Here is a 144,179-nt window from a genome sequence, read left to right as displayed (position 1 = left end):
AGATTCCAGAGAAGCCCAAGGCTGTGTTGCATTGGTGTTGGGTCTGACCCCAGGTCCAGGTCTCTGAGACCGTTACACAAGTCTTGTGAAGGGAATGCTTTCATGAGTTCTTGGCTGTTTGAGGCTATTTTGTGAAGCCTGAGGTTAGAGCAAGCAAGCATCTCTTGGGCTCTCCTGAGAAGACTGAAGGAATGGCTTTCCGACAATCATCAACATAAAAGTCTTTTTCTATGAATTGTCTGACATCTGATCCGTGTTCTGTTTCTCCTTCTTGTGCTGACTTTTTGAGTCCATAAATGGCGACTGCATGGGAAGGACTATTGCCAAAGATGTGCATTCTCATGCGGTACTCTGTGACCTCTTTAGTTGGATCATTGTCTCTGTACCAGAAGAATCTTAGGAAGTTCCTGTCTCTCTCTCTCACAAGGAAACAATGGAACATTTGCTGGATGTCAGCGATGAAGGCAATGGCATCCTTACGGAAACGCATAAGTACTCCCAGCAGTTTGTTATTGAGGTCTGGTCCTGTCAGTAGAACAACATTCAGGGAGACATCATCAAACTTAGCACTGGAGTCAAACACCACTCTAATCTGGCCCGGTTTCTTTGGGTGGTATACTCCAAACATGGATAGGAACCAGCATTCTTCAGAGTCTAAGAGAATGGGAGCTAGGTCCGCAGGGCAGTTCTCAAAAATCTTTGACATGAAGGAGAAAAAGTGATCTTTCATCTCTGGTTTCTTTTGCAGATTATGTTTGAGAGAGGAGAAACGTTTTAATGCTTGGTTTCTGTTGTTCGGTAGACATGGTCTGTGGTTTCTGAAGGGAAGAGGTGCCACCCAGCTGTTGGTCTCATCTTTTACAAGTCCCTTGTCCATTACCTCTAAGAACAACTTGTCCTCCACCGACATTGCTACTTGGTTGTCTTGCTTAGTTCTCTGGAAACCTGTGCACCCCAACTGATCCACATAGCTTCCTGACACCATACTGCTGTCATGAGTAAAGTCTATTGAATGATTGGGCAGTCGGGTGCTGTGTGGTAATTCCTTGACATGGAACTCGTTGTTGCAAGGTTGAAACAGAGATGGGCATCCTTTCTCCAATGTATTTGTTAACATGCTTGTCACAGAAGATGGATCATGCATGTGTCCCAAGCATACATTTCCTATTATGACCCATCCTAGGTCTAGCCTTTGGGCATAGGGAGCATTTTTGAGTCCTTTGATGTGACTTCTCACTTTATGAACCTGTAGGATATCTCTTCCCAACAGCAGTATTATCTATGCCTTATGGTCGAGTTCCGTTATAAGGAGTGCTATGCATTTCAAGTGAGTGTGATGGATTGCCACATCCGGTGTAGGTATTTTAAATCTATTGTCTGGGATCTGGTTACACTCGATGATTGTAGGTAGTGGTAGGTAGAATTGTCCGTCTAAGGACTCAATTTGGTCGTCAGTAGCTTTCCTACCTGCTGTTGTCACAGTACCTGCATATGTTTTTAATGAGTAGGGGGTGCTTGGCCCTTTGATGTTTAATAGGTTAATGAATGTTAATCTAGCCAAGGATTGATTACTTTGATCATCCAAGATAGCATACAGTCTTAAGCCCCGTCACACATAGCGATCTCGCTAGCAAGATCGCTGCTGAGTCACAATTTTTGTGACGCAATAGCGATCTCACCAGCGAGATCGCTGTGTGTGACACTGACCAGCGACCGGCCCCCGGCCGGTTATGGCTGATCGTCCTGGAATAGCCAGGACATTTTTTTGATCACTGGTCTCCCGCTGGCCAGCACGCATCACTGCGTGTGACAGGCGGGAGACCAGTGATCAACTATCAGCGCGCTGGTAACTAGGGTAAACGCAGGGTTTCTAAGCACCGTGCTGCTTAGAAACCCGATGTGTACCTTAGTTACCAGCTCCCTGCATCAGCGATTTGGTAACTAACGTAAACAGCAATGCTGGGCGCTCGGCGGAGCTGGTGCTGATCGCTGGTGAAGCTGTCTGTTTGACAGCTCACCAGCGATCGTGTAGCATCTCACCAGCGATCCTGACAAGTTGATATCGTTGTTGGGATCGCTGGTGAGTCACTATGTGTGATGGGGCCCTTACAGCTTTGTCTCTATGGCCCTTTGGGTACACTTTGACGAGGCATATTTTTGAACAGGACCTGCTGTGTGTCTGCCATAGAGTTTGTTTATGCAGTGAATGCAAGTCCTGGCCTGCCCCAAAGTTACATGCACCCCAATAACTGTTTCAGCAGACGTTCTTGAGGGCCACGTGACAAAATTGTTCCCATTAGAAGAAAGTGTGTCTCCCACAGTGTTTGCTTATGCAGTGAATGCAAGTCCTGGCCTGCCCCAAAGTCACATGCACCCCAATAACTGTTTCAGCAGAAGTACTTGAGGGCCTCGTAACAAAATTGTTCCCATTAGAAGAAAGTGTGTCTCCCATACTGTTTGCTCATGCATTGAATGCAAGTCCTGGCCTGTCCAAAAGTTACATGCACCCCAATAACTGTTCCAGCAGATGCACTTGAGAGCCTCATGACAAAATCGTTCCCATTAGGAGAAAGTGTGTCTCCCATAGTGTTTGCTTATGCATTAAATGCAAGGCCTGCTATGCACCAATGTTACATGCACCCCAATAACTGTTCCAGCAGATGTACTTGAGGGCCTCATGACAAAATTGTTTCCATTAGAAGAAAGTGTGTCTCCCATAGTGTTTGCTTATGCATTGAATGGACGGCCTGCCCTGCACCAACGTTACATGTGTGGCGCCCCTGAGGGTTCAGTCGCCACAGAGGTACTGCACCTCCTCCTGAGGTGTGGTACCCCACCATCCAGGTAAGGTGGAGACACCTGACCACACTCCAACACCTGCATCCCACACAACATAGTAGTGTAGCAAAGCACCCTTTGGTGGCTCCCTGCTTGGAACACGAAGAGTGCTGGGAGGTGGGTGGAGCTTGGTCTGCACTAAAAGATTGGGAAGAGTTTAGGATTGGGTCAATCTGTCAAAGAAAGTCTGAGGAGATTCCCGGAGTGGGATGGAGAGAGGAAGTGCTGCAGCAGACCTCAGTGACCTGGGTCTGCTGGCACAGGAAAGGGACATTTCTAGAAAGCCTGATTCTCCATAAGAAGGAAGGAATTGTACAGAACATAAGGAGAAGGAGAGGGCTAAGGATTAGGGTTAGAGGAGAACCCTTCCCCAAGTTCTAAGTGCAAGGCCGTGGTCCGGTCCCCGAGGTTGTATGGATACTAATGGTCCTGCAGCAGACACCGGAGGAATAGAAGTTGTCACTACTTTATTTCCACACCAGACTTGGGGGCACAACAGCATCGTGAGTGAGCCGGGACTTGGTAGCAAGGAGTCCCCGAAGCAGGCTACAGCTGTCTGCCGTACATGTAGAGTTCATAGGAACATCAGAAAGGAGAAACTCCAGTGTAACTCATTACTGTGAGTACTTCATCTAGGCACTAAGAGGGAGACTGTTATGAATGGGTAGCCGAGGAGGAAATAAAAAACAAACAAGATAAGTCTCAGAAAACCAAAGAGGTTGGTAACTATGCAGACTGCAGACCCCTGATCCTAACACGCAACTAGCAGCAGTCGTGGAGCGTTCCTACGGTGGTCCTAGACACCTCGTCACAACCGGAGAACTAAATAAGCCTAAAGCAGGAAAACAGGAAAACTAACTGCCCCAGAGCAGACCCCAAAGGAGAGACAGCCCCCCACATGTATTGACGGTTAAACCAGATGAAAACACAAACAAAGGCAGGAAAATAGGCTGAGCAAACGATGAGGCCAAACTAACTAGAAAGGACAGGAAAGGAAAGAAACTGTCTGCAATCTGCTAAAAAACCCTACAAAAATGTCCAATACAACTGATAGCAAAATTAACCCTGAAGTCACTAGACTTCTCCCACTATATCAGCACTCTGAAATATTCTGAGACAGAGCAAAAAGAGACCAATCTAATAAGGGACAAAAAAAAGACAATTTGGCAAATAAGTGTGGAAATTCAGCGCAGCCCAGCCGGGTCCTAGCAAAAAGAGACCAATCTAATAAGGGACAAAAAAAAGACAATTTGGCAAATAAGTGTGGAAATTCAGCGCAGCCCAGCTGAGTCCTAGACCTGAGAAGCAGACTGAATCACCAGCACTAGGATAGGGCGTCTGCTGTCTTATATCCATTCTGATCCTCCAGAGATCCAATCGTTATCTTCCTCACCAGGTGGCAGATCACTACCACTTAAGCCAACCTCTCTACCTCCTGTCACCACCAGAGGGAGAACGGAAGGGGAACTCTCAACTTGTGGAGCAGAAAATGAGCTCATAACAGCACCCCCCCTTGAGGAGGGGTCACCGAACCCTAATCCAAGCCACCAGGCCGATCAGGATGGGCCCGGTGAAAAGCACAAACCAATTTATTGGCATGAATATCAGAGGCAGAGACCCAAGAATTATCCTCCTGACCATAACCCTTCCATTTGATCAAATACTGGAGTCTCCGTCTAACCCAACGAGAATCCAATGTTTTCTCTACCTCATATTCCATATTGCCTTTAACCAACACAGGGTCAGGAGGTGCCACCACAGGAACTACTGGCTCAACAAACCTCTTCAACAGTGATTTGTGAAATACGTTATGGATTTTGAATGTAACTGGAAGAGCCAGTCGAAAAGAAACAGGGTTAAGAATCTCCAAAATCCTATAAGGTACAATAAATCTTGGCTTAAATTTTGGAGATGCAACCTTCATAGGAATATTCTTAGATGACAACCAAACCATATCACCCACTTTAAACCGGGGACCAATGGTCCTATGCAGGTTGGAAAAACGCTGGGCCTTTTCCTGAGAGAGTGACAATTTATCCACCACTTGGTCCCATATCTGCTGCATTCTAACAACCACAGTGTCCACACCTGGGCAGGATGAAGATTCCATTTGCCCTGAAGAGAATCGAGGATGAAACCCAAAATTACAGAAAAAGGGAGACATCAAGGTGGCAGAACTAGCTCTATTGTTCAGTGCAAATTCGGCCAAGGGCAAAAATGAGACCCGATCATCTTGATCAGCAGATATAAAACATCTTAAATAAGACTCCATGGTCTGGTTTGTTCTCTCAGTCTGCCCATTGGTCTGGGGATGAAACGCAGAGGAGAAGGATAACTGAATTCCCACATTGGAACAAAAGGCTTTCCAAAATCTGGAAACAAACTGGACCCCTCTATTGGACACAATGTTCTCAGGAATCCAGTGTAACCGAACCACCTGTTGTAAAAACAAGGGCACCAACTCAGCGGAAGATGGCAACTTTGGGAGTGGTACAAGATGGACCATCTTCGAAAATCTATCACAAATTACCCAGATAACATTCATTCTCTGAGAGACAGGAAGATCAGAAATAAAATCCATTGAGATATGGGTCCATGGCCTCTTGGGCACCGGCAGGGGCATCAGCAACCCACTAGAACGAGAACAGGGTTTAGACCGAGAACAAGTCCCACAGGACTGTACAAAATTCCTGACATCACGAGATAAGGCAGGCCACCAAAACGACCGACTCACCAAATCTCTGGTACAAAAAATACCTGGATGACCAGCCAATGCGGAGCAATGGACTTCAGACATCACTCTCTTTCTCCACTGGTCCGGTACATACAATCTTCCCATCGGGCAACACTCAGGTTTATCCTCCTGAAATTCCTCCAGGGCGCGTCTCAAATCGGGCGAAATGGCAGAAAGACCTACCCACTCACCTAGGATAGTAGTAGGCTCAGTCACATTAAGAGAATCTGCAAAGAAACTCCTAGAAAGGGCGTCTGCCTTAACATTCTTAGTGCCCGGAAGAAAAGAGACCACAAAATTAAAACGCGTGAAAAACAAGGCCCATCTAGACTGTCTAGGATTCAAGTGTTTGGCCGACTCCAGATAAGTCAGATTCTTGTGATCGGTGAGGACCACAAATTGATGTCTAGCTCCCTCCAACCAATGTCTCCACTCCTCAAATGCCCATTTCATGGCCAACAGTTCCCGATTCCACAACATCATAGTTGCGTTCAGTTGGGGAGAACTTTCGAGAAAAGAAGGCACAGGGATTCATCTTAGAAGTCACAGGGTCCCTTTGGGACAAAACAGCTCCTGCACCAATCTCAGAAGCGTCTACCTCTACTTGAAATGGAAGTGAGACATCAGGTTGCCGTAAAACTGGAGCTGAAGTAAACCCCCGCTTAAACTCCTGAAATGCTGAGACAGTCTCAGGAGACCAATTCAGCACATCAGTTCCCTTCTTGGTCAGATCAGTCAGTGGTTTGACACTACTAGAAAAATTACCTAGAAATTTACTACAGAAATTAGCAAAACCCAAAAACTTCTGAAGAGCCTTCAAAGAAGTAGGCTGAACCCAATCATAAATGTCCTGTACCTTGGCCGGGTCCATTTCAATAGTCGATGGAGATAAGATAAATCCCAAAAATGAAATCCTCTGTACACCAAAGAGACATTTCAATCCCTTAACAAACAGGGAATCCTCCCTCAAAATCCAAAACACAGTCCGGACATGTTCCACATGGGAATCCCAATCACTACAAAAGATCAAAATATCATCCAGATAGATGATCAAAAACTTATCCACAAAGTCTCGGAAAATATCTTTCATAAAGGACTGGAAGACAGAAGGGGCATTGGAGAGCCCAAAAGGCATCACCAGGTACTCAAAATGTCCCTCCAGAGTATTAAACAACGTCTTCCATTCATCCCCGTGCTTGATGCGAATAAGATTATACGCCCCCCTGAGGTCAAGCTTAGTAAACCAGCAGGCACTCTTAACTCTGGAGAATAAATCAGACATCAGAGGTAACGGGTACTGATATTTAACCGTCATCTTGTTAAGGGAACGATAATCAATACACGGTCTTAATGAACCATCTTTCTTGGCCACAAAAAAATACCCAGCACCTAAAGGTGACGAGGATGGTCTAATCTCACCCTTCTCCAACGACTTCTTTATATAGTATCGCATAGCATCATATTCGGGTACAGATAAGTTAAAAAGCCGACCCTTGGGAAATTTACACCCAGGCATCAACTCAATTGCACAGTCATAACTCCTATGAGGGCGCAAAGACGCAGACTTACTCTCACTAAATACATCAGAGAATTCAGCCAGATAATCAGGAATATCATGAGACTGAGGAGAGGTGGAGAAAACAGGAGCGTCCCTAAGAACACACTGACAACCCCAACTCACCACAGACACAGATTTCCAATCCAAAACTGGGTTATGAGTTTGCAACCAGGGGAACCCCAGAACAACAGCATCATGCAAATTATGCAGCACCAAAAATTTACAATTCTCCTGGTGGTCTGGGGCAACTCGCATTATCACCTGGGTCCAAAACTGAGGTTAATTCTCCACCAAAGGAGTGGCATCAATACCCCTCAAAGGAATAGGCGTCTGCAGAGGCGTCATGGACAAACCACAATGTTTAGCAAAGTCCAAATCCATCAGATTCAGAGCTGCTCCTGAATCCACAAAAGCCTTAGTGGAAAATGTGGACAAGGAGCAGATCAGAGTAATTGCCAAAAGGAACTTAGGTTGTATACTGCCCACAGCAAATGTGTGTGCAAAACGTTTCTCTCATTTAGGGCAGGCAGAAATAGTATGAGAGGCGTCTCCACAGAAAAAACACAGCTTATTACGCCTTCTAAACTCCCGACGTTGCGCCCTAGACAAAACCCCATCACATTGCATAGGTTCAGATATTTGTTCAAAAGGTGGCAGCGCCTCCCGTGTATTTTTACGTTCACGTAAACGCCGATCAACTTGAATGGCTAATGCCATAGAGCCATCCAGACCAGAGGGAACAGGAAATCACACCATAACATCTTTTACGGTCTCTGATAAACCTTTCCAAAAGAGGGCTGCCAATGCACTATCATTCCATGTAGTAAGGACCGCCCACTTTCAGAATTTTTGACAATATAACTCTGCAGGATCCTGAGCCTGGTTTAATGCCAACAGGGTTCTCTCTGCTTGATTAACGGAATTAAGTTCATCATACAACAACCCCAAGGCCTGAAAAAATGCATCCACATTAGCCAGAATAGGATTTTCAGGTGTCAGAGAAAACGCCCAATCCTGGGGATCGCCGCGCAGCAAGGAGAAGACAATTTTAACCTGCTGCGCAGAGCTTCCCGATGAGTTAGGCTTCAAGGCAAGAAATAATTTACAATTATTCTTAAAATTCAAAAATTTAGACAGATCCCCAGAAAACACATCAGGAGTAGGGATCTTGGGTTCAACAGCATGTGATTGAGTGAGAAAGGCGGAAATTCCCTGCACTTCAGCAGCGAGCTGCTCCAAACGATCAGACAATTGCTTAGTCTCCATTAAGAAAAAAAAATCCTCCTACGGCCCCAGAGAAAAAGAGGAAAAAATGCATAAAAAAAAATCTGACACTTTTTCTTCTTTTTTTTTTTTTCTTTCTCTTCCTTCTTTCCTGCTTTTGAGTACCCTAGAATCTGCGGTATGGCTGGTGATTCTGTTATGAACGGGTAGCCGAGGAGGAAATAAAAAAGAAACAAGCTAAGTCTCAGAAAACCAAAGAGGTTGGTAACTATGCAGACTGCAGACCCCTGATCCTAACACGCAACTAGCAGCAGTCGTGGAGCGTTCCTACGGTGGTCCTAGACGCCTCGTCACAACCGGAGAACTAAATAAGCCTAAAGCAGGAAAACAGGAAAACTAACTGCCCCAGAGCAGACCCCAAAGGAGAGACAGCCCCCCACATGTATTGACGGTTAAACCAGATGAAAACACAAACAAAGGCAGGAAAATAGGCTGAACAAACGATGGGGCCAAACTAACTAGAAAGGACAGGAAAGGAAAGAAACTGTCTGCAATCTGCCAAAAAACCCTACAAAAATGTCCAACATATCTGATAGCAAAATTAACCCTTAAGTCACTAGACTTCTCCCACTTTATCAGCACTCTGAAATATTCTGAGACAGAGCAAAAAGAGACCAATCTAATAAGGGACAAAAAAAAAGACAATTTGGCAAATAAGTGTGGAAATTCAGCACAGCCCATCCGGGCTGGCTGACCACACAAAAAACTGAAATGACCAACAAGAGCAAGTGTGAACATTAGCAAAAAACAAACTTATCTTGAGAAGACTGGAACAGAGCTGAGTCCTAGACCTGAGAAGCAGACTGAATCACCAGCACTAGGATAGGGCGTCGGCTGTCTTATATCTATTCTGATCCTCCAGAGATCCAATCGTTATCTTCCTCACCAGGTGGCAGATCACTACCACTTAAGCCAACCTCTCTACCTCCTGTCACCACCAGAGGGAGAACGGAAGGGGAACTCTCAACTGGTGGAGCAGAAAATGAGCTCATAACAGGAGACGTTAAGAAAAGGCATATGTTGGCGGAGTGTTGGAACGGAGGACTTCATCTTGCCTGGAAGTTGACTGAGCCTCTGACCCGGAGGACACGGCACGGATGCGGGCACCTGTACGCACAACAGACTGTGAGTAAAGCTTTGGAACTACATGCCCTGTGGTCCTCCAGTTATTCCGGCGCCAACACACTCAGCACTGCTACATCTCTGTGCTTGGCACTGCACCATCTACGTCTCTTCTCTACCTTTCCATTTACACTGCCCTGGGACTGCAGCCCTACCTGTGGAGGGCCACAACATCATTGCTGCACCACACTACCTGTCCCAGAGGATCTGTCTGCAGCGTCGCCTTAACATCTTCATTGCCGAACACCACAGGTGGCGTCATGAATCATTCACTCATAAACTTTCATCATCATTAGCACACTCAACATCCCCCTTTTACAATGGACGCCCAGGGCCATGGACCGGGTCGCAGCTGCCGTGACATCTCCCATTGAAACCAACGGGCCCTGTACCGAGTACCCCGCCGCGCTGGGTGAGGGCAATCCAACCTGGCGTCACGAACAGGAAGACGAAGCCCGGTGCCACTGGGTTCTGTGTGCCAAAGATTTATTCGACTTAAACATCGCTGAGAATGTGCAGAATAACCAAATTCATAGACTGTAAAATGGACTCTCAAAATGACCACCAGCGCGGTGAAGAAGGTCATGACAACATGGGTGGTCCTAAGAAAAGAGCGCAAACTGTCCTGGGCCTCCCCTGCCTAAACTTCTATGCTACAGCGACATGGCCCACCCCCAGAGGGGTTTGTATACTGGCTTGGTATGGAGGAGTAGGAAGAAGGCACCGCCCCAAGAAGGAGGAGCGAAGCCCTGTGGTGGGAAAGGAGCCCGGGAAGGAGAGAGAACGCCAGGACGCCATGATGGAAGAAGGACGGAGGCCAGAAGAAAGCGGAGGGGAGAAACAACTCTCCCCCAGACAGCACCCGCGGAGCATACGGCCGCTGCGATACCCTTTACAGCGCCCGCCGCCACCTCCAAGCCGGCACTGTCACTGGATGCGGCCTGCCAGGAGAAGGTACATGAGCGTCCCGGAGCAGACTGTGGGACAGGGGCTGAGTCCCTGCCCGGACCTGGCGCGGCCGCGCAGGCTCCTACCGGCGTGCCCCAATCTGGTACCAGCTCGGACCCAGCTGCCGCCCGCCCACCATTCAGCGTCGGAGGTTGCAGCTGCCACTGTTCACCACCCTGTACCCACACCGGAGCCGGAATATCACCGGGAAGCGCCAGGTATGATCACTGCTCCTGCCATGATCCTGGTACTTGGAACTGTGCCTGTGGACAGAAATGGTCCTATGCGTGCTCAAACCTCAAATGGCAGCATTCAAGTTGCACCATGCCAGCAACGACAGGTAGCAGCACCGCTAGCTGTCATACCACCTGAAGCTGAAGTGCACCAGTCATTGGTACCGACTGCAACCCCTGCAGAGCCTCAGGCAGCAGTTACATCAGCTGCCACTCCATTTACACAGGCAGCCACCAACCTCACTCCTTGAGAAAAGGAATACATGCAATTTGTGAACAACAAGCAGGAAGAGGATGTCCTCAAGTTCTTCCCTGGAAGCAGCCAAAGAAACCAGCTTCCATCACCCCAGGAGGGAACCAACAGTAAAGAGCCTACACCAAATAACTAACTGTTACCCATGATGGTATTGGCACCGTTGTGCCCCATTGTTTACAATTATGTTCCTGTTTGATTCCAGTTTTCTTTGCCTAGTTGCGTTGGCAGAATTGTTACTGAACTGCAGGATCCACAAACTGTGTTTGTAAATAGTTGCACCTCTTTAGGTGCCCTCTCTTGGTTTTTACATAAGTCTTCTAAAAATAAGGACTCAGCTGGAGCATAGCTCCTAACCAAAGGACACTGCAAGAGATCCCGGCGGGGAGCGGTGTCCAGCACTTATAAGAATTATTGATGTTTTGATGTGAAGAGTTATATAATGTGCCTTATGAAAGTATTAATAGTTATAGAACAGCTTTTATATAGAATTTAATTGGTAGTAATAACTAGGTATCTGATTAAGAGTACAGAATTTAGATTTATGGTAGTGCTTTAATAAAGAGATGAAAAATTTAAATAAAGAAGGTTATGCAGGTAACGAACCAGGCATCAGCGGTTGTCACTTATGGTCAAAAAGAAGAAGTGAAAATGTGATAAAAGGTATTGAAGTGAAAATTGATAATATTTGAAGTGGTAGTGAGTTTACTTCCATAGCACTTTAAATTAGGTTATATAGCTTTACATTAAGTAATAAATTAAGTATAGATAGTTAATTAAGTTGTTTTGCAACGTTCAAGAATCAGTGCCTCCCAAATTGGGAAGTTTAGATAAGAACTGTTTATTAAGCATTCAAAAATTTTTGTATGTTCCTTATATTTTGTCTATCTTTGTTTCACTTGCAGCCCGCGGATGTGCTGTGTTTAACGGGGGGGTATGTGGCACCCCTGAGGCTTCAGTCGCCACAGAGGTACTGCACCTCCTCCTGAGGTGTGGTACCCCACCATCCAGGTAAGGTGGAGACACTAGACCACACTCCAACACCTGCATCCCACACAACATAGTAGTGTAGCAAAGCACCCTTTGGTGGCTCCCTGCTTGGAACACGAAGAGTGCTGGGAGGTGGGTGGAGCTTGGTCAGCACCAAAAGATTGGGAAGAGTTTAGGATTGGGTCAATCTGTCAGAGAAAGTCTGAGGAGATCCCCGGAGTGGGATGGAGGAAGGAAGTGCTGCAGCAGACCTCAGTGACCTGAGTCTGCTGGCACAGGAAAGAGACATTTATAGAAAGCCTGATTCTCCATAAGAAGGAAGGAATTGTACGGAACGTAAGGAGAAGGAGAGGACTAAGGATTAGGGTTAGAGGAGAACCCTTCCCCAAGTTCTAAGTGCAAGGCCGTGGTCCGGTCCCCGAGGTTGTATGGATACTAATGGTCCTGCAGCAGACACCGGAGGAATAGAAGTTGTCACCGCTTTATTCCCACACCAGACTTGGGGGCACAACAGCATCGTGAGTGAGCCGGGACTTGGTAGCAAGGAGTCCCCGAAGCAGGCTACAGCTGTCTGCTGTACAAGTAGAGTTCATAGGAACATCAGAGAGGAACTCCAGTTTAACTCAGTACTGTGAGTACTTCATCTAGGCGCTAAGAGGGAGACGTTCAGAAAAGGCACATGTTGGCGGAGTGTTGGAACGGAGGACTTCATCTTGCCTTGAAGTTGACTGAGCCTCTGACCCGGAGGACACGGCACGGATGCGGGCACCTGTACGCACAACAGACTGTGAGTAAAGCTTTGGAACTACATGCCCTGTGGTCCTCCAGTTATTCCGGCGCCAACACACTCAGCACTGCTACATCTCTGTGCTTGGCACTGCACCATCTACATCTCTTCTCTACCTTTCCATTTACACTGCCCTGGGACTACAGCCCTAACTGTGGAGGGCCACAACATCATTGCTGCACCACACCATCTGTCCCCAAGGATCTCTCTGCAGCATCAGCTTAACATCTTCATTGCTGAACACCACAGGTGGCGTCACAAATCATTCACTCATAAACTTTAATCATCATTAGCACACTCAATATCCCCCTTTTACAATGGACGCCCAGGGCCACGGACCGGGTCGCAGCTGCCATGACATCTCCCATTGAAACCAACGGGCCCGGTACCGAGTACCCCGCCGCCCTGGGTGAGGGCAATCCACATGCACTAAGCCTTTCAGCACATGTACTTATTACTTTACGACCTCATGACAAAATTGTTCCCATTAAAAGAAATTGTGACTCCCATAGTGTTTCCTTATGCAGTGAACACAAGGCCTGCCCTGTACCAATGTTACATGCACCCCAATAACCGTTTCAGCAGACGTACTTGAGGGCCTCATGATAAAATATATCCCATTTGAAGAAAGTGTGTCTCCCATAGTGTTTGCTTATGCATTTAATGCAAGGCTTGAATATCACGACTAGCCACCTGGAAGGCACTCATCGGCGGCTGCAGTAGAGGTGAGAACGGGAGTCTGGTGACAGAAACGGCCAGCCGCAGCGGGATCCGGGGCCCGGGGACCGATAGCAGGACTAGCGGCAGTGCATAAGCTAGATGTCCGCTAGTGAGATCAGACAGGACCAGCGGCAGGTGACCGCGAGTCAGAGGGGAGGAGGAGGAGGCAGAGCCTACCGTGCCGCTGTTGGAGCCAGCGGTTCGGTGCTGCCGCGGCTCCAAGGGGTGATACAAGAGGGAGAAGGGTTACTAAAGGACACCAGGGAAGTTTATAGGATGACAGATGGGGACGTAGTCTCACCAAGCCAAGGTCATACACAGATAAGTAAATGCAGTACACAAGGGTCAAGCAGCGGGAAGTCTAATAACGAAGCCAAAGTCTAATAACCAGGAGAAGCAGGGAACGGTACACAAGCAGTAAGCACAAATCACAACAGAGACAGAACTGGGTCAAAGCCAAGCAAACACACTATAGCACAGGCACAGGGCACAGGCACACCAGGGTCGACACACTCAGCCAATGGTCAAAGTATAACTGACGGAGGATGGCTCCACAATCAGGCTATAAAAAGCCTCAGAGAAACCCAAAAGGAGGCCATCAGGGTTAACCCCTGAAACCCAACCAATTCACCAGCAAACCATGACAGTACCCCCTTCTTAACGGGGGGCCTCTGGACCCCCAGGTTTTCCAGGATGTCGAGCATGGAAGGCTCGAACCAAGTGGTCAGTATGTACCAGTCTGGCAGGTACCCATGATCGATCTTCTGGCCCATACCCACTCCAATGTACCAGGAATTGCAAAGACCTATGAACCAGTCAGGAGTCCATAATGTGTTGCACCTCAAACTCCATGTGTCCATCTACCAACACCAGGGAAGGAATCGAACCAGGATCATCCACTATGGACCCCAAAGGTTTCAGCAGGGACCTATGGAACACATCATGAAGTTTCAAAGAGGTGTTAGGTGTCGAGTTTCCCCTACCGCACAGGGGGAATCTCAAGCCATGTCCTCTGCGGCCACAGAGATTCCTGCTCAGCAGAGGCGTCGGTCCAGGCATCTTGCCCAGGCTAATGCTAGGCGTCTGATTGCTCCTTCAGGCTCTGCTGTAAGACCATGCTTGAATCAGAAGCAAGCAGACGCTCCAGGAACAAAGTCCTGTATTTTGCCTACTGAGCATGCCCGTGAGATGACCTCTCATTTATGGTCAGAGGTCACATGCGCAGGTCCTGTTCCTGCTCTGACTGGTCCACTTCTGGGAAGGTCACGGAAGGACGCCGCTATAAAAGAGTCGCATGGCTGCTCGGCCATGCGCTAGTATAGACTCTAATTCTAATGGTGTGTATGATGATGGATGCATGTATCTGGTGACTGACTCAATTGGAAACCCCTACCCTTGGATGCGACTGTTGTTATAGGGATTCGGAGTTAGAGTCAGCGCCAAAGGGTGGCTGTGCTCATGCCACTGTGCTCCTGAGATTCTGCACACACTAACGTCCGATGGTGTCGCCCCACTGCAGGGCACCATCGTACTCCGGAAAGTGACAGTCACCGCCTGTGCGGCGCCGTGCGCAAGTTTAGTGCTTTCCTCCCTAGTCAGGGTGGTTAGTGTCGTTTGCCAGAGCGGTGTTGTGCGCACATAGTGCGCTTTACCTATTTAATTGCTTCCTCCTGGCACTTCAGTTCCGGTGCCGAGCACTAGTGTGTCTAGAGGGACTCTGACCCAGTGTCTCAGGGGTAGAGTTCTGTGACTACAGACTAGTGTTCACACTGCCGTGCTCTGTGAGTTAACAGGCCACGGCATTTATGTTTGGCGGCTGTACGGCTCTGTGAGGTAACAGAGTCCGCTTCGGTACACACAGGGTGAAGTTAACCCCTTGTGTTCCTTTATTATACCGCCATCTCACGTTCTCCATTACTAGCAGCAGTTTACCATCTCTGCATGGTGGACCCCGGGCTGCGAACGCATCTAGCCTCTGCTTTATATTATCACATATGTTCCGCAGGCCCTAGCATTATACTAGTGCCAGGGTCTGGCTAGTAATGGTGGATGAGCAGCGACTCCTTGCGCACATCCAGCAGCTGGAGAGTAGGTTGGCGGCTCTTGAGCGTCCAGCCTCAGCTGCGGATGTTACCGCGGTCACACTCCAGGCAGCCACAGAGGCTGTCCCCCATGTGACCACTGCCATCCCTACCCCAACTTTGTCTCACCTCCTGCTGCCCAAGAAGTTCTCGGGCGATAGAGCCTCTTGTAGGGGTTTCGTGAGCCTGTGCACTATACAGATAGAGCTGCTGGCTGCACGATTCCCCTCTGAGCGGGCTAAGGTGGGATTTGTCATTTCCCTTTTGTCGAGCAGGGCTTTGGAGTGGGACACACCGCTGTGGGAGCGTGGTGATCATGTGGTACAGAGTTCCTCGCAGTTCTTGGGCACTCTGAAGCTGGTCTTCCTTGGACCATGAGTCACCCATGACACCACGGTCCGGTTGCTGGCATTATCACAGGGCTCGTCCATGTTCAGCCACTTCACCATCCAGTTCCGGACACTGGCCTCTGAGTTGGAGTGATCAGATAAGGTCCTCATTGCGGCATTCTGGAGAGGCTTGGCTGACCATGTGAAGGATGCTCTGGCCTCCAGGGAGGTTCCTGCCACACTGGAGGAGCTTATCACCGTCTCCACCCGTATAGACCATCGCTTCATCGAGCGAGGGATGGAGCGGTCCCAGTGTAGGCATGGGTTTAGTTTGGCACCTAGTTTCGCTAAACCTCTGGAACCTCCCAATCGGGCATCCGAGCCTCTGGGGATTCCTTGTGCGGGATCCTGGTACCGGTCTGCTCGAGCACCCGTGGTCTGTCATGCTTGCGGGCAGTCTGGTCACCTTGCCAACCGGTGCCCACAGCGGTTGGGAAAACGCTCATTTCTAGTGGACATAGGAGGGGGTTCACTAGAATCAGCGGCGTTTTCCTCCAAGCTGACCTTTTAGGGAACGCTTGAGGTCAGTTCATCCACTCTGGCGGTGGAGGTTTGTGTGGACTCCGGAGCAGCGGGCAATTTCATGTCTTCTGCCTTTGCTCAACGGCACACAATACCTCTAGTTATGATGGCCAAGCCAGTCACCGTCAGGGTGGTGAACGGCGCAACTCTACAAATTACCCACCAGGCCGCCCCATTGATACTCTCGATGTCTCCATCTCATCAGGAGACGATATCCCTCCTCGTCATGCCCGAGGGTATCGACCAGGTTCTTCTAGGAGTCACCTGGTTGCGGTATCACTCTCCCCATATAGAGTGATCCTCGGGGAGGATTCTTGGGTGGAGTAAATCATGTGAAGGTAGATGTATGAGGGAATGACTGAGTGCGTTCAGGTTGCCTCCACCGAGGTCCTCGCAGATCTCTCCTCGCTCCCCAAACACTATCGTCAGTATGCAGACGTGTTCTCCAAAAAGGCGGTGGAGACCCTTCCAACGCATCGCCCCTACGACTGTCCTACTGACCTCTTGCTGGGTGCTGAGCCTCCCCGGGGTCGAGTCTACCCCTTGTCTCTCCCGGAGACAGAGGCCATGTCTCAATACATCAGGGAGAACCTGGCAAGAGGATTCATTAGGAAGTCACTATCACCAGCGGGGGCGGGATTCTTCCTCGTCCAGAAGAAGAATGGAGAACTGCATCGATTACAGGGGTCTTAACGCCATTACCATTAAGAATAAGTATCCTCTGCCCCTGATATCGGACCTGTTTGATAGGCTATGGGGAGCGAGAGTGTTTACCAAACTTGATCTGCGTGGGGCTTACAACCTGATTCGCATCCGTGAGGGGAATGAATAGAAGACGGCATTTAACACCAGGGACGGGCACTATGAATACCTGATGATGCCCTTCGGGCTCTGTAATGCCCCAGCCATCTTCCAAGACTTTGTGAACAATATCTTCTGGGATATGCTTACCACCTCAGTAGTTGTCTATCTGGATGATATCCTCATCTACTCTTCAGATATTGACTCCCACCGGAGAGATGTTTGCAAAGTTTTCGACCTCCTGCGGGCAAACTCCCTCTATGCCAAGTTGGAGAAGTGTGTGTTTGAGCAGGAGTTCTTGCCTTTCCTGGGCTATATCATCTCCGCCCAGGGATTGGCCATGGATCTTGCCAAGCTACAGGCGGTGATGGATTGGCAGGAACCCCATGCCCTCAAAGCGGTGCAGCGCTTTATGGGGTTCATAAATTATTATCGCCAATTCATCCCCCACTTCTCGACTTTGGTAGCCCCCTTGGTAGCCCTCACCAAGAAGGGTGCAAACCCCAAGATGTGGTCGGAACCTGTCTCCAAGGCCTTCTCCTCTATTAAGTCCCATTTCGCTAGCGCTCCCATTCTACATCGCCCCGATGTGGATAAACCCTTCATTCTGGAGGTGGATGCCTCTTCTGTCTGTGCTGGAGCAGTCCTGTTCCAGAAGGACTCGCAAGGTCGGAAGCACCCATGCTTCTTCTTCTCCAAGACCTTCACACCGGCGGAGAGGAATTATTCCATCGGAGACAGGAAGTTGCTAGCGATGAAGTTGGCCTTTTCAGGGTGGAGACACCTCCTGGAGGGGGCTCACCACCCTTTTCAGGTGTTCATCGACCACAAGAACTTGGTTTATCTACTGTGATAAAACACTCCGGGATCGCCTTTGCTGGGGTCAAAGGTCACGTGCGTTCAGCATGAAACTCAGGCGCAGAGCTGGGATTCGGGTGTAACTGACCCTGGGTCAGGTTTATTAACGGTGAAAACAATGCAAAAGGAAATAAAACATAAAACAAATCCTTGCCTGTCCGGCACTAACTAAACAATGGACAACCTAACTACCAACTGGCGGGCTTCTCCCGTCCAGCCAAACCACAGTTGCAGTGGGCACTGCTTTCACTCACGTGTGTCTCTCACACAGACAGGCTCTCTGTGTCCCCAGGCTGAGACACTCACACAACCACCTGGCATCCTTTTATATCCACCTCCCATTATTCATTAGCAAGCAGGTGCGATACTGACCAGACTAGGCCACATAGGAAAGGAATCTGGGCGAGATATACCTGCCCTCATCCACTATCCCCACATGATTCTCACATATCCCCCCCCTCTGCTCAGACCACTCTGGTCGAGCAATGACACCCGCCAAACAGTGCACTCGGGACAGGGCATCTGCATTTCCCATCTGTACCCCTGGGCGGTGCTCCACCGTAAAAGTGTAGGCCTGCAGGGCAAGGAACCACCGGGTCACCCGGCTATTCCGTTCCTTGTTCAAGTGCATCCACTTGAGAGGGGCATGGTCAGTGATCAGCCTGAACTTTCGGCCCACCAGGTAATATTTGAGGGCCTCTAGAGCCCACTTAATGGCGAGGCACTCTTTTTCTACGACTGCATACCTTTGCTCGTGTTTATTCAGCTTCCTGCTGAGATAGAGGACTGGGTGTTCCACTCCGTCCCTCACTTGTGAGAGTACGGCCCCGATACCGGTATCAGAGGCATCGGTTTGTACCACAAACTCGCTGCGGAAGTCCGGAGTCACCAGTACGGGCTGAGAGCAAAGTGCCCGTTTTAGGCTATGGAAGGCTTCTTCAGCCGCTAAACTCCATTTAATCATGACGGAGTCTTTCCCTTTTGTAAGATCCGTCAGGGGGGTAGCGATGGCTGCAAAATTGGGTATGAACCGGCGATAATAGCCGGCGATCCCCAGGAAGGCTTGCACCTGCTTCTTGTTGACAGGTTGTGGCCAGTCCTGAACCGCCTGAATCTTATCAACCTGGGGTTTAACAACACCCCTCCCAATTACATACCCCAAATACCGGGCTTCTTCTAGCCCGATGTGACATTTCTTGGGGTTCGCGGTTAGACCTGCCTGCCACAGGTCGTCAATCACAGCTTGTACTTTCTGGAGATGAGTCTCCCAGTCCAAGCTGTAAATGACAATGTCATCCAAATAGGCCGAAGCGTACCGCCTATGTGGCCTCAGGACTCGATCCATCAGTCTCTGGAAGGTCGCCGGTGCCCCGTGCAGTCCAAACGGCATATACACATACTGAAATAAACCTTCCGGCGTAGCAAATGCCGTCTTTTCTCTGGCAGCCTCAGCCAGAGGGATCTGCCAATACCCCTTTGTTAGATCTAGGGTCGTAATATACCGGGCTTTTCCTAACCGATCTATTAACTCGTCGACCCGGGGCATAGGATAGGCATCAAATTTTGAGACCGCATTCAGTTTCCTGAAGTCATTGCAGAAGCGGATGGTGCCGTCCGGTTTAGGAATTAGCACAATCGGGCTGGACCATGCACTGTGCGATTCCTCAATGACTCCTAACTCTAACATTGCCTTCACTTCTAGGGAAACGGCTTCACGTCGCGCTTCCGGAATTCTGTAGGGCTTTACGTGAACTGTGACACCAGGTTCCGTTACGATGTCATGTTTCATTAGCATAGTCTGCCCGGGTTTTTCTGAGAAAAACTTTTGGTTGTGAAGTAGAAACTGCCTGACATCAGTCTTTTGCCGCTCTGAAAGAGTCTCTGCAACCCGTACCTCCGGTACGGTATGCGAGCAGACAGGACGGGCCAGCTCCGCTGATAAGGCAGACCGATCCTTCCAGGGCTTTATCAAATTTACATGATAAATCTGTTCAGGTTTCCGTTTACCTGCCTGGTATACTTTGTAGTTTACTTCACCAACTCTTTCCTTGATCTCAAAGGGGCCCTGCCACTTTGCCAGGAACTTACTGTCCACAGTGGGGACCAGGATCAACACCCTATCTTCGGGTGCAAACGTACGGATCTTGGCGCCCCTATCATAGATTCTTGAGCCTGTATCATGTGTTCTTTGACGATAGGCATAACAGCTGCAATACGGTCCTGCATTTGTGTGACGTGATCTATCACTGTTTTAAACGGAGTGACCTGACCCTCCCAGGTTTCTTTTGCAACGTCTAACAGTCCGCGAGGACGTCGGGCGTACAATAACTCGAAAGGCGAGAATCCTGTACAAGACTGGGGTACTTCCCTGATGGCAAAAAGCAAATACGGAAGTAAATAGTCCCAGTTCTTCCCATCCTTGTCTATCACCTTTCTCAGCATCTGCTTCAGAGTTTTATTGAACCGTTCGACCAACCCGTCTGTTTGAGGGTGATACACGGATGTGCGTAACGGTTCGATTTGTAACAATCGGCAGCGCTCCTTCATTACCCTGGACATAAAGAGGGTCCCCTGGTTGGTGAGTATCTGTTTTGGTATACCAACCCGACTAAACACATGCACCAGTTCCTTGGCAATCATCTTGGTGGCCGTGTTACGCAAAGGGATGGCCTCCTTGTAACGAGTGGCATAATCCAAGATGACCAGGATATGTTGGTGTCCACGTGCAGACCGTGGAAGGGGCCCAACTAAATCCATCCCAATCCTCTCAAACGGGACTTCAATAATAGGTAGGGGTACCAAAGGGCTACAGAACCGGGGCTTAGGTGCAGAGGCTTGGCAGTCAGGACAAGACTCACAATATACTCGAATATCGTGATGCATGCCTGGCCAAACAAAACAGTGTAATATCCCTTCAGTGGTTTTCTGGACTCCCAGGTGACTTCCCATCACATGTCCGTGGGCCAGGTCCAGCACCTGCCGCCGGTAGGGTTTTGGCACGACTAATAGTTGCACCGTATCTTCCCCCTTTTTCTCTATCTGATAGAGTAAATCATTCTCCAGAACCATGTAAGGATATGCCAGCCTAGAGCCAGGTTCTACGGGTACCCCATTTATCACTTTTACATTTGTCCTAGCCTGAGAAAGGGTAGGATCCTTTATTTGCTCGCTTTGGAAGTCATCTTTCTGAACTTCTAAATCCGGCAAACGGGGAGGTGGACGGCTGTCGGCCTCCTCCTCTTCCCCGGTCTCCTCCGTATCACCCGCCATGACTGAAAACGGGAACTGCAGGTCATTTCCCGCAGACTCTTCCCCCGAGTCTTCCGGGGAGACCTCTTCCAGGGGTTCGGGACCCACACGCGCCCTGGGAGAAGAATCATGTACACTATTACCCGAGGGCATCAACTGATTCTCCCACAATTGCCAGAAGTGGGGAAAATCCCGGCCCAGGATGACATCATGCAATAACGCCGGGACGAGTCCCACTTTATGTTGCACAGACCCATAGGAAGTAGTAATGCATATGACCGTGGTGAGGTACGAACAGGTGTCTCCATGCACACACGTTACAGAAAATTTGTCTGATGGTCCAGTCGGGGCTGACACCAGACTGGCCTTCACCAGAGTCACCACACTTCCCGAGTCTAACAATGCCACCACATTTTTGCCATCAACAGTTAAATCACACAAGTGTTTTTCCACATCCTTTTGACCGGCATTCACTCTCACTTCCCGTGCTACCATAGACATGCGGTTTTTAGAGTCTGTGACGTCGCACTGCATGGGTTCAGTAGTGACCGGACAGTTCGCAGCAATATGTCCCATCTCTTGGCAGCGGAAACACCTAACGGGCCCCTTGCTTAGACCATAGTTCGTTACTCTCGGCCTCGCAGTGCGTGCAGTCCCGTTTTCCTCCCCCACTGTCTTAGGGATTTTTCCTTCTCCCCTACTCCCTGGAACAGTCTTACCGGTTCCACGTGGAGATGATGAAGAACGAGGTGGGGTAGCGTCGTCTCGGAGTCCTTCCGCCATGGAGTAACGTTCAACCAGATCCATCAGTTGATCTGCCGTCGTAGGATTTCCATGGCTTACCCACTTCCTCAGGGCTGGCGGTAGAGCTCTCAGGTACTTGTCCATGACGACTCTCTGGATTATCTCTGGCGCTGTCAGCACCTCGGGTTGTAGCCACTTCTTCATCACGTGGATCAGGTCGAACATCTGTGACCGCGGTGGTTTATCCGGCTGATAAGTCCATTGATGCACTCTCTGTGCACGGACAGCGGTCGTCACCCCCAGCCGGGCCAAGATCTCGGCTTTCAATTTGTCAAAGTCCTGCGCGGCTTCAGGCTCTAAGTCATAATAAGCCTTTTGGGCCTCACCGGAAAGAAACGGGGCAATCAGGCCGGCCCATCGTGCCTTCGGCCATTTTTCTCGCACCGCCGTCCGTTCAAACGTGGTCAGGTATGCCTCGACGTCATCTTCGGTCGTCATTTTCTGCCAGTACCGACTCACGTGAATCACTCTCGACTCGGCTTCCAGGTTAAGCTCAGGTAAGCTTGCCAAGCGCTGCGCCACCTGCTGGAGAAGCGAACGATCGGTAACTGTCATGACCACCAACTCCTTCAGCTGGGCCATCATCACCCGATTAGCTTCTTGCTGGACGGCGGTGGACTGTACCAGCGCTTTTACCACGTCCTCCATGCTCATGCTTGCAACGTGATGCCCGCGTTCTCCACCACAATGTGATAAAACACTCCGGGATCGCCTTTGCTGGGGTCAAAGGTCACGTGCGTTCAGCATGAAACTCAGGCGCTGAGCTGGGATTCGGGTGTAACTGACCCTGGGTCAGATTTATTAACGGTGAAAGCAATGCAAAAGGAAATAAAACATAAAACAAATCCTTGCCTGTCCGGCACTAACTAAACAATGGACAACCTAACTACCAACTGGCGGGCTTCTCCCGTCCAGCCAAACCACAGTTGCAGTGGGCACTGCTTTCACTCACATGTGTCTCTCACACGTGTCTCTCACACAGACAGGCTCTCTGTGTCCCCAGGCTGAGACACTCACACAACCACCTGGCATCCTTTTATATCCACCTCCCATTATTCATTAGCAAGCAGGTGCGATACTGACCAGACTAGGCCACATAGGAAAGGAATCTGGGCGAGATATACCTGCCCTCATCCACTATCCCCACATGATTCTCACACTACAAACAGCCCAGCGGCTAAATTCTCGCCAGGCCAGATGGTCCTTGTTCTTCTCCTGGTTCCACTTCACCCTGCATTTTCTCTCCAGGGATAAGAACAACCGGGCCAATGCTCTCTCCCACTCAGTGGTGTCATCGGAGGAGGAGGAGCCTCAGCTGATAGTCCCATCTGAGTGCCTGAGGACCGTGGGTCCGGTCGCCATTGAGTCTGTACCTCCGGGCAAGACTTTTGCCTCTGCCCATCTGCGACTGGAGGTCCTCTCTTGGGCTCATTCATCCAGGGCGGGTGGACACTTTGGGACGAAGTGGACAACTGAGCTCCTGGCGAGAACGTACTGGTGGCCGCATATGTCCCAGGACTTCGGAGACCACATTGAGGCATGCGTCTCCTGCGCCCAGAACACTTATCTCTGGCAACGACCCGCTGGGCTGCATTACCCCCTGCCAGTGTCAGAAAGGCCCTGGGAGATGGTTGGCATGGACTTCGTGGTGAGTCTGCCCAAGTCCAGAGGCAGCACGGTTATCTGGATTGTCACAGACCATTTCTCCAAAATGCTGCATCTGGTGCCTCTCGCGAGGTTACCTTCGGCACGGGTCCTGGCAGCACTGTTTATTAAACATGTCTTTCGCCTTCATGGTATGCCGGATAAGGTAGTCAGTGACCGGGGTCCCCAGTTTGCATCTTGGTTCTGGAGAGAACTCTGTAGTCTCCTCAGCATTGAGCTGAATCTCTCCTCGGCCTATCATCCCAAGATGAACGGATTGGTAGAGAGGGCCAACCAGACCATGGTCACACACTTATGACACTTTGTCTTGGCAAGGCAGGATGACTGGGCATCCCTGCTACAATGGGCGGTGTAACGGGGTCTTCCAAGCTGGGGTACCTCTTTCAGTACCACCCCGTGTTTTCGTAGGTCCGCTCTGCGTTGGCTGGAGTCTGAATGAAGGACGCTGGCTGGAATTCCTCTGAGTGCATGGGCGCAAATAAAAGATCACTGCTTCTCCATGTATTTCCAGTCTGACAACACTTTACTCACAGGATACAGAATATATCACACAGATACAGAGGGTCTGCTAATAGACAGGCGTCAGGCCAGACATGCATTACAAAAGCAGCAGGTGGCCGGAGCCTGCGTATGTTTACTGTGGGAATTACAAAGGTAGGGGGAGGGCGGACACTGCTGATACATTAGGGACATGCATCTCACATGGAACCTATTATATATACATATAACTGCACAACATAGTCTGGGTGCTGAGTGGTTCTGTAACAGGCGGAGTTTGCGTTGAATAACGCTGTGGCTAATTCCACCGGTCAGACCCCATTCCTCCTCAGTTACGGCCAGCATCCTCGCGTCCCTGTTCCCATGCCCGTGTCTTCCACTGATTCTAGAGTGGCAGACTGGGCGGTAGAGGCACGTGACATTTGGGACCGCACCCAAGATGCCATCCGGGCCTCGAAGGAGAGAATGATGGCCTCTGCCGATGCACACAGGCTCCCCGCTCTGACCTTCTCCCCTGGCGACATAGTGTGGCTCTCCGCCCGTAACATCAGGCTGAGGGTCGAGTCCACTAAGTTCGCACCTCTCTACATTGGTCCTTTCAAGGTCCTCGAACACATCAACACTGTAGTCTATCAGCTGGCCCTTCCCTCTTTAACCCCTTCCTGCCATCCGACGTACTCTCCCGTCCATGGGACCTGGGCCCCTATGCCCATGGACGGGATAGTACGTCTACTGCGATCAGCGGCGCCCACGTGGTGAGCGCCGCTGATTGCGGCCGGGTGTCAGCTGATTATCACAGCTGACACCCGGCACAATGTGTCAGGGGCGGTCAAGGACCGCCCCCGACACATTAACCCCTTGCACAACGCGATCAAACATGATCGCGGTGTACCGGGGGTTAAAGGGAAGCATCGGCAGGGAGGGGGCTCCCTCTGTGCTTCCCTGAGCCCCCCATGGCTTTCCTGCAGGCCCTCGAATCCAAGATGGCGACGGGGGCCTTCGGGGGCCTGCAGGAAGCTGGCTTCCTCAGTGCCTGCAAAGAGCAGGCATGAGGAAGCCTTCTGCACTGCCTGTGACAGATCGCTGATCTGTCACAGTGATCTGTGGTGTGACAGATCAGCGATCTGTCACAGGACAGTGATGTCCCACCTGGGACTATTTAATAAAGTTAAAAAAAAATAAAAAAAAGTGTTAAAATAATTTAAAAAAATCGCCAAATAAATTAGAAAAAAAAAAAAAAAATATTCCCCCAATAAATCCATTTTTTTGAAAAAAAACAAAACAATAAAAGTACACATATTAGGTATCGCCGCGTCCGTAACGACCCGCCCTATAAAACTGTCCCATTAGTTAACCCCTTTAGCGAACCCCTTAAAAAAATAAAAATAAAAAACGAAGCAAAAAATAATGATTTATTATCATACCGCCAAACAAAAAGTGTAATAACGCGCGATCAAAAAGACACATATAAATATCCATGATACCGCTGAAAACGTCATCTTGTCCCGCAAAAAACAAGCTGCGATACAGCATCATCAGCGAAAAAATAAAAAAGTTATAGCTCGCAGAATAAAGCGATGCAAAAATAATTATTTTTCATATAAAATAGTTTTCATTGCATAAAACCGATAAAACATAAAAAAACGACCTAAATGAGGTATCACTGTAACCGTACTGACCCAAAGAATAAAACCGCTTTATCAATTTTACCGCACGCGGAACGGTGTAAACGCACCCCCCCAAAAGAAATTCATGAAACGCTGGTTTTTGTTCATTCTGCGTCCCAAAAATCGGAATAAAAAGCGATCAAAAAATGTCACGTGCCCGAAAATGGTACCAATAAAAACATCAACTCGTCCCGCAAAAAATAAGACCTCACATGACTCGGTGTGTCAAAATATGGAAAAATTATAGCTCTCAATATGTGGTGATGCAAAAACTATTTTTACAATAAAAAGCGTCTTTTAGCGTGCGACAGCTGCCAAACATAAAAACCGCCATAAATAGTAAATCAAACCCCCCGTTATCACCCCCTTAGTTAGGGAAAAATAATAAAATAAAAAAATGTATTTATTTCCATTTTTCCATTAGGGTTAGGGCTAGGGTTAGGGCTAGGGTTAGGGCTAGGGCTAGGGCTAGGGTTAGGGTTAGGGCTAGGGTTAGGGCTAGGGTTAGGGTTAGGGCTGAGATTAGGGTTAGGGGTGTGTTGGGGTTCGGGTTGGAGTTAGAATTGGGGGTTTCCACTGTTTGGGCACATCAGGGGCTCTCCAAATGCAACATGGCGTCTGATCTCAATTCCAGCCAATTCTGAGTTGAAAAAGTCAAATGGTGCTCCTTCCCTTCCAAGCTCTGCCATGCGCTCAAACAGTGTTTTACCCCCACATGTAGGGTATCAGCCTACTCAGGACAAATTGCAAAACAATTTTTGGGGTCCAATTTCTCCTGTTACGCTTAGGAAAATAAAAAATTGGGGGCAAAAATATCATTTTTGTGGAAAAAAATGATTTTTTTCTTTTCACGTCCGAGTGTTATAAACTTCTGTGAAGCACTTGGGGGTTCAAAGTGCTCACCACACATCTAGATAAGTTCCGTGGGAGGTCTAGTATCCAAAATGGGGTCAGTTGTGGGGAGTTTCAATAGTTATGGTACATCAGGGGCTCTCCAAACGCACATGACACCCGCAGACCATTCCATCAAAGTCTGCATTCCAAAACGTCACTGCTTCCCTTCCGAGCCCCGACGTGTGTCCATACAGTAGTTTTCTCCCACATATGGGGTGTCAGCGTACTCAGGACAAATTGGACAACAACTTTTGGGGTCCAATTTCTCCTGTTACCCTTGGGAAAATGAAAAAATTGGGGACTAATTGATCATGTTTGTGGAAAAAATACGATTTTTTTATTTTCATGCCCGGGCATTATAAACTTCTGTGAAGCCCTTGGGGGTTCAAAGTGCTCACCACACATCTAGATAAGTTCCTTAGGGGGTCTCGTTTCCAAAATGGGGTCATTTGTGGGGGTTTCCACTGTTTAGGTACATTAGGGGCTCTCGAAAGGCAACATGACACCCGCAGACCATTCCATCAAAGTCTGCATTCCAAAACGTCACTACTTCCCTTCCGAGCCCTGACGTGTGTCCATACAGTAGTTTTCTCCCACATATGGGGTGTCAGCATACTCAGGACAAATTGGACAACAACTTTTGGGGTCCAATTTCTCCAGATACCCTTGGGAAAAAAAAAAATGGTAACTAAAAGATCATGTTTGTGGAAAAAATACAAATTTTTTATTTTCACGCCCTTGCGTTATAAACTTCTGTGAAGCACTGGGGGGTTCAAAGTGCTCACCACACATCTAGATAAGTTCCTTGGGGGGTCTAGTTTACAAAATGGTGTCATTTGTGGGGGGGTTCCACTGTTTAGGTACATCAGGGGTTTTCCAATCGCGACATGGTGTCCGATCTCAATTCCAGCCAAAAACGTCAAATGGCGCTGCTTCCCTTCCAAGCTCTGCCATGCGCCCAAATAGTGGTTTACCCCCACATGTGGGGTATCAGCGTACTCAGGACAAATTGCACAATAACTTTTAGGGTCCTGTTACCCTTGGAAAAATAAGAATTGAGGGTGAAAAGATCATTTTTGTGGAAAAAATATGATTTTTTAATTGTACAGCTGTATGTTATAAACTTCTGTGAAGCCCTTGGGGGTTCAAAGTTCTCACCACATATCTAGATAAGTTCCTTGGGGGGTCTAGTTTCCAAAATGGGGTCACTTGTAGGGGGTTTCCACTGATTACATCAGGGACTCTCCAAACGTGACATGGCGTCCAATCTGAATTCCAGCCAATTTTGCATTGAAAAAGTCAAACGGCGCTCCTTCCATTCTGAGCTCTGCCATGCGCCGAAACAGTCGTTCCCCCCCACATATCAGGTATCAGCGTACTCAGGACAAATTGCATAATAACTTTTGCAGTCCATTTTCTCCTGTTACCCTTGGTAAAATAAAAAAAATTGAACCTGAAGTATTTTTTTTATGAAAAAAAGTTAGATGTTCATTTTTTTTTTTTTAAATATTCAAAAAAATTCCTGTGACGCACCTAAAGGGTTAATAAACTTCTTGAATATGGTTTTGAGCACCTTAAGGGGTGCAGTTTTTAGAATGGTGTTACTTTTGGGTATTTTCTATCATATAGACCCCTCAAAGTGGCTTCAAATGTGATGTGGTCCTAAAAATAAAATGGTGTTGTAAAAATGAGAAATCGCTGGTCAACTTTTAACCCTTATAACTTCCTAACAAAAAAAAATTTTGGTTCCAAAATTGTGCTGATGTAAAGTAAACATGTGGGAAATGTTAGTTATCAAGTTTTTTGTGTGCCGTATCTCTGTGATTTAAGGGCATAAAAATTCAAAGTTGGAAAATTGAGAAATTTTCTAAATTTTTGCCAAATTTCTGTTTTTCTCACAAATAAACGCAAGTTATTTGAATGAAATTTTACCACTACCATGAAGTACAATATGTCACGAGAAAACAATGTCAGAATCACCGGGATCCATGGAAACGTTCCAGAGTTATGACCTTATAAAGGTACAGTGGTCAGAATTGTAAAAATTGGCCCGGTCATGAACGTGCAAACCACCCTTGGGGGTGAAGAGGTTAAGCCCGTTCACATGTCCCGGTTCTCCAAGTCATCTGCATGGACATCAAGCTTGTCCTCGGATGAGTTTGAGGTGAATGCCATTGTGGGCTGCAAGGTGGTACGTGGAAAAAAAGTATTATCTGGTGGATTGGAGGTGTCATGGCCCACAGGATCAGGCCTGGGAGCCAGTGGAGAAAATCTGCATTCTACTACTGATTGCGGCCTTAGAGCATAGTGAGGCTCAGGGGGGTAATGTTAGGCATCAAGTTTCCTCTACTGCACAGGGCAAATTTCAAGCCATGTCCTCTGCGGTCTCCCATTCCTCTGTGGCCGCAGAGATTCCTGCTCAGCAGAGATATCGATCCAGGCATCTTGCCCAGACTAATGCTAGGCATCTGATTGCTCTGTCAGGCTGTGCTGTAACACCATGCTTGAATCAACAGCAAGCAGATGCTCCAGGGACTGTCCTGTATTTTGCCTACTGAGCATGCCCGTGGGATGACCTCTCATTGGAGGTCGGAGGTCACATGCGCAGGTCCCGTTCCTGCTCTGATTGGTCCACTACTGGGAAGGTCCCGGAAGGACGCCGCTCTAAAAGAGTCGCATGGTCGCTCGGCCATGCTCTAGTATATAATAATAATAAATTTTTTTTTTATAGCGCCGACATATTCCGCAGCACTTTACATTTCAGAGGGGATTTGTACAGACAATAGACATTACAGCATAACAATAATCACATACAGTAGATTATAACAAATACCAAGAGGAAAGAGGGCCCTGCTCGCAAGCTTACAGTCTATGAGGAAAGAGGTAGACACGAAAGGTGGGTGGTAACAGTTGCCCTGATTGTATGGACCAGCCATAATGTTAAGTGTGTAACAGTACAGACACAGAGGGCTAATGGATGCATAAAGCATGTGGGAACATGGTGCGGGAAATCTGGTTATGGTAAAACTTTTGGCTGTGCCACACAGGGATAGATTAGGTTAATGTGTTGACTGTTGAGGCGATAGGCCAGTCTGAATAAATGCGTTTTCAGGGCACGCTTAAAATTTTGTGGATTGGGGACTAATCGTATTGACCTGGGAAGTACATTCCAAAGAATTGGCAAGGCACGTGTAAATTCTTGGAGACGGGAGTGGGAGGTTCTGACTATTGAGGATGTTAACCTCAGGTCATCAGCAGAACGGAGGGCGCGGGTAGGGTGGTATACTGAAACAAGGGAGGAGATGTAGGGTGGTGCTGAGCCATGGAGGGCTTTGTGGGTGAGGGTAATAAGTTTATACTGAATTCTGGAGTGGATGGGTAGCCAGTGTAATGACTGGCACAAGGTAGAGGCATCGGTGTAACGATTGGTGAGGAATATGATCCTGGCTGCAGCATTCAAGACAGATTGGAGAGGGGAGAGTTTGGTAAGAGGGAGATGATTAGAAGAGAGTTACAATAGTCCAGACGAGAATGAATAAGAGAAACAGTAAGAGTTTTTGCAGAGTCAAACGTAAGAAAAGGTCGAATTCTAGAAATGTTTTTGAGGTGCAGATGACAAGAGCGAGCTACTGATCGAATGTGGGGGGCAAAGGAAAGCTCGGAATCAAGTATGACCCCAAGACAGCGGGCCTGTTGCTGGGGAGTAATAGTGGAACCACACACAGAAACAGCAATGTCGGGTATAGGTACATTAGTAGAGGGAGGAAACACCAGGAGTTCAGTCTTTGACAGGTTCAGTTTCAGATATAGTGATGACATGATGTTAGACACAGCGTTTAGACAATCGCCGGTGTTTTCTAGAAAGGCTGGCGTGATGTCAGGAGAAGAAGCGTATAATTGGGTGTCATCAGCATAGAGATGGTACTGGAAACCAAATCTACTGATTGTTTGACCAATAGGGGCAGTGTACAAGGAGAAGAGGAGGGGGCCTAGAACCGATCCTTGGGGGACCCCAACAGTAAGGGGAAGGTGAGAGGAGGAGGAACCGGCAAAAGATACAGTAAAGGAGCGGTCGGAGAGATAGGAGGAGAACCAGGAGAGAATGGTGTCCTTGAGGCCAATGGAACGGAGCATAGTGAGGAGGAGCTGATGATCTACAGTGTCGAATGCTGCAGAGGGATCCAAGAGAATTAGCATGGAGTAATGACCATTTGATTTAGCAGTTAGCAGATCATTAGAGACTTTAATGAGGGCAGTTTCAGTGGAGTGTAAAGAGCGGAAACCGGATTGGAGAGGGTCGAGAACAGAGTTTTCTGAGAGATAGCGGATAAGATGGGAGTGGACCTGACGTTCCAGGAGTTTAGAGATGAAGGGAAGATTAGAGACAGGTCTATAGTTAGCGGCACAGTTTTGGTCGAGGGATGGTTTTTTATGTAGTGGATGTATGATGGCATGCTTAAATGAGGAGGAAATAATACCAGAAGAGAGAGAGAGGTTAAATATTTTAGTTAGGTGATGGGTGACAGCAGGGGACAGGGACTGGAGGAGATGTGACGGAAATGGGTCACTGGTGCAAGTAGTTGGGCGAGAAGATGCAAGGAGCCTGCTTACTTCTTCTTCTGTGACTGGTTCAAAATCAGAGAGTGAGCTAGATGCAGTGGGGGAGGGAGGACAGTGCATGGTATGAGATGATTGGGAGATAATTTCCTGTCGAATCTGGTCAATTTTTTCTTTGAAGTAATTGGCCAGATCGTCAGCTCGGAGCTCCGTGGTTGGGGCCTGTACTCTTGGATTGAGTAGAGAATGAAAAGTGTCAAAGAGACGTTTCGGGTTATTGGACAGTGAGGTGATGAGGGTGTTGAAATAGATTTGTTTGGAGAGGTGAAGGGCAGTGTTGTATGTTCTAAGCATAAACTTCAGATATTAAAGAAATAATTTTCGGATTAACCGTGCGCTGCTAGACAAAACGACTCCTTTCCAGATTGTGTACTTGTATACTTTTATTTTCCCAACGCGTTTCGAAATTTCAAACTTCTTCCTCAGGGGATGATATGTACAAACAGACAGAGTAGCTCCCAGTTTTATACATACAAATTTCAAATATTGGCGCCAAAGGTCACATGTTACAGGGAAAGAATGTCAAAGGTCATCAGTACCAAAAAATGTACAAAAAAATGTGTCTTTGATATCTGATGATTTATGGTCACGGAGTGGCCATTTGGATGTGCAGCAGCTTTGACTTCTATTCCTTTATGCCTCCAACTCTCCTGCTAATGGTGAGTATAATAGCTTGAACTATATCTCTTTTACCTGGGTAAGACCCTATTGCGCTCTTTCTCTTTTAGTTTTAACCACTAAGCATAAACTTAAAATGGATGAAATCTTCGTGTAGATTGGATTTTCTCCACAGACGTTCGGCGCACCTGGAGCACCGCTGCAGGAAACGTGTTTGCACCGTGTGCCAGGGCTGTCGCCGTCTGCGTTGTAGTGTTCTGTTTATAGGGGGTGCAAATTCATCTAGGGCACTTTGAAGTGTTTCATTGTAATGCTTCAATGCAGAATCAGGACATGAGAGGGAGGAGATAGGGGCCAATGAAGACTGCAAGTTCTTCATAAGTTTCTGGGTGTTAATGGCCTGTATGTTTCTATAAGTCTGGACAGTGGGGGTGACCTGAGCGGCCTGGCAGTTCTTGATAGAGAATGATAGAAGATTGTGGTCAGAGAGCGGGAGAGGGGAGTTTGCAAAATCATCCACTGCACAAAGCCGAGAGAAGACCAAGTCGAGGGAGTTTCCGTCTTCATGCATTGGAGAATTAGTAAGCTGCGAAAGGCCAAATGAGGAGGTTAGAGATAAAAGGCGAGTAGCAGATGGGGAGAGGGGAAGAGCATTGGGGATGTTGAAATCTCCCATGATGAGGGTAGGGATGTCACAGGAGAGAAAATGTGGAAGCCAAGTGGCAAAATGATCCAGGAACTGATGGGAGGGGCCGGGAGGATGATACACCATCGAAACTCGCATGGAGAAGGGGGTGTAGAGTCTGACGGCATGGACCTCAAAAGAAGGGAAGACTAGTGAGGGTACTTGAGGGATAACCTGAAAGGTACATTTTGGTGATAGGAGCAGACCAACGCCTCCACCTGCTCTACTGTCTGATCTTGGGGTATGAGAGAAGTGTAGCCCCCCGTATGAAAGAGCAGCAGCAGCGGTAGTGTCTGACTGCTGGATCCAGGTTTCAGTAGGAGCCAGGTGGTTAAGAGAATTAGAAAGGAAGAAGTCATGGATGAAGGAGAGTTTGTTACACACTGAGCGAGAATTCCAAAGTGCACAATTAAGAGAGACAGATGGCATGCAGGGAATATTAATAAGATTAGAGGGGTTTCTAAGTGTAGCAGTCGGGGGGTTTGACTTTCTATAACATGGGGGACCAGGGTTGGGAGCAATGTCTCCTGCGACTAGGAGGAGGATAGAAAGAGTGAGCAGATGGTTAAGTGATTTGTGAGAGCGTCTCTGATGTTGAATGGTTAGACTGACTGGATCTGTGCAATTTAACAATGTGAAAAGAGCGTGAGTGCTATACATAGGAGAGGAAAGGAGCGAGGGGCCGATATGGATGGAGTGTAGAGAGTTAATGCCAGGGCGGTGGATGTGTGTGAATGCAGCGGCCAGGATAAAAATTACACAAATGCATATGGTATATATTTGTTGTACTCCTAATGTACAGGGAGTAGATGTATATAAATGTCTTACCTGTCTCCTGCCCTGTCTAACTGCCATGTTATAACTGCCAGTAGTACTTTGATACATGTACTTCGATTACATATGCATAAATGCCACCCCTGCATAAATGCTCCCCTTAGCTAGGTCTGAATATATAGGAGGTTAAGGCTAAGATTTTTTTTTTTTTTTTGCTCTCTCTCTTCTCGTTAGTATAGACTCTAATACTAATGGTGTGTATGATGATGGATGCATGAATCTGGTGACTGACTCATTGGAAACCCCTACCCTTGGATGTGCCTGTTGTTATAGGGATGCAGAGTTAGAGTCAGCGCCAAAGGGTGGCTGTGCTCACGCTACTGTGCTCCTGAGATTCTGCACACACTAGCTTACGATGGTGTCGCCCCACTGCAGGGCACCATCGTACTCCGACAAGTGACAGTTTAGCGCTTTCCTCCCTAGTCTGGGTGGTTAGTGGCATTCGCCAGAGCGGTGTTGTGCGCATATAGTGTGCTTTACCTATTTAATTGCTTCCTCCTGGCACTGCAGTTCCAGTGCCAAGCACTAGTATGTCTAGAGGGACTCTGACCCACTCTCTCAGGGGTAGAGTCCTGTGACTATACACTAGTGTTCACACTGCCGTGCTCTGTGAGTTAACAGGCCACGGCATTTATGTTTGGCAGCTGTACGGCTCTGTGAGGTAACAGAGTCTGCCTCGGTACACACAGGGTGAAGTTAACCCCGTGTGTTCCTTCATTATATCACCATCTCATGTTCTCCATTACTAGCAGCAGTTTACCATCTCTGCACGGTGGACCCCGGGCTGCGAACGCATCTAGCCTCTGCTTTACATTATTAGGTGCGTTCCGCAGGCCCTAGCAAGAGCAAGGAAGACATCAGCGATAAGCTACCAGATTAACCACTTTGATGATTTCTTAAGGACCGATAAATTTGGAACCCAGCTTGACCAAGGGTACCTTAAGACTTATGTTTCAATTAGAGAGCCACACCTTATCCCCAAGTTGCAACACCTGAGCTGTGTTTCTCTTTCTATCCGCAAAATATTTTTACTTCCCCTAGGCCTTGGAGATATTTTGCCGGACTTCTGACCACAGATACCTGAGTTGATTAATACCCTCCTCCGCCCCCGGACAACCAGAATCTATACGCGAGAATGCCCTAAAGTGGGGGTTCAACCCATAATTAATAAAAAATAAAGACCTACCAGTGGATTGATCTACCCGATTGTTGAAGGCGAACTCCGCTAACGGCAGGGCATCACACCAGTCATTTTGCAAAGCAGAGGTCAAACATCGAAGAATCTGTTCCAGCGACTGTTTGACCGTTGCTTTCCGAATGGTAAGCATGAGGATAAAGACAAAGACATCCTCAACTTTTTACAAAAGGCCCGCCAAAACTTGGCCACAAACTTTGCCCTCCTATCAGACACTATATCCATAGGTATCTCATGTAAACGTACAACATGTACAAGAAAATGTCTGGAGAGAGTCTCCGCTGAGGGTAAACCTGTCATAGGTACAAAATGAGCTAGTTTGCAAAACCTGTCCACTATAACCCATATCACCGTATTACCCCAGGAAGGAGGGAGATTGGTAATGAAGTCCATGGACAGATGAGTCCATGGCCTCTCAGGAATTGGTAAAGGTACAAATTCCCCAGCCAGCCAGCAATGAGAGCTCTTTGAACGGGCACAGACCCCACATGCAGCAACATATTTTTTTTTATATCAGAAGACATTAAAGGCCACCAGAAGACCCTTGACACTGCCTCTCTCGTGGCCGAAGTACCCGGATCCTCAGTTAGTTTAGATTCATGAAACTCCCGCAGGAGTTTAGTGCGCAACTGTTCAGGAACAAACAGTTTGCCTTTGGGTCTAGACCTTGGAGCTAAAGATTGAGCCCCAACAATCTCCCGCTCCAACTGAGACGAAACCTCGGCTATCACCACCCCAGGTTGAAGAATGGAGGATGGAGGCTCAGGGGCGGACACTGGCTTAAAACTACATGACAAAGCATCCACTTTCACATTTTTTGACCCAGGGTAAAAAGTAATGGAAAATTGAAATCTGGAAAAAAAAATTGACCAACGAGCTTGCCTGGGGGTTAACCTCTTAGCAGACTCAATATATTCTAAATTTTTGTGGTCTGTGATGACAGTGATGGGATGAGCCACCCCCTCAAAAAATGTCTCCATTCCTCTAATGCCATTTTAACTGCCATAAGCTCTCTGTTGCCTACGTCGTAGTTTCTCTCGGCCAGAGAAAACTTCTTAAAAAAGAAAGCACAAGGCATAAGATTAGTCAAGGTAGCGGGTCCCTGTGACCACAGTGCCCCAACCCCCACCTCCGAAGCATCCACCTTGACAACAAATGACATAGATGGGTCAGGTTGTGCCAAGATTGGGGCAGACATGTAACACTCCTTCAAGGTTTGAAAAGATTGCTTAGCTGAAGGGGTTCACCTCCTAGCATCTGCCCCCTTACAAGTGAGATTCATGAGGGGTTTAACTATTTGTGAAAACCCTTTTGTTAAGGACGGTGGAACGCACCAAATATAAATAATAGGAGGTGCGTTCGCCGCCCGGGGTCCACCGTGCGGTAGGTGACTAGACCGCTGCTGGACAATGGCAGACGCAACAGAAGAAGAAGTAGTGCGCACGGGTTAACGTCAACCGAACGCTAGGAGCGGCTCTGTTCAGACACAGAGTCGCTGGGCATACGTAAACGTAACGCCGCTAGTCCTGTTAACCTCACAGGAGCTGGCATGTGGCGTCGCAGCCGCGAACACCAATAGCTGCTGTTAATGCAGCGTAGCGGCAACTATAGCCGCAAGCGTCGGCGCCGAGAACCAGGCACCGACGGACGCTAGTGTAGGCGTGGAAAGCACAGTGGCGTGTAGCTTGCCACAATCTGGAGCTGACTAACCCGACACACAGTCACCATTCGTAATATCCAAGGGAAGGGGTTTCATAATAAGTCAGACACCAGTCCATGCATCCATCACCATACACACACAGCATAATATGCTACACTAGCGCATGGCCGAGCCGCCATGCGGGCTTTTTATAGCCATGTGCTTCCGGGACCTTCCAGTACCCTGGAAAGGACCAATCAGATCCGACGCAGGACCTGAGCATGTGACCCCTGCTCTCCAGTGAGAGGTCACCTTGCGGGCATGCCCAGTAGCACGGCATGAGGACTTAGCCTCTGGAGCGGTTCCCTGCAGAACAGGATGCGCTACCATTGCTGCACCAGAGGTGGCAGCAACATCCAGGCTGTCAGAGCAAGTCTGAGTAGCACGCCTGGCTCGCCATGATTGCTGAGCAGCACCCGGAGCGGTCGGAGGAGAATGGGAGACCGCTGGATGTCTGGCTCTGGATTCCCGCTGTGCAGTGTCAGGAATCCGACACCTAACATTACCCCCCCGCTCCCAAGGCCCCCTCCCCACTGCGCTCAAAAGCCGTGATCAGGAGCGGTGCGTGGATATTCTTCACCGGCTCCCAGGTTCAAGCCTAGGGCCCATGATCCTTCCAATCCACTAAATAAAATTTTTTGCCACGGACAAACCTGCGCCCTATGATGGCATTAACCTCAAACTCGTCAGATGATAAGTCTGACGACCCGGCCGATGACTCAGAAAACCGGGCCATGTGAACTGGTTTGAGGAGGGACACATGAAACACGTCCGAAATGGCTAAATGTGGAGGAAGAGCCAGACGGTAGACCACTGAGCTAATTCGCTCAAGGACCTTGAATGGTCCAATATATCACGGCGCGAACTTAGGGGACTCGACCCGCTGCTGGATAATGGCAGACGCAACAGAAGAAGAAGTAGTGCGCACGGGTTAACGTCACCCGAACGCTAGGAGCGGCTCTGTTCAGACACAGAGTCGCTGGGCATACGTAAACGTAACGCCGCTAGCCCTGTTAACCTCACAGGAGCTGGCGTGTGGCTTCGCAGCCGCGAACACCAATAGCTGCTGTTAATGCAGCGTAGCGGCAACTATAGCCGCAAGCGTCGGCGCCGAGAACCAGGCACCGACGGACGCTAGTGTAGGCGTGGAAAGCACAGTGGCGTGTAGCTTGCCGCTACGCTGCATTAACAGCAGCTATTGGTGTTCGCGGCTGCGACCCCACATGCCAGCTCCTGTGAGGTTAACAGGGCTAGCGGCGTTACGTTTACGTATGCCCAGCGACTCTGTGTCTGAACAGAGCCGCTCCTGGCGCTAGTGTAATGTTAAGGACGGCGGAACGTACCAAATATAAATAATAGGAGGTGCGTTCGCCGCCCGGGGTCCACCGTGCGGTAGGTGACTAGACCGCTGCTGGACAATGGCAGACGCAACAGAAGAAGAAGTAGTGCGCACGGGTTAATGTCACCCGAACGCTAGGAGCGGCTCTGTTCAGACACAGAGTCGCTGGGCATATGTAAACGTAATGCCGCTAGCCCTGTTAACCTCACAGGAGCTGGCATGTGGCGTCTCAGTCGCGAACACCAATAGCTGCTGTTAATGCAGCGTAGCGGCAACTATAGCCGCAAGCGTCGGCGCCGAGAACCAGGCACCGACGGACGCTAGTGTAGGCATGGAAAGCACAGTGGCGTGTAGCTTGCCACAATCTGGAGCTGACTAACCCGACACACAGTCACCATTCGTAATATCCAAGGGAAGGGGTTTCATAATAAGTCAGACACCAGTCCATGCATCCATCACCATACACACACAGCATAATATGCTACACTAGCGCATGGCCGAGCCGCCATGCGGGCTTTTTATAGCCATGCGCTTCCGGGACCTTCCAATACCCTGGAAAGGACCAATCAGATCCGACGCAGGACCTGAGCATGTGACCCCTGCTCTCCAGTGAGAGGTCACCTTGCGGGCATGCCCAGTAGCACGGCATGAGGACTTAGCCTCTGGAGCGGTTCCCTGCAGAACAGGATGCGCTACCATTGCTGCACCAGCGGTGGCAGCAACATCCAGGCTGTCAGAGCAAGTCTGAGTAGCACGCCTGGCTCGCCGTGATTGCTGAGCAGCACCCGGAGCGGTCGGAGGAGAATGGGAGACCGCAGGATGTCTGGCTCTGGATTCCCGCTGTTCAGTGTCAGGAATCCGACGCCTAACACCTTTAATGAATTTGCGGTAATAGTTTGCGAATCCCAAAAAAGTGCTGGAGTCCCTTAAGGTCCCAAAGTTGGACCCACTTAACTATTGCTTGCACCTTCTTGGGATCTATACAAAACCCCTGTGACGAAACTATAAGCCCCAGAAATGATAGCTCTTGTACAAAAAATGAACACTTCAAGTTTGTTGAACAACTGATTCTCTCTGAGTCTCTGGAGCACAGTTAGCAAATGAGCATGTCTGTCAGCAGAGTATATCAGGATGTCGTCCAAATAAATTACTACAAAGTGGCCAATGAGATCCGCAAAGACCACATTGATACAATTTTGGAAATCAGCATTAGTGAGACCAAACGGCATCACCAAATTATCAAAAAAGCCCCTCTGACGTAAGGAAAGCCGTTTTCCACTCGTCCCCATCACGTACTCTTATCAAATTGCAAGCCCCCCTTAAGTCAAGTTTAGAGAACTATTTCACCCTGGAGAGCAGATTACACAGATCGGGAATCAGAGGCAGGGAGTATGTGTTCCTGATAGTGATTTTGTTCAGTTCTCAAAAGTCGAGGTATGGGCGTAAACCGCCATCTTTTTTCTTAACAAAGAAAAAACCTGACAGCCACAGAAGAAACGGAAGGTTGTATATGCCCCTTCTGAAGGCTCTAAGCAATATACTCCTTCATGGCTAGGCACTCTGGGCCAGATAAATTAAACAAACGAGCTTTAGGCAGTTTAGCCCTTGGAACTAAATCGATATCGCAATCAAAAGACCTATGCGGTGGTAAAGCCTCGGCCTTGCTTTCAGAAAGCATGTCCTCAAAGTCTTTTAGGTACTCCGGAATACCCTCCAGACTAACAGAAGACACAGACACAGATTTTGCAGGTTTCACACAAAAAACAGATTTATAGAAGGTATTGGTACATTTAGAACCCCACTTGATAATCTCCCCCGTCTCCCAGTTAATGACCAGCTTATGACGTTGCAGCCACAGCACGCCCAGTACCAGCCCTGTGGGCAGATTGTCCAGAACAAAACATTTTAAGTTGTGGGAGGACCCAATCTGTAAGGAAAACATCTCAGAAACGTAAAGAATCCCAGTTCGGGTGAGGGGAGATGAGTCGATGGCCACGATTTTAAGTGTGGTCTTGAGCCTGACCATCCCTATCTTGCATTGGGAAACAACACAGGAGCTGACCAGGTTGATGGATGAACCACTGTCCACAAAGGCTGTAGAAGAAAAATGTCCACCAACAGTTCAACCTTTAGCAAAACTTTAGAACATGAAGAGAAAGGTACCTGAGGTCTGGGCAGCTTCCTCAACCACCACCACCCAGACCTAGTCATTTCCCGTCACCTTGGAGGATGGTGGACAAGAAGGACAGTCCCTCTTCCATTTTCCAGGTTCCCTGCAATAAAAACAGAGTTGCGTCTTCTTTCTTTTTCTTTAAGTGTGGTGGCACCAATCTCCATAGGCACAGAAGTGGCACCGGTTTCCTTGCTGCTGGAGAATAGCGGGGTTTCAAATTGTATTACACCCCTAGCCCGTAGCCTGTGATCCATGCGTACAGCTTGGGTCATTGCATCCTCCAAAGTGTCAGGCGGAGGATGAAAGGCCAGAGCATCCTTAAAGCGTTCGGACAAGCCTCTCAGGAATAAACCCCGTAAGGCAGCATCATGCCAGTAGACCTCCGCAGTCCAACGTCGGAACTCCGAACAGAACCACTCGGCTGAGTGCTTCCCCTGACACACATTCATCATCATGTCCTCAGCCAAGCGAACCCTCTCCGGTTCATCATACAGTAGATACGACCCAGAGCTTCATGCATCCGCCATCAATCTCTCAGGGGCCGAAAGAGTGAAAGCCCAAGCTTGCGGGGCACCCCTAAGCAGGGATATGATGACGACCACCCTCTGAATCTCATCCCCAAAAGAACAAGGCCTCAGGGAGAAAAAAGTTTACATCCCTCCCTGAAAGCGCTGAACTCCTTTTTGTCCCCTGAAAAGGTATTGGGCAGTTTTACCAGGGTCTCGGGGGATACCAAAGCAACATCCCTTTCCTCAGTAACTAGATTCTTTGCAGAAACTGCCCCTTGTACTGTATCAACCAGCTGCTGGTGGGTATGGGCCATGGTGCGATGCACCACATTCATTTTTTGAAACACCAGAGTCAGGTGTTTCACCTGCTCAGATAATGCCTGCATAGGGTCCATGGCTAACTATTCCCTCCCCCAGGAAAGTAAAGCCGCCAAGAAAAATTTAGAGGTTGTGATAATATCACGACTAGCTGCCGGGTGGGCTCTGCAGTAGAGGTGAGACAGGAGTCTGGTGTCAGGGAAGGCCAGTGGCAATGGGGTCCATGGCTGGGGACTGAGAGCAGTACTAGAGATGGTACAGAAGCTAGATGTCCGTTAGTGAGAGGACAGGACCTGCGGCACGTGACCGCGGGTCAGAAGGGAGGAGGCGCCGCTGTTGAAGCGGGCAGTGCCACGGTTCCAGGGGGTGATACAAGAGGGATAGGGGTTACCACCGGACACCAGGGAAGTTTTTAGGATGACAGAGGAGGACATAGTCTCACCAAGCCAAGGTCATACACAGATCAGTAAACGCAGTACACAGGAGTCAGGCAGTGGGAAGTCCAATAGCGAAGCAAGAGTCTAATAACCAGGAGAAGCAGGAAACGGTACACAAGCAGTAAGCACAAATTACAACAGGGACAGACCCAGATCAAAGCGAAACAAACACGCTATAGCACAGGCAGAGGGCACAGGCACACCAGGGTTGATACACTCAGCCAAGGGTCAAAGTATAACCGACAAAGGATGGCTCCACAATGAGGCAATAAAAAGCCTCAGAGAAACCCAAAAGGAGGCCATCTTGGTTAGCCTCTGACACACCCAACCAATTCACCAGCTAACCATGACACTGGCCTGCATCAATGCTACATGCACCCCAATAACTGTTTCAGCATACGTACTTGATGGCCTCGTGACAAAATTGTTCCCATTAGAAGAAAGTGTGTCTCCCATAGTGTTTGCTTATGCAGTGAATGCAAGTCCTGGCCTGCATCAAAGTTACATACACCCCAATAACTGTTTCAGCAGACGTACTTGAGGGCCTCCTGACAAAATTGTTGCGATTAGAAGAAAATGAGTCTCTCATACTGCTTGCTTATGCATTTGGAGCACCCGCCAGGGCCGTGGGGTACTCGTTACCAGGCAGTTCTTAAAGGGGAAGTGTCACGACAGCGGTGACCCGGTCCGTGGCCCTGGCGTCCAATGAAAATGTTGAATACAGTTTATAGGGGATGATTTTAAAGGGAATTAGTTTGTGCTGCCACCTGTGGTATTCGGCAAGTGAGGTGTTAGCCAACGCTGCAGATTCAGTCCACTTGGGCAGTTGGTGTTGCAGCAGAGTTGCTTCAGCTCTCCACAGGCAGAGCTATTCCCCAGGGCAGAATATGGTGTAAGGGATGGTGATGATGGTGGTTGTAGTGCAGGGCAGATGAAGCAGCAATAAATAGAGGACACAGCAGTGTGCAGTCTTCACAGGTTTTACTCACAGTTCTGATGTACAATCCCCAGCCGTGGCTGCTGTGTCCTCAGGGTCAGTGGTCCAGACAGCTCTCAGATAGCTTGGGGTGCACGTTGCCAGGGCTCCCTTAGATGTTCCTTTCCTGGCCGTCTCACTACGCTGGCTACCGCCTCTCCTGCCCGGCGTCTTCATACATAGTGTCCCGAGCCGGCAGACTCGGATCTTGTCAGGTGACGTTGGTCAGGCCCCTGGATCCTATATGTCTGCCTTCTCAGTGAATATGTATGGATGTGGCTGTAGCACCTGCAATGCCTACCGCCTCTGGTTTCCTAGCTGAGTCCTTAGTTTCCCCACTAGTTTTGGGGCCGGTCCCCTAACTGCGACCTGGTCCCTCCACTGACTACACCGGTGGATACGGGCCCCACGGATGGATCTCTCACTATCCTTGCCCTTGAGACCTCTTCATTCTCTCCATTACTGGAGTCTTTCCTTCTCTCTTCCTTCTTCACTTCTCTTTGTGTAGTCTGGGGACAAGCTGCTCTCAGCTTCAGCCCCCCTTCTAGACTGTACCTCTAGTCTAATAGCTTTCTCTGTTATGAATGAGTCACCAGAGGAGGAAAAAACAAAAATACAAGCTAAGTCCAGAAAACCAGAGAGGTTGGTAGCTAGCGGATTGCAGACCCCTGATCCTATTCACAACAACTAACAGTAGCCGTGGAGCGTTCCTACGGTGGTCCTAGGCGCCTCGTCACAGCCGGAGAACTAAATAAGCCTAAAGAAAGAAAGGGGAAATCTAAACTGCCCCAGAGCAGACCCCAAAGCAATAGACAGCCCCCAACATGTATTGACGGTGAAAACAGATGAAAACACAAACAACAGACAGAAAGACAGAAAGACAGGCAGAGCAAACGATGGGGCCCAACTAACTAGATAGGAAAGGACAGAAAAGATGCTGGCTGCAATCCGCAAAAACACTACCAAAAATGTCCCAACACGTCTGATAGGAAAAACGGCCCTGAAGTCACTAGACTTCAAAATCCCTATATCAGCTCTCCGATATATTCTGAAGACAGCGCAAAAGAGAATTAACCGATCAGGGACAAAAATGGAAATTCAGCAAAGCCCCAGCCAGGGCTGGCTGAACACAAAACTAAGCAAATCAGACAAAATCTCATGGAACAATAACAGAGCAAAAACTTAGCTTTAGAAGACAGGAACTGAACTGGAGGCCAGAGCTCAGAGCAGAGAAATCACCAGCAACCCTACAGGGTGTCGGCTGCCTTATATCCACTCAGAGATTCCGGATGTCCAATCGCAATCCACCTGTTCAAGTGACAGGTCTCTCCCATCCAAATCAGTTTCACCACCTCCTTTCACCAGCAGAGGGAGTTCTTCGGACATCAAAGGTGAACGAGAAAATGAGCTCATAACATTTCTCCTTACCATACTCTGACTCCTCCTTTATGCCCTCATGACAAAATTGTTCCCATTAAAAGAAAGCGTGTCTCCCATAGTGTTTGCTTATGCAGTGAATGCAAGTCCTGGCCTGCCCCAAAGTTACGTGCACCTCAATAACTGTTTTAGCAGATGTACTTGAGGTCCTCATGACAAAATTGTTCCCATTAGAAGAAAGTGTGTCTCCATAGTATTTGCTTTTGCTTTGAATGCAAGGCCTGCCCTGCACCAATGTTACGGGTACCCCAATAAGCTTTTTAGCAGATGTAGTTTACGACCTCATGACAAAATTGTTCCCATTAAAAGAAAGTGTGACTCAAAGAGTGTTTCCTTATGCAGTGAATGCAAGGCCTGCCCTGCACCAATGTTACATGCACCCCAATAACTGTTTCAGCAGACGCACTTGAGGGCCTCATGGCAAAATTGTTCCCATTAGAAGAAAGTGTGTCTCCCATAGTGTTTGCTTATGCATTGAATGCAAGTCCTGGCCTACCCCAAAGTACATGTACCCCAATAACTGTTTTAGCTGATGTACTTGAGGGCCTCATGACAAAATTTTTCCCATTAGAAGAAAATATGTCTCCCATAGTGTTTGCTTATGCATTGAATGCAAGTCCTGGCCTGCCCCAAAGTACATTCTCCCAAATAACTGTTTCAGCAGACGTACTTGAGGGCCTCGTAACAAAATTGTTCCCATTAGAAGAAAATGTGTCTCTCATACTGTTTGCTTGTGCATTGAATGCAAGTCCTGGCATGCCCCAAAGTTACATGCACTCCAATAACTGTTTCAGCAGACGTACTTGGTTACGGGGAGTAGTGGAGCTGGTTAGGTTGATGGAAGTTTGCCACCTTACGAAGATGATTGGGAATCTGGGATTACTGGCTGGGAGCATATACGTGAGCAGGCTTCCTTTAGTGGTTGCCGGTGATTTCCTCCTTGTGCATTTGGAGTTCTTTTGTCTCCTGCCTGATCTGCATGGTTCAGTTAAGTGATTCTGTTGCTAATCCTTTGCATCTAATCTGGTTGTGCCTTTTTTCTTGCTTTCTGCTTTGTTGTGAGGGTTCAGCGTACTCCCGGCTGGGGGCCAGCGCTGGACTCCGCTCCATATGTTACAGCTTGTGTCAGTTTGTTCAGTCCCCTGCTTTATTAGTATCTTTTGCTTTGCTTCCATTTCACACCAGAGTGCTGATCTAGCGGGGGTGAGGTCGTGTGGCCTCAGGTTTTTTGTATATCAGATGTGTTGGATTTTTTAGGGTTTTTGCATGATTGCAGACAGTATCTTTTCTGTCCTGTCCTATCTAGACAGCTTGGGCCCCACCATTTGCTCAGTCTATATTCTGCCTATATTCTGTTTGTGCTTCATCTTGACTCACCGACAATATTTGTTTGGGGGCTGTCTATTCCTTTGGGGATCTGCTCCGGGGCAGTTTAGATTTCACCTTTCTGGCTTTAGGCCCAGTTAGTTCTCCGACTGTGTCAAGGAATCTAGGGAATCGTAGGAACGCTCCACGGCTACTGCTAGTTGTGTTGAAAGGATCAGGGGTCTGCAATCTGCTTAGTTACCAACCTCTCTGGTTTCCTGGTGGCTTAGCCTGTTCCTGCCTTCCTCCTCGGTGGAGGGGCAGAGTAAAGTATGTCTGCCCTCGCTCTTCAGCTTCATCCCATCTGTGGAAGCTGAAGAGCGAGATGCCTCCTTGCTGCCCTGCCAACTGTCATGGTCCAGTCCGAAGTTTATTTTCTGCTGTCTTCACACTGGACTGGTCATGCAGGGGTTAAGCACCTCAGCCTCGTTCTCCAGCTAGCTGGGCTATTTCAGTCTCTCACAGCCTGCTGACCAGTGTTAGTGATAGCTCAAGCTTCCAGTTTAGAGCCTCTGATCCTTGTACCTTGGTGATCCTCCTGCCTCTGACTAGTATCCACCTGTATGACCCGGACTGATCTCTGACCTCATCTCTTGGTATTCGTCTCTGCTCCTACGTTTCCTCTCTGGCATTTGACTTCCCAGCTTGTACCCCGACCACGTATTTCGCCTCACGTTTCTGGACCCTGTGCTCATGTTTTGGCTTTATGACCCTCGGCTTGGTATTTTGACTACGTGTATTGCTGCTCCTTCTGGTACGTCTACTGCTGCTAGTTTCTGACTCGGTTCGTCTGACCATTCTCTCTCGTTACCTGTCACACCTGTGCTATTGCTCAGTGTTTGCTACTCTTAGTGTGTAACTTCTCTTCCCTCACCAGCTCCCCCTGGTGGAGGTTTCACTACATTATCACTAACCTATATATTTAAACGGGATTTTGCACTTTTTTTTCCTCTGGTCATGGATCTGCTGCATAACTTGGCAGATCAAGTGTCCAGTTTGACGCAGATGGCGCAGGATTTTTCTGTGAATCATCAGTCCCTTGTCATGTCTCATACTCACTTACAGAAAGAACTGACTGAGACTATTAAGACCATGCAGGGAAACACCTCTCATATTGTTAGTCCACCAGGTGACTCTGTAGATGTTATTTTGCATTCTCCTGAACCCTCAGTTAACCTTCCTGACACGTTTTCTGGTGAAAAAGATACATTTCACTTATTCAAGGAGAGTCGTAAATTATGGTTTTCTCTTAGACCCCGATCGTCTGGGGATGAGACTCAGCGGGTGGGGATTATTATCTGCTTACTTAGGGAGGGTCCCCAATCCTGGGCTTTCTCATTGCCCCCTACTGCCCCTGAACGGATCTCGGTAGATAGGTTCTTTGAGGCCCTAAGACTTATCTATGATGAACCTGACCGTGTTAGGGTGGCAGAGGACACTATTATGGGTCTGGAGCAGGGGAAGCACTCAGCCGAATGGTACAGCTCCGAATTCCGTCGATGGTCCACTGAGGTGTCCTGGGACGACTCCGCACTGAGATGTCTGTTCAGGAAGGGACTGTCAGATTGCTTGAAGGACGCTCTGACTCTCCATCCACCTCCCAGCTCATTGGAGGAGGCTATGACTCAGGCTACCCGTATGGATCAGAGAATGCGGGAGAGAGGTGTTACTCAGCGAGGGATTCCATTGTTCCCTGCTAACCCTGATGTTTTGCTTCCATCTGAACCTATGGAGGTGGGAGCCACCAATCTCCAGAAGAAAGAAAGGAAATGGCGACGTGATGGAAAGTTATGTTTTTACTGCGGAGATCCCGGACACTGGAAAAAAAGACTGCCCCTCTTGTCCACCGACTAACAAGCGGCTGAGTCTGGGTGATCATCGTGGAGGTCACCCAGACTCCCAGGTACCTTTTTCTTCATTTTCAAAGATACTGTTAAAGGTGGAACTTGGTGTTGAGAATGGCTTTTTCCATACTTCGGCTTTTGTAGACTGTGGGTCATCCTTGAACCTGATTGACTCTAAGCTGGTGGCCTGCTGTAGATTAGGGACAGTTAGGTTGGAGACTTCTTTAAAAATTGGCTATTGACGCTACACCTCTCACTAAGGATGGTCTCCATTAGGGTGGGAGCCCTACACCAGGAGTGCATGTCATGCTTTGTTTTGGATAACCTCCCTGCTGGCCTGGTGTTAGGGTTTCCCTGGTTGCAACGGCATAACCCGGTTATTGACTGCGGGTCCCGGGATATTGTTAAATGGGGACCTGCTTGTTCTGAAAATTGTCTTGCCACTGTGTCTATGTCATCCGTCAGTCTAGAGGGTATTCTGGAGTACCTGAAGGATTTTGAGGATGTGTTCACCAAAAAGGAGGCTGAGGTTCTACCACCACACCGCCCATTCGATTGTGCCATGGATCTTCTTCCCGGTGCCAAATTGCCCAAAGTCCGTCTGTACAATCTCTCCGGCCCTGAGCGGGCTGCTATGATGGAGTATATCTCTGAGAGTCTCCGTAAAGGGCATATACGGCCATTTCTCTCTCCCGTGGCGGCGGGGTTCTTTTTGTAAAAAAAAGGATGGTGGTTTACGCCCATGCCTCGATTTTCAAGAACTGAATAAGATAACCATAAGAAACACTTATCCTCTCCCACTGATACCTGATTTGTACAATCAATTGTCGAAGGCCAGGTGGTTCTCTAAGTTGGACCCCAGGGGAGCATACAATCTCATCCGTATGCGGGAGGGGGATGAGTGGAAAACTGCGTTTCTCACCTCTGAGGGTCTGTTTGAAAATTTGGCTATGCCGTTCGGTTTGCCTAACGCACCAGCGGTATTCCAGAATTTCATTAACCATGTTTCTTCTTATTTTATTGGATGCTTTGTAGTAGTTTATCTTGATGATATAATCATATATTCTTCTGATAGACAAAGTCACATGGGTCATCTTCGTGCGGTTCTCCAGAGGCTCAGGGAGAACTCACTCTTTGCCAAACTGGAGAAATGTTCATTTTTTACTCAAGAATTGTCCTTTCTAGGGGTCATCCTGTCCACTGAGGGGTTTTGTATGGACCCTAGGAAGGTACAGGCCATTGTGGATTGGGTGCAACCCAGAGATCTCAAGGGTCTTCAGCGATTTCTGGGTTTCGCCAATTACTATAGAAAATTCATCTAGGGGTTCTCTCAATTGGTCAAACCCCTCACTGATCTCACCCAAAAGGGGGCTGATCTCAAAAACTGGTTAGCTCCAGCTGTGGCGGTGTTTTCTTTGTTAAAAAAGCGTTTCATGACTTCTCCGGTACTGGTTCAACCTGATTTGCCTAAATCATTCATCATAGAAGTGGATGCCTCTGAGGTGGGAGTGGGAGCTGTGTTGTCCCAGGGCCCCACCACATTAACTAACTTAAGACCCTGTGCCTTCTTTTCTAAAAAATTTTCCTCTGTGGAGAGGAATTATGATGTGGGTAACCGAGAGTTGTTGGCTATTAAATTAGCTTTTGAAGAATGGAGGCATTTTTTGGAGGGAGCTGTCCATCGTATCACTGTCATTACAGATCACAAGAACCTGTCTTACATCGAGTCCGCCAAACGTCTGACTCCAAGAAAGGCAAGGTGGTCACTTTTTTTTCCCGATTTCAGTTTTCCATCACTTTCAGACCAGGTTCCAAGAATGTGAAGGCGGATGCCTTGTCTCGCAGCCTAGATCCGGTATCGCCTCCTGAGCCTCCCTCCTCCATTCTTCAGTGCGGGATGGTGGTGGCTGTGGTGTCCCCAAGATTGGAGCAGGAGATTTGTGAGGCCCAATCTCTTGCTCCTCCGTCCATACCTGAAAATATGCTCTTTGTGCCTGTTCAGTATCGATTAAGGGTGCTTCGGGAGTTCCACGACTCGGCTCTGAGTGGGCATCCTGGAATCTCGGCCACTCCTAAAGCCATCACTAGGCTGTTTTGGTGGCCTTCGCTGACTTCTGACATCACTGGCTTTGTGTCCTCCTGTGAAATTTGTGCCCGCGCTAAAGCATCCCACAGCCAGCCGGCCGGGGAATTGGTGCCACTGCCAATTCTGGGTAGACCGTGGACTCATCTGTCCATGGATTTTATCACCGATCTCCCCCCTCTAATGGCAAAACCGTGATCTGGGTAGTGGTGGATAGGTTCAGTAAGCAAGCACATTTTGTACCATTAACAGGCCTTCCTAATGCTGAGACTCTTTCTAAACTATTCATTGAGCATGTGATCCAGTTGCATGGTGTGCCTGTCAGTGTGGTGTCTGATAGAGGGGTGGAATTCGTGGCAAAATTCTGGAGGGCTTCCAGTTTAGAGCCTCTGACCCGTGTACCTTGGTGATCCTCCTGCCTCTGACTAGTATCCACATGTATGACCCGGACTGATCTCTGACCTCATCTCTTGGTATTCGTCTCTGCTCCTACGTTTCCTCTCTGGCATTTGACTTCCCGGCTTGCACCCCGACCACGTATTTCGCCTCACGTTTCTGGACTCTGTGCTCATGTTTTGGCTTTATGACCCTCAGCTTGGTATTTTGACTACGTGTATTGCTGCTCCTTCTGGTACGTCTACTGCTGCTAGTTTCTGACTCGGTTCGTCTGACCATTCTCTCTCATTACCTGTCACACCTGTGCTATTGCTCAGTGTTTGCCACTCTTAGTGTGTAACCTCTCTTCCCTCACCAGCTCCCCCTGGTGGAGGTTTCACTACACAACCACTGATCTGTGATCATCACCGCCACATCCGCCGCTGCTGCCGCCGTCGCCAACAGCATCCGAAATTTCCCTCTCTCCCCTGCTGTCTGATTCCAGCCCCCCACCTTCGCTCACTCCCCCCTGCCCCCCTGATCACCCCCCTGCTGCTGCCAGCTCCATCTCCATCTGCATCTCCTCAGCCCCCGCCTGCGCCCCTGTGCCTGACAGCCTCCTCTTGTGCCGGTGATCAACCCCAGCCCCAGTAATCACCCCGATCACCCCCTACCACTCTGATCACCCCCTGCCCCCCTGAAAACTCCCCTGCTGCTGCTGCCGCTGGCTACATCTCCACCACCATCTCCATCTGCATCTCCTCAGCCCCCCCCTGCCCCCCCACACCTGACAGCCCCCTTCTGCCCCAGGTGATCACCCCCTGTCCCCCTGATCACCCTCCCTGCTGCTGCTGCCGCCAGCTCCATCTCTGCCTTCATCTCCATCTGTATTTCCCCAGCCCTCTCCTGCCCCTAGTGATCATCCCCCAGCCCCAGTGATCACCCCGATCACCCCCTGCTGCTGCTGCTGCCGGATGCATCTCTGCCTCCATCTCCATCTGCTGCTGCATCTCCTTTTTTACACATATACACACCACACACAATATCCCGCTCATCCTAGTCATCCCAGTCACAAAGGGTGTACTCAGCTGAGAAGGCATATGACATTATTGCCTCCGAAATGGATAGTGAGGGAGAGGACCCCACTTTTCTCTATTCCTCCCACTCTTCCTCCAGTGACACAGACTTACCATCACCAAGATGTCGCAGGATGAGAAATTGTCCGGAGCCCAGGGAGGAAGAGCCGGAGGTCAGGGGAGATGACCCACAGCCTAGTGTGAGTAATCCCCAACCTACTGCTAGTCATGCCCAACCTAGTACTAGTGCCCCCTCCTGGACCCCCATCCCTGAAAATTTTGCTCCATGGATTCCTGATTTCATTCCCCAATCAGGAATCCAGTTCGAGACTGCCAACTTAAGGGAAATAGACTTTTTCAAAGTCTATTTCTCGGAGTCAATTGTCAGTCAGTCTTATGGTGGAGCAAACCAACTTGTACGCCCTGTCATTTTTTTGCCCAAACTCAAATTCATCATTTTCAACTTGGAGTCCCGTTGACTCTGTAGAAATGATGAAATATTGGGAACTGGTCCTTCACATGGGGATTGTGAAGAAACCAGAAATTCACCGATACTTGAGTACTGATATTTTTGATCAAATGCCAATATTTGGCATGGTTATGATTCATAAACATTTTGAGGCGATTCATAAGTTTCTCCATTTTAGGGACAATACTGACAGCCTACCCCGCGATGACCTGAATTTTGATAGACTGTTCAAAATTCGGCCGGTCATCAAACACTTCAGCAACAAGTTTGCTGAAGTGTACTTTCCCCAAATGAAAGAAATACCGTATTTTTCGGACTATAAGACGCACCGGACCATAAGACGCACCCCAATTTTAAGAAGGAAAATAGGGAAAAAAATAATAATGTGTCAAATGGGGGTCCGTCTTACAGTCCGAATTCAGCTTACCTGGGAAGGGATCCGGCACAGGTGGAGGAGTGGTCACAGAGGTCATTCAGTGCTCCAGGCTGGTGCGGTGGTGGCGGCTCTGTGCTGGGGCAGGTGGGCTGTGCTGGGGAATGTGGGCTGTGCTGGGGCAGGTGGGCTGTGCTGGGGCAGCTGTGCTGGGGCAGCTGGGCTGTGCTGTGGCCGCTGGGCTGTGCTGGGGTAGGTGGGCTGTGCTGGGCTGGGGCAGCTGTCCTGGGGCAGTTGGGCTGTGCTGGGGAAAGTGGACTGTGCTGGGGCAGCTGGGCTGGGGCAGGTGGGCTGTGCTGGGGTAGGTGGGCTGTGCTGGGCTGGGGCAACTGTCCTGGGGCAGGTGGGCTGTGCTGTGGGGCAAGTGGGCTGTGCAGGGGCAGCTGGGCTGGGGCAGGTGGGCTGTGCTGGGCTGGGGCAGCTGTCCTGGGGCAGGTGGGCTGTGCTGGGGCAAGTGGGCTGTGCTGAGGCAAGTGGGCTGGGGCAGGTGGGCTGTGCTGGGCTGGGGCAAGTGGGCTGTGCTGGACTGGGGCAAGTGGGCTGTGCTGGGCTGGGGTAGCTGGGCTCTGCGGGGTGAGGGTGGCGGCGGGCTGTGCTCCGGTGCAGGGGCTGTGGCTCCGCCGGCATTTCCTCGCAGCCCGGAGGCCCCCGCACATCCGTTGCTGGCTGCCGCCATGTTGCGGTGGCCTCCGGGAACATGGATGCCGGGAAGATGGCCGCCGGTCCGGGGACGGTGCATGCACGGGTTCAGATCTCATCCCGAGATCTCGGGAGATGAGATTCAAATCTCGGCAACGAGATCTAGTCCCCGAGATCTCGGGACGAGATCTGAACCCACGCATGCGCCGTCCCCGGACTGGTGGCCATCTTCCGGCGTCCATGTTCCCGGAGGCCACTGCAACCTGGTGGCAGCCTGCAGCGGATGTGCGGGGGCCTCCAGGCTGCGAGGAAATGCCGGCGGAGCTGCCGCCCCTGCGTCGGAGCACAGCCCGCTGCCACCACCGCACCGCAGAGCCCCGCCCGCTGCCACCACCGCACCGCAGAGCCCCGCGGCACCCCCACCAGCCTCCAACCATGATTGGAGGTTAGTATATTGCGACCATAAGACGCACCCCCCACTTTCCCCCAAAATTTTTGGGGAAAAAAGTGCGTCTTATGGTCGGAAAAATACGGTATAGCTTTGTACCGTGTTAGCCAGTAGATAGAAGAATATTTAGAATTGAGAGTCCTCAGTGGATGATACCTTTTAATGGCTAACTGAAAAGATGGTAACACATTGCAAGCTTTCGAGACTACTCAGGTCTCTTCTCAGGCTAGACTAATACAACATCTGAAGAATCACGTTTTTATACACAAAACAGCACAGAAATAATGGGAAATAAAGGGAAATTTGTGTGGATGAATCCCTCATCCACTTCAAAGGGAGGCTTCAGTTCCATCAGTACCTGCCCAGCAAGAGGGCGGGGTATGGGATAAAACACTATAAGCTGTGTGAGAGTACCTCAGGGTACACTCACAGCTTTAGAGTTTACCAAGGGAAGGACAGCAGGATCCAGCACCACGGCCACCACTGTTTGAGGTACCCCAGCACAGGTCCACAAACCGGACTGTGCCCTGGGGTACAATAAACACATGGGGGAAGTTGATCTTTCTGATCAAGTCCTTCAGCCCTATAGTGCCTTGCGGAAGGCGAAGGTGTGGTATAAAAAACTAGCTGTGCACATCGTACAAATGGCACTGTATAACGCATACATGCTATCACGATGTGAAGGCCAGACCAACAACACCTTCCTTCAGTTCCAGGAGGCGGTGATAAAGGCCCTGATGTTTGGAGATGAGGAAGAAGCGGGCCCCAGCACCCCTGGAACTCAAGTTTCCCGTATGGTACCAGGGCAACGTTTTCCTCGTGAGGGGAGAGCAAAAAAAGGTGTTGGGTATGCTATAAAAGGGGGACAAGAAGGGAAACTCGTAGTGTACATCAGGTTGGTGTGTGTGGCGTAGTGTACGTCAGGTTGGTGTGTGTGTGTGGTGTATACTACACCACACACACCAACCTGACGTACACTACACTACAGCACACCACACACCAACCTGACATACACTACACCACACACATCAACCTGACATAGTGTGTCAGGTTGGTGAGTGTAGCGTACTGTACGTCAGGTTGGTGTGTGATGTAATATAGTGTACATCAGGTTGTTGTGTGTGTGGTGTATACTACACCACACCACACACCAACCTGACATACACTACATACTTTCCATAAGCGACATGGTGTCTGCTAACGATTGGAGCTAATTTTCCATTTAAAAAGTCAAATAGTGCTCCTTCCTTTCCGAGCCCTGCCATGCGCCCAACCAGTGGTTTATGACCACATATGAGGTATCGGTGTACTCAGGAGAAATTGTCCAACAAATTTTAGGATTCGTTTTATCCTGTTGCCCATATGAAAATGAAAAAATTGAGGCTAAAGGAAAATTTTTGTGAAAAAAAAGTACTGTTTCATTTTTACAGATCAATTTTTGAAGCACCTGGTGTTCAAAGTGCTCACTATGCATCTAGATAAGGCTTTCCAAACACAACATGTCAACCACTAACGATTGGAGCTAATTTTCCATTCAAAAAGTCAAATGGCGGTCCTTCCCTTCCAAGTCCTGCCGTGCGCCCAAACAGTGGTTTATGACCACATATGCGGTATCAATGTGCTCAGGAAAAATTGCCAAACAAATTTTAGGATCCATTTTATCCTGCTGACCAGGTGAAAAAGAAAAAATTGAGGCTAAAAGAAAATTTTTGTTGGAAAAATTAAAATGTCCATTTTTTCCTTCCACGTTGCTTTAGTTCCTGTGAAGCACCTAAGGGTAAATAATCTTCTTGAATGTAGTTTTAAGTAGCTTGAGGGGTGCAGTTTTTAGAATGGTGTCACTTTTGGGTATTTTCTGCCATATAGACCGCTCAAAGTGACTTCAAATGCGAGGTGGTCCCTAAAAAAATAGTTTTGTAAATTTTGTTATAAAAATGAGAAATTGCTGGTCAACTTTTAACCTTTATAACTTCCCAAAAAAAAAATGTTGTTTCCCAAATTGTGCTGATGTAAAGTAGACATGTGGGAAATGTTGTTTATCAACTATTTTGTGTCACATAACTCTCTGGTTTAACAGAATAAAAATTCAAAATTTGAAAATTGCAAAATTTTCAACATTTTCGCCAAATTTCTGATTTTTTTCACAAATAAACGCAAAAATTATTGACCTAAATTTACCACTATCATGAAGCCCAATACGTAACGAAAAGACAGTCTCAGAATCGTAAGGATCAGTTGAAGCATTCCTGAGTTATTACCTCATAAACGGATACTGGTCAGAATTACAAAAAATGGCAAGGTCATTAAGGTCAAAATAGGCTGGGTCGTGAAGGGGTTTAAAGGGAATTAGGTTGTGGTGCCACCTGTGGCATTCAGCAAGTGAGTTGTTAGCGGACACTGCAGATTCAGTTCACTGGGGCTCTTGGTGATGCAGCAGAGTTGGTTCAGCTCTCCACAGGCAGAGCTATTCCCCAGGGCAGATTATGGTGTAACGGATGATGATGATGGTGGTTGTAGTGCAGGGCAGATGACGCAGCAAAAAATAGAGGACACAGCAGTTTGCAATCTTCACAGGTTTTACTCACAGTTCTGATATACAATCCCCAGCCGGGGAGTGCTTTGTCCTCAGGGTCAGTGGTCCAGACAGCTCTCAGGTAGCTTGAGGTGCACGTTGCCAGGGCTCCCTTAGATGTTCCTCTCCTGCCCTGCGCCTTCATACACAGTGTCCCTAGCCAGCAGACTCGGATCTTGTCAGGCAACTGTTATGAATGGGTCACCGAGGAGGATGGCAGGAACAGGCTAATGTTGTGAGTTCATTTTCCCCTTCACCTTTGATGTCTGATGAACTCCCTCTGCTGGTGAAGAGAGGTAGTGAAATTGATTGGGATGGGAAGAACCTGTTATCTGAACAGGCGGAGTGTGATTGGACATCTGGAATTTCTGAGTGGATATAAGGCAGCCGACGCCCTGCAGGGTTTGCTGGTGATCCTTTCTGCTCTGAGCTCTGGCATCCAGTTTTAGTTCCTGTCTACTAAAAGCTAAGTTTTTGCCCTACTATTATTCCATGAGATTTTGTCTGGTTTCCTTAGTGTTTGTATTCAGCCAGTCCTGGTTGGGACTGGCTGAATTCCATTTTTGTCTCTGATCACTTGATCTCTTTGCTCTGTTTTCAGAATATACCTGAGTGCTGATATAGTGATTTTAAAGTCTAGCGACTTCAGGGCCTTTTTTCCTATCAGACGGCTGGGACATTTTTGTAGGGTTTTTTGTGGATTGCAGCCAGCATCTTTTCTGTCCTGTCCTATCTAGTTAGTTGGGCCCCATCGTTTGCTCAGCCTGTCTTTCTGTCTGTGTTTGTGTTTTCATCTGTTTTTCACCGACAATACATGTTGGGGGCTGTCTATTGCTTTGGGGTCTGCTCTGGGGCAGTTTAGATTTCCCCTTTCTTTCTTTAGGCTTATGTAGTTCTCCGGCTGTGACGAGGTGTCTAGGGCACCGTAGGAACCCCCCACGGCTACTGTTAGTTGTGGTGAATAGGATCAGGGGTCTGCAATCCGATAGCTACCAACCTCTCCGGTTTTCTGGACTTAGCTTGTATTTTTGTTTTCTCCTCCTCCGGTGACTCATTCATAACAGGCTAAGCCACCAGAAAACCAGAGAGGTTGGTAACTTAGCGGATTGCAGACCCCTGATCCTACCCACACAACTGGCAGTAGCCATGGAGCGTACCTACGATGCCCTAGATGCCTCGGCACAGCCGGAGAGCTAACTAAGCCTAAAGCAAGAAAGGTGAAATCTAAACTGCCCCGGAGCAGACCCCAAAGGAATAGATAGCCCCCAAACATATATTGTCGGTGAGACAAGACGAAACAGAAACGCTGGCAGAAAAATAGACTGAGCAAATGATGGGGCCCAAACTGACTAGACAGGATAGGAAAGGAAAGACACTGTCTGCAATCACGCAAAAAACCCTGAAAAATCCAACACATCTGATGTACAAAAAACACTGAAGTCACTCAACTGCGCCCCCACTATATCAGCATTCTGGTATTAACTGGAAGCAAAGCAAAAGAGACCAATGTAACAGGGGACTGAACAAACTGACACAAGCAGTAACATATGGAGCGGTGGTCCAGCACAGCCCCCAGCAGGAGCAAGCTGTCCTCACAACAAGCAGAGACACAGTTAGGTCCATATATATTTGGACAGAGACAACATTTTTCTAATTTTGGTTCTAGACATTACCACAATGAATTTTAAACAAAACAATTCAGATGCAGTTGAAGTTCAGACTTTCAGCTTTCATTTGAGGGTATCCACATTAAAATTGGATGAAGGGTTTAGGAGCTTCAGCTCCTTAACATGTGCCACCCTGTTTTTAAAGGGACCAAAAGTAATTTGACAATTGACTCCAAGGCTATTTCATGAACAGGTGTGGGCAATCCCTTTGTTATGTCATTCTCAATTAAGCAGATAAAAGGCCTGGAGATGATTTGAGGTGTGGTGCTTGCATTTGGAAGGTTTTGCTGTGAAGGAAGCAAGCGGTCAAAGGAGCTCTCCATGCAGGTGAAACAAGCCATCCTTTAAACGGAAAACAGAAAGAACTCATCCGAAAAATTGCTACAACATTAGGAGTGGCAAAATCTACAGTTTGGTACATCCTGAGAAAGAAAGAAAGCACTGGTGAACTCATCAATGCAAAAAGACCTGGGCATCAACGGAAGACAACTGTGGTGGATGATCGCAGAATAATCTCCATGGTGAAGAGAAACCCCTTCACAACAGCCAACCAAGTGAACAACACTCTCCAGGAGGTAGGCGTATAAATATCCAAATCTACCATACAGAGAAGACTGCATGAAAGTAAATACAGAGGGTTCACTGCACGGTGCAAGCCACTCATAAACATCAAGAATCAAAAGGCTAGACTGGACTTTGCTAAAAAAAATCTAAAAAAGCCAGCACAGTTCTGGAAGAACATTCTTTGGACAGATGAAACCAAGATCAACCTCTACCAGAATGATGGAAAGAGAAAAGTATGGCGAAGGTGTGGTACACCTCATGATCCAAAGCATACCACATCATCTGTAAAACACGGCGGAGGCAGTGTGATGGCTTGGGCATGCATGGCTGCCAGTGGCACTGGGTCGCTAGTGTTTATTGATGATGTGACACAGGACAGAAGCAGCCAAATGAATTCTGAGGTATTCAGAGCCATACTGTGTGCTCAGATCCAGCCAAATGCAGCCAAACTGATTGGTCGTCATTTCTTCTACAGATGGACAATGACCCAAAACATAAAGCCAAAGCAACCAAGGAGGTTATTAAAGCAAAGAAGTGGAATATTCTTGAATGGCCAAGTCAGTCAGCAGATCTCAACCCAATTGAGCATGCATTTCACTTGTTAAAGACTAAACTTCAGACAGAAAGGCCCACAAACAAACAGCAACTGAAAACCACCGCAGTGAAGGCCTGGCAGAGCATCAAAAAGGAGGAAACACAGCGTCTGGTGATGTCCATGAGTTCATGACTTCAGGCAGTCATTGCCAACAAAGGGTTTTCAATCAAGTACTAGAAATGAACATTTTATTTACAAATATTTAATCTGTCCAATTACTTTTGGACCCTTTAAAAACAGGGTGGCACATGTTAAGGAGCTGACACTCATAAACCTTTCATCCAATTTTAATGTGGATACCCTCAAATGAAAGCTGAAAGTCTGAATTTCAACTGCATCTGAATTGTTTTGTTTAAGATTCATTGTGGTAATGTCTAGAACCAAAATTAGAAAAATGTTGTCTCTGTCCAAAAATATATGGACCTAACTGTAGACAAAACCAGATCAGATGCAAAAGATTATCAAATGAATCACTTAGCTGAACAGTGCAGGAACAGGGCAGGAGACATCAGACCTCTGAATACACAGGAAACAATCACCAGCAGGGATTGCAGGAAGTCTGCAGACTTAAATACTCCAAACCGTAACCCCAGATCTCCAATCGTCATCATCAGGTGGCAGATCTCTGTCAATCTGGCCAGCTCCACTACCTCGAGTAACCACCGGAGGGAGCAGGGGGAGCTTCGGCTCACAAGTCTGAGCCAGGGAATTCACAACACGGACATTGGTCAGGCCCCTGGATCCTATATGTCAGCCTTTTCAGCAAATATGTATGGATGTGGCTGTAGAACCTGCAATGCCTACCGCCTTCGGCTTCCTAGCTGAGTCCTTAGTTTATCCTTTAGTTTTGGGGCCGGTCCTCTAACTGTGACATGGTCCCTCCACCGACAACGCCAATGGATATGGGCCCCACGGATGGATCTCTCACTATCCGTGCCCCTGAGACCTCTTCTTCCTCTCCACTACTGGAGTCTTTTCCTCTCTCTTCCTTCTTCACTTCCCTTTCTGTAGTCTGGGGACAAGTTGCTCTCAGCTTCAGCCCCCCTTCTAGACTGTCCCTCTAGTCTAATAGCTCTCTCCCTACCACACTCTGACTCCTCTCCCTCTCACCTCCACCCACACTCTGTACCTAATCCCTCCCGGGACCTGAGAGTTCTGGTGTTGGATGTAAGTGTGTGAGTCCTGGCAACGCCCCTTCCTTCCCTGAGAGAAGAGTGAAAATCCTCTGGATGAAGTGCAGTACCCAGCGACGACTGAGACCACAGGGGCACAACATTCCCCCCCCTTCCCGTTAAACACAGCACGTCCTTGGGCTGGAATAGAGCAAAACAAATGTTAAGAACATGCAAACATTTTTCTGCATATGCATTTTGACAAATAAAAGTTAAACAGGAACTCTTCTTCCCTTTATGGGAGGCACTTTCACTTGAACATTACAATTAACTATGATATAATACAGATACAACTTTAACAACCTTATAAGCTATCTGCAAGTGTGAAAAATAGCTTTACCGCAATAGAAACTATCTTGAGACACAAAATATTACCTATACATATATCAAACTATCTGCAATATAAAATACAATTCTACCATCAAGTAAAACCTTTCCTAGAAATATGAAAGATTTATTTATTAACACTTTTCCCTAGCAAGTGCAATAGAGTCAGTGTATTCTTGAACGGAGGTAGTGCTTTTCTTTCCTTGAGTGCAATATAGGGGACCTGTCTCAAACTCCCAACGTAGGCCTTGAGCGTAACTACAAGGCATGGCTGGTTTCCTCGTTGGACCACACTTCTTTGGCCACGCCAGATGGTTTTTCTTCTTTGATCATTAAGGCAATTAAACTTTAGTGCAAATTGCAAATGGCATTTTCACAGGTTATATGTAAAACCAATAAGGACCACCTCAAAAAGTGCTATTTACAATTGGAAGTTTGATCATTCACCGTCCATGATCAAACTGTCCACTTGGGCAGTTGGTGTTGCAGCAGGGTTGGTTCAGCTCTCCACAGGCAGAGCTATTTCCCAGGGCAGGTTATGGTGTAAGGGATGGTGATGATGGTGGTTGTAGTGCAGGGCAGATGAAGCAGCAATAAATAGAGGACACAGCAGAAGAGTTGAGCAAAACGGGTCGGTCAAATTTATAAGTCGCCGACTTTCGCTAAAGTCGGGTTTCATGAAACGAAACCCGACCATAGCGTGAGGTCGGCGACCAGAGCGCCAAAGTCGCGTTTCAAATGATGCTTCCGGCACACTTTTTCAGCCAATGATGGAGGACGCACACTGTGGGCAACACGATGACATGGGCAGCGGTCACCACCATCTTTGAGAAGGGCATGCAAGTGATTGGCTTGCTTTGTGTGGCAACACAGGGGCTATAAAAGGGCGTGGACACCGACCGCCATCTTACTTCTGCCGATCTTAGCATAGGGAGAGGTTGCTGCTGCTGATTCTGAATAAGGGAGAGCGTTAGGCAGGGAAGAAGAACAAAAAAACTGCTTCTGCTGGTAGCGATTTCCACTGTACAACACAACAGTTTGTGTGCAGTGACAGGGGAGGCTATATTTTTATGCATCAGCTCTGTTGGTTATTAGGCTGCCTTACAAGTCTCCCTGATAGCTGCACTGCTGTTTGCACACTGCTGTTCAAACGCAAAAATACTTTTCTTCCTCTTTTCTGCACAGTTACCAAACGTTCAGTTTTCCACACTTTTGTGTGCAGCAGTCCTGCTTATTAGGCTGCCTGCTGCCATACTTGGACTGAGAGCATCATTGTCAGCCTCCTAAAATCTCTAGGGAGATTCAAATTCTCCCCAACACTATATACACCTTGTACTTGTTAGGCGTCGGATTCCTGACACTGCACAGCGGGAATCCAGAGCCAGACATCCAGCAGCCTCCCATTCTCCTCCGACCGCTCCAGGTGCTGCTCAGCAATCACGGCGAGCCAGGCGTGCTACTCAGACTTGCTCTGACAGCCTGGATGTTGCTGCCACCTCTGGTGCAGCAATGGTAGCGCATCCTGTTCTGCAGGGAACCGCTCCAGAGGCTAAGTCCTCATGCCGTGCTACTGGGCATGCCCGCAAGGTGACCTCTCACTGGAGAGCAGGGGTCACATGCTCAGGTCCTGCGTCGGATCTGATTGGTCCTTTCCAGGGTACTGGAAGGTCCCGGAAGCGCATGGCTATAAAAAGCCCGCATGGCGGCTCGGCCATGCGCTAGTGTAGCATATTATGCTGTGTGTATGGTGATGGATGCATGGACTGGTGTCTGACTTATTATGAAACCCCTTCCCTTGGATATTACGAATGGTGACTGGGTGTTGGGTTAGTCAGCTCCAGATTGTGGCAAGCTACATGCCACTGTGCTTTCCATGCTTACACTAGCGTCCGTCGGTGCCTGGTTCTCGGCACCGACGCTTGCGGCTATAGTTGCCGCTACGCTGCAGTAACAGCAGCTATTGGCTGATTCCACTGGTCAGACGCCCTTCCTCGTAAACTACGGTCAACATCCAGGCGTTCCTGTTCCGATGCCAGTGTCCTCCACTGACTCCAGGGTGGCAGACTGGGCAGTGGAGGCCCGGGACATTTGGGATCGCACTCAGGATGCTATTCGTGCTTCTAAGGAAAGGATGAGGGCGTCCGCCAACACATATCGGCGACCCGCTCCAAGCTTCTCCCCTGGCGACATGGTGTGGCTCTCCACCCGAAACATCAAACTACGGGTCGAGTCCCCTAAGTTCGCGCCGCGATATATTGGACCATTCAAGGTCCTTGAGCGAATTAGCTCAGTGGTCTACCGCCTGGCTCTTCCTCCGCATTTAGCCATTTCGGACGTGTTTCATGTGTCCCTCCTCAAACCAGTTCACATGGCCCGGTTTTCTGAGTCATCGGTCGGGTCGTCAGACTTATCATCTGACGAGTTTGAGGTTAATGCCATCGTAGGGCGCAGGTTTGTCCGTGGCAAAAAATTTTATTTAGTGGATTGGAAGGGTCATGGGCCCAAGGCAAGAACCTGGGAGCCGGTGGAGAATATCCACGCACCGCTCCTGATCACGGCTTTTGAGCGCAGTGAAGGGGGCCTTAGGAGTGGGGGTAATGTTAGGCGTCGGATTCCTGACACTGCACAGCAGGAATCCAGAGCCAGACATCCAGCGGTCTCCCATTCTCCTCCGACCGCTCCAGGTGCTGCTCAGCAATCACGGCAAGCCAGGCGTGCTACTCAGACTTGCTCTGACAGCCTGGATGTTGCTGCCACCTCTGGTGCAGCAATGGTAGCGCATCCTGTTCTGCAGGGAACCGCTCCAGAGGCTAAGTCCTCATGCCGTGCTACTGGGCATGCCCGCAAGGTGACCCCTCACTGGAGAGCAGGGGTCACATGCTCAGGTCCTGCGTCGGATCTGATTGATCCTTTCCAGGGTACTGGAAGGTCCCGGAAGCGCATGGCTATAAAAAGCCCGCATGGCGTCTCGGCCATGCGCTAGTGTAGCATATTATGCTGTGTGTGTATGGTGATGGATGCATGGACTGGTGTCTGACTTATTATGAAACCCCTTCCCTTGGATATTACAAATGGTGACTGGGTGTTGGGTTAGTCAGCTCCAGATTGTGGCAAGCTACACGCCACTGTGCTTTCCACGCTTACACTAGCATCCGTCGGTGCCTGGTTCTCGGCGCCGACGCTTGCGGCTATAGTTGCCGCTACGCTGCAGTAACAGCAGCTATTGGTGTTCGCGGCTGCGACACCACATGCCGGCTCCTGTGGGGTTAACAGGGCTAGCGGCGTTACGTTTACGTATGCCCAGCGACTCTGTGTCTGAACAGAGCCGCTCCTAGCGTTCGGGTGACGTTAACCCATGCGCACTACTTCTTCTTGTGGTGCATCTGCCATTGTCCAGCAGCGGTCTAGTCACCTACCGCACGGTGGACCCCGGGCGGCGAACGCACTTCCTATTATTTATATTTGGTGCGTTCCGCCGTCCCTAACAGTACTTTGTCATACACCAGCCAATTTCAGCCTGTTAAATTGAGGTGTAATCTACAGTGGGCCTGAGATAATACTTCAGCCTCCTAAAATCTCTAGGGAGATTCAAATTCTCCCCAATACTATATACACCTTGCACTTTGTCATACACCAGCCAATTTCAGCCTGTTAAATTGTGGTGTAATCTATAGTGGGCCTGAGATAATAGCTCAGCCTCCTAAAATCTCTAGGGAGATTCAAATTCTCCCCAATACTATATACACCTTGTACTTTGTCATACACCAACCAATTTCAGCCTGTTAAATTGAGGTGTAATCTACAGTGGGCCTGAGATAATAGTTCAGCCTCCTAAAATCTCTAGGAAGATTCAAATTCTCCCCAATACTATATACACCTTGTACCTTGTTTTACAGTACCATATAGCTGGTGGTATTTTTGGTACATTTTCCCAAAAATGAGGAAGTATGGTGGAAGAGGCCGTGAACGTGGGCAGGGGTTGCAAGCTGGTACTGATGGCGGTGGAGGTGGTGGTGCATCTGCTGGTAGGGGTAAAAGCACAATAGCATCTAAGGCAGGAGGTGTTGAGTCTGTGTCATCGTCTGGCTCCACAAGACCTCGAAGGCTCCCTTTTCTGGGAGTAGGTAAATCGCTTTTAAAGCCGGAGCTTCAGGAACAAGTTTTGGCTTACATTGCTGACACAGCCTCAAGCTCTATCGCCTCCTCTTCTGAAGTTTCAAAAAATAAAAGCACTGAGTCATCACTGGAGTCTCCTGGTCAGAAACAACACCTTTCCCTGTGTCCTTCACCCCTACCAAAAGTGAAGGATGCGGCAGGCCACACTACAGATTACTCCATGGAGCTCTTTTCACAAACCATGCCTGGGTTATCAAGTCAAATCGTGAATTCCCCAGTCCAAGATGAATCTGACATGGAGTGCACTGATGCACAGCCACTGTTATATTTTTCTGCTGGTACATTAACTCAGGGCACTACATTGTCCTCGCAGTGTACTGAGCCAGAATCTGACCCTGATGAAACTCAGGTGCTCCTTCCCGCATACTATACCACGTTACACGGTGACACAGAGGAAGGTGCACTTGAAATTGAAGAAGAGGAGATGGATGACCCAGTTGTTGACCCAGATTGGCATCCATTGGGGGAAGAGGTTGCCGCTGCCAATAGCTCAGAAGAGGAGGAGGAGGATCCGCAGCAGGCATCGACATCACAACAGCTGTTAGCTGGCAGGCCCGTAGCAGTCCAAAAATGGGTTGCAAAAACCAAAAGTGTTGCAGGACAGCTTAGCCAGACGGTCAAATTAGCACAGCATGCAAGGCCTCAAAATGTCTTCCATAGCAGGAAGAGTGCAGTGTGGCACTTTTTTGAACAAAATCCTAATGATCAGGCAAAGGTTATCTGTAAGAAGTGCGCAAAGACCTTTAGCCGAGGGAAACATCTGAGAAATTTGAATACCAGTTGCATGCTTAGACATTTAACCACCATGCACTTGCAAGCGTGGACGGACTACCAAACCTCACATACCACATGTGCACCTGCTCCGAATGAAGGTAGTCAGCAACGCTACATTGCTTCCCCCACTGTAAGTCCACCGGTTAGCACACCACCAGCAGCAAATGTTGAGGTGTCGTCACAAGGCCAAAGCAGTCAGGGAATCACAATGTTATTGCTACAAAAGACTGAATCTAGGCCATCAGCAAGACCACCAACACCATCACCAACCCTCTCTCAGTCCGCCATGTCCACCGCTAGTTCCACCATATGCAGCTCTCAAGTCCAGCTCACCCTACCAGAGACTCTGAGTAGGAGAAGAAAGTACTCATCCTTTCATCCGCGTACACTGTGTTTGAACGCCCACATTGCCAAACTAATCTCGCGAGCTCATGGCCTATGCAGTACCATGCTATGACCTACCCAGTCGGCACTTCTTTTCTCGAAAAGCCATCCCAGCCCTCCACCTGCATGTGAAAGACTGCATTGTGCATACACTCAAGCAATCAGTGAGTGGAAAGGTGCACCTCACAACAGATGCATGGTCCAGTAGGCATGGCCAGGGCCGTTACATGTCCATTACTGCGCACTGGGTTAATGTGGTGGATGCAGGGTCCACAGGGGACAGCGGCGGTGGGACAGTGCTGCCTAGCCCACGGTATAGGAAACAGCTGGCTGTAGGCATTCGACCCTCCTCCTCTTCTAGGAGCGAAAGCTCTTCCACAGAGCGCAGTCGCAAAAGCACTCCATCCGCAGCTGCCAGTGTTGAACACGAGGTGTCCCACTATCGAACAGCTAGTGGTAAGCGTCACCAGGCTGTGTTGAAGATGATGTATTTGGGGGACAGCAGACACACCATGGAGGTACTGGCCGACTACTTTGCAGCAACAAACTGAGTCATGGCTGTGCAGTCTACATCTTGAAGCAGGCAAGGTAGATAGTGATAACGGACGGAATTTTGTGGCAGCCATAGCCCTTTCAATACTCAGACACATACTTTGCCTGGCTCACACCTTGAACCTGGTGGTGCAGTGCTTCCTCAATAATTATCCGGAGTTAACAGCCCTGCTACATAAGGTGCGAAGACTGTGCTCGCACATCTGCCGGTCGCCCGTACACTCCAGTCGTATGCAGAAGCTGCAGTGATTGCTCCACCTTCCCAAGCACCGCCTAATTATTGATGTTGCAACAAGGTGGAACTCCACCCTGCACATGGTTGAGAGGCTGTGCGAACAGAGGCAGGCTGTAATGCATTTGAGGGAGGATACACGGGCAGGCAGTTTGAGGGCAGACATGGAGTTGTCTGGTGTGCAGTGGTAAAAGCTGAAAGACCTCTGTAAAGTCCTTCAGTGTTTTGAGGATGCCATAATAAGCAGGAGCATCCCACTTATGCGTCTGCTCATGCAAACTTTGACGCACATTAAGGAGCAGGCGTCTGCAGCCGAGGAGGAAGAGGAAGAGGAGGAGGGAAGCCTTGATGACAGTTAGCTATTGTCTGCTCAGGGAACTCTCCTGGATGAGGTGGAGGAAGAAGAGGAGGAGGAGGATGATGGGGATGATTATTTAGGGTAGGAGGATGCTTCTCAGGGGGCAAGAGAAAATGTTGGCGTGGCAAGGTCATGTACAGGGTTTGTGCGTGACTGGAGGGATGTGGATTTGCCAGAAAGTGCTCCTCCACCCAGCACTCGCAGTGCATCATTGACACCTGGAACATTGGCCCACATGTGTGTTTATGCCTTGCAGATCCTAAAAAGGGACCCCCGCATTGCCAAAATGATGAACGATGACAACTACTTTTTGGCTAGCATCCTGGATCCACGCTATAAAGGCAAATTCCAAAACATCATGCCACAGGAGAACCTAGAGCTAATATTGGCTAACAAACAAGCAACTCTGGTAAACCGTTTGTTTGAGGCATTCCCAGCACACAGCAGCGGTGATGGTTCTCACGCAAACCTTTGGGGGCAACATGGAAGAGGTGTTCGTGGTGCACACATCCGAAGTGGCGTTGGAGACAGGGGTTTCATGACCATGTTGTGGACTGATTTTTCAAGTACCGCTCACACGACTGGTAATACTGCATCGATTGAAAGTGACAGGAGACAGCAGTTGTCAACTATGGTTACAAACTACTTCTCCTCCCATATCGATGTTCTCCCTCACAGGTCATTCCCCTTTGACTATTGGGCCTGTAAACTGGACACCTGGCCTGAAATGGCACAATATGCCTTACAGGAGCTCACTTGCCCTGCTGCTAGTGTGCTATCCGAAAGAGTCTTCAGTGCTGCTGGATCAATCCTGACAGAAAAAAGGACCCGTCTGTCGACCCAAAATGTTGATGATCTAACCTTCATTAAAATGAAGCATGCATGGGTTTCAAAGGATTTTGTCCCACCTTCCCCTGCTGACACATAGGTTGCCAGAAAAATGGCTCACTTTTGTCCTCCTCTTCCTCAGAGTTCTCCAATTCCTCCATTTGCAGCTGCTGAATATCCAACTTCAACATATGCCATTTTTTAAACATCCCTAACTGGGCTGCCTCCCCCCCCCAGGGCTGGGGTCACCACCTGGCGCACGCACCCGTGCGAGTGCCGTTGCCCTGGACAGGTGGGTGGGCCCACTCTTGGGCGACGGCACTGCCTCAGGGTCCCTCATAGTACAATAAAGTGTCTCTGACGGTGGGGGTGCACACCCGCCATCAGACACACCGGCGTACTATAAGGGGCCCTGTGCCAGTACCGCAGCCCATGAGTGGGCCCCCCCTGCTTGCTCAGTGCCCCAGCACTTTCAATACTTACCTCTCCCTGCTCCACCCTGTGTAGTCTGGGCTGTTAAATCCTTCACTGGGACTGCAACTACAAATTTGGTGAACTGATAGATGATGGTTAAGACGTAGCTATGCCCTGTCCTGCTGGGCTCTATCTTCAGATGATCAATGGCTTCCATTTGTTATGGACGTCGACTCACAATGAGATGCAGTGGTGGTTTATCATCAGCTTTCACAGTTTTCCTACTCACAGACATGTGACATTCCTGACCACATTTTTAAATGTGTCCTCTCATGCCAATCCAATAGAATCACCTACGGCCTGTGGCTTCTGTCATTTGCACTCCAAAGTTACCTGACAGATCATGATAGGCAGTGAGGACCATGTCTACATCTCTCCCTGTGATCACAATTTGATGGAGATGAGTAACGGTGATGGGATCCACGGTACTGCGATACAGCAACCCTTTCTTCACAAAGAACTGTTTTCGCTGTCTCCACAGACAAAGGAATTGAGGGTCAGCATCGCCTCTGAGAATTCTCCTAGGAGTTTTTCCCGTGATTAGTAATTCCAAAATTTCTGCAATCACTCGACTTTCCGTCTGTACTTGTATCCATCTCGTTTCCTCTTGCGGAGAGTCTGGACTGTCTTACTGAGACTGAAATATATATGAAGATTTAAAAATACCCCAACAGTGTATACTGGTGTACGCTTCGAATACGTTACCCTTTTTCTACTTTTTAGATTCTTGTCTAATCCATACTGAGGCTGTGAGTGTCTTTGTCGGACTCCGGAAACATACACAGAGATTTTTAATGTGTAAACTATGCTACATATATACCTGTTATCTGGTGATACTGTACCTGGATCGCCTTCCCAGGGCTGTGGGGTACTCGGTACCGGGCTGGTGTCAGGGGGATGTGTCACAGCAGCAGTGAACCGGTCCGTGGCCCTGGGCGCCCAAGTAATGGGGGTTGTAGTTAATGGAATGGAATAGTTCGTGACGCCACCTGTGGTGTTCGGCAAGGGAGATGTTAAGCCGACGCTGCAGACAGCTCCGCTGAGACAGATGGTGTGGTGCAGCAGTGATGGTATAGCCCTCCACAGGCAGGGCTAGTGTCCCAGGGCAGTGTAGCGGTGGTTGGCACGGTGATGTAGCAGTGCCGTAAGGGTAGGAAGCAGACAAGACACAGCGGGGTGCAATTTCTGTACCTTTACTTGATAACTGCAGTCCAGGGTCCTGATTACAGATTGTATTGGAGCAGGCTAGCCTGGAAGCAACTCAGAGATTCTCTCTCAGACAGGCTGTGCAGTCTCCTTCCTAGTGCCTTGTGGTGTGAAGCACTCCAGTATTTAGTTACTCTAGAGTTCCTCCTGTCAGATGTATATCTGCTGTATGACCTTTAGTATCCGTACAGCCGTGGAGACCAGGCTCCAGTTCGTGCGCTCTCAAGCTGAGGGAGCTGTCCTTTCCTAGCTCAACCTCCAGCTTCTTTCCACGTGTCTGCACACTTCACCCTCTGCAGACTAACTGACCACTCCTTTCTCTTGGCCCTCAGAGGGCACCCCTCCCCTTCATCCTGGTTTAGAGTTCCCCCTGGTGGCCTGGAGTGGAACTGTGTTGCATGTATGAATTGACTGCGAGAGAGACCCTTCATTGCCTCCAAGCCTGGCATTATCCTCCCCTGGAGGAAGGCAAAGCCACTGTGGCGACCATACTCCTGGGGGGCACCACATTCCCCCTAGTGCAAGTCAGCACTCCTGGGCTGAACAAAAACATGAAAGACATAAACAATTGAACAATAATAATTTGTACAAGATTTGAAAAAGGGAAAAATGTACAAAAACCAAGAGCTCAAAAATGGTCCTATGATGATAAGTCCAGCATCAATGTCCATGGTCCATTCCTGGGCAAATGGTGAAAGTTTTTGACCACACACAAGTCCTGTGGTTCAGTGTCCATAAAGAAAACAAGAAAACTCCAAGGGAACTCTTACAGGTTACCTGTAGGCACAAAACTTGAAAAACAGTTACATATTTACACAATTTCAACAATTACATTACTTTATATACGGTATCTAACAGGTAGTATGCCTTGTTTGGTGCGGGTAGACCTGCGTAATACTGTTGTAGTGGGTAATGTACTGGATACACTACTGGGGGTTCCACATGGCACAGGAATTCTAGATTGTCTAGTAACTCTTGGACTCACCAAGGGCATAGCAGGTTCACCACTGGCAGGGCGAGGGTTCTCTGTCTCCACTGCTGGTGTGGCATCTGCTACCCAATTTTCCTGATTCTCTTGAGTCACGCCTTCCTGTGCTACCAATTGGGGAAACAACAACACTGGTACCACTATAGCATCGTTCACTCTAGTCCCATTCGCAGGGAATTCTCCAAGCACTGTGCTGACCTTCTCTTCTTCCACCATGGGTTGGATGTTATGTGGTTCTTCTTTCCTTTCTTTCAACTGGTCAGTACACAACTTCAAATGATCTCTCGATACCGCTGCCAAGGTCTCTCCTCCATCTTTACTCACAAGGCATACCTTAGTATTATCAAAGTTTGAGGGCAGAATGGTATAAGGTTCAGCTTCCCACTGATCATCCAATTTGTGCAATCTTCTTTCTTTTCAAGACCTGTTCTCCAGGCAACAAAGGAGCGGCAGGTGCATTTTGATTGTAAAGCTTCTCCTGCTTCTGCCTTGCCTCGGCCAGACTCTTCTCCACACATTCTTGAACCCTCCTGTACTGTTGCTGCCTTTCCGTGTCCCAGTCAGCATCTGGGGACGCCTCTTCCGGGGTCAGGACTCCCATGTCCAACTCAATAGGCAGCTTACCAGGTCTTGCTCTCATTAAGCAGGCTGGGGTACAGTTGGTGGAGTTCACTGGAATATGGTTGTAAAGGTTTATCAGGTCGGGCAACTTCTCTGGCACAGATTCCTCTCCTCCAAGGGCAAAGTCTTCAGGAGGTCAATCACCACCTGGTTCATCTTCTCACGCATGCCATTGGTCTGTGGGTGATATGGTGTTGTCAGGATCTTCTTACAACCATATAGGTTACAGAATTCGTGGAACACTTCTGCCTCGAAAGCTGGACCTTGATCTGTCAGCACTCTTTCAGGATACCCATGTGGTCTACAGAAGTGCTGTTGGAATGCCCTGGCTGCTGTCCTGGCAGTTTGATCTTTGACAGGCACAACTACCAGGAATCTTGAGTAGTGGTCCACAATGGTAAGTGCATAGATGTAGCCTGACCGGCTTGGAACCAGCTTCACATGGTCCAGGGCTACCAGCTCAAGGGGCTGTTTGGTGATGATTGGCTGTAGGTGAGCTCTCTGGCTGTCTCGATCCTTTCTGCGCAGGTTACACTGTCCACACTCCTGGCACCACCTCTCAATGGCTTTCCTCATACCAGCCCAGTAGAACCTCTCTTGGAGCAATACTTCCAACTTCTTTCATCCGAAGTGTCCAGCTCCACTGTGGTATGCTTCCAGGACCATTGATGCCTCTCTCTTCGGGACTACCACCTGCTAAACCAGCTCATTAGTGCGGGCATTGATACTCCTCTGACACAGCTCCCCTTCATAAATGAACAGCCGGCCTCTCTCCTTCCACAACTGCTGAGTTTCATCAGGAGCATCCGACTCTGGACGTGAGTCAGTTCGTATCAGCAGTTCCTTCACCAGGCGGACTTCAGGGTCACTATCTTGCGTTTCTGCCCAGTCATGATGGGGTAATGGATTCAGGGTGACCTCCTTCAAGCCAGACCTTCTGTTTCTCACTCCTTGAGCATGCTGGGCTGCAAGTGGCCGGTGGAAGGGAGGTAGCTCTATCTCTTCAAGAGCCTCAGGGTCTTCTCCTGCATCTGGTAGGTTAGGCATTCTGGACAGCGCATCAGCATTGGCATTCTTGTGCCCTGCCCGTTACTTGATGGTAAACACATAGTTGGATAGCCGAGCCATCCATCGCTGTTCCAGTGCACCCAGTTTTGCAGTGTCCAAATGCGTCAATGGGTTGTTGTCCGTGAAGATAGTGAACTTGGCAGAGGCTAGGTAATGTTTGAACCTTTCGGTGACAGCCCAGACTATGGCAAGGAACTCCAGCTTGAAAGAACTGTAATTATCAGGGTTCCTTTCAGTGGGGCGCAGCTTCCTGCTGGCATAGGAGATAACTCTTTCTTTCCCATTCTGTACCTGTGACAGTACTGCTCCTAGTCCCACATTGCTGGCATCTGTGTACAGCACAAAGGGTTTGTCATAATCTGGGTAGGCCAGAACTTCGTCACCTGTGAGAGCCATCTTCAACCGGGTGAAGGATCTCTACAGCTCTTCAGTCCATTCAAAGGTGGAATTTTTCTGTTTGGTCTTCTTGGACTACCCCACCAGAAGGTTTTGCATAGGGGTGGCTATTTCAGTAAAGCCCTTGATGAATCTTTGGTAGTAGCCTACCAGTCCAAGGAATTGGCGCACTTCATGGAGGTTGCTGTGCTTCGGCCAGTCCCTGATGACTGTGACCTTGTCAGGATCCGGTGCCACACCTTCTGCACTGACCACATGACCGAGGTACTGCACCTTGGGCTTCAGGAGGTGGCACTTGGAGGGCTTCACCTTCAGGCCAAAATTGGACAAAGCTTCAAACACTTCAGCCAGGTGCTCCAGATGATCTTCATAGGTTTTGGAGAAAAAAATGACATCATCCAGGTACAACAGGACCATCTCAAAGTTCATGTGTCCCAGGCAGCACTCCATCAGCCGTTGAAATGTTCCTGGAGCAGTGCAGAGCCCAAATGGCATATAATTGAACTCACAGAGACCCATTGGAGTGGTAAATGCGGTTTTCTCCTTGTCTGCCTCTGCCACGGGAACCTGCCAATACCCACTAGTGAGATCCAAGGTGGAAAAGTAATTAGCAGTTTTAAGTGCAGCCAATGATTACTCAATTCTACGTAATGGGTAGGCATCTTTATGTGTAATGCTGTTAATTTTCCTGTAATCAACACACATTCTCATGGTACCATCTTTTTTCTTTACAAAAACTATGGGAGCTGCCCATGGGCTACAACTGTCTCTGATAACCCCAGCCTCCTTCATCTCTCTCAACATACTCTTAGCACACTGGTACTGTGTTGGGGGTATAGGTCTGTATCTCTCCTTTATGGGTGGATGGTCTCCCATGGGGATATGATGTTGAACCCCTTTTGCCTGCCCAAAATCTAGTGGGTGTTTGCTGAATACCCGCTCATACTCCTGTGTCACTCTGTAAACCCCATTTTTCTGGTATGAAGGTGTAGAGTTAGTTCCCACCTGCAGTTGCTGACACCACTCATCTGGCTGCTTCACAGAGCCATTGTCCTCCACCTGATCGGATGAGACCAAGGGTTCTGCTGCCTGCAAAGAGTTGTTATTAACGGTGAGCAGCTTAGCAACTGTGGCGTACCGAGGTATTGTGGCTTCCTCTTCCCCACAATTCAAAAGGCGTACAAGTACTCTCCCATTTCGTACGTCAACCACCCCTCTGGCTGTCAGGACAGTGGGCCTGCTCTCGGAGTATACTGGTTCTACCAACGCCTGGTAATCTCTCCCTCTAAGACCTATAGCTGCCCGACACCAAACCAACATTTCACATCTGGGGGATATTGCAGTGGGGAAGGCATCACTCACTCTGACGCTGCCAATCTCTCTGCCAGAGAGTTCTACCTGTTGTCTTTGCATCAGGGCTCAGATCTCCTTCTGCAGGACTCGTTGTTCTCTGGAACCAGCAGTCTCAGCCACCTGTTGCAACAAGACAATAATCTCGGACAGACAGTTTTCAATTACATTTGTACCAAGAGTCATCATTGGATTACATTCATGTCGGTCAATATCAACAACTATTAACCCGTGAGACTTTAGCTCTACCCGCCCCACTTTGACAGTAATTTCTTTACATCCTATCTGCGGTAAAGACTGACCATTACTAGCAACTACTGTCAGTTCATCAGTTGGGCCACGGGTAAGCTCTGAATCAGCCCAATATCTCTTGTACAGAATGTACGGCATAGTGGTCACCTGGGAGCCAGTGTCCAGCAAAGCATTCATGGGGATGCCATCAATCACCACAGGAAGGATTGGTCTCCCTCTCACATACTTGGCTTTCCAGTTCCTTGGGCCTGGGGATCCTACTCCTGGGGGTTGGCCCTCTGCCCCAGGGGTTGCTTGTTTAAAGGACAATATCTTGCAAGGTGACCTGCCTTGTGACAGCGACGACAGATGGGACGTCCATCCTGGTCATAGCAATCGTTGTTCCTTCCTCGAAGTCCAGGGTCCTGATTACAGATTGTATTGGAGCAGGCTAGCCTGGAAGCAACTCAGGGATTCTCTCTCACAGACGGGCTGTGCAGTCTCCTTCCTAGCGCCTTGTGGTGTGAAGCACTCCAGTACTTAGTTACTCTAGAGTTCCTCCTGTCAGATGTTCCCAAGAACCTCACTTGCACGGCAGACAGCTGTAGCCTCTCTCGGGGACTCCTTTCTCTAGTCCTGGCTCTCTATCCAAGCTGCTGTTATGCCTCAAGTCTTAGATGGGAGTAGGGCATTTACAGCCTCCTACTCCTCTGATATCTGCTGTAGGACCTTTAGTATCCATACAGCCGTGGAGACCAGGCTCCAGTTCGTGCGCTCTCAAGCTGAGGGAGCTCTCCTTTCCTAGCTCAACCTCCAGCTTCTTTCCACGCGTCTGCACACTTCACCCTCCGCAGACTAACTGACCACTCCTTCCTCTTGGCCCTCAGAGGGCACCCCTCCATCCTGGTTCAGAGTTCCCCCTGATGGCCTGGAGTGGAACTGTGTTGCATGTATGGATTGACTGTGAGAGAGACCCTTCATTGCCTCCAAGCCTGGCATTACCCTCCCCTGGAGGAAGGCACAGCCACTGTGGCGACCATACTCCTGGGGGCGCCACATACCCTTTCTCAACGTTCTACAATCTTGTCGAATCCATACTGGGCCTCAGACCATCTGAGTATGCCTCCTGATTAGAGATGAGCAGTGTTCGAGTCGAACTGTTTGCCAAGTTCAAATTCGAGCTGTTTTGGGCGGTGTTCGAGTCGTTCGTCGAACTCGAACACTTTGCTTACAATTCGGCTGTTCGAGATTCCATTCGAGAATGGTTCGTTCACCAAAAGCATAACTTTATTTTCACATTAATAATGGTTTTCAATGTTAATAGACAGTTTCATGGCATAGTAGCGGTGTCTGGTAGCCAGCGGTGTAGTGCACCTGCCAAGGAGCTACACCGTGTGTGTTTCTAATAATTTTTTACCGCATCTTGTCCAGAAAATCCTTTTGGGCCTTGTAGCACTGTCTGCTACTCAGCAGAGTAGCCCACCCGTGAACCTAGCTATGCTGCCTGTTTATGAAAGAACCAGTTTTTGACTGTATTTAGCCCAGTTAATACTTTGGGCCTAGTAACTGTGTCTGCTACTCAGCAGAGGAGCCCACCCGTGAACAAAGCTGTGCCGCATGTTTATGTAAGAACCTTTTTTTAACTCCATTTAGCCCAGTCAATACTTTGGGCCTAGTACCTTTGTCTACTGCTCAGCAGAGTTGCCCACCCGTGAACCAAGCTATGCCACCTGTTTATGCAAGAACTGTGTGCTACTCAGCAGAGGAGCCCAGCTGTTAAGCAAGCTACAGCACCTGTGGTTTGGACACTTAATTTTTGCACATTCTTTCTGGAATGCCGGTTAGGCCTATTCCGGAATTCCGGTTGACCTGTACTTACTGGGAAATCCTCGTTTGCGGGGGAAACTTGGAATCCCAGATCCCCATCACTAACGTGGTTCAGCGGGTTATCCGCACCTGTAAGCGACACACGCTGGTCCTTTCAGTGTAGCGAGCATGCAGCCCCAGACATGTAAGGGCATGACAGACCTGTTATTGCTTGATCTCGCATGCCAGAGCCTCGTGTATCCCTCTAGTAAGCTGGAAGCGGACCACAGGGGCATGCTGGAGTCTCGTTCGGTAACAGAATTAAGCTGACAAATCGCTAGCACAACTGTTATGATTGAGTCACCGAGAAGGAAAAAACAAAACACAAGCTCAGCCCAGAAAATCAGAGAGGTTGGAAACTAGCGGATTGCAGACCCCTAATCCTATCACACAACTAGCAGTAGCCGTGGAGTGTTCCTACGGTGATCCTAGACACCTCGTCACAGCCGGAGATCTAAATAAGCCTAAAGAGAGAAAAGGGAAAAACTGACTGCCCCAGAGCAGATCCCAAAGCAATAGGCAACCCCCAACATATAATGACGGTGAAGCAAGATGAAAACACTAACACAGATAGAAAGATAGGTTGAACAAATGATGGGGCCCAAGCTAACTAAAAAGGACAGGACAGAAAAGCTGCTGTCTGCAATCCGAGAAAACCCTGCTAAAAATATTACCAACACAACTGATAAGCAAAAAGGACCCTGAAGTCACTAGACTTCAAACCCTATATCAGCACTCAGAATATTCTGAAGGCAGAGCAATAGAAAACTGATCAAGGAATAAGAATCCAGCACACCCCCAGCCGGGGATGGCTGAACTCCAAAAAACAAGGTAAACAAAACCAAAACTAATAAGTTCAATAGCAGAGCAAAAACTTATCTTTGGGAAGCAGGAATCAGACTGGTCTCCAAGAATCCAGCAGAGAAATCACCAGCCACTCAGAAGGGCGTCGGCTGCCTTATATCCAGTCTGAAGTTCCTGTTACCCAGTCACAATCCACCAGATCAGGTGTTTGGTTTATTTCATCCAAATCAGCCTCACTACCTTTCTTCACCAGCAGAGGGAGGTCCTCAGACACAAAAGGTGAATGAACAGATGAGCTCACAACAGTACCTCCCCCTTGAGGAGGGGTCACCGAACCCTCATCCAAGCCACCAGGCCGATCAGGATGAGCCCGATGAAAAGCACACACCAATCTTTCGGCATGAATATCAGAGGCAGAGACCAAGGAATTATCCTCCTGACCATAACCCTTCCACTTAACCAAATACTGGAGTCTCCGTCTAGCCAGACGGGAATCCAGTATCTTCTCTACCTCATATTCCATGTTACCTTCAACCAACACAGGGTCAGGAGGTGCCGCCATAGGAACCACTGGTTCAACAAACCTCTTCAACAAGGACTTATGAAACACATTATGAATCTTAAATGTGACAGGAAGAGCCAACCGAAAAGAGACCGGATTAATAATCTCCAAAATCTTGTAAGGTCCAATAAATCTAGGTTCAAACTTTGGAGAAGCCACCTTCATAGAGATATTCTTTGATGACAACCAGACCATATCACACACCTTAAACCGGGGACCAATGGTCCTATGCCGGTTAGAAAACCGCTGGGCCTTTTCCTGGGAATGAGACAACTTATCCACCACTTGGTCCCAAATCTGCTGCATTCTTTCCACCACAGTGTCAACCCCTGGACAAGCAGAAGACTCCACCTGCCCTGAAGAAAATCGAGGATGAAACCCAAAGTTACAGAAAAAGGGTGACATCAAAGTGGCAGAACTAGCTCTATTATTTAAAGCAAATTCGGCCAAGGGTAAAAATGAGACCCAATCATCCTGATCAGCAGATATAAAACATCTCAAATTAGCCTCCAAAATCTGGTTTGTTCTCTCCGTCTGCCCATTGGTCTGAGGGTGAAATGCAGAGGAGAAGGACAACTGAATTCCCAACTTGGAACAAAAGGTCCTCCAGAATCTAGAGACAAACTGAACTCCTCTGTCCGATACAATGTTCTCAGGAATCCCGTGCAAGCGAACCACCTGTTGCAAAAACAAGGGCACCAACTCTGAGGAAGATGGCAACTTAGGGAGTGGTACAAGATGGACCATCTTAGAGAATCTATCACAAATCACCCAGATAACAGTCATCCTCTGAGAGACAGGCAGATCAGAAATAAAATCCATTGAAATATGGGTCCATGGCCTCCTGGGCACCGGCAAGGGCATCATCAACCCACTAGAACGAGAACAAGGCTTAGATCGGGAGCAAGTCCCACAGGACTGCACAAAATTTCTGACATCACGAGACAAGGCAAGCCACCAAAAAGACCGACTCACCAAATCTCTAGTACCAAAAATCCTTGGATGACCAGACAACGCGGAGCAATGAACCTCAGACATCACTTTCGTCCTCCACTGGTCAGGTGTCATGGTCCAGTCCGGAGTTTTTCTTCTGCTGTCTTCACTCTTTCTCCTGGGGGTTGGTGGCTCCCACCTCCATAGGTTCAGATGGAAGCAAAACGTCAGGGTTAGCAGGGAAAAACGGAACCCCTCTCTGAGTAACACCTCTCTCCCACAGTCTCCGATCCATACGGATAGCCTGAGTCATAGCCTCCTCCGATGAACTGGGAGGTGGATGGAGAGCCAGAGCGTCCTTCAAGCAATCCGACAGTCCCTTCCTGAACAGACATCTCAGTGCAGAGTCGTCCCAGGACACCTCAGTGGACCATCGACGAAATTCGGAGCTGTACCATTCGGCTGAGTGCTTCCCTTGCCCCAGACCCAAAATAGTGTCCTCTGCCACCCTAACACGGTCCGGTTCATCATAGATAAGTTCTAGGGCCTCAAAGAACCTATCTACCGACATCCGTTCAGGGGCAGTAGGGGGCAACGAAAAAGCCCAGGATTGGGGACCCTCCCTAAGTAAGGAGATAACAATCCCCACCCGCTGAGTCTCATCCCCAGACGATCGGGGTCTAAGAGAAAACCATAATTTACAACTCTCCTTGAATATATGAAATTTATCTTTTTCGCCAGAAAATGTGTCAGGAAGTCTAACTGAGGGTTCAGGAGAGTGCAAAATAACATCTACAGAGTCACCTGGTGGACAAACAATATGAGAGGTGTTTTCCTGCATGGTCTTAATAGTCTCAGTCAGTTCTTTCAGTAAGAGGGTCTGAGACATGACAAGGGACTGATGATTCACAGAAAAGTCCTGCGCCATCTGCGTCAAACTGGACACTTGATCTGCCAAGTTATGCAGCAGATCCATGGCCAAAGAAAAAAAAATGCAAAATCCCGTTTAAATGTGGGGTTAGTGATAATGTAGTGAAACCTCCACCAGGGGGAGCTGGTGAGGGAAGAGAGGTTATACACTAAGAGCAGCAACCCTGAGCAACAGCACAGGTGCCACAGGTAACAAGAGAAAATAGTCAGACGAACCGAGTCAGAAACTAACAGGACCAGACGTACCAGAAGGAGCAGCAATACACGTAGTCAAAATACCAAAGCCGAGAGTCAGAAAGCCAGAACATGAGCACGGGGTCTAAAACGTGAGATGAAATACGTGGTCGGGGTACCAGCCAGGGAGTCAGATGCCAGAGAGGGAATGTAACAGCAGAGACGAATACCAAGAGACGGGGTCAGAAATCAGTCCGGGTCATACACGTGAATATCAGTCAAAGGCAGGAGGATCACCAGGGTACAAGGGTCAGCGGCTCTAAACTGCAAGCTTGAGCTATCACTAACACTGGTCAGCAGGCTGTGAGGGATTTAAATAGCCCAGCTAGCTCCAGAACGAGGCTGAGGAAATTAACCCCCGCATGACCAGTGCGGAGTGAAGACAGCAGAAGATAAACTCCGGACTGGACCATGACATCAGGAACATACAACCTACCACTGGAACAACGCTCAGGCTTATCCTCCTGAAACTTCTCCAGAGCACGTCTCAAATCGGGCGAGATGGCAGAAAGAACCATCCCCTCACCTAAGATGGTAGCAGACTTGGTCATAATAGGAGAATCAGCCAGAAAACTCCTAGAGAGGGCATCAGCCTTAACGTTCTTAGTGCCCGGAAGAAAGGAGACCACAAAATCAAAACGCGTGAAAAACAAGGCTCACCTGGCCTGTCTCGGATTCAAGCGTTTAGCCGACTCAAGGTAGATCAAATTCTTGTGGTCAGTGAGGACCACAACTTGATGTCTAGCTCCCTCCAACCAATGTCTCCACTCCTCAAATGCCCACTTCATGGCCAACAGTTCTCGATTCCCCACATCATAGTTGCGTTCCGAAGGAGAGAACTTTCGGGAAAATAAGGCACAGGGGTTCATCTTAGATGTTACAGGATCCTTTTGGGACAAAACAGCTCCTGCACCAGTCTCTGAAGCATCCACCTCCACCTGAAATGGAAGTGAGACATCGGGCTATCGCAAAACCGGAGAAGAAGTGAGCCTCCGCTTCAGCTCCTGAAAAGCAGAAACAGCCTCTGGAGACCAATTCAGGAAATCAGCGCCCTTCTTAGTCAAATCAGTCAATGGTTTAGCAATAACAGAAAAATTGACTATAAACTTACGATAAAAATTAGCGAACCCCAAAAACTTCTGGAGAGCCTTCAAATAAGTGGGCTGAACCCAATCATAAATGGCCTGTACCTTGGCCGGGTCCATTTCAATAGTTGATGGAGACAAAATAAATCCCAAAAATGAAATCCTCTGTACGCCAAAAAGACATTTCGATCCCTTAACATCCAGGGAGTTTTCCCTAAAATCCGGAACACAGTCTGAACATGTTCCACATGAGAGCCCCAATCCCTGGAAAAGATCAAAATATCATCCAAATAGATGATCAGAAACTTATCCACGAAGTCCCGGAAAATATCATTCATGAAGAACTGGAAGACAGAAGGGGCGTTAGTGAGCCCAAAAGGCATCACCAGGCACTCAAAATGTCCCTCTGGAGTATTAAACGCTGTCTTCCATTCATCCCCATGCTTAATGCGAATAAGATTATACGCCTGAGGTCAAGCTTGGTAAACCAGTAAGCACCTTTAACTCTAGAAAATAGGTCAGAAATCAGGGGTAACGGATACTGATATTAAACAGTAATTTTGTTAAGGGAGTGATATCAATACAGGGCCTTAATGAACCATCCTTCTTGGCCACAAAAAAAAAACAGCACCCAAGGGTGAAGAGGATGGTCTAATATGACCCTTCTCCAACGACTCCTTAATATAAGAACTAGAGTTGAGCGACTTTTGCTTTTTTAGGGTCGCGTTTCGTTTCGTGAAACCCGACTTTTCCAAAAGTCGGGTCGAGCAAGATCGTCCGATTATAGGGAAAAGTGGGGATCGTCCCGAAACACGAAACCCAATGTAAGTCAATGGGGAATAAAAGTCGGCAGTGAGAGGAGGACAGGAAACACACCTACAGTGCCCATTTGAATGCCAAAAGCATAAATTCTTCTTACTTAAGCTTGTCAACCTTAATTAACTTCATAATACAAGTTACGCACTGAAAAATGGGGGTTATTTGGCTAAAGTTGTGGGGGGGAGGGCTGGCTGCAGGTTTTCATGTGCCCTGGGCGAAAGAGCGCCCCTTTAACACATACCACAACTCATCATGCTCCGATACGGCAGAGAAATAGCGGTATAGTACAATGAAAAATACCTCACTTTTTACATCTCATGACGAGGCCCATCTATTTCTCCATACAAAATCATTGGTCCCATATAATGTTTGAAACAGTATATGATGAGCTCCACATAATGCTACAGTATATGTTGGTCCCCATGGATGAAGCTCCACTGTCTTATGGGCCCAAATAATGCTCCAAACATAATGGGCCCCATTTCTAATGCTCTAGTGTATAATGGGCCCTGTAAATGCTGCTCCAGTGTCTGATGTCCACCTTTGGAATGTTCCAGTGTATGGTGGGCCCCATCTATCATTCTCCAGAGTATAGTGCTCCCCAAAAATTGCTGTCCCAACATAGAAAACAATCAAATAAGTCTCCTCGCTAGGGAATCCCTGTACTTGTCTGGACAGGTGCTGTAGCTTGCTTAACAGCTCGCCAGCCGTTCTCACGCCCAGTATGGATTGCACGTGATTGCACAAAGGTTAGAAAGGGTACCGTATCCCCGGATAACATGTATGGATAGCGTACACATTCAAAATATATGTCTATACAGCATGAGGCAGGCTCAGACGGTGTTAGGCCCAGTATGGATTGCACGTCATTGCACAAAGGTTAGAAAGGGTACCGTATCCCCGGATAACATGTATGGATAGCGTACACATTCAAAATATATGTCTATACAGCATGAGGCAGGCTCAGACGGTGTTAGGCCCAGTATGGATTGCACGTCATTGCACAAAGGTTAGAAGGGGTACCGTATCCCCGGATAACATGTATGGATAGCGTACACATTCAAAATATATGTCTATACAGCATGAGGCAGGCTCAGACGGTGTTAGGCCCAGTATGGATTGCACGTCATTGCACAAAGGTTAGAAAGGGTACCGTATCCCCGGATAACATGTATGGATAGCGTACACATTCAAAATATATGTCTATACAGCATGAGGCAGGCTCAGACGGTGTTAGGCCCAGTATGGATTGCACGTCATTGCACAAAGATTAGAAAGGGTACCGTATCCCCGGATAACATGTATGGATAGCGTACACATTCAAAATATATGTCTATACAGCATGAGGCAGGCTCAGACGGTGTTAGGCCCAGTATGGATTGCACGTCATTGCACAAAGGTTAGAAGGGGTACCGTATCCCCGGATAACATGTATGGATAGCGTACACATTCAAAATATATGTCTATACAGCATGAGGCAGGCTCAGACGGTGTTAGGCCCAGTATGGATTGCACGTCATTGCACAAAGGTTAGAAAGTGTACCGTATCCCCGGATAACATGTATGGATAGCGTACACATTCAAAATATATGTCTATACAGCATGAGGCAGGCTCAGACGGTGTTAGGCCCAGTATGGATTGCACGTCATTGCACAAAGATTAGAAAGGGTACCGTATCCCCGGATAACATGTATGGATAGCGTACACATTCAAAATATATGTCTATACAGCATGAGGCAGGCTCAGACGGTGTTAGGCCCAGTATGGATTGCACGTCATTGCACAAAGGTTAGAAAGGGTACCGTATCCCCGGATAACATGTATGGATAGCGTACACATTCAAAATATATGTCTATACAGCATGAGGCAGGCTCAGACGGTGTTAGGCCCAGTATGGATTGCACGTCATTGCACAAAGGTTAGAAAGGGTACTGTATCCCCGGATAACATGTATGGATAGCGTACACATTCAAAATATATGTCTATACAGCATGAGGCAGGCTCAGACGGTGTTAGGCCCAGTATGGATTGCACGTCATTGCACAAAGGTTAGAAGGGGTACCGTATCCCCGGATAACATGTATGGATAGCGTACACATTCAAAATATATGTCTATACAGCATGAGACAGGCTCAGACGGTGTTAGGCCCAGTATGGATTGCACGTCATTGCACAAAGGTTAGAAAGGGTACCGTATCCCCGGATAACATGTATAGATAGCGTACACATTCAAAATATATGTCTATACAGCATGAGGCAGGCTCAGACGGTGTTAGGCCCAGTATGGATTGCACGTCATTGCACAAAGGTTAGAAAGGGTACCGTATCCCCGGATAACATGTATGGATAACGTACACATTCAAAATATATGTCCATACAGCATGAGGCAGGCTCAGACGGTGTTAGGCCCAGTATGGATTGCACGTCATTGCACAAAGGTTAGAAAGGGTACCGTATCCCCGGATAACATGTATGGATAGCGTACACATTCAAAATATATGTCTATACAGCATGAGGCAGGCTCAGACGGTGTTAGGCCCAGTATGGATTGCACGTCATTGCACAAAGGTTAGAAGGGGTACCGTATCCCCGGATAACATGTATGGATAGCGTACACATTCAAAATATATGTCTATACAGCATGAGGCAGGCTCAGACGGTGTTAGGCCCAGTATGGATTGCACGTCATTGCACAAAGGTTAGAAAGGGTACCGTATCCCCGGATAACATGTATGGATAGCGTACACATTCAAAATATATGTCTATACAGCATGAGGCAGGCTCAGATGTTGTTAGGCCCAGTATGGATTGCACGTCATTGCACAAAGGTTAGAAAGGGTACCGTATCCCCGGATAACATGTATGGATAGCGTACACATTCAAAATATATGTCTATACAGCATGAGGCAGGCTCAGACGGTGTTAGGCCCAGTATGGATTGCACGTCATTGCACAAAGGTTAGAAGGGGTACCGTATCCCCGGATAACATGTATGGATAGCGTACACATTCAAAATATATGTCTATACAGCATGAGGCAGGCTCAGACGGTGTTAGGCCCAGTATGGATTGCACGTCATTGCACAAAGGTTAGAAAGGGTACCGTATCCCCGGATAACATGTATGGATAGCATACACATTCAAAATATATGTCTATACAGCATGAGGCAGGCTCAGACGGTGTTAGGCCCAGTATGGATTGCACGTCATTGCACAAAGGTTAGAAGGGGTACCGTATCCCCGGATAACATGTATGGATAGCGTACACATTCAAAATATATGTCTATACAGCATGAGGCAGGCTCAGACGGTGTTAGGCCCAGTATGGATTGCACGTCATTGCACAAAGGTTAGAAAGGGTACCGTATCCCCGGATAACATGTATGGATAGCGTACACATTCAAAATATATGTCTATACAGCATGAGGCAGGCTCAGACGGTGTTAGGCCCAGTATGGATTGCACGTCATTGCACAAAGGTTAGAAAGGGTACTGTATCCCCGGATAACATGTATGGATAGCGTACACATTCAAAATATATGTCTACACAGCATGAGGCAGGCTCAGACGGTGTTAGGCCCAGTATGGATTGCACGTCATTGCACAAAGGTTAGAAAGGGTACCGTATCCCCGGATAACATGTATGGATAGCGTACACATTCAAAATATATGTCTATACAGCATGAGGCAGGCTCAGACGGTGTTAGGCCCAGTATGGATTGCACGTCATTGCACAAAGGTTAGAAAGGGTACCGTATCCCCGGATAACATGTATGGATAGCGTACACATTCAAAATATATGTCTATACAGCATGAGGCAGGCTCAGACGGTGTTAGGCCCAGTATGGATTGCACGTCATTGCACAAAGGTTAGAAAGGGTACCGTATCCCCGGATAACATGTGTGGATAGCGTACACATTCAAAATATATGTCTATACAGCATGAGGCAGGCTCAGACGGTGTTAGGCCCAGTATGGATTGCACGTCATTGCACAAAGGTTAGAAAGGGTACCGTATCCCCGGATAACATGTATGGATAGCGTACACATTCAAAATATATGTCTATACAGCATGAGGCAGGCTCAGACGGTGTTAGGCCCAGTATGGATTGCACGTCATTGCACAAAGGTTAGAAAGGGTACCGTATCCCCGGATAACATGTATGGATAGCGTACACATTCAAAATATATGTCTATACAGCATGAGGCAGGCTCAGACGGTGTTAGGCCCAGTATGGATTGCACGTCATTGCACAAAGGTTAGAAGGGGTACCGTATCCCCGGATAACATGTATGGATAGCGTACACATTCAAAATATATGTCTATACAGCATGAGGCAGGCTCAGACGGTGTTAGGCCCAGTATGGATTGCACATCATTGCACAAAGGTTAGAAAGGGTACCGTATCCCCGGATAACATGTATGGATAGCATACACATTCAAAATATATGTCTATACAGCATGAGGCAGGCTCAGACGGTGTTAGGCCCAGTATGGATTGCACGTCATTGCACAAAGGTTAGAAGGGGTACCGTATCCCCGGATAACATGTATGGATAGCATACACATTCAAAATATATGTCTATACAGCATGAGGCAGGCTCAGACGGTGTTAGGCCCAGTATGGATTGCACGTCATTGCACAAAGGTTAGAAAGGGTACCGTATCCCCGGATAACATGTATGGATAGCGTACACATTCAAAATATATGTCTATACAGCATGAGGCAGGCTCAGACGGTGTTAGGCCCAGTATGGATTGCACGTCATTGCACAAAGGTTAGAAGGGGTACCGTATCCCCGGATAACATGTATGGATAGCGTACACATTCAAAATATATGTCTATACAGCATGAGGCAGGCTCAGACGGTGTTAGGCCCAGTATGGATTGCACGTCATTGCACAAAGGTTAGAAAGTGTACCGTATCCCCGGATAACATGTATGGATAGCGTACACATTCAAAATATATGTCTATACAGCATGAGGCAGGCTCAGACGGTGTTAGGCCCAGTATGGATTGCACGTCATTGCACAAAGATTAGAAAGGGTACCGTATCCCCGGATAACATGTATGGATAGCGTACACATTCAAAATATATGTCTATACAGCATGAGGCAGGCTCAGACGGTGTTAGGCCCAGTATGGATTGCACGTCATTGCACAAAGGTTAGAAAGGGTACCGTATCCCCGGATAACATGTATGGATAGCGTACACATTCAAAATATATGTCTATACAGCATGAGGCAGGCTCAGACGGTGTTAGGCCCAGTATGGATTGCACGTCATTGCACAAAGGTTAGAAAGGGTACTGTATCCCCGGATAACATGTATGGATAGCGTACACATTCAAAATATATGTCTATACAGCATGAGGCAGGCTCAGACGGTGTTAGGCCCAGTATGGATTGCACGTCATTGCACAAAGGTTAGAAGGGGTACCGTATCCCCGGATAACATGTATGGATAGCGTACACATTCAAAATATATGTCTATACAGCATGAGACAGGCTCAGACGGTGTTAGGCCCAGTATGGATTGCACGTCATTGCACAAAGGTTAGAAAGGGTACCGTATCCCCGGATAACATGTATAGATAGCGTACACATTCAAAATATATGTCTATACAGCATGAGGCAGGCTCAGACGGTGTTAGGCCCAGTATGGATTGCACGTCATTGCACAAAGGTTAGAAAGGGTACCGTATCCCCGGATAACATGTATGGATAACGTACACATTCAAAATATATGTCCATACAGCATGAGGCAGGCTCAGACGGTGTTAGGCCCAGTATGGATTGCACGTCATTGCACAAAGGTTAGAAAGGGTACCGTATCCCCGGATAACATGTATGGATAGCGTACACATTCAAAATATATGTCTATACAGCATGAGGCAGGCTCAGACGGTGTTAGGCCCAGTATGGATTGCACGTCATTGCACAAAGGTTAGAAGGGGTACCGTATCCCCGGATAACATGTATGGATAGCGTACACATTCAAAATATATGTCTATACAGCATGAGGCAGGCTCAGACGGTGTTAGGCCCAGTATGGATTGCACGTCATTGCACAAAGGTTAGAAAGGGTACCGTATCCCCGGATAACATGTATGGATAGCGTACACATTCAAAATATATGTCTATACAGCATGAGGCAGGCTCAGATGTTGTTAGGCCCAGTATGGATTGCACGTCATTGCACAAAGGTTAGAAAGGGTACCGTATCCCCGGATAACATGTATGGATAGCGTACACATTCAAAATATATGTCTATACAGCATGAGGCAGGCTCAGACGGTGTTAGGCCCAGTATGGATTGCACGTCATTGCACAAAGGTTAGAAGGGGTACCGTATCCCCGGATAACATGTATGGATAGCGTACACATTCAAAATATATGTCTATACAGCATGAGGCAGGCTCAGACGGTGTTAGGCCCAGTATGGATTGCACGTCATTGCACAAAGGTTAGAAAGGGTACCGTATCCCCGGATAACATGTATGGATAGCATACACATTCAAAATATATGTCTATACAGCATGAGGCAGGCTCAGACGGTGTTAGGCCCAGTATGGATTGCACGTCATTGCACAAAGGTTAGAAGGGGTACCGTATCCCCGGATAACATGTATGGATAGCGTACACATTCAAAATATATGTCTATACAGCATGAGGCAGGCTCAGACGGTGTTAGGCCCAGTATGGATTGCACGTCATTGCACAAAGGTTAGAAAGGGTACCGTATCCCCGGATAACATGTATGGATAGCGTACACATTCAAAATATATGTCTATACAGCATGAGGCAGGCTCAGACGGTGTTAGGCCCAGTATGGATTGCACGTCATTGCACAAAGGTTAGAAAGGGTACTGTATCCCCGGATAACATGTATGGATAGCGTACACATTCAAAATATATGTCTACACAGCATGAGGCAGGCTCAGACGGTGTTAGGCCCAGTATGGATTGCACGTCATTGCACAAAGGTTAGAAAGGGTACCGTATCCCCGGATAACATGTATGGATAGCGTACACATTCAAAATATATGTCTATACAGCATGAGGCAGGCTCAGACGGTGTTAGGCCCAGTATGGATTGCACGTCATTGCACAAAGGTTAGAAAGGGTACCGTATCCCCGGATAACATGTATGGATAGCGTACACATTCAAAATATATGTCTATACAGCATGAGGCAGGCTCAGACGGTGTTAGGCCCAGTATGGATTGCACGTCATTGCACAAAGGTTAGAAAGGGTACCGTATCCCCGGATAACATGTGTGGATAGCGTACACATTCAAAATATATGTCTATACAGCATGAGGCAGGCTCAGACGGTGTTAGGCCCAGTATGGATTGCACGTCATTGCACAAAGGTTAGAAAGGGTACCGTATCCCCGGATAACATGTATGGATAGCGTACACATTCAAAATATATGTCTATACAGCATGAGGCAGGCTCAGACGGTGTTAGGCCCAGTATGGATTGCACGTCATTGCACAAAGGTTAGAAAGGGTACCGTATCCCCGGATAACATGTATGGATAGCGTACACATTCAAAATATATGTCTATACAGCATGAGGCAGGCTCAGACGGTGTTAGGCCCAGTATGGATTGCACGTCATTGCACAAAGGTTAGAAGGGGTACCGTATCCCCGGATAACATGTATGGATAGCGTACACATTCAAAATATATGTCTATACAGCATGAGGCAGGCTCAGACGGTGTTAGGCCCAGTATGGATTGCACATCATTGCACAAAGGTTAGAAAGGGTACCGTATCCCCGGATAACATGTATGGATAGCATACACATTCAAAATATATGTCTATACAGCATGAGGCAGGCTCAGACGGTGTTAGGCCCAGTATGGATTGCACGTCATTGCACAAAGGTTAGAAGGGGTACCGTATCCCCGGATAACATGTATGGATAGCATACACATTCAAAATATATGTCTATACAGCATGAGGCAGGCTCAGACGGTGTTAGGCCCAGTATGGATTGCACGTCATTGCACAAAGGTTAGAAAGGGTACCGTATCCCCGGATAACATGTATGGATAGCGTACACATTCAAAATATATGTCTATACAGCATGAGGCAGGCTCAGACGGTGTTAGGCCCAGTATGGATTGCACGTCATTGCACAAAGGTTAGAAAGGGTACCGTATCCCCGGATAACATGTATGGATAGCGTACACATTCAAAATATATGTCTATACAGCATGAGGCAGGCTCAGACGGTGTTAGGCCCAGTATGGATTGCACGTCATTGCACAAAGGTTAGAAGGGGTACCGTATCCCCGGATAACATGTATGGATAGCGTACACATTCAAAATATATGTCTATACAGCATGAGGCAGGCTCAGACGGTGTTAGGCCCAGTATGGATTGCACGTCATTGCACAAAGGTTAGAAAGGGTACCGTATCCCCGGATAACATGTATGGATAGCGTACACATTCAAAATATATGTCTATACAGCATGAGGCAGGCTCAGACGGTGTTAGGCCCAGTATGGATTGCACGTCATTGCACAAAGGTTAGAAAGGGTACCGTATCCCCGGATAACATCTATGGATAGCGTACACATTCAAAATATATGTCTATACAGCATGAGGCATGCTCAGACGGTGTCAGGCACAGTATGGATTTGACGGCCCAGATTACACAGCGGAGGAGCAGGGAGAGGTAAAGATTGCAAATGCTGGGGCCCTGGCCAAGCAAGGGGGGCACACTCGTGGGCGTCGGTACTGGCACTGGGCCCCTCATAGTACAGCGGTGTGTCTGACGGCGGGTGTGCACCACCACCGTCAGAGACACTTGATTGCACTATGAGGGACCCTGTGCCAGTGCCCGCGCCCAAGAGTCGGCCTACCCACCTGTCCAGGGCAATGGCACTCGCACGGTGTCGTGCGCTAGGTGGTGACCCCGGCCATGGGGGGGGAGGCAGCACAGTTAGGGAAAAGGCGAAATAGGTGAAGTACCAGGAAGAGGTGGACCAAAGCAAGCCATTTTTCTGTCACCCTATGTGTCATCAGGGGAAGGTGGGACAAAATCCTTGGAAACCCATGCGTGGTTCATTTTAATGAAGGTTAGATCATCCACATTTTGGGTTGACAGACGGGTCCTTTTTTCTGTCAGGATTGATCCAGCTGCACTGAAGACTTTCCGATAGCACACTTGCAGCTGGGCAAGCGGGCTCCTGTAAGGCATATTGGGCCAATTCAGGCCAGGTGTCCAGTTTAGCGGCCCAATAGTCAAAGGGGAATGACCTGTGTGGGAGAACATCGATATGGGAGGAAAAGTAGTTTGTAACCATAGTTGACAACTGCTGTCTCCTGTCACTTTCCATCGATGCAGTATTACCAGTTGTGTGAGCGGTATTTGAAAAATCAGTCCACAACATTGTCATGAAACCCCTGTCTCCAACGCCACTTCTGCTGTGTGCACCACGAACACCTCTGCCAAGCTGCCCCCGGCCCGTACGGCTCGTGTGAGAACCATCACCGCTGCTGTGTGCTGGGAATGCCTCAAGCAACCGATTTACCAGAGTTGCTTGTTTATTAGCCAATATTAGGTCAAGGTTCTCCTGTGGCATGATGTTTTGTAATTTGCCTTTATAGCGTGGATCCAGGATGCTGGCCAACCAGTAGTCGTCATCGTTCATCATTTTGGCAATGCGGGGGTCCCTTTTTAGGATCCGCAAGGCATAATCTGACATGTGGGCCAATGTTCCCGGTGTCAATGATGCACTGCGAGTGCTGGGTGGAGGAGCACTTTCTGGCAAATCCACATCCCTCCAGTCACGCACAAACCCTGTACCAGACCTTGCCACGCCAACATTTTCACTTGCCCCACGAGATGCATCCTCCTCCCCTAAGTAATCATCCCCATCATCCTCCTCCTCCTCCTCTTCTTCCTCCACCTCGTCCAGGAGAGGTCCCTGAGCAGACAATGGCTGAATGTCATCAAGGATTCCCTCCTCCTCTTCCTCCTCATCAACATTGGCTGCAGACGCCTGCTCCTTAAGGTGCGTCAAAGTTTGCATGAGCAGACGCATAAGTGGGATGCTCATGCTTAGGATGGCGTCGTCTGCGCTTACCAGCCGTGTGCATTCCTCAAAACACTGAAGGACTTTACAAAGGTCTTTCAGCTTCGACCACTGCACGCCTGTCAACTCCATGTCTGCTCTCAAAGTGCCTGGCCGTGTATCCTCCCACAAATGCATTATGGCCTGCCTCTGCTCGCACAGCCGCTCCACCATGTGCAGGGTGGAGTTCCACCTTGTTGCAATGTCGATAATGAGGCGGTGGTTGGGAAGGTGGAGCAATCGCTGCAGCTTCTGCATACGAACTGAGTGTACAGGCGACCGGCGGATGTGCGCGCACAGTCTTCGCACCTTCTGGAGCAGGGCTGTTAACTCCGGATAATTTTTGAGGAAGCACTGCACCACCAGGTTCAAGGTGTGAGCCAAGCAAGGTATGTGGCTGAGTTTTGAAAGGGCTATGGCTGCCACAAAATTACGGCCGTTATCACTAACTACCTTGCCTGCCTCAAGATGTACACTGCCCAGCCATGACTCAGTTTGTCGCTTCAAGTACTCGGCCAGCACCTCGGCAGTGTGTCTGTCGCCCAAACACATCATCTGCAACACAGCCTGCTGACGCTTTCCACTAGCTGCTCGATAGGGGGACACATCGTGTGCAACAGTGGCAGCTGCAGATGGAGTGCTCGTACGACTGCGCTCTGTGGACGAGCTGTCGCTTCTGGAGGAGGAGGAGGAGGAGGAGGGTCGAACGCCTACAGCCAACTGTTTCCTATACCGTGGGCTAGGCAGCACTGTCCCACCACCGCTGTCCCCTGTGGACCCTGCATCCACCACATTAACCCAGTGCGCAGTGATGGACACGTAACGGCCCTGGCCATGCCGACTGGACCATGCATCAATTGTGAGGTGCACCTTTCCGCTCACTGACTGCTTGAGTGCATGGACAATGCGGTCTTTCACATGATGGTGGAGGGCTGGGATGGCTTTGCGAGAGAAGAAGTGGCGACTGGGTAGGTCATAGCGTGGTACTGCATAGGCCATGAGTTCGCGGAAAGCTGTGCTTTCCACCAACCGAAAGGGCATCATCTCAAACGAGATTAGTTTGGCAATGTGGGCGTTCAAACCCAGTGTACGCGGATGAGAGACTGAGTACTTTCTTGACCTACTCATAGTGTCTGGGAGGGTGAGCTGGACTTGAGAGCTGCATATGGTGGAAGTAGCGGTGGACAGGGCGGACTGAGAGAGGGTTGATGATGGTGATGGAGTTGGTGTTCTTTCTGATGGCCTAGAATCAGTCTTTCGTTGATATAACAGTGGGATTCCCTGACTGCTGTGGCCTTGCAACGACACCTCAACATTTGCTGCTGTGCTAACCGGTGTGCTTACAGTGGGGGAAACAATGTAGCGTTGCTGACTACCTTCGTTGTGATCAGTTGCACATGTGGCACTTGAGGTTTGGTGTTGTGTCCACGCTTGCAAGTGCATGCTGGTTAAATGTCTAAGCATGCAACTGGTATTCAAATTTTTCAGATTTTTCCCTCGGCTAAAGGTCTTTGCGCACTTCTTACAGATAACCTTGGCCTGATCATGAGGATTTTGTTCAAAAAACTGCCACACTGCACTCTTCCTACTTTGGCAGACATTTTGCGGCCTAGCACGCTGTGATCTTTTGACCCTCTGGACAAGCTGTCCAGCAACTCTTTTGATGTTTGGAACCTGTCTTTGGAGTGCTCCGGGCCTGCCAGATAACAGCTGTTGCGATGTCGATGTCTGCTGTGGATGCTCCTCATCTGAGCTATTGGAAGCAGCACCCTCTTCCCCCAATGGATGCCAATCTGGGTCAACAACTGGGTCATCCATCACCTCCTCTTCTATGTCATGTGCACCTTTCTCTGTGTCACCGTGTATGGTGGTATAGTGTGCGGGAAGGGGCACCTGAGTCTCATCAGGGTCAAAATCTGGCTCTGTACACTGTGAGGACAATGTAGTGCTCTGAGTGAAGGTACCAGCAGAATCATCCATCAGCGGCTGTGCATCAGTGCACTCCATGTCAGATTCATCTTGGCCTGGGTAATTCACCATTTGACTTGATAATCCAAGCATGGTATGTGAAAACAGCTCCATGGAGTAATCAGTAGTATGGCCTGCGTCATCCTTCAATCTTGGTTGGGGTGAAGGACACAAGGAAAGGTGTGGTTCATGAACATGAGCCTCCAATGACGACTCAGTGCTTTTACTTTTTAAAACTGAAGAAGAGGAGGCGATAGAGCTGGAGGCAGAGTCAGCAATGTAAGACAAAACTTTTTCCTGATGCTCTGCCTTTAAAAGCGGTTTGCCAACTCCTAGAAAACTAAGCGTTCGAGGCCTTATGTAGACAGACGATGACGCAGGGTCAGCACCTCCTGCATTTGGTCCTATTTTGCTCTTGCCACTACCATCAGATCCACCACCAACACCATCATTACCAGCTGCCAACCCCCGCCCAATTCCACGGCCTCTTCCACCAGTCTTCCTCATTTTTGGTAGAAATGTAGACAAAATCCAACAAACTATATAGTAATGTAAAACAAGGTACAAGGTGTCTATAGGACAGGGGAGTTTTAGAATTTCTGCACACACTTGTGGACAGTGGACACTTGTGGATTGTGTGCGGCCCACTGATATCTGAGCGCTATGTGACACGCTCGATGGCACAGCTGCCTGTGACCAAAGTGACGAGAGGATAATGGAGATTTTGAATCTCTGCGTACACTTTTCGACACTGGACACTTGTGGATTGTGTGCGGCCCACTGATATCTGAGCGCTATGTGACACGCTCGATGGCACAGCTGCCTGTGACCAAAGTGACGAGAGGATAATGGAGATTTTGAATCTCTGCGTACACTTTTGGACACTGGACACTTGTGGATTGTGTGCGGCCCACTGATATCTGAGCGCTATGTGACACGCTCGATGGCACAGCTGCCTGTGACCAAAGTGACGAGAGGATAATGGAGATTTTGAATCTCTGCGTACACTTGTGGACAGTGGACACTTGTGGATTGTGTGCGGCCCACTGATATCTGAGCGCTATGTGACACGCTCGATGGCACAGCTGCCAGTGACCAAAGTGACGAGAGGATAATGGAGATTTTGAATCTCTGCGTACACTTTTGGACACTGGACACTTGTGGATTGTGTGCGGCCCACTGATATCTGAGCGCTATGTGACACGCTCGATGGCACAGCTGCCTGTGACCAAAGTGACGAGAGGATAATGGAGATTTTGAATCTCTGCGTACACTTGTGGACAGTGGACACTTGTGGATTGTGTGCGGCCCACTGATATCTGAGCGCTATGTGACACGCTCGATGGCACAGCTGCCTGTGACCAAAGTGACGAGAGGATAATGGAGATTTTGAATCTCTGCGTACACTTTTGGACACTGGACACTTGTGGCTTGTGTGCGGCCCACTGATATCTGAGCGCTATGTGACACGCTCGATGGCACAGCTGCCTGTGACCAAAGTGACGAGAGGATAATGGAGATTTTGAATCTCTGCGTACACTTTTCGACACTGGACACTTGTGGATTGTGTGCGGCCCACTGATATCTGAGCGCTATGTGACACGCTCGATGGCACACCTGCCTGTGACCAAAGTGACGAGAGGATAATGGAGATTTTGAATCTCTGCGTACACTTTTGGACACTGGACACTTGTGGATTGTGTGCGGCCCACTGATATCTGAGCGCTATGTGACACGCTCGATGGCACAGCTGCCTGTGACCAAAGTGACGAGAGGATAATGGAGATTTTGAATCTCTGCGTACACTTGTGGACAGTGGACACTTGTGGATTGTGTGCGGCCCACTGATATCTGAGCGCTATGTGACACGCTCGATGGCACAGCTGCCTGTGACCAAAGTGACGAGAGGATAATGGAGATTTTGAATCTCTGCGTACACTTTTGGACACTGGACACTTGTGCATTGTGTGCAGCCCACTGATATCTGAGCGCTATGTGACACGCTCGATGGCACAGCTGCCTGTGACCAAAGTGACGAGAGGATAATGGAGATTTTGAATCTCTGCGTACACTTTTGGACACTGGACACTTGTGGATTGTGTGCGGCCCACTGATATCTGAGCGCTATGTGACACGCTCGATGGCACAGCTGCCTGTGACCAAAGTGACGAGAGGATAATGGAGATTTTGAATCTCTGCGTACACTTTTGGACACTGGACACTTGTGGATTGTGTGCGGCCCACTGATATCTGAGCACTATGTGACACGCTCGATGGCACAGCTGCCTGTGACCAAAGTGACGAGAGGATAATGGAGATTTTGAATCTCTGCGTACACTTTTGGACACTGGACACTTGTGGATTGTGTGCGGCCCACTGATATCTGAGCGCTATGTGACACGCTCGATGGCACAGCTGCCTGTGACCAAAGTGACGAGAGGATAATGGAGATTTTGAATCTCTGCGTACACTTTTGGACACTGGACACTTGTGGATTGTGTGCGGCCCACTGATATCTGAGCGCTATGTGACACGCTCGATGGCACAGCTGCCTGTGACCAAAGTGACGAGAGGATAAGGGAGATTGGATTGCTTTTAAAAAAGCAGTTTGCGGAGCAGTGGGTAAACAGCAATGCCAGCGTGTCAGGAAGCCTTAGAAGGCAGCCCAACAACCAACACCACTGATACACCACAATATAGCCTCCCCTTGCACTGCACACACAGTGACTTGTGTGTTGTGCAGGCCAAATCGCTAGCAGCAGAAGCAGTTTTTTTGTCTTCTTCCCTGCCTAACGCTCTCCCTACAGAATCAGCAGCAACCTCTCCCTATACTAAGATCGGCAGAAGTAAGATGGCGGTCGGCGTGCACGCCCTTTTATACCCCCTGTGACGCCCACCAAAGCAAGCCAATCACTTGCATGCCCTTCTGAAAGATGGTGGTGACCCGTGCCTATGTCATCACGTTGCCCACAGTGTCCGTGGATCCTGATTGGCTGAAAAAGAGCGCAAAACAAACTTTTGAAACGCGACTTTGGCGCGTAAGTCGCCGACCTCGTGGCCGACCTCATCCTAGGGTCGGGTTTCGTTTCATGAAACCCGACTTTGCCAAAAGTCGGCGACTTTTGAATTTTTTCGACCCGTTTCGCTCAACTCTAATAAGAACGCATAGCCTCATGTTCGGGTACAGATCAATTAAAAAGTCGACCCTTGGGAAATTTACACCCCGGACTCAGCTCAATTGCACAGTCATAACTCCTATGAGGAGGCAAAGACGCAGACTTACTCTCACTAAACACATCATAAAAATCAGCTAAATAGTCAGGAACCTCATGCGACTGGGGAGAGATGGAGAAAACAGGAGTGTCACTAAGAGCACACCGACAACCCCAACTCACCACAGACACAGATTTCCAATCCAAAACTAGATTATGGATTTGCAACCAGGGGAACCCCAGAGGCACACCGACAACCCCAACTCACCACAGACACAGATTTCCAATCCAAAACTGGATTATGAATTTGCAACCAGGGAAACCCCAGAACAATGGTCTCATGCATATTATGCAACACCAAAAATCTGCAATTTTCTTGATGGTCTGGGGCGACCCGCATTACCACCTGGGTCCAAAACTGAGATTTATTCTTCACCAACGGAGTAGCATCAATACCCCTCAAAGGAATAGGCATCCGCAGGGGTGTCATAGGGAAACCACAACGTTTAGCAAAATCCAAATCCATTAGGTTCAACGCTGCTCCTGAATCCACAAAGGCTTTAGCGGAAAATCTGGACAGGGAGCAGATCAGAGTAATTGCCAGATGAAACTTAGGTTGTACACCACCTACAGCAAATGTGAGTGCAAAACGTTTCTCTCATTTAGAGCAGACAGAAATAATATGAGAGGCATCTCCACAGAAAAACACAGCTTATTACGTCTTCTAAACTCCTGACGTTGCGCCCTACACAAAACTCTATCACACTGCAGAGCTTCAGACATATGTTCAACAGGTGGCAGCATTTCCCGTGTAATTTTACGTTCACGTAAACGCCGATCAACCTGAATGGCTAATGACATAGGATCGTCAAGACCAAAGGGAACAGGAAATCCCACCATAGTATCTTTTACGGTTTCTGACAAACCCTTCCGAAAGAGAGCTGCCAAGGCACCATCATTCCAAGTGGTGACGACCACCCACTTTCGGAATTTTTGACAGTACAGTTCTGCAGAATCTTGACCCTGGCTCAATGCCAACAGGGTCTTTTCAGCTTGATCAATCGCATTAGGTTCATCATACAACAACTCCAAGGCCTGAAAAAATGCGTCCACATTTGTTAGAATAGGATCATCTGGTACTACAGAAAACGCCCAATCCTGGGGATCGCCGCGCAGCAAGGAGATGACAATTTTAACCTGCTGCGCAGAGTTCCCCGATGAGTTAGGCTTCAAGGCAAGAAATAATTTACAATTATTCTTAAAATTCAAAAATTTACACCGATCCCCAAAAAACACATCAGGAGTGGGGATTTTTGGCTCAGCAGTGTGTGAATGAGCAAGATAGGTGGAAATTCCTCGCACTTCAGCAGCAAGCTGCTCCACACGATCAGACAATTGCTTAAACTCCATCAGAAAAAAAAATATTCCTCCTGCGGCCTCAGAGAAAAAGAGGAAAAAATATACACACACGAAAAAAAATTCTGACACTTTTTTTTTTTTAAACAATTCCTTCCTGCTTTTGAGTACCCTAGAATCTGCGGTATGGCTGGTGATTCTGTTCTGATTGAGTCACCGAGAAGGAAAAAACAAAACACAAGCTCAGCTCAGAAAATCAGAGAGGTTGGAAACTAGCGGATTGCAGACCCCTAATCCTATCACACAACTAGCAGTAGCCGTGGAGTGATCCTACGGTGATCCTAGACACCTCGTCACAGCCGGAGATCTAAATAAGCCTAAAGAGAGAAAAGGGAAAAACTGACTGCCCCAAAGCAGATCCCAAAGCAATAGGCAGCCCCCAACATATAATGACGGTGAAGCAAGATGAAAACACTAACACAGATAGAAAGATAGGTTGAGCAAACGATGGGGCCAAGCTAACTAAAAAGGACAGGACAGAAAAGCTGCTGTCTGCAATCCGAGAAAACCCTGCTAAAAATATTACCAACACAACTGATAAGCAAAAAGGACCCTGAAGTCACTAGACTTCAAACCCTATATCAGCACTCAGAATATTCTGAAGGCAGAGCAATAGAAAACTGATCAAGGAATAAGAATCCAGCACACCCCCAGCCGGGGATGGCTGAACTCCAAAAAACAAGGTAAACAAAACCAAAACTAATAAGTTCAATAGCAGAGCAAAAACTTATCTTTGGGAAGCAGGAATCAGACTGGTCTCCAAGAATCCAGCAGAGAAATCACCAGCCACTCAGAAGGGCTTCGGCTGCCTTATATCCAGTCTGAAGTTCTTGTTACCCAGTCACAATCCACCAGATCAGGTGTTTGGTTTCTTTCATCCAAATCAGCCTCACTACCTTCCTTCACCAGCAGAGGGAGATCCTCGGACACAAAAGGTGAATGAACAGATGAGCTCACAACACACAACTAAAAATGGCCAAGCACCATCACCCACAGAATAGAGAAAGCTTGCAATCTGTCTATCCTTTCCATGGCTGGCATGGTTGAGGTTGCCCGTGTGGAGTCCAATTAAGCCGCAGGCTCCACTCCTTGTGGTGGTGTGGGTCGCCCTCCCAGGGCTGTGGGGTACTCGGTACCGGGCCAGCATCAGTGGGATGTGTCACAGCAGCGGTGAGCTGGACCGTGGCCCTGGGCGCCCAAGTAATAGGAAGATGTGAATGGTGGAACGTAGTCAAATGAATAGTTCATGACGCCACCTGTAGTGTTCGGCAAGGGAGGTGTTAAGCCGATGCTGCAGACAGATCCTCTGGGACAGATGGTGTGGTGCAGCAAGGATGGTATAGCCCTCCACAGGCAGGGCTGTTGTCCCAGGGCATTGTAGATGTGGAGACACTGGGATGGTGTAGTGTCTGGCGCAGGAGATGTAGCAGTGCCAAGCGGACGGACGCAGAAAGGAATGGAGGACACCAGGGCATGCAGTTCCAAAGCTTTACTCACAGTCTGTAGTGCCTGTTTCTGTGCCATGTCCTCCGGGTCAGGGACTCAGTCAACCTCCAGGCAAGATGGAATGCTCCATTCCACACTCCGTCAACTTATGTGCCTTTTCCTGAACGTCTCCTCTATAGCGCCTTTAAGTGTGAAGATCTCCTAGTACTGTGTTACACTGGAGTTCATCCTGACAGATGTTCCCAAGAACTCTACTTGCACGGCAGACAGCTGTAGCCTGCTTCGGGGACTCTCTACTCCTAGTCCCGGCTCTCTATCCGTGTTGCTGTTGTGCCCTCAAGTCTTAGATGGGAGTAGTGCATTTACAGCCCACTACTCCACCGGTGTCTGCTGCAGAACCATTAGTGTCCATACAACCTTGGCGACCGGGCCCCGGCCTTGCGCTTAGAAATTCTAGGCAGGTTTCTTCCTCTAACTCACGTCCTCTATGTTCCCTTTTACTCCTATGTTCCGTACTTGTCTTTTCCCTTCTATGGAAGCTCAGGCTTCAGTTCAATATCTTTCTCCTTCTTTCCTTTCCCGTGCCAGCTGGGTCAGGTCACTGAGGCAGCTGCAGCACTCCTTCCTCATCCCTCTTCCAGGGATCCCCACTCCTCCCGATAGGCTTCCACTCTCACTGACCTCCTGTCAGGCTGACCTGTAATCCTAAACCATCCCGCTCATATATATATTCTGAACTCCACCCACCTCCCAGCACGTCTAGTGTTCCAAGAAGGGAACCACCAAAGGTGCTCTGCTTCTTTCTAAGCAAGGAGCCACAATGTAGTTTTGCTGAACTACTCTATTGTGTGGGGTGCGAGTGTTGGAGCGTGGTCAGGAGCCTCCAACTTACCATGGATGGTGAGGCACCACACCATAGGAGAAGGTGCAGTACCTCTGTGGCGACTGAGCCTCAGGGGCACCTGTCGCCCTTCTGGACATTGCTTTAAGGATCAGCTTTGCAACCATACTGCCCCCGGAAACCAAACACTTTGCCTTCATGGACGCTGTTCGGAGGGTCGTGGGAATAACGCCGCCCGATCGGCAGTTAGCATAATTTATGGTGGGAAGTCCGACGGTATATGATCGTTTTTGATTTTAGAATTTTAGAATTTTTTTTTGTATTTTAGATTTTTTTTCCAGCCTTTCTTGACTTTATAAGGGCATGACATGCCTATATCTGTGTCTCCTCCTCCTCCTTTTACTCCTCCACCTCTTTTCTATATGTAGTTGCCCTTTTCCATATGTTATTTGTGTCTTCTGAGCATTTTGTCTGCTTTGGGACACCTTTTAAGGTGTTTTGTATGTGTTTTCTATGTGTTTGTATGTGTTTGTGTTTGGCTGCCATTGTTTTCAATGGTGTTCGACGGTGTTCGTCGAATGTTCGACGAACATTCGACGAACTTGCCTCCTGTTCGACGAACCGAACCGAACTCGAACACTAGCGGGGTGGCTCAACACTACTCCTGATATATAGACATACATTTTTAATGTTTAAACTATGCTATATATACCTGGTATCTGGTGATACTGTACCCTTTCTGCCAGAAAGTCCTCCTCCACCCACCACTCTAAGTGTATCATTGACACCTGGAACATTGTCCCACATGTGTGATTATTTCTTGCGGATCTTCTTTTTATATTGTGGTGTGATCCATCCTAAGTGTGTGAGAGTCTGTGGGTTACTCTTGCAATTTAGATTTAGATTTAAAAATTACCCCAACACTGTACACAGCTCTATGCTTGTGATACATTACCCATTTACTGGTTTTTATATTCCGGTCTAATCCAAACTGACCAAGTGAGAGTCTGTTTCTGACTCTGGAAATAAATACTGAGATTGACAATGACCCCTACACTGTATACAGCTGCACGCTTCTGATCCATTACCGTTTTACAGCTTTTTATATTGTGTTGTAATCCATACTGAGCCTGAGAGCGTCTGTGTCTGCCTCCTGAAATATATACGGAGAATTAGAATGTTTAAACTATACTATATATACCTGCTATCTGATGATACTGTACCCTTTTTCTACTTTTTATATTCTTGCCTAATCAATACTGAGCCTGTGAGCGTCTCTGTGTGACTCATGAAATATATTCAGAGATTTACAATTATCCTTTGACTGTATACAGCTGTACGCTTCTGATACAGCACCATATATCTGATATAATTTTGGGTACATTTTCTCCAAAATTTGGAAGTATGGTGGAAGAGGCCGCGGACATGGGTGTGGGGGGGCCAGCTGGTACTGATGGTGGTGGTGCATCTGCTGGTAGTGGCAAAAGCACAATAGCAGCTAAGGCAGGAGGTGTTGAGCCTGCGTCATGGTCTGGCTCCGGAAGGCCTGGAAGGCTACCTTTTCTGGGAGTAGGTTAACCGCTTTTAGACTCCAGCTAATATGCCCTCCTCTTCTGAAGTTTCAAAAAATGCAAGCACTGAGTCGTCAAGTGCTGGTTCCTTTTCAGGAAGAACCCCTTTCCTTGTGTCCTTCACCCCCACCAAAAGTGAATGATGCAGCAGGCCACACTTCACATTAGTCCATGTAGCTCTTTCTCACATACCATGCCTGGGTTATCAAGTCAAATCCTGAATTCCCCAGTCCAAGATGAATCTGACATGGAGTGTGGGTCGCCAGCCAGGGCAGTGGGGTTAATCGGTACCGAGCCGGTGTCTCAGAGGGATGTGTCACTGTGGTGGTGACCCGGTCCGTGGCCCTGGGCGTCCATGCAAAGGGGTGAATAATGTTTATAGGTGAATGATACGTGATGCCACCTGTGGTTTCTGATCAGACTGACCAGCGCTGCAGTGTCGCTTCTCTGGGACAGATGTTGTGGTGCAGCTAAGATGTAGAAGCCCTGCACAGGTAGGGCTGTAGTCGCAGGGCAGATGAAAGAGTTGGTAGATGGTGTGCAGTGCAGGATGTAGCAGAGCCGTGCACCAGGCGCAGGAGAAAGATGACAGACACAGTCGTGCAGTTCCTTTACCTGTACTTGGTAAGTGCCGTCCAGGACCCAGAGAACAGATGGAGAAGGAGTTGGTCCGCCTGGAAGCAAATTAGGAATTCTCTCTCTGCAGATTGGTAGTGTGGCCTCCGTTCTAGCGCTTATCTGAGGTACTCGCAGTGCTGAGTTCACTGAAGTTCCCCCTGTTAACTCTCTTTTGGAATTTTCTCATATGGCAGGCAGCTGTAGCCTTTTCCTTCTGGCTCACACATGTCGCTGCTGGGGCCTCTGAGCCTTAGTTGGGAACAGAGCATTTACAGCTGCTACTTCCTCCGGTTTCTGCTGCAGGACCGTCAGTGTCCCTACAAACTCGGAGACCGGAATCCGGACCATGCGCTCCAGCTAGGAGTGAGCCTTAACTCTGCTCATCCTCCAGCTCCCCTTCTCACGTCCACACACTTCCCCTTCCCTTCACAGACTGCCCTAACTTCCCTCCTTCTGACTACAGAGAGCAGCTCCTCAGCAGTCAGGTTCAGAGCTCTTCCTGCTGGCCTGGAGTGGGAACTGTGTTGTGTGTTGGTTTAACTGCTAGAGAGATCCTTCGTTGCTCCCAAGCATGACATCACACTCCCTAGGAGGAAGGTAATTCCACTGTGGCGACCATACTCCTGGAGGCGCCACAAGTGCACTGATGCCCAGCCACTGCTAGATGATTCTGCTGGTACATTGACCCATACCACTACATTCCCCTCGCACTCTACACAGCCAGAATCTGACCCTGATGAAACTCAGGTTCCCCTTCCCGCATACTATACCACCTTACACGTTGACAAAAAGGAAGGTGCAGATGAAAGTGCAGGTTCCTTGAGCAGGTGGGGGGGCATACTCATGGGCGACGGCACTGGCACAGGACCCCTCATAGTACGCAAAAGTGTCTCTGCCGGTGGGAGGGCCCACCACCCCACCCGCCATCAGACACACCGCCGTACTATGAGGGGCCCTGTGCCAGTGCCATCGCCGAGTTGGCCTCCCCTGCTTGCTCAGGAACACAGCACTTGCAAAGTTGAAATGCTTACCTCTCCCTGCTCCACCGCCGTGACGTCTTCCGCATTTCCTGGCAGTGACATTCTGGTCAGAGAGCGCGATGACATCACGTCTGTACGCCCTCTGCCTAAACAGTTCAAGTGCAGAGAGCTGGAAGATGGGGACGACGAAGAGTCCAGAGTACAGGAATTCCCTAGCGAGGAGACTTATTTAATTGTTTTAAAGGTTGGGAGCAATTTTTGGGGAGCACTATACTCGGGAGAATGATATATAGGGCCCACCATACACTGGAGCATTCCAAAGGTGGACATCATACACTGGAGCAGCATTTACAGGGCCCATTATACACTGGAGCATTAGAAGTGGGGCCCATTATATATGGAGCATTATTTGGGCCCATAAGACAGTGAATCTTCATCCATCAGGACCAACATATACTGTAGCATTATGTGGAGCTCATCATATACTGTATCGAACATTATATGGGACCAATGATTCTGTATGGAGAAATATATGGTCTTCATTACTCTGTATGGCGCACTATGCGGTGGCCATAATACTGTATGGAGTAATATACTGTACGTTTTTGGAGCTATTGGAGAATTTAAAATGGATATCAGTCATGTGATGTAAGAAGTGAAGTATTTTCATTGTACTATACCGCTATTTGTCTGCCGTATCAGAGGTTCATGAATTTTGGCCTGTGTTAAAGAAGCCCAGTGACACTCTTTGGCCCTGGGCCCATGAAAATCTGGAGCCAGCCCTACCCCCCCCTACAACTTTAGCCAAATAACCCCCAGTTTTCAATGCCTAACTATTATTATAAAGTAAATTTAGGTTGACAAGCTTAAGTAATAAGAATTGATGTTTTTCGCATTAAAATGGGCACTGTAGGTGTGTTTCCTATCCTCCACTCACTGCCAACTTTTCTTCCCCATTGACTTCCATTGGGTTTCGTGTTTCAGTCGGCCTTCGACTTTTCACGATAATCGGCCGATTGCGTTCGACCAGACTTTTGCGAAAGTCGGGTTTCATGAAACCCGACTTGACCCGAAAAAAGGCAAAGTCGCTCATCTCTACAGAGCAGTGTTCAGTCTTCACAGGTTTTACTCACAGTTCTGATGTACAATCCCCAGCCGGGGGTGCTTTGTCCTCAGGGTCAGTGGTCCAGACAGCTCTCAGATAGCTTGGGGTGCACGTTGCCAGGGCTCCCTTAGATGTTCCTTTCCTGCCCATCTCACTATGCTGGCTACCGCCTCTGCTGCCCTGAGTCTTCTTACACAGTGTCCCTAGTCAGCAGACTCGGATCTTGTTGAGCGACATTGGTCAGGTCTCTGGATCCTATATGTCTGTCTTTTCAGATCCTATATGTCTGTATGGATGTGGCTGTAGCACCTGCAATGTCTACCGCCTCTGGTCTCCTAGCTGAGTCCTTAGTTTCCCCACTAGTTTTGGGGCCGGTCCCCTAACTGCGACCTGGTCCCTCCACTGACCATGCCGGTGAATACGGGCCCCACGAATGGATCTCTCACTATCTGTCCCCCTGAGACCTCTTCTTCCTCTCCACTACTGGAGTATTTCCTTCTCTCCTCCTCTTCCTTCTTCATTTCTCTTTCTGTAGTCTGGGGACAAGCTGCTCCCAGCTTCAGACCCCCTTCTAGACTGTCCCTCTCCTTACCACACTCTGACTCCTCCCCCTCTCTTCTCCTCCACCCACACCCCCTACCTAATACTTCCCAGGCCCTGAGAGGTCTAGTGTTGTATGTAAGTGTGGGAGTCCTGGCAATGCCCCTTCCTTACCTGAGAGTATCACACCTCTGGATGAAGTGCAGTACCCTCTGGCAACTGAGACTGCAGGGGCGCCATAAATTGAATGCAAGTCATGGCCAGCCCTAAAGTTACATGCACCCCAATAACTGTTTCAGCAGACGTACTTGAGGGCATCGTGACAAAATTGTTCCCATTAGAAGAAAGTGTGCCTCCCATACTGTTTACTTATACATTCAATGCAAGACCTGCCTTGCACCAATCTTACATGCACCCCAATAACTGTTTCAGCAGTCGTACTTGAGGACCTCGTAACAAAATTTTTCCCATTAGAAGAAAGTTTGTCTCCCATAGTGTTTGCTTATGCATTGAATGCAAGGCCTGCCCTGCACCAACGTTACATGCACCCCAATAACCGTTTCAGCAGACGTACTTGAGGGCCTCATGACAAAATTGTTCCCATTAGAAGAAAGTGTGTCTCTTCCGGAAATGCTTAGTGCTTACCAAGTACACCGAGTACAGTGGTTCTCAGGCGAGTAATGAGTAGTGGCAAGCACGTTCGCTCATCACTAGAGCAGACAAAAATAAAGCATCAGTGTCCATAGCACAGACCTCTAGCTCCTCCGAGAACTATGTGGGATTTCCTGTTCTCCAAAGTCATCAGTCACTGCTAACTCACATGGCCAGATCACATGACTCTGACCTCACACAGGTCCCAGCAGGACTCTGCTCCCTCAGGCCTGTGGGCACACAGGCTGGGGTAATGTCCAGCACTCAGGCTCAGTCTGGAGCCACACACACAGGGGGACTTCTTCTCCCAAGGCACAGACCATGTGCCAAACAGCCTCCATTATATAAGCTGTAACCACACCCACATAGGAGGTATATGGGTAGCCAGACCCGCCCATCTCTAATAGCTACCCGCAACCCAGACCCAGGTGCACTAAACGACATCTTAGTGCTCACGTGCACTAAAGAAAATTACTCCGGGTTGCATCTCAGGGAGCATCCATCTCTGCGACACATACCTCCCATCGATTATACAGACTTTAGCCTCCTTACAATACTGTATACTGTATATGCTGTCCAGTACAAATAAGAAGTCAAGTTGGCAACCCTGATCCTGGGTCCCTTCCTGTTATAAAGTCCCCAATCCTAGGCCCCTTCCAGTAATAATATCCCCTATCTGGGGCCACTTTCAGAAATAATACACCCATCCTAGTATAATGTCCCCCCTCATCCTGGGCCCCTTTCAGTAAAAATGGTCACTATCCTGGGCCTCTTCCTGGTATAACGTCCTCCTTCTCCGGTACCTTCCTGGTATAATGTCTCACATTCTCGGCCCTTTCTGTTATAATGTACCCCACCCTAGTTCTCTTTCTGGTATAATAGTTCAGATACTGGACCCCTTCCTGGTATAAATGTTTCTAATCCTGGGCTTCTTCTTGGTATAATGCCCCCATCCAGGGCTCCTTCCTGTTATAATGTCTCCCATCCTGGGACCCTTCTAGTAAGTAATGTCCAAATCCTGGGACCCTTTCAGTAATGATGTACCCCATTTGGGGCACTTTCCGGTAAATATGTCCTCATCCATAGCCCCTTTGAGAAAAAACGGAGACCAACCTGGGCCCCTTTAAAAAAAATGTCCCCCATCCTGGGACCCTCACATTAAAAATGTCTCCCATCCTGGGCCCCTTCCAGTAAATAATTTCCGCATCCAGGACCCCTTTCAGTAATAATATCTCCCATACTAGACCCCTTCGAGTAATGATGTCCCCATCCTAGGCTTCTGCCACATGAAATGTCCCCCCATACTGAGCCCCTTCCAGTAATAATGTCACTCATTTTGGGCCTCTTCCAGTAATAATGCTCCCCATTTGAGCCACTTCATGTTCTAATGTGCCCATCCTGGGCTTCTTCCTTTTCACTGTTCTGCCTCTTTTCTTCAACACAAATTTTAACTTCCTCCACTCCCACGACGTGTGGCATTCTGTTCTTTTAGCTGGTGCTAAGGCTAGAAGCTGACTTTGACATGCCACTGGATGCACATGATGTCACTCCTATTCCCACCTGTGATGTCAGCTGCTTATGATTGGCCGGTGGTATGCATTGCAGTGTGGGGAACCATTGGGTCTCTGCACCGCAAAGCATTTCAGCTGAATGTGCATCCTCAAACACACATTGAGCTTAAATAGTCACTGGCATCAACAAACCTCTCTCCCGCCCTAGCCTGATCATGGTGGCACCCACTGCAAGATTGTTACATTTCTGCTCTTACTTCACATGAAATTATCAAAACTGTTAATTAGTGACATTTAGAGAGTATTTCAGCCTGTTCACTAACACATTTTTCAGAATATATTTTGTTGGGAACAGGGGCAGATGTGGAGGGTGACCCATGCAAGGGTAGCTTATAATGAGGGCTATTTGGCCTGTTACTCGGAGTATGAGGCTCTGAGGAGGCTCATGGAAGATTACTCTTATCATTAGTGGTCAAGGAGCAATCCTGCAGCTTGAGGTAAGGGGTACACGTGATTCATGAGGGCCTTTCTTACCAATCTCCCATCTACTCCTTAGTTTTTTTTAAAGGATTATCTTTTAATCGATAACTTCCCCTTTTTATACAGAAAAACACAAGACACCAAATGGATTAAATGGCCACAGCAGCCTTTTATTAAACATAAATTACAAACAATTCAACAATAACCTCCTGGGAGGGGTGGTCCTCGCAGCCTAAAATATCTCAACTGCAGATATGTAAATTCCAACTTTGGCCTCCAGGATTAGTTTTACCCCCAGCCACTAAGCACCAGCTCGGAGGCAGATAGTAACCAAACCTGGCCAAATCCAACCACTTAACAAGCCCCTTAATCATCCCAATCCATGGGATTAATTGCTCCAACCACTTAAAATCACACAGGGGGAGTCCAGGACCCCTTGAGATCCCCCCCTCCAGTCTGCCATTCCCTAATTAAACCTCCCCCTATGCCCCACTGCCGTGACAGACTATGCATGACATAAATAACTTTCTGAACCACAGACCACTATATCAACAATACAAGGGAGGGCGGGTGGGAGCTTCTTAATGTCGCAGGGGTCCACATGATATGGCTGCCCCTGCAATATGGCTGATCCCCTATGTAGTGCCCCTGTGCCCCACCTCTGACCCCTCCTACTCCCATGAGTTAACACCCTTACATCCCCCTTGCCCTTAAGTTAACCCCGAACGCCTCATAAACCCATAATGCTCCCTATATTCCCACATTAACTCCGTCATGGCGGCCTCCCTTGAAGGTCAGGGGCCCCATACGGCCTCTCTTCACTGCCTACTGTAGAACGCAGCGGCAGTGGAACTGCAGGAAACCTTCCCCAGCTTCCTGCATGGAGCTTACTCAATGATACACACACACAGTCCAAATAATATAGATTTGATGTCATAGAAGGATAGTGGCCCAGATAAACTTCTTGCACAGGTTCCCAAGCTGTCAGTATCTGCACCTTATTTGGTCATTTTTTATCTGCAATTCACGCTGTACCACATACGTTTTGCAATTATTGTGGATATGAAGACCATATAAGTCTTCATAGACTACCTTGAACTTGGGACATATGCACGCCCCATCTTCTGTGACAAGTATGCTAACAAATACATTGGAGAAAGGACGCCCATCTCTGTTTCAACCTTGCAACGAGTTCAATGTCAAGGAACTACCACACAGCATTCAACTACCCAATCATTTAATAGACTTTACTCATGACAACAGTATGGTGTCAGGAAGCTATGAGGATCAGTTGGAGTGCACAGTCTTCCAGAGAACTAAGCAAGACAACCAAGTAGCAATGTCTGTAGAGGACAAGTTGTTCTTAGAGGTAATGGACAAGGGACTCGTAAAAGATGAGACCAACAGCTGGGTCGCACCTCTTCCCTTCAGAGCCTCACACACCACGTCTACCAAATAACAGAAATCAGGCATTAAAATGTTTCTCCTCTCTTAAACATAATCTGCAGAAGAAACCAGAGATGAAAGATCACTTTTTCTCCTTCATGTCAAAGATTTTTGAGAACTGCCATGCAGAACCAGCTCCCACTCTCAAAGACTCTGAAGAATGCTGGTTCCTACCCATGTTTGGAGTATACCACCCTAAGAAACTGGGCCAGACTAGAGTAGTGTTTGTCTCCAGTGCTAAGTTTGATGATATCTCGCTGAATGATGTTCTACTGACAGGACCAGACCTCAATAACAAACTGCTGAGAGTACGTATGCACTTCCGAAAGCATTCCATTGCATTCATCGCTGACATCCAGCAAATGTTCCATTGTTTCCTTGTGAGAGAGAGAGTCAGGAACTTCCTAAGATTTTTCTGGTACAGAGACAATGATCCTACTAAAGAGGTCACAGAGTACCGCATGAGAGTGCACATCTTTGGCAATATCTTTTCTCCTGCAGTCGCCATTTATGGACTCAAAAGATCAGCTCAAGAAGGAGAAACAGAATACGGATCAGACGTCAGACAATTCACAGAAAAATACTTTTATGTTGATGACTGTCTGAAAGCCATGCCTTCAAATGAGACTGCCATCAGTCTTCTTAAGAGAGCCCAAGAGATGCTTGCTTGCTCTAACCTCAGGCTTCACAAAATAGCCTCAAACAGTCAAGAACTCATGAAAGCATTCCCTTCAGAAGATTTGTGTAAGGGTCTGAGAGACCTGGACCTGGGGTCAGACCCCACACCAATGCAACGCAGCCTCGGGCATCTCTGGAATCTACAGACACTTTTACCTTTCAGGTCAGCCAGGAAGAAAAGCCTTTCACACGCAGATGTGTCCTGTCTACCATCAACAGTCTGTACGATCCCCTGGAAACATCTGACTGGGATGCACCTCTACCACCTGATAAGAGAATCCAGTGGGAAGTATGGAAGAACTCTTTAGCAGCCCTCTCCAACCTGAATGTTCCAAGACCATACATCCCTGTGCCGTCTACTGAAATACAAAGCGAAAGACTGTATGTATTTGCAGATGCTTCTGTCAAAGCAATTGCTGCTGTTGCCTATCTCAAAACTGTAGACTACAAATGTTAGAGCCACATTGGATTCGTTATGGGGAAGGCCAAACTTGCTCCACAACCAGAGCACTCTATACCAAGGTTAGAACTTTGTGCTGTAGTCTTAGCCATCAAGTTAGCAGAGTTCATCGCATCCGAGATGGATATCGATCTGACACAAGCCAAGTTCTACTCAGACAGCAAAGTAGTCCTGGGATACATCCACAATGAAACCAGACAATTCTATGTTTATGTCAACAGCAGAGTGCTACGAATTAGGAGATCAGTTCATCCAAAACAGTGGCATTACATTCCCACAGACCAAAACCCTGCAGATCAAGCAACTAGAGCAGTTGATGCAAGTCGACTAGGGAGCACAACATGGCTCTCAGGACCAAAACTATTGTACACTGAGGAACTTTTGTCCAGACACCTTTGAACTAGTAGGAGAGGACTCAGATGTTGAAATCCACCCTCAGGTGTCTACACTTCATACAATGACTCCAGCTACTCTCCTCACCCAGAAAACAGGACTATCCAGTGCCCCTCCAGGAGGATTTGACGCTAAGGACCTCTACAAGCGCCAATGCAGACAGGTCTTGCCAATACATTCTGGGACAGGTGGCGCAAACAGTATTTGTCTACCCTGCAGCCACGGACGAAGTGACAATCTACCAGACCTAATCTGAGGATTGGTGACCTCGTCTTTGAGAAAGACTGTCAGGCCCATTGGAACCAGTGGCCACTTGGACTAGTGACTGCAACACTCCCGAGTAAAGATGGCAACGTCCGCAAAGTCGAACTGAGGATGGCCAAAGGGAATGAACTTAAGACGTTCTCCAGACCATTAACCGAGCTCGTCCTATTGTTGCCTTCAGAGAATAAGAATAGTGACATCCGTTTGATGCCAGACGGGGAGTGTTCTGTCTCCGTCACTTAATTTGTAATCTTCGATTGTCTATCTGATAATATCACTAGTGCATATCCAAAACGTTCAGTTTCATCCATAGATTTTAATGTTTTCATTGTTTCTGGCTCCATCTAGTGACCAGAGTCTTAACCTCAATGTTATTGTGTGTTTACTTCCTGAATCTTTTCCCCCCCGTTCACAATGTATTCTGGGAAGGTTGCAAGGCATCCTGGTAAGTTTTGCAAAGGATTATGATTTAGTCCAGCCCCCATTTTCCCTCCAGTTCTCCATTTTCTCTCAGCCTGCATCCTGGAAGCATCTCATCTCTCTTCTCCCTTTGGGACAGCATCACTGGTAGGTAATCACGCTTCCTGTCCTGTCTAATCTCTGTCCCATATTAGCCTGTGTAGCGCCCTGCATCTTTATCACCACAAAAGGGTTAAATATGTACTGTTTTGTATGTGTTTTGTGAGCAATGGGAGTTATGCTTTCTCTGCTAAAGACCACAACACACACACACAATTTGCCCCACTTCCTCACTTGTCTGAAGCTTAGAACTATGCAGACATACCCTAACAGGGAGGGGGAGGGGCCGAATTGTTCTCAGTGTGAAGAAGCAGGAAGAACGTCTTGGAGGCCATGTTAAGACATGTGCTTGATCCAGGAGTGAGAGCTAAGAAGCATCAGGGACCAGCCCCTAGACCATCCATGCTTTCAGAGCACGGTGGTAAGCTGAGAGACTGTGTGGATTTATACTATCAACAGCATTGTGTTTTCAATGGGAAAGACTGCAACAACCTAGGATCAGTGAAGAATAGGAAGGATCCATGCTGCAAGTTGCCAAAGGAGAAATACACAGTGAGTAGAGGCTATATCGGAAGTTCTAAAATCTGGGAAGCCTTGGTCCCAGAAGGGATTAGAATAGCAGGAAGTTACACTGAGTCACAGCAGGGAAAGATAACTCCCATTCTGCAGAACAGACTGTAACCTGGTGAGAGTTGTAATATCTCCTCTGAACTGCACCTGAACAACAGTAAATGATAAAGTGACAACTTTCCTTGTCTCCTGCCTTATTACTCCATGCCTTCTACTTGCATCACAATCTCTGGGGGTCTGCCCTGGTTGGAGAGGGTTTAACATCTGCACTGCCATCACCATCTACTCCCCCAGGGATCATCTGCAGTTGAACACTCCAAATGGTGTCACGAATCACTACATAAACTTTATCCCCATTCAATTCTACCCCTTTTACATGACCACCAGAGGCCACGGACCAGGTCACTGCCACTGTGACATTTCTCATTGAAGTTAACGGGCCCAGCGCCGAATATCCCACGGCCTCTGGGGCGTGTCACCTGCCTAGTTAGTTTTCCCCTCCTCAGCTAGTAGTGCAGATGTTGATTCTTAATGTATTATTTATGATATGTATCCCTGATGTACCCTGCATTGACTCAGTGTATATATATATATGTTTTTGTTTGTAGTTTCACTGCATAAAAATACGACCACATTCAATAAAATACAGATTTAACTAGAGTCTCCCTTATTGGACCCCGGTATAGCAGTTTAGCTGCTTGTAGAAGCTACATGATGTCTGCTTCGATTAGTGAGGACAGAACAGTTACCAATGCAGATTACTGAGTAAGCCACCCTGCTGGATCCCTGCTACAAGGAAAATGTAGCATCATTACTTCCGTTACTGCGAAGGGATTGCAAAATGTGTGACTACAAGCAAACGCTGGTAGAAAAACTACTAATGGCTTTCCCACCAGTGGGTTAATAATTGAAAAATTCTTACAGGATACTATAGGACAGGAGAGAAAACAGAATAGCGCTACTTAAGCGCAATAAAAAACATGCAATAGTGAAGATAATCGGTATATAACTGCTCACCTCTGGAGTTGTGCAAGGTAAGCAAAACACTACTGTACTCTGCCTTTTGCTACCACTCAGATATCAACTATCAGGATAATCCAATAGTTAACATAGGAAAAATGGATGTGGTCTGCATGTACTGCAATGCCCTGAAGTGGAAAGATGAATCGCCAGGTTTATGCTGTGCAAATGGCAAGGTAAAACTGCTTCCTCTCCTCTCACCACCAGATCCTCTGAAGTCTCTGATGACAGGCACCACTGCAATATCAAACCATTTCTTGGACAACATCAGGAAGTACAACTCCTGCTTCCAATTTACATCATTTGGTGCAAAGAGAAGTTTTTTCAACTGGATTTATGCCCACATTCAAAGTTCAAGGAAAGATTTACCCCTCAATTGCCTCACTGCTTCCATTACAAAGAAAAGAACCTCAATTTCTTTAACTCTACTTTTTGGGAAATGTAGAAGCAGAGGGTCAGCAGAGATGCTCTTTAATTCCAAACACTCGCCTTGATATTGTCACTAACTTGCAGCAGTTTCTTCACTTCAATCTATATGTTCAACGTTTCAAGACTGCACTTGAATGCATACCAAGTGACGATTAAAAAGTTGTCATCAGAGCTGGCAAAACACCACAAGGTGAGCATCAGAGGCATTTCAATGCCCCCACATTTGATGAGGTAGCTATTTTGATTGTGGGTAATGATTTTCAAAGCCATAACATTGTGCTTCAAAAAAGGAACAATGGTTTGCAACGGGTGGCAGAAACTCACAGATCCTATGATGCACTGCAATATCCAATTATCTTTTGGCAGGGACAGGATGGCTATCACTTTGAAATACCTCAGACAAATCCTGCAACAGTCAACCTTTCAGGGAAAAAAGTGTCGGCCATAGACTTTTATGCCTGTAGGATTATGACAAGAGTTGGTGAAGAAAATCAAATCCTCAAATGCAGACATCTCTTCCACCAATTCATCGTTAACCATACAAAGGAATTTTGAGGATATTGTCCATGCTGCTAAACAAATTGCAGTGCAGACATATTGATGAAGAGGAATGGTGGTTTTATTCAGTGTGTTTCGAAGTCTAAAAATGACTTCTTCTTCATTAAATATCACATACCTATGCAGTTCGGACAATATCCACAAAATTCCTTTGTATGTTTCCTGATATGGTCAATCTCTGACCCGTGGATCTGCGGCAGCTGACGTTTATGTGCCTTATCAAAGGGGCACCAGGTGAGCAGTTTTCTGATTAACAGATTCTGAAACTGTTGGATAAGACCCTATGTGCGCTTCTTCTCTCCTATGGTTTCTTTGTTTACCAATTCATCATTGACATATATGCAAAAATTGAGAGTGAACGTCTTCTGTACATCCGACTAAATCAAAAGAAGCTCAGAGCCAAGGAATACATTCAGCTTAGAGATGCTGTGGCAAATGAAGTTTGTTATAACTATCTGCCCAGTTAGCTACTATGCCCGGCAACGCTGGGCTCTTCAGCTAGATATTTTTAAATTTTTTATTTGCTTTTTGAATATTGAGGGCTCTACAAGAAAGGGAAGATCTTGCCTTACTAAAGTAGCCTATTAATAATGTGTTATACATGGACTTTTCTGCATAAAATATTTACTGTATTTAGACAGTGCTGAAATATTTACATGCACATTTAAATTATTTCTGAAATAAAACATTACTGTCTTTTGGAATGTTGCAGTAGTATGAGTTTAAACAGGAGTAAACAATAAGTCAGATATTAAACCCTATTTTCTATCAACTTTTATTTTATCTCACAATAACATATACAAAGATATTGCCACAAGAGCAATGACAACCACTTGAAATAATCTTTTTCCCAGAAGGGACTCAAAGTGCAGTTTGGAAATTCTTATTGTTTGGTCTCACGCATAAATCGGATGATTGCAATCTGGTATAATAAAGGTATTGCACTTGGACCAATGCTATTCAATGAGGCAGTGTAGATCAGCGCCATGCTGTGAGCAGGGGCACACCTATAATGAGGCAAGTTGGGCATGTTGCCACAGGCATAGTGTGCGGCAAGGATGGGCTGGGCCGGAGGGCAGAGGGGTAATTGCCCCCTGGGCTGGTCTCCTAGTTGCAGCTTTGGGCCGTTCAGCCACACATTACTTTCGAAGCCGCACTGTACCTTCATTTGATCTTCCGGACAAGCAGCATCATGCTGATTGGTGGAGGAGAGGTCACTCAAGGCTGTAATATTCTTCCAGCTCTCTGATTGGTGGAGAAGTCATCCCTAGAGGCTGTATTCTTCCTCCTCAGTGTGCTAATGTGGCGCCCCCAGGAGTATGGTCGCCACAGTGGCATTACCTTCCTCCTAGGGAGGGTGATGTCATGCTTGGAAGCAATAAAGGGTCTCTCTATCAGGTTAATTCCACACACAGCACGGTTCCCACTCCGGGCCAGCAGAGGGAGCTCTGAATCAAAACTGGGGGAGGAGCTGCTCTCTAGGGGCCAGGAAGGGGAAGTTGGGCAGCTCGTGTGAGGAGGGCAAAGTATGTGGATGGGAGAAGAAGAGCTGGAGGATTGAGCAGAGTTCGGGCTCACTTCTAGCGTAGCGCATGCTTCGGAGTCCGGTCTCCGAGGCTGCATGGATACTGATAGTCCTGCAGCAGAAACCGGAGGAATAAGCAGCTGTAAATGCTCTGTTCCCAACTAAGACTCGGAGGCACAACAGCAACGTGTGAGCCAGAAGAAGGAGGCTACAGCTGTCTGCCATACGAGGGGGTTCTAAAAGAGAGCAAGTAAGGGGAACTTCAGTGTAACTCATTACTGCAAGTACCTCAGATAAGCACTAGAAAGGAGACTACTAGTGTTGAGCATTCCGATACCGCAAATATTGGGTATCGGCCGATATTCGCGGTATCGGAATTTCGATACTGAGTTCCGGTACTTTTTGCATATCGAATACCGGAATCGGAAGTTCCCATAATGCTACGAGCCAGTTTGATTTGATTCAGCCAATGACAATCCTCAGAAGTGTGGGCACATCCTGTTAGGCATGTAGGCATGTTAACTAATGGCATGGCTGTGATTGGCTGCTGAAATGATGTCATGATGCACTATAAAAGCTGCCGCCACCATTTCGGGTTCACTCTGCTGTGAATTCAGTTAGGGACAGGCTGCTGTTCAAGACTCTGAGGGACAGTTAGAGATAGCGATTTTCCAAATAATATTGTGCTTTACCCAGGCTACATAATCAACCACTGTAGCTTTCTTTTGCCTTGCAGCGCTGTTCACAGCTGTCTGCAAGGTCTGTGTGAGTGCAGCTCATGCTGTGTAGTGTGTCCTGCAGCCACGTCTGGTTGTAGGCCGCTCAGCTTGCGTCACTGCCTCATACATATTTTTTTTTTATTGCTGCAAATTTTTCATTAATTCTCCTATTAGTGTGCATCCATCCGTATCCATATACATTGTACATTGGTTGCAAACACTATAGGAGTAGACAGTGGAGCCTTTCTGCAGCCTTTCAGTGCTAGTGCCGTTATCTGCACTGTTCACGGCTGTCTGAGAGGTCTCTGTGTGTGAGTGCAGCTCACGCTGTAGTGTGTCCTGCAGCCACGTCTGATTGTAGGCCGCTCAGCATGCGTCACTGCCTCACACATATTTTTCATTTATTGCAGCTCATTTTTCATTAATTCTCCTATTAGTGTGCATCCATCCGTATCCATATACATTGGTTGGTTGCAAACACTATATAGGAGTAGATAGAGGAGCTTTTTTCTGGCTTGAGCCCTGCAGCCGCAGCCAGATTAGTATTACCGTATTTTTTGGAGCCTCATCTATTGCATTGTAGGTTACCTTCCTGCATTGTAATAGCTCCAAAAAGTTTGTGATACTATTGCTTTCACATCTTTGGTCACATCCTTTTTGCTTTTTTGAAAAAAAAAAACCAAAATAAAGTTCACCAAACACTCCACTTGACAGTTGTGTAGGCCACATTAGCTCATATTAAAGTGTAGTCCACAAACTTTATAAAATTAGTGTTCCTTATACCTGTTAGCAGCTGTTCAGGAATAAGCACACTAAGCCCTCCTTTGTACTTTTCTGTCTATCTTTATCAGTCTACCAAGTTGAAGAAGGCAGGGAGTAAGGCACGTGGGCGTGGAGTTGCAGCAGGGAGAGGATGTGGGGATTCAGCAGGGAGAGGACGTGGGGATTCTGTGCCTGCTGCGGGCACCAGTGAGTCAGCATCCCCCAGTTTTACCAGGCAACAGTTCTTTATGCGCAGCTTTGTAGGACCTTGCAGTACCACACTGCTGCGGGACGAACAAATTGAAGCCGTTTTCGGATGGATGGCAGCTAACGCATCGACTTTAATGACTTCCACATCCTCTCAGGGCCAGAGCACTGAAGAGCAACCATCTGTCTCTTCACCAAATGCCAAATTGCCCAGGCAGTCAGAGAGCCCAGGACAGGAGCCATCTCAGTCTCTACTTCTGTTCTCTGAATCTGTTGGCTTGGAAAGAGGGGGCCAGCCAAGCAGCTTTCAAGAGTGTGAAGAAGAGGGAGTATGCAGTGATGCGCAACTGCTTTGTCCCTCTGAATCTGAAGAGGTGGGTGGGTCAGTGCCTATGGTCAGCACACCTCAGTACGCATCAGATGATGAGACTCAGGTGCCACTTTCAGGTGCGTACGGTGCTGGCGAGACTACCCAGGAGAAGCAGGTGTTTGAAGAGGGTAGTGTAGATGATGAGGTCCTTGACCCATCATGGCGTGAGGAACAGGAAGGTGGTGGGAGCAGCTCTGAGGAAGAGATTCCCCGAACGGCCAAAACAAAAGGGAAAGGGAGGGGGCAGACTTGGTTGCCTGTAGCCTCCACTTCGGCACCCGTTAGGAGCATTCCTCTTCCAAAAGCCAAAACGGGCGCTCCCAAGACTTGCAGTGCGTGGTCCTTTTTTGACACAGTTGCAGATGACATTTGCTTTGTCAAGTGCAAGCTGTGTCACCAGAAAGTCAAAAGAGGGAAAAGTGTCAGCAACCTCAATACCACAAATATGTGGAAACATGTGCAGCTCAAGCAAGTGGTGGAGTTACAAAGACACACTGAAGACGTAGGCCAACCTACAGCACCACCTACCACCTCTTCAGCTCGTGTTGTAGCCTCTTCCTCCAGCTCGCGCACAGCTGGTTCGGCTTCCTCACAGGATCGCCATGGAAGAACCTCTGGCACTGTTGTCCAGAGACCCAGTGACATTCCACCCACAGCGCCACGTTCCAATTCATCTTCACACTCCCAGGCCACTCTACAGCCATCGGTAGCACAGGCATGGGAGAAAAGGCGGCCATACTCGGCAAACCATCCCCGAGCACAGGCTCTGAATGCTGGCATTGCCAAACTACTGGCCCTTGAAATGCTCTCATTCAGGCTGGTGGAGACAGACACCTTCCAGAACTTCATGGCATTGGCAGTCCCACAATACACCGTGCCAAGCCGCTTTTATTTCAGCAGGCAAGCCGCCCTGCCCTGCAAAAGCATGTGGAGGGAAAAATTAAACATACGCTACTAAACGCCGTCAGTAGCAAGGTCCACCTGACCACCGATGCGTGGACCAGTAACCATGGAAAGGGACGATACCTTTCCCTCACTGCCCAGTGGGTCAATGTTGTGGAGCCGGGTACAGATCTTGAGAGTGGCGCTGTATGTGTTCTGCCAACTCCAAGGATTGCAGGAATCCAGTCTGTACACATTGACTCCTCCTCATACTCCAGTTCCTCAGAATCAGCGCTGCAGGAGCTTGTTACGACCGGTATGAGTACAGCCGTGGCCAAACGTCAACAGGCCGTACTGAAATTAACTTCTTCGGGGAATCGAAGCCAAACAGCGCAGGAGCTCTGGAATGCCATCAAGCAGGAGAGCGACGTGTGGTTTGTGCCAGCGAAACTACAGCCAGGCTTGGTAGTGTGTGACAATGGCCGAAATCTGGTGGCAGCTCTGGGCCTAGGCAACCTCACTCACATCCCATGTCTGGCACATGTGCTCAACTTGGTCGTGCAGAGCTTTCTGAGGAACTATCCGGATCTTGATGCACTGCTGCACAAGGTCCGCATAGAGTGCGCTCACTTGCGGCGTTCCAGCATGGCAAGATTGCGCATTGCAGCTCTGCAGCGCCGATTATGCCTTCTGGAACATCGCATCATATGTGACCTACCCACCAGGTGGTATTCAACGTTACATATGTTGGAGCGGTTCTGTGAGCAGCAAGCAGCAGTAATGGAGTACCAGCTGCATCAGGCGCAAACAAGACACACTGTGCGCCGGTCACACTTCAGCACCACTGAATAGGCCTCTATGAAGGACATCTGCCTCGTTTTGCGTGCCTTTAATGATTCCACGTGGATGGCAAGTGCAGATGATGCACTAGTCAGCATGACTGTCCCCCTTATCTGCCTGCTTAAAAAAAACAATGCAAACACTAAGGGAGGAGGTTTTGGAAGAGGTGGAGAATGAGGAGTCACAAATGCCAGCTGCTTCTGGACAGTCTGCACTACGTGGTTCCTCACAAAGGCCTAGGCATGGGACACTTTGTGAGGAGGATGAGGAGGAGTCAATGGAGGACGAAGACATCACTCCAGAGGAGGGAGGTACACAATACTCTAGTCAGTATGTACAGCGAGGGTGGGTTGATGCAGAGCAGGCAGAGATTACGCCTCAAGCAGGGGGCAGCGTTTCTTTGGCAGTTGGGAGTCTGCAGCACATGGTTGATTTCACACTGCAGTGCCTGAGAAACGACCGCCGCATCGCCCACATTCTCAACACGGCTGATTATTGGGTGTACACCCTCCTAGATCTTCGCTACCAGGACAACTTACAAAGCCTCATAACACCGTTGAACCAGGAGCGTAAAATGCGGGAAAAGAGACACTGGTGCATTCCATCATGTTCTCCATTCCACCTGAGAGCAGTGCTGCTAGTGCTTTACAAAGCAGCTCAGTGCGTTGAGGCAGTGGAGGAAGCTCTGCACAAAGAGGGAGCAGAGGCAGCACCTCAGCACAAGGCAAGACCATTATGGCCCAAATGTGGCAAAGTTTTGTGTGCCCACCACAAATGTCTACACCATCACAGACGGCTCCAGTCAGCAGGAGGCAACGTTTCCGTCAGATGGTGACAGACTACATGTCTTGTCCTGTCAGTATACTCCCAGATGGCTCTTCCCCCTTCAAGTTTTGGGTCTCTAAGCTGGATACATGACCAGAGCTTAGCCAGTATGCATTGGAGGTGCTGGCTTGCCCTGCTGCTAGTGTATTATCGGAACGCGTCTTTAGTGCTTGTTGAAAAACTACTGAAAACTACTAGTTGTGGGTATGTGGACAGAGCAGGAGACATTGCCGGACACACATCAGGGGATCAGCTGACGCTACTGAACCCCACTAACACAGGAACAAGTGTTGATTGTGCACACGGCACTTCTGAGCAGCAACTGGCGGTGTTGGAGGCCAGGGGAAATACTAGAGACAGAGTGGAGCCAGAGGCCTAATTGGAGCAAGTTTGAAATCAGTAGTAGTGTGAATGTGGAGGCAGCAGTAGATATTGCCGGACACACGGCAGGGGAGCAGCTAGGGTTACTGAACCCCACTAACACTGGAGCGTGTGTTTTTCTCTAATGAAATTAGGCCTCAGCCTACACCCAGATTGTCCCTGGGCTCCAAAATCGCCAGTTGCTGCTCAGAAGTGTCTTTGGCACGGGTAAGCCCTCCTGCCCAGCCTGGTTCCAGCACGCCTGCTGTTTCCGGGTAGTGTCAACGTCACTTTGCCACCAATACGTTGTCCTGTCGTGTTGCGGTCGGGTTAGCCGAGTCTATGGTGCCTGCAGTTTAGGTGCTTCCTATGTGGGCTGCGGGTTCTGGTAATAAAGACTGGTTCCGTAGTGCCAATAGGACCAGCACCCCCTGTAAGGACTGTGGGTTTCGGTAACTGCAGCCGGCTCGCGGCCTTGCAACTTTGTTTTTCATGGGTACCTTCTGCTACCCATCTGGGTTCCAGTACCGTCAGCTGGTTCTCGGCAGTGCCTTAGGCCTAGGTGCTTCCTTCTCGGTGTCCAAGTTCCAGCAACGTCTGCTGGTCCTTGGTAGTGCTTTCTAGCACAGGTACCTACTGCTTAGGAACCGGGTTCCAGCACCGTCAGCTGGTCCTCGGTAGTGCCATTGGCTCTTGTTCCTTCTGCTGCCCCTCCGGGTTCCAGCACCGTCAGCTGGTCCACGCTAGTTCCATTTGCTCTTGCTGCTTCTGCTACCCATCCGGGTTCCAGCACCGTCAGCTGGTTCTCGGCAGTGCCTGTGGCTGAGGTGCCTCCTTCTTGGTATCCGAGTTCCAGCAATGTCTGCTGGTCCTTGGTAGTGCTTTCTAGCACAGGTAAGTCCTGCTTAGTAACCGTGTTCCAGCACCGTCAACTGGTCCTCGGTAGTGCCATTGGCTCTTGTTCCTTCTGCTGCCCCTCCGGGTTCCAGCATCATCAGCTGGTTCTTGGCAGTGTCTTTGGCACGGGTACTCCCTCCTGCCCAGCCTGGTTCCAGCACGCCAGCTGTTTCCGGGAAGTGTCAACGTCACTTTGCCACCAATACGTTGTCCTGTCGTGTTGCGGTAGGGTTAGCCGAGTCTATGGTGCCTGCAGTTTAGGTGCTTCCTATGTGGGCTGCGGGTTCTGGTAATAAAGGCTGGTTCCTTAGTGCCAATAGGACAAGCACCCCCTGTAAGGACTGTGGGTTTCAGTAACTGCGGCCGGCTCGCGGCCTTGCCACTTTGTTTTTCATGGGTACCTTCTACTACCCATCCGGGTTCCAGTACCGTCAGCTGGTTCTCGGCAGTGCCTTTGACTGAGGTGCCTCCTTCTCGGTATCCGAGTTCCAGCACCGTCAGCTGGTCCTCGGTAGTGCCATTGGCTCTTGTTCCTTCTGCTGCCCCTCTGGGTTCCAGCACCGTCAGCTGGTCATCGCTAGTTCCATTTACTCTTGCTGCTTCTGCTACCCATCCGGGTTCCAGCACCGTCAGCTGGTTCTCGGCAGTGCCTTTGGCTGAGGTGCCTCCTTCTCGGTATCCGGGTTCCAGCACCGTCAGCTGGTCCTCGGTAGTGCCATTGGCTCTTGTTCCTTCTGCTGCCCCTCCGGGTTCCAGCACCGTCAGCGGGTTCTCGGCAGTTCCTCAGCCTTCCTGTACCTTCTGCTACATTTCTAAGTTCAAGCTTTTGGAAATGGTTTTTGTTTATTATCACTCTGGATCTCCCTGACGACAACCCTGAAGACCACCCCGAAGAAGACGACGACCACGAAAACGATGACCTTGAAGACGACGACCCGAAACACCACCCCGAAGAAGACCAAAAAGAAGACCCTGAAGAAGATGACCAAGAGGACAAAGAACATGAAGACAACCACCAAGATGCAGAACAACAAGAGACAGAAAACCAAGAAGCAGAAAAACCAAAAGCAGAAGAACATTAAGCATAAGACTAAAAATCAGAGCAAATGATATTATGTAAATTATAAGCAGAAGAAGACTAAGCAGTGTATGGAGGTGAGTCCGTTCCTCCTCGTGGTGCCCCTGGAAAATGCCTGCTGCTGCAGGCCAAACTGAACGCGGACAAATCCTGTTGTAAATCTTTTGTGACAGGCAGAATGGAAGGTGTTATCTTCAAACTTTTATAGATAACTACAGGAATGCCTGTCACAAATAAGAATATGATGAAGAAGAAGAATAGGAAGAAGACGAAGAAGTAGAATATGAAGAAGAAGAATAGTTGAATAAGAAGAATATGAATAATGTAAAAAAAAAAGAATAATAGGAAGAAGGTGAAGAAGATGAATAAGGTGAAGAAGAAGTTGATGAAAAAGATGCTGCTGCTGCTGAGGATCATGAAGGAGAAAGTGTGAGAGAAGTAGAAAAGAAGGTGAGAGCATGGAAGTAGTGAAACATAGATATCTGACAAAATATAAAAAAGGTTAACATAGTCAATATGTTTGTAACTCCGAACGTCTTTAAAAAAAAAAATGTATTCCTGCTATTCCATTTGATTGGGCTAAACCTCTATGCCTTTAATGTCTCCTCCACCTCCCCCAATACATTCTACATTATTCTTAGCTGTTTTTCTTCATGTAGAATTAACCTACAAGGAAAGAAGGGTTTTTTTTTAATTCTGATATTTCTGTCCCATTGACTTGAATGGGACTTCCGGTATCGGAATTGGCGATACTCAATACTTTTTGGGTATCGTCCGATCCAATCCGATCCGATATTTCTCAATATCGGATGGTATCGCTCAACACTAATCACAAGCGTAGAGCTGTATACAGTGTTGGGGTAAGTTTTAAATCTTCATATAAATTGCAGGAGTAACTCACAGACTCTCACACGCTCAGGATGGATCACACCACAATATAAAAAGAAGATCCGCAAGAAATAATCACACATGTGGGCCAATGCTCCAGGTGTCAATGATACACTTAGAGTGGTGGGTGGAGGAGGACTTTCTGGCAGAAAAGGTTCAGTATCACCAGATACCAGGTATATATAGCATAGTTTAAACATTAAAAATGTACGTCTATATATCAGGAGTAGTGTTGAGCCACCCTACTAGTGTTCGAGTTCGGTTCGTCGAACAGGAGGCAAGTTCGTCGAACGTTCGACGAACACCGTCGAACCCCATTGAAAACAATGGCAGCCAAACACAAACACATACAAAACACCTTAAAAAGTGTCCCAAAGCAGACAAAATGCTCAGAAGACACAAGTAACATATGGAAAAGGGCAACTACGTATAGAAAAGAGGTGGAGGAGTAAAAGGAGGAGGAAGAGACACAAATATAGGCATGTCATGCCCTTATAAAGTCAAGAAAGGCAGGAATAAAAATCTAAAATAGAAAAAAATTCTAAAATTCTAAAATCGAAGACGATCACATACCGTCGGACTTCCCACCATAAATTATGCCAACTGCCGATCGAGCGGCGTTATTCCTACGACCCTCCGAACAGCGTCCATGAAGGCAAAGTGTTTGGTTTCCGGGGGCAGTATGGTTGCAAAGCTGAACCTTAAAGGAATGTCCAGAAGGGCACCACCACAAGGAGAGGAGCCTGTGGCTTTATTCGGACTCCACACGTGCAACCTCAACCATGCCAGCCACAGAAAGGATGGACAGATTGCAAGCTATCTCTATTCTGTGGGTGGTGGTGCATGGCCGTTTTTAGCTGTGCTAGCAATTTGTCAGCTTAATTCCGTTAACGAACGAGACTCCGGCATGCCCCCGTGGTCCGCATCCAGCTTACTAGAGGGACACGCGAGCCTCTGGCACGCGAGATCGAGCAATAACAGGTCTGTCATGCACTTACATGTCTGGGGCTGCACGCGCGCTACACTGAAAGGAACAGCGTGTGTCGCTTACAGGTGCGAATAACCCGCTGAACCCCGTTAGTGATAGGGATCTGGGATTCCAATTCTTCCCCGTGAACGAGGATTTCCCAGTAAGTGCAAGTCAACCGGAATTCTGGAATTAGGCCTAACCGGCATTCCAGAAAGGAAAGAATGTGCAAAAATTAAGTGTACAAACCACAGGTGCTGTAGCTTGCTTAACAGCTGGGCTCCTGTGCTAAGTAGCACACAGTTCTTACATAAACAGGCGGCATAGCTTGGTTCATGGGTGGGCAACTTTGCTGAGTAGCAGACAGTGCTTACATAAACAGGCGGCACAGCATGGTTCAAGGGTGGGCTCTTCTGCTGAGTAGCAGACACAGTTACTAGGCCCAAAGTATTAACTGGGCTAAATGCAGTCAAAAACTGGTTCTTTCATAAACTGGCGATATAGCTAGGTTCAAGGATGGGCTCTTCTGCTGAGTAGCAGACAGTGCTACAAGGCCCAAAAGGATTTTCTGGACAAGATGCGGTAAAAAATTATTAGAAACACACACGGTGTAGCTCCTTGACAGGTGCACTACACAGCTGGCTACCAGACACCGCTACTATGCCATGAAACTGATATAAGTAAACCAAGAGAAACGGAGTGATTGAATCCAGAATTTTATGAAAATATGTCCATTAGAAGCGCCCCGTACCACCCGCAAACCAATGGGTTGTGTGAACGCTTTAATGGGACATTAAAACAGCTCATTGGGACTTTTACCAGGACCTACAGGGACTGGGCGAAATTCTTGCCACACCTCCTGTTTGCCTATCGGGAGGTGCCCCAAGAATCCACGGGGTTCTCCCCGTTCGAGCTGGTATACGGGAGACGGGTAAGGGGACCCCTAGACTTAGTGCTGGAACACTGGGAAGGGGAGGGCCTCATAGAAGGGAAACCTATTGTACCCTATGTGCTGGAAATCCGGGACCGCCTACAGGAGCTGACTCAGGCTGTACGTGAGAACATGCAGACGACCCAGCAGCGCCAGCGCACATGGTACAATCGGAGGGCCAGAGAACGCACTTTGGAAATAGGACAGAAGGTCCTGGTGTTAGAGCCAACTAAGCAGAATAAGTTTCAAGCTGCATGGCAGGGGCCCTACCAGGTAGTGGGGAAAATAGCCGACACAACCTATAATGTCGCCGATTGTGACGACCCCAGGGTTATCCGCATGTTCCACGTGAATATGCTGAAGCCCTACCGGGAGCGCCCTGAAGAGGTAGTGGCCATCTGTGCACCTGAAGCAGAGGATTTAGCCGGACTTCCCTTGCCGGATGTCTTAGGGGAAAGGACTCAGTCTAAAACATGGGACCAGGTACATTTGGCCTTACCTAGGCCCCCGGGAGAGACAGCAGGCGGAGGCGTTGTTGAGGCTGCGACTTAGGATGTTTTCAGAGAGACCGGGGTACACTCGCCTGCCACAACACAAGGTTGAGACCCAGGATCAGACCCCCCTGCGACAAAACCCCTTCCGCGTCCCTGAGTCTGTACGAGAGGGGATGCGACAAGAGATACAAGAGATGTTGCGTTTAGGGGTCATTGAAGAGTCAGATAGTCCCTGGGCATCCAGACAAACTAACAATTATAGGAAAGAGGCAACGCTCAGAGACTCATTGAGACCTTTCGGGGCTATCGTGTCTAACATAACAATCCACTTGGTTTCTTTTTGTGCAAAGATTTTTTTATAGTTACCGGCTCTAATCCCTAAATGGACTCTATCTATCCCCCTCACCATAAACGTCTGTGGGTCACAATCGTGCACCAGCTTGAAATGGCAAGGGATCGTCTTTAAGGTAGAGAGGTTGGTCACCGTCTTGGCCGCCAGAATGTCATGCATGTGCTCACGGATCCTCACACGAAGTTCTCTAGAGGTTAAACCGACGTATATAAGGGAACATCCACAGATAGCATAGTACACAACATTAGTGCTACCACATGATATACGTTCGGTAATTCGAAATTCTCTCGTCCTATTAGAATTGTATAACGTGGAGTACCGTGAGACATTCCGGCAGGCAAGACAGTGGCCGCACGGGACCGAGCTGACTACGGGACCCCTAGTACCAATTAGCTGATTAGTTGATTAGTTGAATCGGGAACATAATGACTCCTAACAAGGAGGTCCTTTAAATTTACGCGGGTTGATGGCGTTCTTGTGGATACTCACACTCTCCTTGTCACGGCTGACGTTGAATCCCTATACACCTGCATTGATCATGCTTTAGGTGTGGATGCGGTCCGCCTCTTCTTGGGAATGTCCGACTTGGACGGCCCTTTGTGCGAGTTGTTCCTAGAGCTGCTGCGCTTTGCTCTCACTCACAATTTTTTTGTCTTCAAGGATCAATTTTATCTTCAGCGGTGCGGCACGGCCATGGGCGCAGCCTGTGCGCCATTGTACGCTAATCTTTTCCTTGGCTCATGGTAGAGCTTAATTTTTGGCGATGGAGGCGCGCCGGCAGCTTCCCATGTGCTGTGCTGGCACCGCTATATTGATGACGTGTTATTTTTTTTGGATGGGACGGCGCAGCAGCTCGGGGACTTTATGGCGTGGCTTAATGTGAACAACTTTAATATCAAGCTCACCTACAAATATGATCCGAGGTCTATTGACTTCTTGGATGTGATTTTGGAGGTGGATGATGGGCGTCGCATCCAGACTGATGTATATAGGAAGCCAACCTTGGTGAATGCCCTGTTACACGCCAAATCCACACACAATTATTCCACCATCAAGGCCGTTCCCGTCGGGCAATTCTTACGGATGAGGCGGATCTGCTCCACAGAAGCCAAATTTGAAAAACAGGTCCGCGACCTGAGAAAACGTTTTCAGGATCCGCGGGTACAGTAACAGGTGTATAGGGAGGGGCTATGATCGGGCAAGGAGAATGGCACGAAGGGATTTACTGTATCCTCGTGTACCAACTGGGAGAGAGGGCTCTGGGTGGAATGGCACCTCTCGACATCCGGGCCCTCTTTGTTTTATTTCAACTCATAACCATGAGTGGGACCATATGCGAGATATTCTCACCAAACATTGGGCCATTTTGAGATCTGAACCATCACTGAATCAGGCTGTTGGAGAACACCCCTTGATGACTCCAAGAAGGTCCAAGAATTTAAAGGACCTCCTTGTTTGGAGTCATTATGTTCCCGATTCAACTAATCCATTTTGTACTAGGGGTCCTGTAGCCGGCTTGGTCCCATGCGGGCACTGTCTTGCCTGCCGGAATGTCTCGCGGTGCTCCACGTTACACAATTCCAATAGGACGAGAGAATTTCGAATTACCGAACGTATATCATGTGGTAGCACTAATGTTGTGTACTATGCTATCTGTGGATGTTCCCTTATATACGTCGGTTTAACCTCTAGAGAACTTTGTGTGAGGATCCGTGAGCACGTGCATGACATTCTGGCGGCCAAGACGGTGACCGACCTCTCCACCTTAAAGACGATCCCTCGCCATTTCAAACTAGTGCACGATTGTGACCCACAGATGTTTATGGTGAGGGGGGATAAATAGATGGAGTCCATTTAGGGATTAGAGCCGGTAACTATAAAAAAATCTTGGCACAAAAAGAAACCAAGTGGATTGTTATGTTAGACACGATAGCCCCGAAAGGTCTCAATGAGTCTCTGAGCTTTGCCTCTTTCCTATAATTGTTAGTTTGTCTCTCTTGGCCACGTCCACCACTGCTTATCATTCCCCATGTCTGTGATTTTATTGGTTTTTAACTATTTTATGTTCTTTTTAATTCTAGTTCTTGTCTTTTGTTTGCTGTTCTGGACACATGAATCCGTCATTGCTCTCCCCTTTGGTCCCAGCCATATAGCTGTCATTAGATACACGATGATCGGACACCGCATATGGACCCTCCGTTTTCCTTGTATTTTATATTTATTCCTCTCTGTCTTTTCTTCTCCTTACCTTACTTCCCTGTTTGTATCTACTAATGAGATGGACTATTAATGAAGATGGAGAATAGGGGGGATCTAGAATTAATGGGCAGTTCATATCTTTAATTGCACAGGTGTTCTGTGTGGGACATCGGGGTTATATTTATATTTGCACTTGATTTGCATTCCTCCAGTTTTATATCTTTTTGAACGTATTCAGTTGCATATATACTCCAATAGATTTCATTAGGCTCTTGCCGTCACCTTGTGGTTGTGCGCATGCGGTATGTGCCCCCCATGTTCCTCCCCATAGGGGCGGCACCCTACATGCCTGTGATGCAGGCGCTGTGGACTTTTGTCCCTGCGCGTGCGCTCAGCGCTCGGCGCCTGTCTTCATGTGGGAGGACTGGATGGTGTCACGATGCATGCGCCGCTATGACCACTGGTGATTGGCATACCCACATCACATGGGCGGACATGTGACCGTCACTATGGATACAAAAGGTCCTGTGCCAGCATTAGCCGCATCTCCTTGAGAAAGCGCTATCTGTAAGGGCGAAACGCGCGTCGGAGATCTCTCCACAGCATGCGGTATCTGAGCACTATTAGGTAAGCGTTCCTACTGTTTGACTACTCTGCCATTATGGCATGATTATGGATTGTGGAACTGTTACCGCTAATTTTCCCCTGCTATGCCTAGTCTGTTCCGGGAGTCCTCTGCCACTTTATACCTATTATGGTTATGACAGGATTTCACATAGGCAGTGGCATTTTGCCCGCATCTCACTAGGGTTTTTTCACTGCAGGTGGATTTAGCGAGATGGTGCTTTGTTGATGATTCCTATTTATCTCCTTTCCTGGCGTTTGGCGTCATATTTTATATGCAATTGTGCTATGATTACTGTATGTTCTTGTGTATATCTGTTATAACAAAATTTGATATTTTCATAACATTCTGGATTCAATCACTCCGTTTCTCTTGGTTTACTTATATACAGTGGGGAAAAAAGTATTTAGTCAGTCAGCAATAGTGCAAGTTCCACCACTTAAAAAGATGAGAGGCGTCTGTAATTTACATCATAGGAAGACCTCAACTATGGGAGACAAACTGAGAAAAAAAAATCCAGAAAATCACATTGTCTGTTTTTTTTTCATTTTATTTGCATATTATGGTGGAAAATAAGTATTTGGTCAGAAACAAGCAATCAAGATTTCTGGCTCTCACAGACCTGTAACTTCTTCTTTAAGAGTCTCCTCTTTCCTCCACTCATTACCTGTAGTAATGGCACCTGTTTAAACTTGTTATCAGTATAAAAAGACACTTGTGCACACCCTCAAACAGTCTGACTCCAAACTCCACTATGGTGAAGACCAAAGAGCTGTCAAAGGACACCAGAAACAAAATTGTAGCCCTGCACCAGGCTGGGAAGACTGAATCTGCAATAGCCAACCAGCTTGGAGTGAAGAAATCAACTGTGGGAGCAATAATTAGAAAATGGAAGACATACAAGACCACTGATAATCTCCCTCGATCTGGTGCTCCACGCAAAATCCCACCCCGTGGGGTCAGAATGATCACAAGAACGGTGAGCAAAAATCCCAGAACCACGCGGGGGGACCTAGTGAATGAACTGCAGAGAGCTGGGACCAATGTAACAAGGCCTACCATAAGTAATACACTACGCCACCATGGACTCAGACCCTGCAGTGCCAGATGTGTCCCACTGCTTAAGCCTGTACATGTCCAGGCCCGTCTGAAGTTTGCTAGAGAGCATTTGGATGATCCAGAGGAGTTTTGGAAGAATGTCCTATGGTCTGATGAAACCAAACTGGAACTGTTTTGTAGAAACTTAACTTGTCGTGTTTGGAGGAAAAAGAATACTGAGTTGCATCCATCAAACACCATACCTACTGTAAAGCATGGTGGTGGAAACATCATGCTTTGGGGCTGTTTCTCTGCAAAGGGGCCAGGACGACTGATCCGGGTACATGAAAGAATGAATGGGGCCATGTATCGTGAGATTTTGAGTGCAAACCTCCTTCCATCAGCAAGGGCATTGAAGATGAAACGTGGCTGGGTCTTTCAACATGACAATGATCCAAAGCACACCGCCAGGGCAATGAAGGAGTGGCTTCGTAAGAAGCATTTCAAGGTCCTGGAGTGGCCTAGCCAGTCTCCAGATCTCAACCCTATAGAAAACCTTTGGAGGGAGTTGAAAGTCCGTGTTGCCAAGCGAAAAGCCAAAAACATCACTGCTCTAGAGGAGATCTGCATGGAGGAATGGGCCAACATACCAACAACAGTGTGTGGCAACCTTGTGAAGACTTACAGAAAACGTTTGACCTCTGTCATTGCCAACAAAGGATATATCACAAAGTATTGAGATGAAATTTTGTTTCTGACCAAATACTTATTTTCCACCATAATATGCAAATAATATGAAAAAAAAACAGACAATGTGATTTTCTGGATTTTTTTTTCTCAGTTTGTCTCCCATTGTTGAGGTCTACCTATTATGTAAATTACAGACGCCTCTCATCTTTTTAAGTGGTGGAACTTGCACTATTGCTGACTGACTAAATACTTTTTTGCCCCACTGTATGTTTATGGAGTGGAACCATTTATTACTATGGCAGGCTTTAATTTCAGGCCATTGCCATTTGTCTTTTGCAAAGTATTGGGCTATTTTGTTCTACTATGCCATCAAACGGTCTATTAACATTGAAAACCATTATTAATGTGAAAATAAAGTTACGCTTTTGGTGAATGAACCGTTCTCAAATGGAACCTCGAACAGCCGAATTTTAAGCAAAGTGTTCGAGTTCGACGAACGGCTCGAGCACCGCCCAAAACAGCTTGAATTTGAACTTGGCAAACAGTTCGACTTGAACACCGCTCATCTCTAATCAGGAGGCATACTCAGACGGTCTCAGGCCCAGTATGGATTCGACAAGATTGTAGAAAGTTGAGAAAGGGTACAGTATCACCGGATAACAGATATATAGCATAGTTTAAACATTAAAAATCTCTGTGTATATTTCCGGAGTCCGACAAAGACACTCACAGCCTCAGTATGGATTAGACAAGAATCTAAAAAGTAGAAAAAGGGTAATGTATTCGAAGCGTACACCAGTATACACTGTTGGGGTATTTTTAAATCTTCATATATATTTCAGTCTCAGTAAGACAGTCCAGACTCTCCGCAAGAGGAAATGAGATGGATACAAGTACAGACGGAAAGTCGAGTGATTCCAGAAATTTTGGAATTACTAATCACGGGAAAAACTCCCAGGAGAATTCTCAGAGGCGATGCTGACCCTGTCTGTGGAGACAGCAAAAACAGTTCATTGTGAAGAAAGGGTTGCTGTATCGCAGTACCGTGGATCCCATCACCGTTACTCATCTCCATCAAATTGTGATCACAGGGAGAGATGTAGACATGGTCCTCACTGCCTATCATGATCTGTCAGGTAACTTTGGAGTGCAAAAGACAGAAGCCACAGGCCGTAGGTGATTCTACTGGATTGGCATGAGAGGACACATTTAAAAATGTGGTCAGGAATGTCACACGTCTGTGAGTAGGAAAACTGTGAAAGCTGATGATAAACCACCACTGCATCTCATTGTGAGTCAACGTCCAAAAAAAGTGGAAGCCATTGATCATCTGAAGATAGAGCCCAGCAGGACAGGGCATAGCTACATCTTAACCATCATCTATCAGTTCACCAAATTTGTAGTGGCAGTCCCAGTGAAGGATTTAACAGCCCAGACTACACAGCAGTGGAGCAGGGAGAGGTAAGTATTACAAGTGCTGGGGCCCTGAGCAAGCAGGGGGGGCCCACTCGTGGGTGGCAGTACTGGCACAGGCCCCCTCATAGTATGCCGGTGTGTCTGACGGCAGGTGTGCACCCCGTCCATCAAAGACACTTGATTGTACTATGAGGGACCCTGTGGCAGTGCCGTCACCCAAGAGTGGGCACACCAACCTGTCCAGGGCAATGGCACTCGCACGGGTGCGAGTGCCAGGTGGTGACCCCGGCCCTGGGGGGGAGGCAGCCCAGTTAGGAAGGTTTAAAAAATGGCATATGTTGATGGTGGACATTCAGCAGCTGCAAATGGAGGAATTGGAGAAGTCCGAGGAAGAGGAGGACAAAAGCGAGCCATTTTTCTGGCAACCTATGTGTCAGCAGGGGAAGGTGGGACAAAATCCTTTGAATCCCATGCATGGTTCATTTTAATGAAGGTTAGAATATCAACATTTTCGGTCGACAGACGGATCCTTTTTTCTGTCAGGATTGATCCAGCAGCACTGAAGACTCTTTCGGATAGCACACTAGCAGCAGGGCAAGCGCGCTCCTGTAAGACATATTGTGCCAATTCAGGCCAGGTGTCCAGTTTACAGGCCCAATAGTCAAAGGGGAATGACCTCTGAGGGAGAACATCAATATGGGAGGAGAAGTAGTTTGTAACCATAGTTGACAACTGCTGTCTCCTGTCACTTTCAATCGATGCTGTATTACCAGTCGTGTGAGTGGTACTTGAGAAATATAAATATTGATAAATTAGCCAATATTAGCTCTAGGTTCTCCTGTGGCATGATGTTTTGGAATTTGTCTTTATAGCGTGGATCCAGGATGCTGGCCAACGAGTAGTCGTCATTGTTCATCATTTTGACAATGCTGGGGGGTCCCTTTTTAGGATCTGCAAGGCATTATCACACATGTGGGCCAATGTTCCAGTTGTCAATGATGCACTGCAAGTTCTGGGTGGAGGAGCACTTTCTGGCAGATCCACATCCCTCCAGTCACGCAAAACCCTGTACCTGACCTTGCCATGCCAACATTTTCTCTTGCTCCCTGAGAAGCATCCTCCTCCCCTAAATAATCATCCCCATCATCCCCCTCCTCCTCTTCTTCCTCCACCTTGTCCAGGAGAGTTCCCTGAGCAGACAATGGCTGACTGTCATCAAGGCTTCCCTCCTCCTCGACTGCAGACGCCTGCTCCTTAATGTGCGTCAAAGTTTGCATGGGCAGACGCATAAGTGGGATGCTCATGCTTATGATGGCGTCATCTGCGCTTACCAGCCGTGTGCATTCCTCAAAACACTGAAGGACTTTACAGAGGTCTTTCAGCTTCGACCACTGTACACCAGAAAACTCCATGTCTGCCCTCAAACTGCATGCCCGTGTATCCTCCCACAAATGCATTACGGCCTGCCTCTGTTCGCACAGCCTCTCAACCATGTGCAGGGTGGAGTTCCACCTTGTTGCAACGTCGATAATTAGGCGGTGCTTGGGAAGGTGGAGCAATCGCTGCAGCTTCTGCATACGACTGGAGTGTACGGGCGACCAGCGGATGTGCGAGCACAGTCTTCGCACCTTATGGAGCATGGCTGCTAACTCCGGATAATTATTGAGGAAGCACTGCACCACCAGGTTCAAGGTGTGAGCCAGGCAAGGTATGTGTCTGAGTTTTGAAAGGGCTATGGCTGCCTCAAAATTCCGGCCGTTATCACTAACTACCTTGCCTGCCTCAAGATGTAGACTGCCCAGCCATGACTCAGTTTGTCGCTGCAAGTAGTCGGCCAGTACCTCTGCGGTGTGTCTGTTGTCGCCCAAACACATCATCTTCAACACAGCCTGCTGACGCTTACCACTAGCTGTTCGATAGTGGGACACCTCGTGTGCAACACTGGCAGCTGCGGATGGAGTGCTCTTGTGACTGCGCTCTGTGGAAGAGCTTTTGCTTCTAGAGGAGGAGGAGGAGGAGGAGCAGGGTCGAACGCCTACAGCCAACTGTGTAATATACCGTGGGCTAGACAGCTGTCATGATCCAGGACGGGGTTTTGTCTTTGGCCCGTCCTGGTCAGACAGGGATTAATTGTTTCTTCCTCTCTCTGGCAGAGGGCGGCTATTTAGTGGCTACTCGACCTAGGTCCAGTGTCAGTTATACTCCTGCCCTTGGCTGAGTTAGTTGACCTCTTGCGTACGTGTGCCTTGTGCCTGATAACTTGTTGCTTGCTTGGTTTTGATCCGGTTCCTTCCCTGTTACAAGTTCTGCCTGTCCCTCCTGTACTGCGCTACCTCTCTGTGTATGACTCTCTGCCTGTGACTTGACTATTCTCTGCTCGTCCCTCTGGTACCGCTCCGCCTTATCCGTGTATGACCTCTGCTTGTCTGACCTGTGTTTCCCTCTCCTCTACTACTGTATCCCTGCAGTTAGTATATTTCATCATCTGCAACAGTAGGATGCTAAGCCCCGCCCCCTGCAGTCACATCATCGTAGGTCCTTGTACTCCTTATTACTTTCAGTGTTGCAGGTCCTGTCTGCTTGAACTTTCACTGCAGTATCGGACCCCGGGCCCTCCCGTAGTGTGGGTAAGTCACCCTGCTCAGCCGTGGCAGTTTGCCGACGCTGACAGGATCCTGTCAGCAGCACTGTCCCACCGCCGCTGTCCCCTGTGGACCCTGCATCGACCACATTAGCCCAGTGCGCAGTGATGGACACGTAACGGCCATGGCCATGCCTACTGGACCATGCATCTGTTGTGAGGTGCACCTTTCCACTCACTGATTGCTTGAGTGCATGGACAATGCGGTCTTTCACAAGCAGGTGGAGGGCTGGGATGGCTTTCCAAGAAAAGAAGTGCCTACTGGGTAGGTCATAGCGTGGTACTGCGTAGGCCATGAGCTCGCGGAAAGCTTCGGTTTCAACCAACCGGTAGGGCATCATCTCTAACGAGATTAGTTTGGCAATGTGGGTGTTCAAACACAGTGTACGCTGATGAGAGGATGAGTAGTTTCTTGTCCTACTCAGACTCTCTGGTAGGGTGAGCTGGACTTGAGAGCTGCATATGGTGGAACAAGCGGTGGACATGGCGGACTGAGAGAGGGTTGGTGATTGTGTTGGTGGTCTTGCTGATGGCCTAGATTCAGTCTTTTGTAGCAATAACATTGTGATTCCCTGACTGCTTTGGCCTTGTGACGACACCGCAACATTTGCTGCTGGTGGTGTGCTAACCGGTGGACTTACAGTGGGGGAAGCGATGTAGCGTTGCTGACTACCTTCATTCGGAGCAGGTGCACATGTGGTACGTGAGGTTTGGTAGTCCGTCCACGCTTGCAAGTGCATGGTGGTTAAATGTCTAAGCATGCAACTGGTATTCAAATTTCTCAGATTTTTCCCTCGGCTAAAGGTCTTTGCACACTTCTTACAGATAACCTTTGCCTGATTATTAGAATTTTGCTCAAAAAAGTGCCACACTGCACTCTTCCTACTATGGAAGACATTTTGATTCCTTGCACGCTGTGCTAATTTGACCGACTGGCCAAGCTGTCCTGTAACTCTTTTGGTTTTTGCAACCCATTTTTGGACTGCTACGGGCCTGCCAGCTAACAGCTGTTGCGATGTCGATGCCTGCTGCGGATCCTCCTCTTCCTCCTCTGAGCTATTGGCAGCGGCACCCTCTTCCCCCAATGGATGCCAATCTGGGTCAACAACTGGGTCATCCATCACCTCCTCTTCAATTTCATGTGCACCTTCCTCTGTGTCACCGTGTAAGGTGGTATAGTATGCGGGAAGGGGCACCTGAGCTTCATCAGAGTCAGATTCTGGCTCAGTACACTGCGAGGACAATGTAGTGCTCTGAGTGAATGTACCAGCAGAAAAATCTAGCAGTGGCTGTGCATCAGTGCACTCCATGTCAGATTTATCTTGGACTGGGGAATTCACGATTTGACTTGATAACCCAGGCATGGTATGTGAAAAGAGCTCCATGGAGTAATCTGTAGTGTGGCCTGCCGCATCCTTCACTTTTGGTAGGGGTGAAGGACAGAAGGAAAGGTGTTGTTCCTGATCAGGAGCCTCCACTGACGACTCAGTGCTTTTATTTTTTGAAACTTCAGAAGAGGAGGCGATAGAGCTGAAGGCTGTCTCAGCAATGAAAGCCAAAACTTGTTCCTGAAGCTCCGGCTTTAAAAGTGGTTTACCTACTCCCAGAAAAGGGAGCCTTCGAGGCCTTGTGGAGCCAGACGATGATGCAGGCTCAACACCTCCTGCCTTAGGTGCTATTGTGCTTTTGCCACTACCAGCAGATGCACCACCACCACCTCCATTAGTACCAGCTGGCAACCCCCTCTCACGTTCATGGCCTCTTCCACCATACTTCCTCATTTTTGGGAAAATGTACCCAAAATACCACCAGCTATATGGTACTGTAAAAGAAGGTACAAGGTGTATATAGTATGGGGGAGAATTTGAATCTCCCTAGAGATTTTAGGAGGCTGAACTATTATCTCAGGTCCACTATAGATTGCACCTCAATTTAACAGGCTGAAATTGGGTGGTTTATGAAAAAGTTCAAGGTGTATATAGTATTGGGGAGAATTTGAATCTCCCTAGAGACTTTAGGAGGCTGAACTATTATCTCAGGCCCACTATAGATTACACCTCAATTTAACAGGCTGAAATTGGCTGGTGTATGACAAAGTAAAGGTGTATATAGTATTGGGGAGAATTTGAATCTCCAAGAGATTTTAGGAGGCTGAACTATTATTTCAGGCCCACTATAGATTACACCTCAATTTAACAGGCTGAAATTGGCTGGTGTATGACAAAGTAAAGGTGTATATAGTGTGGTGCAGTGACCGCTGTGTCCGCTAGGGGGCGCTGTGTGGGTATCCCAGGACAGCCGTATAAGCATTTCCATTGCCCTGATAGGTGTAGGATACTGAAAGATCATAATGATCAGCAGAGGTACTGCTGAGTAGTTCGTTCTGTTACAATGTGTCAGGGAAGCCTGTGTGTGGCTGTGTGCAATAGGACCTTGGGTGAGGTCATAGCCATGTGATCACCTGTGGGTGTAGTTATGGACCATATAAGGTACCTGAGGTCTGGTCACATGTGGTGAATGCAGGGACCCGATTGGTCCGTTTGGAAGGTCTTGTGCAAAGAGATGTCTGTCTGCCTAACAGCACGTGTGGACGCTGTGACTAATGGCGATGTGTGCCTGACGGAAGATACCCTGCTGTCTGCTATAAGACTGTTGCATATCGTTTTGGTTTATGATAATGAGTAAACCTCATGGACTGTGATATTGCTTTATGAAAACCTGTGCCGGACGTGATTATTCGCTGCCAAGCGAGTGTCCCCCAACCCTGAATGACAGCGCTACCTCACAATAGTATTGGGGAGAATTTGAATCTCCCTAGAGATTTTAGGAGGCTGAACTATTATCTCAGGCCCACTATAGATTACACCTCAATTTAACAGGCTGAAATTGGCTGGTGTATGACAAAGTACAAGGTGTATATAGTATTGGGGAGAATTTGAATCTCCCTAGAGATTTTAGGAGACTGAACTATTATCTCAGGCCCACTATAGATTACACCTCAATTTAACAGGCTGAAATTGGCTGGTGTATGATAAAGTACAAGGTGTATATAGTATTGGGGAGAATTTGAATCTCCCTAGAGATTTTCGGAGACTAAACTATTATCTCAGGCCCACTATAGATTACACCTCAATTTAACAGGCTGAAATTGGCTGGTGTATGATAAAGTACAAGGTGTATATAGTATTGGGGAGAATTTGAATCTCACTAGAGATTTTAGGAGGCTGACAATGATGCTCTCAGTCCAAGTATGGCAGCAGGCAGCCTAATAAGCAGGACTGCGCACACAAAAGTGTGGAAAAATGAACGCTTGGTAACTGTGTAGAAAAGAGGATGAAAAGTATTTTTGCTTTTAAAAAAGCAGTTTGCACAGCAGTGTGCAAACAGCAATGCAATTATCAGGGAGCCTTATAAGGCAGCCTAATAACCAACAGAGCTGATGCACAAAAATATATCCTCCCCTGTCACTGCACACAAACTCTTGTGTTGTACAGTGGAAATCGCTACCAGCAGAAGCAGTTTTTTGTTCTTCTTCCCTGCCCAACGCTCTCCCTTATTCAGAATCAGCAGCAGCAACCTCTCCCTAATGCTAAGATCGGCAGAAGTAAGATGGCGGTCGGCGTGCATGCCCTTTTATAGCCCCTGTGACGCCACACAAAGCAAGCCAATCACTTGCATGTCCTTCTCAAAGATGGTGGTGACCGCTGCCCATGTCATCACGTTGCCCACAGTGTGTGTCCTCCATCATTGGCTGTAAAAGGGCGCTGGAAGCATCATTTGAAACGCGACTTTGGCGCTCTGGTCGCCGACCTTATGGCCCACCTCACGCTATGGTCGGGTTTCGTTTCATGAAACCCGACTTTAGCGAAAGTCGACGACTTATGATTTTGACCGACCCGTTTCGCTTAACTCTAGTCAGCAGGATTGTGCTCAGTAACCAACAGAGTGGGTCTGGTCAGCGCCATTTTACTGATTAAAATGATGCCTTGGTTGATTAAATCCGTCTTATGGCTATTCTTTCATCTTTATTTTCAGTTTGTAGTTAATGAGATTCTCCTGCCCTAAGGTGGGAATGGTGTATGTGGTGCTCTGATTAGGCTAGTTTCACACTAGCGTTTTTTCCAGCAGCGCACGCCGCCACTAAGCCCCACCTCCTGCCCGCCCCCTCCGGTCATCTCCGCCTAGTGTCACATACGGCTGCATGCGATCTGCATACCCTATCTTTAGCATAGGGTGCGCAGACCGTGCGCTGAATGTGCGCTAGTAAAATTTAGCGTGCGCTGCGCCCTTTTGACGGTGCTCCGAGCACACCAACATGCAACATGGTGCGTTCGGCGCGCACCGTCAAGAGGGTGCACCTGCCGTGGCACCTGCTCTGCAGCATAATTGCATGTTTAGTGTGCCAATAATACATTTTCTTGATGTTATCCAACTAGGGAAAAAAACAATTTGAAAATCGTGCTTGCCGCGCCTGCGCAGTAGCAGCTATCGGTGCCTATAGCTGTGATCTGATAGCTGCTACTATGCAAGCTCTGGCGGCGCCATCTTACTGCAAAAAAAAAATTCCTCCTCCAAGATGGGGCCACCCGTGCCTGCGAAGTAGTGGCTATTGGTGTCTACCTGAGACACCGATAGCTGCTACTGCGCAGGCGCAGTGGACGCAATTTTCAATTTTTTTTTCCCTACTGTGGTGTAATGACCACTGTGTCCACTAGGGGGAGCTGTGTGGATGTCCCAAGAGAGAGGATGAGTGGCAGAATACGGAGTGGCCGTGGTGTGTCTCAAAGTGGGTGGCTTTGAGATAAAGGCTTGGTTATGTGCTGATCAGCAGAGCTGATCTGTCGTGCCTATGTGTTAGGGAGAAGCCTTCAGGCAGCTGGAGAGATGGGTGGGTTCTAGCTGCCCACAAACCCACCCAGGGGTGTGTCTGATAACACCTAAAGTAAAAGGCTGTGTGAGTAGGTGAAGGACCTGAGATGAGGTCATAGCCATGTGACCCAGGGGGCGTGGCTACGGACCATATAACGTAGTCAGGGTAGGTCACAAGAGTGAATGCTGGGACCTGATTGGTCCAGTTTGGAAGGTCCCGTGAGGAGAAGGATCTCCTCACTAACAGCCTGTGGAGCGGCTGTGTGGGTAATGGCGGCCAGTGTCTGAGAGTCCCTGAGGAGTGAGTGGATGTCTGCAGCCTGGAGAAACAGCCATATGGGAACCCTGACGTGGGTGAGATAACCCTGGGGCTAAATAGCCTGTATAATGGACGCTATGCTGTCATGTGAAGCTATATAATGGAAGCTGCGCTGTTGTATATTGCTGCTGTGGTTTATGATGGCAAATAAACCTCATGGACTGTTATGGCTTATGAAAACCCGAGCTGGATCTGATTGTGTGGCTGCCAAGCGAGTGTCCCCCAACCTTGAATAACAGTGCTACCTCACACTACACATTTAGGTCCTGAAATATAAGGACAGTGACCAAATAGTCAAGTGATAGATGCTACCGCACATGAGCCATCACTATTTTGTTAGATTTTTTTTCCCAGCAACAAAGATCACCTTGTCATAGCTGCCGGGTACACATGAATTGGCCAATTTATGGTCTAAGTATTCTCAATTTTTCCAAATTCTGAGAGCAGTAATGCAATTCAAATCTCATATATTTCATGTTTACATGCTTTAGCGCCACAGAGTGCTACTTTGTTGGTTATGATCCAGCGGTGTCTGTCTTTTTAATCGTGCAGAAAAGGGTGGTCGACCACAGTTTTGTGTACCTCTGAACAGAGGCCATACAGAGTCCAGAGTAACTTTGCTGATTCATATTGAATGGGTCCCTTGGGGGTTTCATCTGAATCAGATCACTCAGATTTAGATAGAAACCCCAGCATAAGTAACTCAGCATAAAGTGCAGGATAAATGTGATCCCAAATTTTATGTAAAACGTTCCCAATAAAAACCTGTTAACAGAAACATAGGGTGCTTCCATGTTACTGGTAGTACAAAGGTTATGGAAAAGTGCTATGGTTCACCCCCAAAAAAAAAAATTAATCAAATCCCAAATCCAAATGCCCCCTCCTTTTTAAGCCCCAGTGTGCCTAAACTACATTTAGCATCCACATGTTTGGAATTTCTGTATAAATGTGTGTCTCCAGAAGCATAAGCTAGACATTACAACATACTGGTGACCTCAAAGTACTGGGCACTTCAATTGCAGTTTGCAATTTTCTCTCCGCAACATCCTCTGCTGCTTATTTCTGGAAAACACCCATAGTCAAAATCATCACTACAGCTGTAGATAAGATTCCAGAGAGGCATAATTTCAAAAATGGGATCACTTAAGGAAACATTCTGCTCTTCTAAGGCACTTCAGGGCTCTGTTTAAATAAGCAAACAAACTATTTGAGGAAAATCTGCGGTCCAGGAGGCAAATGGTGCTCCATCCTTCCTGAGTCTCACCATATGGCAAAGCAGTACTATACAGCCACATATGGGGTATTTCTAAATTCAACAGAAAATTCGGTGCCATTTTTACCCATTTCCAAGTGTGAAAATGTAAAATCTGGGGCTAAAAATACATTTTAGTGGTAATTCTTTTTTTTTTTGTTCATTGGGAGTATTATAGAATTCTGTGAAACACCTGTAGTGTCAATATGACCACTGCACACCTAGATGAATTCTTTGAGGTGTAGTTTGTAAAATTAGGTCTCTCGTGCGGAGGTTCATCTGTTCTGGCACCCCAGAGGCTCTGCCAATGTGACATGGCACCTTCAAACCAGTCGAGTAAAATTTGAACTTCAATATGGCGTTTCTTCTATTCTGAGCCTTGCACTGTTCCTCAAAAGTAGTTTTCCCCCACATATGAGAAATCAGATGCACAACAAATTTTGGGTCCATTTTCTCCTGTTATCCTTGCAAAAAATGAAAAACAATTGGGACTAAAACAAACATTTTTCTGTCACCCATGATAGCACCAACAAGAGACGGGATCTGACCTTCAAGGACAGGAATCCTTCAAGATAAAAAGGGTGGCGCCTCTCTTCACACCAGTGGTTTTCTGTCCTTGATGGGGGAACCTTCTTTCCTGCATGGCGGCAGAAGGTTAAAGAAATTAGAAAAATGCAATTTCCCAGACCTGGGCCGGTCGATCAGGGCAGGGCATCGTCTGCTGCGACTGCTGCCGGGAGGGCTGGAAGCGCTGCAGGGGGCCCGATGGAGTCTCATCCATCAGACGGGCAGGTATCTGCAGCACCATCACCGCATGGTAAGCCGGCAGCTATGCATCCCGGTACAGTCATGGGATACAGCTGGAAGTTGTGCCCTGATGGTGTGGCCAGGACTTTTTACCTGATATACAACTTCCTGGGGTGGTACCGGAAGCCGCATGAGCACGCTGGCAGATTCCCTTAAGTTCTATACTTAAGAGTGGATCGCCATCCAGGCAGGGGCACTTGTGCATGTTACCCTGTGCTCTCCTGAGGGAGGGTCCCCGCGCGTGACGTCACCACTTCCGATGCCGCGGCCACTCCGGGGATCCCGTCGGGTGCGCACGCACACCTCCCGCACTTGATTCCATGGCTGCACTGTGTTGCTAGTGCGCATGTGCGTTCTTCTCGGCTCTAGCTGCAGTCATGTCCTCTCTATGGTCCTGGAGGACGTGACCCGGAAGTCCAAGTGATCATGTGTTATATCAGGCTACCTCTTCCTATGGGAGGTGCCTGATTATTGTTGTGCTTCCTGGCTTGGTCCGCTTTGTCCTTGCCTGGCTGTGCGCTGCATTCGGGTCCTCTGCCTTGTGTTCTGTTGTGCCTCCTGGCACATGCTCTATTCCTGAACTCTGCCTTGTGCTCTGTTGTGCAGATCGGCGGCAGATCGCCTCTGTCATTCAGTTGCGGGGGGGGCGATCGCCGTGGGGGGGGGTGGAATCGGTGTCTCCAGCCATGTCCGATGCTACTGCAGCATCGGACATGGCTGGATTGTAATATTTCATCAATTTTCATTGATGAAATATTACTATCGCTCTGATTGGCTGGCTGTTTCACTTTTAACAGCCAATCACAGCGATCGTAGCCACGTGGGGGTGAAGCCACGCTCCCTGTGGTGAATTACAAAGCCCCCTGTATCTGAGGGTCGGGTGACCTTTCAGTGACCCCGGTCACCCGACCCACAGGGGGGCTTTAAAGTCATGACGCCACATAGGCGTCACTGGTCAGATTTGAACCAGGTTTCATGACGCCTATGTGGCGTCATTGGTCGTGAAGGGGTTAAAAAACGATTATTAGAAACAGCTGTTCATCCTTGATGAAGGAAAATGTCATTTTTTTCCAAAATGCGTAGGAAATGGTTCTTGTCGCCCACCGTTGTGGACAAGTGCGCACCACATGACCGCAAGAGAGTCACATGACTGAAGACATCACGCAGGTCCTACAGGTCCTGTAGCCAGTACACGCGCTCTCCAGTCTACCACAAGACACCAATTTCCAGCGTCTGTCACCGGCCGGGACAGCGCTGCAACCTTACTCATAAGTGCACAAGTGTTTCATTCCTTGTCCCTCAATCGGGACAATCCTCCATGTATGGAAATTTCATCTTAAGGATCTGATCGCAGCAGTATTTCTACAGAATCAACACTGCACACCGTGGAAACAAGGTAAATTAACCCCACATTGACTAGAGTGTTGCATCAATTCCTACAGTGGCATTTAAAAGTTTGGGCACCCTTGGTCAAAATTACCGTTATTGTGACCAGTTAAGCAAGTTGAAGATGGAATGATCTCTAAAAGGGCTAAAGTTAAAGATGACACATTTTCTCTGTATTTTAGGCCAAAAAAATTATATATTGTCATTTTTTACATTTTAAAAATTACAATAAGGAAAATAGGCCAATGCATAAGTTTGGGCACCCTGCATAGTTAGTACCTAGTAGCACTCCCTTTTAAAATATCATAGCTTGTAAACGCTTTTAGTAGCCAGCCGAGTCTTTCAATTCTTGTTTGATGGATTTTCATCCATTCTTCCTTGGAAAATTCTTCCATTTCTGTGAGATTCCTGGGTCATCTTGCATGCACTGCTATTTTGAGGACTAGCCACAGATTTTCAATGATGATCGAATCGGGGGACTGTGAGGGCCATTGAAAAACCTCTAGCTATCGCCTTTTGAGGTAGTCTGTTGTGGATTTTGATGTGTGTGATCATTATCCATTTGTAGAAGCCATCCTGTTTTCAAATTCAGCTTTTTTACACATGGTGTTATGTTTGCATCAAGAATTTGTTGAAATTTCATTGACTCCATTCTTCCCTCTACCTGTGAAATGTTCCCTGTGCCATTGTCTGCAACACAACTCCAAAGCATGATTGATCCATCCCCATGCTTAATGGTTGGAGAGATGTTCTTTTCCTGAAATTCTATGGAATTTTTTTCTCTGCACATACCTTTGATCATTGCGACCAAAGAGTTTTATTTTAACTTCAACGATTCACAGGACTTGTTTCTAAAATGCATTGGGCTTGTTTAGATGTTCTTTTGCATACCTCTGATGCTAAATTTTATGGTGATGGTGCAGGAGAGGTTTTCTTCTGATGACTCTTCCATGAAGGCTATATTTGATTAGGTGTCTCTGAACAGTAGAACAATTACCATAACTCCAGAATCTGCTAAATCTTTCTGAAGGTCTTTTGTAGAGTTGAGCGAAACGGGTCGAAAAATTTCAAAAGTCGACGACTTTTGGCAAAGTCAGGTTTCATGAAACGAAACCCGACCCTAGGATGAGGTCGGCCACGAGGTCGGCGACTTACGCGCCAAAGTTGCATTTCAAAAGTTTGTTTTGCGCTCTTTTTCAGCCAATCAGGATCCACGGACACTGTGGGAAACGTGATGACATAGGCAGGGGTCACCACCATCTTTCAGAAGGGCATGCAAGTGATTGGCTTGCTTTGGTGGGCGTCACAGGGGGTATAAAAGGGCGTGCACGCCGACCACCATCTTACTTCTGCCGATCTCAGTATAGGGAGAGGTTGCTGCTGATTCTGTAGGGAGAGCGTTAGGCAGGGAAGAAGACAAAAAAACTGCTTCTGCTGCTAGCGATTTGGCCTGCACAACACACCAGTCACTGTGTGTGCAGTGCAAGGGGAGGCTATATAGTGGTGTATCAGTGGTGTTGGTTGTTGGGCTGCCTTCTAAGGCTTCCTGACATTCCTGCATTGCTGTTTACCCACTGCTCCGCAAACTGCTTTATTAAAAGCAATCCCAATTTTTTTTTTTTTGTCCTGCTGAGAAGAAAAAAAACTGCTTCTGCTGCTAGCGATTTGGCCTGTACAACACACCAGTCACTGTGTGTGCAGTGCAAGGGGAGGCTATATAGTGGTGTATCAGTGGTGTTGGTTGTTGGGCTGCCTTCTAAGGCTTCCTGACATTCCTGCATTGCTGTTTACCCACTGCTCCGCAAACTGCTTTTTTAAAAGCAATCCCAATT

The sequence above is a fragment of the Dendrobates tinctorius genome, unplaced genomic scaffold (genome assembly GCF_039654945.1).
Source record: "Dendrobates tinctorius isolate UK_male_01 unplaced genomic scaffold, ASM3965494v1 ptg000102l, whole genome shotgun sequence".
NCBI lineage: Eukaryota > Metazoa > Chordata > Amphibia > Anura > Dendrobatidae > Dendrobates > Dendrobates tinctorius.
Note: the sequence above shows the minus strand (reverse complement) of the source record.